At 38.5% G+C, this 144,179-nt stretch overlaps 2 protein-coding genes across 2 annotated transcripts; one reads left to right on the top strand and one right to left on the bottom strand.

Moving 5' to 3' along the window:
* Positions 1-8,443: 8,443 nt before the first annotated feature.
* LOC306956850 (cryptic protein) lies at positions 8,444-12,549 on the bottom strand (the record flags this gene model as incomplete). Its single annotated transcript, XM_079548173.1, has 6 exons — positions 8,444-8,565; positions 10,438-10,547; positions 10,627-10,729; positions 11,586-11,762; positions 11,868-11,917; positions 12,527-12,549. 6 exons carry the CDS (start codon positions 12,547-12,549, stop codon positions 8,444-8,446), a joined length of 585 nt encoding a protein of 194 aa, XP_079404299.1.
* A 57,674-nt stretch (positions 12,550-70,223) lies between these two features.
* On the top strand, positions 70,224-136,725 carry LRRC2 (leucine rich repeat containing 2; the record flags this gene model as incomplete). The annotated part of the gene is made up of 8 exons (XM_079548549.1): positions 70,224-70,366; positions 87,003-87,213; positions 95,400-95,556; positions 107,854-107,990; positions 131,699-131,844; positions 134,538-134,693; positions 135,114-135,250; positions 136,676-136,725. Exons 1-8 carry the CDS (start codon positions 70,242-70,244, stop codon positions 136,723-136,725), a joined length of 1,119 nt encoding a protein of 372 aa, XP_079404675.1. The 5' UTR covers positions 70,224-70,241.
* Positions 136,726-144,179: the final 7,454 nt, after the last annotated feature.

The raw sequence follows: 144,179 nt of genomic DNA, 5'->3' as shown, positions 1-144,179 counted from the left end.
TGGAGGTCCCTTCCAACCTCTACAATTCTGATTCTCTGATAATTATTTCAGTAGCTGAACTAGCAAAAGCAGAAACTTTCAGGTATACTAAGCTTAATTATATCTGAAACATAACAATGAAATAGCAAGAAACAAGACGCTTTCCACTGTCATGTCACTTTTCATCAGGACATAATAGTACCTCACCTTACAATATAAAAGGTGTTTTCTTCTCTGGTCCATGTCTTTTGTTTTGTTTTGCCTACAGAAATATAGGCTTCTCTATAGATTAACTGCTCAAGTTTTCTGGTCATTTTGTTTTACTTCACCAGGGTACCCTGCTGTCTTGTCAAGAGCACATGCTCTTTTTTCATGTTGTGACACAGTGTCATGCCAGACATTGACCTCTGCTTTGTTTGCACAAGACCAGCCTTGCTGGCAACCAATAGGAGTAGCTTCTCCCACTGGTGGAAAGGGGTCTTAAGACAGGAGTAGAAAGATTCATTGATAGAGCTTTAAAGTAGGTACGAAGGAGGGTGGGGGTGTAACTGGGGTCACTGGAATGGAACCTGGATGCAACGTCCCAGTGCTTGTAGGAGAGGGATGTGCTAGTATGATCCCATAGTCTTGTGTCTTGGTGAAAGAGGAGGATGGCCCACCCTTTTGTTGGAAGAACACAAGGGTTGGTGTGAGGTTTATGGCTGTGGTAACACCTGAATATGGTTGTGAGGGTATTAGGGCTACTGCCACTCAAAAGGAGGCCCAGCTCATGTGCCTTTACACTAATCCATGCAACATGGACTAGTGTAAACAACAGGAGGAGCTGGAGGCCATTGTGTGGTCAGAAAGCTATGATACAGCCATCACGGAAACGTGGCAGAATAACTCTGTGATCTGTGATTCTGTGTTCTGTGAATGATTCACACAGCTGGAGTGCTGTGATAGATGGCTACCAACTTTTCAAAAGAGACAGGCAAGACAGGAAAGGTGATGGTGTGGCCCTCTATGTTGAGAAAGAATGTGAATGTGTGGAAATTCATGATTGTGGTGATGGTTGAGAGCTTATGGGTCAGAATAAAAGCAAAGGCCAGTAAGACTGATATTATTGTGGCAGTCTGTTACAGGCCATCCAACTAGGATAAAGAGGTGGACAAGACACTTTATACATGGCTGGGTGAGGTCTCAAGGTCTCTCTCCCTTGTTCTTGTGGGGGACTTCAACTTCCCAGACATCTGCTGGATTTATAATACAGAGGATAGGGAACAATCCCAGAGGTTCCTAAGGTGTGTGGGAGATAACTTCCTGACACAGCTGGTGAAAGAGCCAACACTGGGAAGCTATTGTTAACAGAATTAGGAAATGCTGTTTGTTAGCAGAGAAGGTCTTGTGTAAATGTTGGAGGTTAGAGACCTTGAGATATCTGGGGCATAGAGACCTTGAGATGCTACATTTCTTGATCCTTGTTGAAGCATGGAAGGGAGTCAGCAGAACCGCCACATTCGACTTTCAGAGGGCAGATTTAAACCTCTTTAGGACAGTGGTTGAGAGAGTCCCTTGGGAGGTAGTTTTGGAGAGTGTGGGAGCCCAGGAAGGCTGGGAATACTTTAGGGAAATAATTTTAAAGGTGCAGGAGCTAACTGTCCCCAAGTCATGGAAGACAAGCTGATGGGCAAAGAGGACAGACTGGCTGAACAGAGACCTTCGGCTGAAACTCAGGAAAAAAAGGGAAGTTCCACTCTCTGAAAGAGTGGGCAAGCTGCTTACGATGATTACAGGTATGTAGTGAAGCTGGGCAGGAAGCAAATTAGAAAAGCCAAAGCCCAGCTAGAACTGAACATGGCCACTAAGGTGAAAAACATCAGTAAATATTTCAGTAAATACATCAACAACAAGAGGAGGCTTAGGGCATAGATTTCCAGGCTTAATGGTCACTGCAGACAGCATTATGGTGGAGAAGTTTATTTTCTAACCTGGTAGCAACAAAAAAGTTTCAACAAAATTATAAATAGTATATTCTCATTTTTTACTCCTGCCTAAATCATAAGTGCAAATGATGAAGAGTTCCAAGGAAATGTGCTCTAAGTCAATCTATGGAGAAGCATAGAACCTTCAACAAAAATGTAGACCTACTAACTGCAGAATCATCTATAGCAGTAATCGACTATAGCTAATTGACTCAGCAGAAGAGGTACATGTATGTGCTTTTAACACTGGCAGAGATGTAGCATTGTAAGTCTGTAAAGATTTTGTAGGGTCAGAAAACTGACAGCCAGCATAATCCTGTCATCATGTTACAAAAAGAAAGCAGTTCACTGCCCAGAACATCATAAAAGTTTTCCTGACCTTAGTGTTTTGGTCTTTTGGAGGAACACTGGCATAACTACCACATAACTACCACATCTGTCCCTTTTTAGTCTTAGTTTCTGAGAACAATGTTTTTTTTAATAGGTAAATCTGTTTACCCACAGCTTTTTTTCTGAGGTTAGAACAACATTTTAGTTTGTCTAGCAGCACTTCTCATTACTATTCAGGAGCAGCATGACACTGTAAATGAGACCAGACAACATATATCATAGCACCTGTTTCAATATATTTTGAGTTATTAAAAAAATATTTTTATTGTAGCTAAGATAATCACGTACACAAAATAAAGTCAGTGCATGAGAGTGTCAAGAGAAAACATTAAATGCTGCAGATGTTTAATTCATCTCTTGGGAATGTTATTTCAAGCACTTGCACATTTTTCTCTTTAGCATTGATCTGCAAGACTGAATATTTTAATTAATCCATCAACATGTATTTATTTATAGTGTACCTGAATGATGTTATGAAGATATCTGTTTTCTATCTTCATTATATAAAATGTTCCAGAATCTGAAAATCTACACCAAATAATGATTTTTGAAAGCAAATATTTTCAAGTCTTTTTAAGTTGTATATCTTGGTGCTCTGTCAAACTTTGTTGCTAGCAGCCTGACAAAGCATATACTCTTGAAAAGTAACAAGTCTCTGTTAATTCTTTTCATCTGCCTATCTGATAAAACTCCTCTAAAATTAGTATTCAGCACCTCAGGATCCATGCATGCAGGGCTGGTGTAATTTGTCTTTCTCATACACTTAACCCAGCAAGTGGGTTCCTGAGTTCCCTTTGATATAATGATAAGATTAAAGGTAATTATTTTGCTTTCTGTGAGTCTTTGCTCAATGAAACAAGAATCACTCCTTTGCCCTGCAGTAGGTTAGATCGTACTTATTTGTTCTCTGCAAGTTTGATTTTAGTACATGAGTGGAATGGCCATAAGACTTGAAAAAATACTGCTTTGGTGCCCATAAAATTAGTTCTGTGATAACCTTTATCTAATTGTATTTTCGTCTCAATTGTCAAAATTTTCTTACTTTCAATTGCCTGAGAGAAATTATCTCTCATTGATTCTATGCTAACAAAATGAGCAGCATTTGCTACATGTTGACAGTGTATGCAGCCTTAATATGTACAGGGAACTGTAGCAAAAGAAGTAGATAATAGTATCTTCCTTTTTTGAAGACTGCATTAAAAACAAGAAGAAGAAAAAAAAACAATAAAGAAAGAAGGAAAGAAAGAAGGAAACAGAGAAAGAGAGGAGAGAAAGAAAGAGAGAAAGAGAAAGAAAGAGAGAGAGAGAAAAAAAAAAAAAAAGAAAGGGAGGGGGAAGGGAAGGGAGGGAGGTAAAGATACCTTGCATTCAGATACTTGCTTTGGATATATTCAGGTTTTTTTTTTTAGTACTGTGAGGCTTAAGAAGACATTTATTAGTGTTATATTCAATGTCACACTTGTATCTGACTGCAAAGTTAAGAGTTCTATTGTTAACTTCTGATGATGCTGTCTTCTGGTGAATGATGCACTTGCCAGTGTTGGGGTCTAGGATCAGCATGGAGAAGATGGAAAAAAAAAGCAGCAAATCACCAGGGATAATAAAAACATGAAGGAAGCAGGGGAGTGTGCACACCCAGGGTTTTTACCTTGTAATTTGGAGCCAGACTCTGCGGTGACAAGCACTTCAATAACAGTAAGAAAATAATCCATTAGGTTTTATCAACTGCCTTGAGAGATATCTATCAAATACTTAAAGAGCTAAAGAAATTACACTTTTCTACTGTCTGTAAACTGTTTTTTTCAGGCTTGTATTAGAAAGCCTTAGAGCACTAGGTTCAAAATGGATCATTTCCTTTACATTGATAGTTTGTTAGAGCAGATGGCAGACTTCCCTGCAAAGTTTGTGAGTTCAAGATCAAGAGTGGTGTTCTCCAGGGGTTGGTGCCAGGGCCCATCCTCTTCTATATCTTTATTGATGACCTAGATGCGGGCATTGAGTGCAGCCTCAGTAAGTTTGCAGATGACACCAGGTTGTCTGGAAGTGTCGATCTGCCTGGGGGTAGCGAGGCCCTACAGAGGGATCTGGACAGGCTGTATAGCTGAGCTGAAGCCAATGGGATGAGGTTCAACAAGGCCAGTACAGGGTCCTGCATTTTGGCCACAACAATCCCAGGCAATGCTACAGGCTTGGGGCAGAGTGGCTGGAGGACTGTGTAGAGGAAAGGGACCTGGGGGTATTGATTGATGCTCGGCTGAACGTGAGCCAGCAGTGTGCCTGGGTGGCCAAGAAGCCCAATGGCATCCTGACTTGTATCAGAAAAGGTGTTGCCAGCAGGAGCAGGGAAGTGGTTGTCCCCCTATACTCAGCTCTGGTGAGGCCACACCTCAAGTACTGTGTCCAGTTTTGGGCCCCTGACTGCAAGAAAGACATTGAGGCCCTGGAGCGAGTTCAAAGAAGGGCAACAAAGCTGGTGAGGGGTCTGGAGCGCAGATCTTATGAGGAGTGGCTGAAGGAGCTTGGATTGTTCAGTCTGGAGAAGAGGAAGCTCAGGAGAGACCTTTTCGCTGTCTATAACTACCTGAAGGGAGATTGTAGTGAGCTGGTGGTCCACCTCTTCTCTTGTGAAACTGGTGATAGGACTAGAGGGAAATAGCTTCAGGCTGTGCCAGGGGAGATTTAGGCTAGAAATACTGGACGTTAGGAAATACTACTTTTCTGAAAGAGTAGTCAGGTACTGGAATGGGTTGCCTAGGGAGGTGGTGGAGTCACCAACCCTACCCTGGAGGTGTTCAAGGAATGTTTGGATTTTGTGTTGAGGAGTATGGTTTAGTGAGAACTATTGGTGATAGGTGGTTGGACTGGATGATCTTGGAGATCTTTTCCAACCTTGGTTTTTTTGTGATCCTGTGATTCTGTTCTGCGTAGCACAGTGCTGCAAGGAAGTGAAGGGTACATGGTGTGAAGAAGGCTGCCCTGTCTACAAAAAGGCATCCTTTTCTGGGGCTCTCTTCAGCCTTGTGCCCTGAGGAGATGAGGGAATTGCACCAGTTGCAGGGGCAAAGCTGCAGATTCCAGGCATTTGTTTTGTTGTTGGAGTCAGTTGCAAACAGTGGAAGGTCTAATGGCTGTGAGACCTATGAAGCATTTAATAAATGCTGTTTGAGAGCTTTTCCCTTGTCCAAATGTGGCCACATAGAAAGGGCACATGCATGAACTTGTTGCAACAGATTACCTATTTTGCTAGGATGTGCTAGGTTTGATGGAGAGACCCATAAAAAGAGTTAGCGTGAGGCTGGAGAGCAGGCATCACTGTTTGCTACAAACAAATCTTACTGAAGTGACTGTAACTGTGGTGTTTGAAGGTTGGCCAGGCCAGTAGGGAAAGAAAATAGCGTTTTCTTTCATCTATTCTTGCAAGCAGATGGAGACAGATAAAAGTGGAGACAGATGTAACCTAAACAAGGTAGAGGCTGCATGCTTTCCTTTGTTCTTCAGAACTTCCAATTTTCATCCTTTTTTTTTTTTTTTTTAAATTATGTAATTTTTGTACAAGACTAGTTATTGATCAGATCCTAAAAAATTTTTCTTTTCCTTTATTTTTTCTTTCTTTTTCCCTAACTTAACAAGATAATCGTTTCCCTTCAAACTCAACTCCTGTGGACATTTCTGTCTCAGAAGTATGCAAGGATAACACTCTTTTTTTGTTCTGCCTACTCACGGCATCTTACAGAACCCTGACACACAGGCCAGGCAAATACCTCTGCAACTCACTGTGAGGATGTACTTCACCATAATACAGCAGATGCCAAATAGTATTAAAACAATCATTTTCAGATTTGCTAGTAAAATTTTCCTAGTAATGTAAATGGCATAAAATAGGGAAAATTATTTTTTATCATAAAAAAATAGCAAGCACAAAAAATGTCTGCCAGTTCTTTTAGGTACACAGGATAAATTTTTCAAATCCTAGCATTTAGATTTACCACAAATTTACACTGACATTAATTGGAATTACTTACACAACCAGGTTTCCTATGCAGTGCTTTAAAAATATACCTTGATGCTTCTAATTACATGCCTTGGGCTACTGTTTGGGTACACTGATAAACTAATTTGATAATGTATAGTTCCATCAGGGTGAGTCTGCAGGGACATAGGCTTATCTGCATAAGGAGTTACTCTAGATCAGGTCTTTCTGGTAAAATCTGCTGTGGATTATTACAACAGAAATAGATCTTCTGTCATAAATCCTGTTATTAGGTCATTCTTTTCTTTTGTCAGCTGCAGTTTCTTATGGTTCTGTACGTTTTCTATAGAGATAAATAATTAAGTATTACTCCCGATGTATTTTACTGTACAGTCTACTTTCCACTTATTTTGCTACTTTTCCTCAAAAAGTAAAGTATATTTAAGGTCATTACACGCCTTCACATTACATATTTCTTTCCAGGTATGTTTTATGATAAAGATGCTTTCACAATGGGATATCATCATAAGTCAGCGTCTGATAAATAAAGGCTATTTTCCTCCAGTGTACTCTCTGATATATAATTGCCTTAAGATAGCACCCTGTTTCTAAAGCTTGTGCAAACATAGGTATATGAGTACAGACAGGATAGTGGTGATATTACGAGAAAAAAAAGCCATTTCTGGTCTACTATAGTATATGTGGTAAAAAACCTTACTTCTTAACTCCAAGGTGTTCAAAGGAGCAGCCTGAATACTTTGTAGTATTTGTATGCTCTTGTTTTCACACTGTGGCTCCCTATACAAGTTATGGAATAGTCATAGATTCAACTTATTAAAACATTTATTGGTAATGCATTTTTTCTGTTGAGCAACTGGGTTTTTGTCTTGGTTTGATGCACCAAGAAAATTTATTTAAAAAATTAAGAATTGCATCTATTTAATTTTTGAATGTCATTAAAGCCCCTTGGTGATTTTAAAAATCAGTAGCATCTTTAGAGCCAATAAAATTAAAATTTGATTGTTTCTATGTAGTAGCTTCACAGAGAGAATGAAGGAACGTTTAGCCTGGCATTTACTTTTTTTTTTTCTTCTTTCTTTTAAATAAGCATGTATTTGATGTCTTATAAACTTGCATCACAAATGCAGTTACGTTTTCCAAATATTTTTCTTTTTTTTAGATTTTATTTCACAGCCTAGAGATAGTCATATTTAAATAATATATATTTCAGGACATATTTCCTAATGAAAAATATTAAAGAGGTTGCCCTTCTCTGCCCTTTTATAAACAAAAGGGCTTTTATTTTTAGGATGCAAAACAAAATAATCTCTCAAAGGACAAATGATTATCAGCTCTGTGTTCCTCAGAAACATTTACTTCCTGACTAATATTATGCATAGTTACAATTTTAACTACAATGAATAACAACAAGAACTGAAAAGCTTTCTAACTGCTAGTTCTTCCATAACAATAGTGTTTGAAATCCTGTTAAAATCCTTATCTTTCTAAGTTTCAGGCTGTTCATGCTACCTGCCCTTTTGTTACCATTTTGTTACTGAATACAATAGGGTAACTAGATGGTAGTCAAAATTTTCATATTAAATAAAACCAAACAGTAAAGCTCTTCAGGGACAATAAAACCACTGTTATTTATTTAAAGTAGTTGTATAGAATACAAACGAAATTGAAGTAATTTACTATACTTGAGGCATGGAGATCACACAATAACACAGAATGGCCAGGGTTGGAAGGGACCTCAAGGATCATGAATCTCCAACCTCCCTGCCACATGCAGGGCCACCAACCTCCCCATTTAATACTAGCCCAGATAATTCATTTTTTAGTTTTAGTTATTTTTAGTTATTTTTTAGTTATTTTCTTCCAGTGAAAGAACAGTATTTTAAAACTAAAGAACTGTTGGAAATAGACACTGGTAGTAGCAATATAATAATAATAAAATAATAAATACTTCACGTTTATATAATCTGTATTTATAATAAACCAAGCATTTCATCATTACCTAACACCTCATAATCTGCTTCAGATATGTAAGTATAAGTGTCTTCTGCAGTTTACTAAAGGAGTTGTTCAACTCATGTTAAAGGCTACAGGAACCCTGATATAATCTTTCTGTTCAGCTTCACAACTGCCAGCCGCAGAGCTCCAGGAGGAAGGTGAGAAGGCAAATCAGTGCAGACATTGTTTGCTGTAATCTTGGGCCATTAGAATACAGTCTGATAATTTCCTCTTCCCTTCTCAGTTCTACGGAAGTATCAAGAAAATAAAATGGTTAACGATAACGAGGATTTTCAACATACTTTGGAACTTCTGAAACATCTCACAGGTACTTAAGTTGAAAGTATCAGCTGCTAAAACCAATCAAAGAAGCTATTCTCAAGAGAGAAACTGTGAATAAGTGTCCCATCAGTGATCGTTTGAGGAGCAACCGATATCACTTATCAGCTCTTGCAGGCATTAATCTCAGAATAATCAAAAGTAAATACCAAGCAAAAGCAACATCTTCACAAGAGGTACACACCAAGTCTGCGTGTAGACTTTTAACCCTAACCAGGTTAAAACCAGAAAGCCATAATCTCACACATGTGAAAGCCACTGAGTCTCTGCTTGAAGTACTGGTTTTCCAGTATTCCTTTTACAGTCTTTATTAAGTGGAACTGGAGAGTAGTTTTTAATGAACATTACTGCCTTCACTGAACATGGCCAGGTCTGTTAGGCTTTTTGCTTTTGTAACAGCAAATAATCGATTCAAAACTGAATGCTAAAGAGAGCTAAAGCATTAGAACATTTAACTCCTCAGAAGAGCTTAACTGCTGCCAGTTAGTTGCTTCATGTAATTAAAAACAAAAAAACAAACAAAAAAAAACTTTCAAGGCCAAAGTTTTTTTTTGTTTTGTTTTGTTTGTTTTTTGATTGCTTGTTTATCTGTGGCTTGCAAATATAAGAATTTAACCTTTCCAAGGGACTTGAGAGACTCAAGTTGTTAAATAACAGTTTATTTCTGGAAGCATAGTATAAATCAGGAGTTGCGGGTTCACAATGCAGTGCTACACAGATAGGAATCTGGTCAGGAAGGAAGAGGCTGGTAGTTATTTTGGGTACAAGTGAGACTAGGTAAGTTTTCTCTCTTGTGCCAAACTGTAATTTTGATGCTGACAAGGTAAGAGTGAAACATTAAGAAATGGAGGACAGCAAGAATATTATGCACTAACTTTGCATATAGAGATAAAATAATATTAAACTCTTATTAATAATCTCAGGATATTGAAAATGTTAATTATAACAGCTTTCAGTTTTCCATGGAAAGTACGTATATACAAAGCAATGTTGTAAATTTTCAATGTTGTTGATATACTGCATTTAAAAATGCTCAGAGCTTTACCTTTATATGGTTTTTTTGTTTGTTTTTTTTTAACCAACTGAATTCTAAAGATAACAAATATAGTGCATTTGAGGAGATTGTATGCTGCTACTGTACACTGGTCACGGCTTTGACTGTACATTATTTGTGTAGAATGCTCAGTGTTAGAACTTCATAAAGCAGTATTCTGAGAATTAACCCACAGAATTCAGACTAATTTTTAGCCACTTGTATGTGTTGAGCAGCTTATACTATAATTTTCAGCATTTATTTCTCTAGTTTAATATTGTTCTCTACTACTACAGTAGTTTACATCTGTTTTCTCTTTCTCCTGATTTAAAAAAAAATAAAAATCTATATATATATAGATTTACTGTGCAATTTTGTTATACAATTTGCTTAGTTGTGTAGAAACTCAAGCATATGCAGATTTTGCAGAAGAAGAAAATATCCATCCCTGTAACTTCAAATTAAAATGGGAAAAATAGTTTTCTGCCGAACAGGATTATAAAGATTTCCCAGTATTTTATGTTATATAAAGCAATAGTTGTGTTATTCACTATTTCACTGACATATTCTCTGAAGCAAAACAGAGTTAAAAAAGTCAAGATAGAGCACATCTAGCATTTCTTCAAGTAAACCAACATTTCAGAAAACAATTCTGCTGCCCGCCAGTCAAAAAAAAAAAAAAAAAAAAAAAAAAAAACCTACAAACCCACAATAAAATAAGCCCTCAATTTACCACTGATCCTTACCACAGTTGTCTTGCAAGTTTTGAGAGAGGCACTTCAGAGTGCCATAGAGACACCGACACAGCCAGCAGCCCTTCATCACCCAGTCGCCATGGGCAATGCTGCCGCACTTTCTGTCAAGGACAAGGGAGATATTTACCACAAGATATAGCCAGACAGAACTGGAGCTCCCTGGTTTTGATTTAACTTTACCTTAGTTCACAGTGTCGGCCACTAAAATGCTTTGGGCATGCACAGAAAGCCCCTAGGATGCAGGTCCCTCCATTTTGGCAGCAGTTCCTGTTCAGATTTTTACCTGCGAGACGGTATTAAGGAGTTTACAAAGCAAGACAACATTGGGTCTACCAAGCATTCAATGGGCTGTGAACTTCCCTTTTTCCTCACTTGTTCTCTCCAGTTGCAAAACATACATAGTTCTATTGTCTTTAGAGACAACAAAATTAGCTGCTTGTTAAGAGTGTTTGCATAGGTAGGCCGAGTTTGTTTTGTTAGGGATTAGAAGCAAACTACCAGGGATTACGGCATGGTCAAGAAGAAAGGTCTGGCGTGTCCCACAGACACAGCACGTACCCAAGTGAATTATTTCACTTTGACTGAGGCATGTCTCAGTCACACGGAGAAAGAGAGCAATTACAGGGAAATGCTGCTAATTTTCGAAGAAAGGAGGCATTGTTAGGGAGAAGTGCTGCTTAGTCATGAGTCTGAAAGGGAACGTTCCCGCAGGCATTTCTGTGATGCCTGAGATAGAGCTTTGCTGCTCAATTTCTTTTGTTTTCGTGAAATACTTTTTGGTCACGATTGATTTTACAAAATAGAGAAGACTTTACAAAATTTTATGAACTCCTTTCCAAGTCCAAGAGTCCAAATATTTATTATTTCCCAACATTCTATTTTATCAGTGTGAAACATTTTGCAGATGAGAGATTTTTACTGCTACTTTTACCTTAAATTCTTAGCAACATTTCGTAACATGCCATGGGAAAATTTAAAAACTACCATAGAAAACCAACAGGTTGGAAGATTTCCACCAACTCAGGGCCCAGGAGAACAATCAAAGGATTATTATGGTATTGTATTAAAAACAAACAAACCCTCAGAAACAAAAAATCGAACGACTTTCTGACATTGTTTAAGCGAATAAAGTTACCTACTCTCTGTAATCCCAGTGAAAGGTACAAATTCTCTGGAACCTTGTTGCTTTCTGCTTTGGTAACTCTGATTCATGTCACTGAAAGCATCTATAATTGTCAATGAATTCTTAGGCTGTTGCTTTTGTGCTGTGGTGCTGAGATTTTTCACATTTTTTTCATGTTCTTCTTTTTCACGGCCTTGAAATGGAGTGCAAAAATGAAAGGATAGCTTGTAGTGAAGCAGTACACACTATAAATCTATAAAAGAAACAAGGAGCAGTGGGAAAACAAAGTTTTCATTACCTTTTCCTAAATGAATGGCCTGCCAGATTAGAGTCACAATGAAAAGAATTCTACGAAAGTCAAATAAGTGAATTAGATTTTGTTAATATGACACAGGGAACAAAAAAAGATGTTTGGAGTTCAAGGGAGGGAAGGAACATTTTCAAAGACTTATCTAGCACTGAAATTATAAACTATAAATATTTGATAACGGCAGTAATTATCACACCAACAGTCTTAAGATTATGAATTTAAAAAAAGTGAAAAAAACAGAAGAGAAACAGAAGGGAGAGAAAGAGGAAACAAAGACGTGTATGAATCATAGAATCACAAAGTTGGAAAGGATGTTCAAGATCATCTAGTCTAACCGTCCTCACACTACCTATGTAATGATGCCTATGTAATTATGCCTTCTTCCAGAAAGATACAGATATCATACACTTTCTGGATGACAACCAGTTAAACATTCTCTTTCCGTACATTTCTTTATCACTGTGGAGTTACTACCATCTAGTTACAGAAGCAGCAAAAGCAAGAGGGGAACATTTGCCTTCACCTTCGGTTCCAGGCACGTTAGTTCCTTTCATTATCCTCTCCCGATTCACAATCAAAATAAGTACTATTAAAAGACAAACTATCCTTAATCTAGAAGGGGTATTCGGCAGTGCAGGCAGCCTTACCTAACATGTTTTCGCCAGTACATTTTCCCGCAACCTGAAATACTGTACTCCAGGAAAGCTTGAGCAGAGGTCGAAAGTCCCTCACTGAAGGCTGCTACATGCAGTTGTTCTTGCACCATATGCAGGATCAAGACAAGCTGAAAAGTTGACAGAGGAAAGTTTTCTCTTTTTGTCCAGCTCACAGCAACGTAGAAAAGACATAGTTACCAGACGTAACTCTTGCTGAGCCCCCACAGAGCTCCAGGAAGGGAGTGGGTTCTCGGATTGGGACTCGCTATCCTGTCCTTGATTAACATGTGCTGCTAAAGGGTGGAGCAAAGTGGATTTAGATACAGCTGGGTAGAGATTTAAGGAACCGTGACCACCGAAAAGTGTAAGCCAGTAAGTTCTCAACTCCAGTTTACTTGTTATTAGAGGGGGAAAAAAAAAAAAAAAAAAAAAAAAAAAAGTGTATATACACTGACATCACACACTGCTTAGGAAAGAAAAAAATTCTGCAGAACTGTTGTAAGTGTATGGTGAACTGTAGAATCTTGTCTCTGCCATGGGTCCCTACAGGGGGCTCTAGTTTTATAAAATTTTGCCTTTTTGAGAGAGGTCTTTTGAGAGGGAGAGCCTGCACAAGATTGCTGTCAGCAGAATACTGCACAAAATTCTTGATAGATGTCTGTTATTTCACAACAGCCATTCATAAATTCTGAAGACAGTCTTTGAAACTTCTTGCAATGACAAATCCATTAGGGAGCATTCTAGTCCATGCAAAATGATCTGACATTTTATTTATCAATGTACACTAAAGGGGTCTAGGAATGCTCACAACTTTACAATGCCTCAGCAACATTGACAAGAACACCTGCAGCTTTGACAGTGGTTAAATGGCTTTTGGCCATATTTTCTCCAAAATATCCTGCAGTACATATTGTTCTTACCTAAGCTGTAAGAGGAAACTGCAGCAATGCAAGCAGGTTTTGTTTTTGAGGGCATGTAGAAGAGGGCTACTTTAATTAAACAACACAAATCAAGATAACAGAGACAGTACCATGGCTTACCCACATCAGATATATGAGCCAGACCCTCATGAAGAACTGACTGTACTGGCTAAAAATATTGCCAAACTCTTGCAGTCTGCAAGACATCATGCCTGAAGGTTGGCAGCTTTGTCCTCATTAGGCAAGTGGTTTGGAAGCAGCAAACACTCCCTGTCCAATGAGGTAAAAAGGCCAGTTTAATTTGTGAGGGAATATTTCTAATTTATTCAACTCTCTTATCACTGAAGTGAACTCAGAGTGCTCTGAGGGCATGTTATCTTGTGTCCCCTGTGGGGATGCTGATATCCAATGAGAGAATATATCTGTATGTCTGGAGACATGAAATGGCTCTTTCCATAGGGAGTGCTTGCCATTTGCAGGAAAGAGTGCTCTGTTCTGGGAACAGCATTCACAGCACCAGTAACACTGTTGACTCCAATTGATCTAACCTCAACTGTTCTCTTGCGGATGTAAGTTAACTCCTTAGTATTCGCATGGAAGCCATCACATTTACTGCTGTGAGTGCAGATGCTGTTCTTAATTAGGATGTTTCACAGTAAGTGGAAGATACATAATTTCTGTGCATATTCATAATATATATATATATATGTCTGGAGTTTATCAGCACATGAAAATGTTTCCTGAAGTAAAATATTTCCAATTCAAACAACTTATATTTTAGTTTGAGTTCAAGCCTTTTCTTCAGCTGTGTGCATTAGAGTTTTGAGTTAAAATAGAACACCTGTACTTACATTGCATTTGTTTACTGTTTTTTAAAATTATTATTATTATTTTAATTATTATTAAATTAGGAACAAATACTCATTTTTTACTTTCTCTAACTGGTAGTACCTTTTTAAGTTACAGTATCAGCTGCTGAAGTGCTGTCACCTAGGATCTAGTTTGCTGGTTTTCCCCTCCCCATAGATTGAAGGAGGGGAAAAGTAAACACAGATAAGAAAACACAAGAATATCATACTCCTTGGTTTTTGTTTATTTGCTTTTAGTAAATGCAGTGTCAGCATAGTTATTTTCCAGGGTGTCAGATTCCCAACACCACACTGGAGATAACTTTCAAAATGGAGATGGTTGTAAAAAAATATTGATCATTTTTAACACCTTGTACCATTTGTTTGGGATCAGAAGTCAACTCTGTAAGTGCAAGAGCTAACAACCCAGGGAACTATAAAGCAGTTGGTAAACATTTATCACTGTGATATCTTGTTTCCTTCTTCCTCCTCCCTGAAGTGTCATTGAAAAGGTACACATGAAACAACAAACGAGGACAATATAAATTGCTCAGATGCTGCTGTTGCCTTGCTATATTATGGAGATGATGTTGGTGTGTCAGTGTAGAAAAGCACTGCTGTTTGTTAACAGAATCTGCGAGAAAGAAATTGCTTCTGTCCAGGGATTTGAGAGAATCTGTAGTAAGAACTACACATCCACTTTATGAACCACAATGAAGATAAGAGTGGAGCAAATCAAAGAGCTGGTCGCAGCATTTTGTTTGAGCTCTATGTACATAACAGGTGGTTAAGTATTAGGTGTATTGTTAGTACACATACTGTACAGTACTGTTAAATCTTACAGGAGGTCAAGGGGTCTATATGGTTAAGGGCAGAAGAAAAACTTGGAATCATAGAATTGTTTGAGTTGGAAGGGATCCTTAAAGGTCATCTAGTCCAACTTCCCAAAATGAACAGAGACATCTAAAGCTAGATCAGGTTGCTCAGAGCCTGATCCAAGGTTGACCTTGAATGTCTCCAAGAACAGGGCTTCTACCACATCTCTGGGCAACCTGTGCCAGTGCCTCACCACTCTGACTGTAAAAAACTTCCTCATTATATCCAATCTAAACCTCCTGCTTTTTAGCTGAAATCATTTTCCCTTGTCCTATCACAACAGACTCACTAAAGTGTCTGTCCCCTTCCTTCTGATAGTCCTTTTTTAGATACTGAAAAGCAACTATCAGATAACCATGGAGCCTTCTCTTCTCTGGTCTGAACATCTGCAGCTGTCTCAACCTATCTTCACAGGGGAGGTATTTCATTCCTTGTGTCATTTTTGTGGCACTCCTCTGGACAATCTCTAACAGGTGCCACTCAGTTATTCTGCTGTTAACATGAGTCTAACAACAAGGATAGAAGAACTCCTTAAGTCTTGATCACAATTGTTCCTTCACAATTGTGAAGGTTATGAGTGGTTTAACAACCTTGCATGTCCAGTGCCTCCCAGAGTATGGTGAAAATCAGCTTACCTCTGGCAATATATCTGTAAGAAGCTGCACTGTAAAGAAATTCACAGTATGAAGTATGTACCAACAAACAGGACGTGAGCAAATCAGATGTTTTCTTTGTTCAGATTTTTATCGCTATCTTCTTTTAAAACATGGTGTTATTTACTTTGTTAGTACATACAATCTCTTGTGCTGATCTGGGAAATTGTAGGTCTGCAGTCTACTCTGGCTTCAGTTCCTAATGTGTAAACGGAAGAGTATTCTGAAAGATGAAGTGTGGAGAATCAATGCTGTTTTTTGCTGTGTTAGTACCTAGTTCCAAGTGTATGATACTCAATATCTCTGAGAGCTTCAGGATCAATAAATTCCTGAAGACTAGGGGTAGTATAGTATTTTAAAAAAGAAAAAGAAAAAAAAAGTAGCATCAAAAATGAGAAAAACTTTGGTTTCCCTTGCTTCCTGGGAGATGTACTGCAAAGAACTGAATCATAAAAATAGCTTTTCCATATTGTGAGAACAACCTTTTGCATGACTTGAATGGATACAAGCTGAAGGACAGAAGGCTTGTGTAAATGTAAGCTCAAGAATGGAATTCAGAGGCAGCGAAACTTGTCAAATGAAGATAAGAAAGTAAAATAGATGACCTGTTGAAGATAAGATGGCAAAACAGATGCCTCAGCTCAATGTAACATCAGTGGGAACTGGTTTGGATTATCCTCCCCCCCTAAAAGTTTGGAAATTTAGAATGAGTATGACTTCATCCTTCATCCCATGACCACAAGAGATGTTAAGTATTTTTGGAATTTCTGCCCATGTCCTTGGAATATAATGAATATGTATACGTTATGCCTTTAAATATGTAGTCGCTGCTTCTCTTAGTGTGCACGTAGCTGGAGTGATCCCCATTAACTGTAATAAAAGTAATACCTGCTTGACATAACTCACTGGCATGGCAAGTTACTCTGTTGGTTTTTTTGGCTTCAAACTGTATGCAGAATTCAGTGAAGGCTAGTGCAGCCAAAGCATCTGTTGATCAGAAACCTCTGATTTGCTAAACTCCAGTTTAGGGCTAAGACCAGATCTCTGACAAGATTGGGCACTTTTAAGTCGGTTACGTAGAGTATTATGGAAAGCAGTGGAAAGCAGTTGTCTCCCCAGGCATTTACTGAAGTCTTGGGAATAGAGACATCTGTGAAGTAAAGCTGGCAGCCTGATTGGGTGACTCATAATTCCCTGAAGAAGTGAAAAGTCGAGGCAGTCTAGCTTGGGAATGCTCAGAGTACACTTAAGTAATTACATGGTGAGGATGCTGGCTGGAAAGATGTAATAGGAGCCAGCTGGAGGTTTATATTCTTACTTGTTCGTTTTTTTTTTTGTTGGTCCTCTGATAGCTACCTAGGAGCTGTTGATTTTTAAAGCTGTGTAAAACTTAACATAGTTCAAATGAATAATTTGTGTGCACTCTGAAAACTTTTTCAACATGAGCTGGTCAGACCAGCTCTTATCACCATAAGGGATATTCTGTGGGATTGTGTATGGTTTGGTATATTTGCCTCATTGTAAAATGGAGAACTGGGCACAAGATCTTCCACTGGTTTCAGTAGGCAGCATAAATGCCCTGAGAAGCATTCTTTTTAACACCATATCAAGAATGTCTGCTTGAGTTTGAATATGTCACTAATTGATCTGAGGATATAAGAAGGAGGGAAGTGAAGTAATCTGCATAGTGATCTGCACTAGTTTAATTAAAGCCATCGGACCATGATCAACTTAAGAAGGATAACTAGCTACCGATGCTAAAAAAATGAGTTCCCCGCTGTTGTACAGCATGGGCTATTCATTCATACTGACTTGCTCATACCACCATTACTGTTTGTGGATCTATAAGTGAGTTATAATAGGGAGTTACTTTGACTGAAAACTGAGCTGCCAAAAATGGTTAATTTCATCTGGATCAGTTCCCTGCTATGTTTTTTTTATGTTTTTTGTTTTGTTTTATGTTTTTTATGTTTTTTTGTTATATTTTGCCACATGATAATTACCAGTGACTGAAGCAGGAGACAGTAATAAAGAGCTATGCCCAGATGAATGGTAGCTCTTTTCTGAAGCACAGATGATTTGTACCAGATTAAAATGACTGTAGAGTCTGTAAACACATATCAGTTCATAAATTTGAATCCCCATTCTCATCCTTGGAAAATAACTCACAGCTGATATATCCACATGATAGTGATACCACCTTCTATGCTTTCAAACTATTGGCTCCAACTGATGAAGAGAACAGTCATTCTGCCTGTTCATTCAAACACCTGAGAGCATATGGATAAAGATTAGTGCAAAGAAGATGGGAGTGATATTACCAAATGAGAGGAGACAGCTTTAACAGTCCTTTTGAGCAGAAATCTTACACAGATGCAGTACAAAGATGTAATTTCCTAGCAGTGTTCTGTCACAGCCTGAATAAATTCACGATTATTACCAGCATCATAATAGATTATTCTGTAGATATTCATTCTACTGAGTCTAGAGGTTAATAATTAAGTTGTACAAAAAAGTCAGTGTACAAATAAAATGTTTTTATAATAAAAATGACTGTATATTATGTCTTTTGTGTTCAGTAAACAAGAAATTATGTTTCTCTTGGCATATATGGAAAATGATAAGAAGACCCAGGTCTTCTTCCTCTGAGAGAAAGGTTCTTTGACAGATGAATCAACATTAGCATCAAAAGACTGCAAGACTGAGACATGTCTTTTATTGAAAAAAAACAACAAGGAAAATACAAAGAAAAAGCAAGAGTCCAAAAAGCAGATTTTGCATAGTCATTTCATTCAGAGTTTGAAAAGAAAACCTTTTTTTCATTGATCTAGGCTTTGCAGGGAACCAAGATGTATTTTTGTAGAGTGAGTAGTGCTGAGCTCTACCATAATTTGGTCTGAATGTACTTCAGCTCCACACAATATCAGGTGCATGCCTCTACCTTGCCTGCCATTCAGGAAATTGTATTAACATTTCAGGTTTAAGAGTAGGCTCTTTTTAGTCAATAAATTCTACTGACATATATGTTACCTTATTAAGGGGGCCATTTGGGACCATTGTATCAATGCAATCATGCACCCAGTCTATATCTTTCATGTAAAATCACATTAGGTGTCTACATGAAATCTATCTTTTTCTATAATAAAAAAGAAATTACTACAGTTTGATAGCATATTTTGACCTGGGTTATTTAGTGTTTTCAGCTGAAACTAAAGTGAAATTTTTACTTAGCCAGGTGATGCACCTTTAAAGTAGAGAGGGAAATAATTCAAAGATTACTGGTCAGGTTTTTCCTCTGTTTTAATTCATTAGTACTTCAGTGTAGCCTAGCCTGTTGTCACTGGTGCTGTAGTAGGATATGATCCCAGAAGGCCTTGATTTATCTGTAATAGTACAAACTAAGCATTTTATAGCAGTTGCAAAGGAGTCTGAAACCAAGTGGTGATCCCTAATTCAAGGACTGATGCACAAATTGTAGCTGTGAATTGAAACCAGTGCATAGATCTATCCCTGACTTTTAATTAGCCAATGATACTACCATTTCTTCAGGATAAACTCACCTATACATTAAATTTGAGTCAATGTCTTAAGGCTCTTTCTCAAGTCAAGTGTGCTGAAATTTATACTGGCTCTATTGGCACTGGACCTTTTGGAGTTGAATCCATCTGTATCCTGGGTCTGTTCAGCCTGTGGAAAAGAAAACTGAGGGGGGATCTGATTCATGTTTATAAATATCTAAAGGGAGGTGGAAGGCAAATGGACGAGGCCAAGCTTTTCTTGGTGGTGTGCAGCAGTAAGACAAGGAGTTATGGCCTAAAACTTAAACATAGAATGTTCTATATTAACATGTGGAAGAACTTCTTTACAGTAAGTATAATAGAGCACTGAAGCATGTTGCTTGGGGAGGTTGTGGAGTCTCCTATGGAGATATTCAAAACTCATCTGGATGCTCTGTTGTAGGGTACCTGCTTCAGGAATGTGGTTGGACTTGATGACCTTCTGAGGCCTGTTTCACCCCTGTGATTCTGTGAATCTTTTTTTTTTTTTCCTTGCGTATTTTTTTATCTTATTAATTGAATCACCTCAGCAAGAGGTCCAGTGACCATCAGAGCTGCCACATGTGGGCTGAGAGACTGTCTGGCTGGAAGTCAGGCATTGAAGGAAAGTGTTGGTGGGCTATTAGATCATCTGCACATGGTGTTTCCCTTTTTTTTTTTCTTTTGTAAGTGTTCCTTTTTGGTGAGTTATTCCTGCAGGCATTAGGGATGGCAGGCAAAAATGCGAGATCTAACTAATCTCCGTTAATAACAATTAAATGTTATTAGCAATTGAAATAGAAAAAAAACAACTATATAATGATCATGACTACTGTCAATAGTCCACATGTTCCTTTCGTTTCCTGCTTACTGCTCTGCTCAGGTTTTCCTGTCTAATGGGCCAGACTTGGAATCCATCTGGTCCTTGGTCCAACCATTCAAAATGTACTGCTTGTGCCAACATTTGCAGATGCCCTGTGTTCCAGGATTCTTTTCTCAAGGAGTGTGCTGAAGTTGAACTTCTGCCATAATAAAGGCTTCTTCTCTCCTTCATACAAGCCCAGGAACTGTGTGAATTGACTTGGAGTTGCAAAAGAGAGCAATTTTAAAGCATATCTGCTTACCAGAGCTAGCATATCTGGAATGGTGCTTGTTGAGACAACAAATGTTTGATTACACAAACAAATTATAATACCTTCATGCAGGTACCAAGAATGGATAGCTATATCAAAACGCAGTTTTGATAGTTTCTAGCTTATAGGTGTTAGGGACACTTTGTGAATTTATTCACAGAATACAAAAATCTTGTGATAAGGAACAAACCAGAAACCCTATGAACAAAGTCTGGAAGCCTTAAAGTAAATTTGGACAGTTAGATCACACTTAGGGCTATAGAAGAAAAGGAGTCATGGCTCTTTTAACAGAAGAGGACTTCATTGTTTCGGGGGGCTCTCCACTGACAGTGGGACTGAAAAGGTGGAAAGAAAAGCAAGAGTAGGATCTGTACAGATACAGTCATGCTCCCAGTGACAGAGCATGTACTCGACATAGTGTTAGACTTCTGACATCACTTTTCCCTTTTTATTTAAGGTATTTACCACAAGTGTAGTTTCATTCTCTCACTAAATGTCTGCAAGTAGTAGAAGTTTCTCTCCCTTTTTTATTTTAAATTTTTTATTTTTTAACTGTTGCTATATGATGAGGAGAAGAAATGGGTGACATGCCTACTCATGACAAACTGCTAAATGACATTCATTTGCTGAGACTGGAGATATGCACTGCAAAACTCGGTGATTTGTTTTCTGTTTACTCTACAGGTCAGGATGATTATGTGTCACTGGCATGGTAGGACAGTCCCTACTGCAGAAACAAGTGGTTATGGGATGAAAGTTCTTAGTATAATTCCCTGAAAACAAGTGGGTAGAAATAGTCTGAGCTAAATTGGATGTATTGTGAGTATTTATAGTGTCCTGAGGAAGAATCTTTGGAAGTCAGAAATGATAAACTGATAAAGAGTGTTTTTCTGGAACACAAAGTTTTACTTGATAATAAAGATTATAAAGAGCACAAGATAGCATACCAGCTGCAGTTTCATACTGTGATATCCATATGTATATTAGTGCAAATGTAATTTTATTTATTTATTTATTTACTTACTTATTTTTCAGGAAAGCTCATTTCAATAAGCTTTTCTGCCTTGATTCCTCTCTTGCAGATTACCATTTCCTTGGCTGTGCTGCCTGAACTGTTCAGGCATCATTCACAACAGTAAAAACATCCTTGTTTCCAATTATTTCATTTAAATTTGGTCGTTTTACAGATCATGCATAGAGTGCAGTCTCACAAAAACTGAGTTATCTAGCTATATTTGAACTGAACATTCACATGGGTGCTTAGCTCCTCCAAATTTGTCATACCTAAATGACTGAAGAACACTGAAATTCCATAAAAATGGTGATTTTCAGCAGTGTTTGTAGCCACACTTGGGGGGGAAAAAAAAAAGATTGAACCAGTTTAATAGCTTACCACTATGTTCTGAGTCGCCATGAGATATAAGGACCTGAAATGAGAACGTGGTGTATTTTAACACAGTTTTGTTTGGCTAAAGATGAAATTGAAGTAGCTGATGAATTCTACTGAACAGTAAACCTCATCCAGGCAATGACAGTAGAGAAATTATCTGTAAATTTGTGCTGACTTTACAGCTTGAGCTAAGTATATGATTAACACTTATGGTATGGTGAAAATTGTCCTAGCTTAATTAATTCTAACTGATGCTTGATAGAGGCTTTGGCAACTCTTATAAACTTCCTCTTAAAGTAAAATCTATCATTTTTCCTGCTAAATCTTTCTGTTTTTACAGAACAGTTTTCCAAGGGACTATGACAGTTTATCATTCGGAAAACTGCCCTTCATTTCCACACATAAAACTGACAGAAAAAAATTGCTGCTTCTTTTACTAAATTGTGTTGATGCTTCTCCAGTGAAATAAAATTTCATCTACAGTTGTAGGCCTGGCTATGTGTATATATTTCAATAGATTAAATTTATGCAATAGAGCAGATTCTGTTCATAAGTCCAGGAACATTTGTGGGAGAGGAACACAGAATCACAGAATGGCCAAAGTTGGAAGGGACCTCAAGGATCATGAATCTCCAACCCCCTCTCACATGCAGGCCCACCAACCTCCCCATTTAATACATACACAGTGGTCACGATACATCTTCTAATGTATCACCCGATGACAGTGTTTGTGGCGCTGGGGCTACAGTCACTGAAGCACCCCTGCCTAGCAACCTCACAGTGGTAAAAGTGTACATGCATACACACATCTGATACACTTTTATCAAAATAACATCTTGAGTACTCTTATCAAAATAATGGCAGATATCCATAAACTACAGCAAAACATCTGTCAGGTCAATGTGCAAATTAGATACAGAGTTACATTAATGAATATTTAGTCTAGCAGTGCTTCTGGGGACATCTTCTGATGTGTATTTTTTTCCAATAACCGTCTATATGTGCCTGACCTTGCCAGATTATATCAGGATAATATTTATTTATTTTATCTTCACCTTCACAGTGATTTTGCTCTGAGAAAGTGTCTCCATTCAGCTTGTTTTTTATCTAGAAAAAGCAGAATGACATACAAATATGCCAAAATAAAGGGCTTGTTAACTCCGTAGGTAATGGCTGCTGTTCTGTGGGAAGTGGCTGTACCTATTCTTTATCCGATGCAGGGATGGGGATCCTTCCTGCACACTTCAAATATCAAAATGAGCTTGCTTTTCTCAACTTGTGCAAATGAGGAAAAAAAGTTGTGGATCATTTTGCTTTTTAAACCTTTCCTACACTGAATTAGAGGATTGGCAGCAATTTGTCACAGAGGCTGAAAGTCCATCAGGATATCTGGAGGCTATAACAGCTGCATCAATCAATACAATTTGCATTTTACATCTCTCTTGGGCATTTCTTCTGCTTGTTTTGATGGTGGTCAGTCAGGGTCTCATCATTATTTAGGAGTCAACCAAACATTGATATATATAAAAGTCTCTGCTCCACAATGCTTACAAATCCATAAATACTTAATTTCTGCCTTTACAATTTGAAGATAAATGAGGAGAAAAGGGGAAACAAATTACTTTGAAAGCATTAATGAACGGCATGAAGCTGTGAGGGGACTGGACCATAAGTCTTATGGGAAGCAGCTGAGAGAACTGGGATTTTTCAATCCGGGGAAGAGGAGATTCAGGGCAGACGTTATTGCTCTGTACAAGTGCCTGAAAGGAAGTTATGATGAGGTGGGAATCATTCTCTTCTCCTAGGAAACAGTAGTATGATGAGAAGAAATGGCCCTCAAGCTGCACCAGGGGAGATTCAGCTTAGATGTCAGGAAAAACTTCTCTGAGAGACTGTTCAGACACTGGGTTGGTCTGCCCTGGAAGGTGGTTGAGTCACCACACCTGGGGATGTTCAAGAAAGATGTAGGTGTGATACTTACAGACATGCTTCTCACTGCAGAAATACATTAAGGACCTGGAGTGTTGTCAAAGGAGGGTTATGAAACTGGTGAGGGATCTGGAGAACAAGTCTTATAAGGAGGGTCTGAGGGAACAGGAATTATTCAGTCTGGAAAAGAAGAGACCCAGGAGTGACATTATGGCTCTCTATAACTACTAGAATGGAGGCTGCGGTGAGGTGGGGTACAGCCCCTTTTCTCTTGTAACTAGTGAGAGAACTAGAAAGAATGGTCTCAAACTGAACCAGGGGAGATTCAGGTTGGATGTTAGGAAAAACTTCTTCTCTGAGAGAGTGGTTAGGCACTGGAACAGACTATCTAGGAAGGTGGTGGAGTCACCATCAATAGAGGTGTTCAAGAAATGTTTAGATGTTTTATCGAGGGATGTTGTTTAGTGGGAAATATTGGTGATAGGTGGATGGTTGAGGAGGATGATCTTGGAGGTCTTTTCCAGCCTTTGTGATTCTATGATACTAAGGTTTAACAGGCAATATTGGTAGTAGATGGATGGTTGGACTGGTTGATCTTAAAGGTGTTTTCCAACCTTAACTATTCTGTGGTTCTAATCTACCAACTAGTCTACTACCAAATAAGACTGATCTTGAGGCGTATTTAGATAGACTCCTTCAACATGGTGTCTTTCTAATCTCTCTAATCTAGTCCTAATGCTAACACTTTAGTGTAGTGGTGTGCACTTCTCACCCTGGTTAATCTCTTCTGTATGCTTCCTATCTCCATCATATGAAGGTTTGTGCATGGCAAGGCGCATGTTGCTCACTTGTAGACTGTGCAGAGGAAAAAAGGGACAGTGTTGTGTGTTGTATCAGTATAACTATTCATTAGTAGCTGGGAGTTTTGTGGCATTATGAACTTCACCAAAGTATCTATAACCCTCTGCTCTGAAGAACAAAGGACTAGAACAAAATTTATTTTACATGAATCAGCTCTTTCAACAATCCATACTACATATGTTCCCTTACATCCACTGTCACTTTGCTGCTAATTTGAGACTGTATATATACATTAACAAGACAGAAATACCAAAAAAATCATTCGAAACATATACTGGGGAATTTGATATTACGTGGTTCTTCTGAAGGATGTTCTGCTGCTCTACAGACTTTGCAAACCACCCTTCTCCTGCAATTGAAAAGAGTCTCCTAGCGTATGGATTGCCATTTTAGAAAAATCTCTTTAGAAACTGTTATCAGTAGTTTGCAATATCAGACATTAAAAATTTTCTGATGGAGAAATCACACTTTTGTGGTTTTTTTTTGTTTGTTTGTTTGTTTGTTTGTTTCCTACAGGGAGCGCTTTATTTTAGAAAGAAAAGAGAAAATGAAATGTACATCACGAAAAGTTACCTCAAGAAAACAAGATCACAAAATGCAGGCTAAATACCATACCATTGTGTACACTAGATACAGTTCATTTCTTTGTTTTTGATTTGTGATGCTGAAGCCACACAGACAGGGCTACCTTGGATGTCTTTAATGCTGCAAGACTGTTTTTACCACAGGATTCAACCATGCTTCAGTGTTGTTCTGAAGGGCTGAATTGGCTGATTTTATGCTAATATTACTGTTAGACAGTGGTGATTGAATCTCAGCTTTAAATTCTTGCATACTTCAGTCTGTGCATGAGGGAATTCTATCCTAGAGGTGAGTGAAACCATGGGCTACAACAGCCTTCTGTTTTCTCCTCGTATCCTCCTGTCTTTTGGAGACCTACCTGTGAATTTGTACTAAGAAAAAGGGGAGTTGAATGCACAACAGATTTTGTTGTTTTCAGAAATATCACTTTCTCCCAACTAGTATATTGCATAGCCTCCTTGGGTGGCATGCATGTCTTGGAGGATGACAGACCCTGCTGCGGAGACTGGAGAAAGGAGAAGAGGAAATGAGAAAATTATAAACTGTTATTTCTCCTGAATGGAAGAGAACGAAGGATAGAAAAATTGTCAAAAATTCAAATAAAGTGTTGGCTATATTGTTTTGAAAGCAGAGTCCTACTTTCACAATAGCTTATTCTGTGTTAACGCTATGTTCCATCAGAAAACGTCCATTCCCAAGTGCTGATTTGGCAAAAAGAAGACTCAGCAATAGATGCTAAGAAAAAAAATTAAAATACTCAATCTTTATGCCAGGTTGAATTTCTGTGCTTGAAGTAGCTTCAGGCAACCATTCTGTGAGTTTGACAACTGCAGCTATGGCTATTTGGAAATTCTGACAAATTGGAAAAGGCATGATATCCAAATTAGATGCTGTGGAAATATATCATTCTGACAGAGAACTGTTCAAGAAAAGGGACTCACCTTCAAAATGGAGAAATAACTTGACAGCTGCAGCTCTCAGCTGAGACTAGTGAAACCCAGAACTTGAATTGTTAGTTTTTCTGATTTAGTCTAAGGAGAACTTTCGCTTTCATAGGTTTTTTTCTTTTGAAAATGTGATTTGAACAAAACAGCAACAACAAAAATACAAATATTCAGAACAAGGGGAAAAAAACCACTTATGTATTTTGCTGGAAATTAGGAAAGTTCAAACCTGATCATGCAACTCTTCAAACTTCACATTCATAGTCTATAGATTACTTGGATGTGTTGAGGTATCTCCTTTCTCTGCCTCTCCTCCCCTTCCCACGAGGAAGAAAGAGGCAGTAGAACAACTTGAAAATTATTGGGACTTCTTTGAAATCACACTATTGTTTTCAAATAATTATATTAGCCAAATGAGCATGTGGTCCAGAATGAAGAGATCTGTAGCTTGCACCAGATTTTATCCTTGCCCTTAATGACTGAGGCTGCTTCTCATAAGCGAGGAGGGTCTGTCGTTTGAGGGAGCCTTCTATGAATACGAAGTTAGAAGAAAAGAAAAAAAAAAAAAAGAAAAGAAAACAGTGTAGTTGCTACCTCATTTAGATCTTGTAAAGGCCTTTTTCTGCTCTTTAGCCTGATCTATCCTGCGAGGTCTTTTCCACAGAATTATTATTATTATTTAAATTGTAACAATTTTCATGCTGGTTTTAGTTCAGGTCAAAAACCTGAATTCACTGGACTATGAGACTGTCTGCCTACATACATAGTCTTGTACATACAACAGGCTCTCTAAGCCATGACTTCTCTGAAAGTAGTGACACCAAAAATTTTGCAGTTGAATAGTACCTTCTTTTCATAAACAAATTAAAATTAAGTATGTACAAAATGCACATTATCTTAAATAATCTAATATTTACTGTGAGGTGTATTACCTTATAGATTTGAAGATGACTATATGCAGTGAACGCTATATTTATCATTTAAAAAGAACAAGTATGGGCACAATTACTGTGAACCAACTGCCACATTATTATTTGTTACTCTGCTCTTAGGACTCCTACACCTTGATGTGGGAAACTACTTCCCAAAACATTAGAATGATGGGTTTGAAATGTCTGGATCTCATGGACCAATCAATATGATGAATCTATGATACACAGAAAAAGAAACCTTCCTGTGTTGCATGCATATAATGGATAAGGGGCATGGGTGTATGTTTATCCAGGATTTCCATATCTCATATGCTATTACAACAGATGAGTAATAAAGAAGTTCTCAACAAAATGCCCAAATCCTGTGATACCTCTTCATCTTTTTGCAGGCAAAAGTTCTGCTTGAGCATTCCTCCTGGATGAATGTCCCGCCAGCAGCACATACACTGTTAAAGCCTGTACTGCTGCCTTGCCTAATCAATAGTTTAAGATTTACTTTGTCCAGTGATAGAGCTGAATGCTTTCTTTTTAGATGCCTGCTGAAATGATACAATCTGTTCCAGCAACATAAAGGATCACTGGATCCGGATATACCAGTGTTGCACCATGGACAAAAAGATATAGCAAGGACACAGAGAGGCAGAATGTCTGTTTTCTACTTCTGTGCTGTTGAAGCAATGTTCTATTCCTTTTTGTGCTTATGGGATTAGGATGAGACACTTGGTGACTAGGAATCAAATACCAAAAGGTGCAGATGGAATTTTGATATACTCTTCTCCTTAATATGCTCCGGTTAAGTGAAATCTACAGCTTGGGTGTTCAGAGTTCTTTCCTGCCCTAGCTCTGCTCATTTCTCATGAGCTGTCAGATTCACTTGTTATGCAGAAGTTTTGCATGCCTCCTTTCTGAATGTTTTATTGATAAAGATTTATATTAAAAGAGAATTTTAGAGGACAAGTGACTGGAAACACATACTCTAGCTCTTTCTAAGCCTAAGGCAATTCAAATTCATTTCTTCTGTATCTGCTGAGAATGGCATTATCACCTTAAAAACAGATTAAATTCCTAAGTTGTAGATTTACAATAGTTGTACATTGACAAATGGATACATTTTATCTCATCTGTATCAATATAAATTGGAAAAAAAATCTGTAAATGGAAACTAGCAGACAGAATCTCAGTGTTGAAAATGAGTGCACTTAACACTAAGGTAAATCGAAAATACAACCCTCATTTCTCTCTACTTCAGTGCAACTGGGTGCTGGCATAGTGTCAGTAGCTGCCGCAAAGGATGCCCTTGCTGATATCTAAGCTTTGATATAAAGATTACAGCTGTCTACTTAGGTGTAAGAGAGATAAATGGGAGGTGCTTAAATTAAAAACATCATCCTAGATGAGCAGCTGTTTATATAAAGATGATTACCAGCTGAGAATCAGAAAACTAATTAAATTTAGTCATCTGAAGAGATCTGATTACTTGATTACTTGAAGACCATATGTGCTTGTTCAACTATACGCACACGTGAAAACTAAGTACTGAGAGCAAAATCTTCATATTGATTTAGGTAGTGCTTGCCTATGCATGACAAGAAAATCATCATCAGATAATATACACTAGGGACTGTAGATCTTCTCTATACACATGCAATTTTTCACCTTTCCCATTTAGTGTCTCTTATTATGACGTAACTTCACTGTAGGTTTATCTTCCTCTAAAGGATCCTGTCTTCAACTACAGAGACTAGCAATTATTAACTAACATCTCCCATGGTCTCAACACTCTAGACTAACTTCTATGACAGTTATTTTCTCTAAAATAGTGGAAACTTATGGAATAGCTAATGTTGTATTCAAGCACCCACAGAAATGTATCTAAATGCAACTGAACACACTTGCTAAAACAGGGGTCTGTTCTCTTTTTGGCATGAAAAATTGGCAAACAGCATTTGCTGAGATTTTTCAACTCTTCATTTCAGATAAAAAATAACTTGTATTATTATTAAAAATTAAAGATTCTAATAGTAAAACATATTTTAGAAATATTTTCCTAGCAGTATGAAGCTTTCACTTCCTCTACTATCTAAATGCACTTAGCTGTCAAAAACTACTTGTAGCTAGATTATGTTGTCTTTATCCTGTCTCTGATATCTGAAACTCTGCATTTCTCATTTATTCATTTTGATGGAGTTCAAGTTTTTGAGGAACGTATTTATGACTTTCTTCTTGAAGACAATTAAAAAGAATGTGTTGGACTGCTCATGAAATATGAAAATGTACTGTGAGAAGGACCAGAAATTAATTAAACACTTCTTAACTCTCTGGAGTTAAAAGATAAAAATTCCAGTTTCCAAAAAGTTTGGAGACTTGAGATTGTAGTTAGTGTAAATTTTGAACATTTAAAGAACATGTTTTTTATTTCCTTCTAGTGGATGTCCAAACTGAGTGTTGAAATTAATAGCATGTTTGCATTTATACCAGTATAATTGCTCATGTCTCCAACTAGAAAGATGAATTAGACAATCAGTTTATTGCTTCTGACTAGCTTTAATGTATAGGTGTCACAGGAAAAGTTATTAATTGGAGTGGAATTCAACATCTACTATTTTCAGTTAATCAAGGAGAATGACTGGATGTATTATGATAGAATTATGTGTGATAGCTGAAAAATTTAGGAAGAACAAAGGAAATAAAGGCAGCTTTAGCTGATAAATGTCAGTCTTTATGAACCATTTCAAAAAAGTTATGTCGTTGTGCAGATGCCACTGTCCTTGTTTTGTGTACATATTTCTCCAAGAGATTGATTGTGTTCATTGGTAAAATCCTATTTGTTCAAAAATCAGTGTCTCCATATATCAGTTATTGAGCCTAGATACAAAAATGATTTAATAATAATTGAAACTGATAGAAACATAGAATGAAAGATGTTTTTGAGGCTTTGGAAATAGTGACTGGGAAAAAATGACATTAAAATATCTATAGAAGGAGTTTGCTTAAGAACAATTCTCTTACATTTTGGATTGAAGACTTTCTCCTTCATCCTCTCCCTATTCGAACCTGCTAAATTAAATGTGACAAGAACAAAATATAATGTGGATGAACAATGAGACTACCACTGTGGTGTCACACTACATTTTGCCAAGTCTAAGAGCTGAGGAACACCAGGCAAATTGAAGAGCTATTTAACTGAAATCTGGTACCCAGATTAAGGCTGGTAAAATAGAAAATATATAAGTAATTTTGACATACTCATTCTTTAATTTTGTTCAAATTTTGTAGTTGAGACACAGAATAGGTGGATTTATCTCCTCCCCTGCCCAAATCTAAGGTTTATGAAAGATCTTATGGAAAAGAACAATACACTTTACTTAAGCCTTGCAGAGAGGGGTGAGTATCTCTACACTTCTTATGCTAATACATAGGATAATGCCTATGACTTCTAATTCTCTTATACATATCTTTCCAAGAAAAGCCTCCTTAAGAAAATATTTCTGGAGAAGAAAAAAATACACGAGACATTTCAGCAGAATCATTTTAACTAGCCTAAACTTTTAAATGTTTTGTAGTTAAAACTACTTAGGTGAGAGGTGTGATTTCCTTATATAAATCCTTATTTGATTGTGCACTTATGCTGATAAAACACTTCTACTATAGAATTGCTCTGAAGTAATTATAAACTTTTTTTTTTTTTTTTCTTTCTTTCTTTTAAAAGCTACAGCTTCATTTCATTTAAGTAAGTGGCGCTTACCAGCCTAGGTAACATGGAAGTATTAACTATATAGTTAACATAGCACATCTTTCAAACTGCAGCATAAATGAAAGACTGCACTTTTTCAAATGGTTGAACAATTCTTTAGTGAGATAGTGTGATAAAACTTGTAAAAACTCAGCGTATTCTCCTTTTTCTTATTCTAGAGTAAAGTGAGACTGGGAGGAGAATCTTTTTCACTTACAAAATAAATACATTGCTATGAACTTTAAAAATCTAAGACTTTAAGTCTTAAGAAGGTCAAGCAAACAATTAATGTTAAGGCTTCACATCACCAGCAGCAATTTAAGATGATCACTCAGCCTCTTCAAAGAAGCAATCAACTTGTAAGATTGATGATTTTGTCTGTAGTATTATTTTGGAAAAAGTTGCCACACATTAACAGCAACAACAAAGAAGTGTAACTGGCAGTCAGAAAGAAAGAAAAATAAAACTACTCTAATAACAAATTATTCCATCAGCATGGCATTCAATTACAATTAAAAACTGAGAACAATGAAGGCAGTTGCAAATTTTAATGAGGGTTTAAATTTTAGCGTATGGGAAAAAACAGATCTTGTCACTAACTATCCCGTGAATTGTAGCCTGGCACCACCTCCTGCTGTGCACAGCAGGCACATCCCCTCCAAAATAAAGCATATTTTCAAATGACACTAAAAAGGGTCAGAATTTCTCCAGATCCCTTGAGGAACAAGTATTACCTCTGGCATTGTCAAGAAGACGTAGATCCATTAAAAAAAAAAAAAAAAAAAAAAAAAAAAAAAGACAACAAAATAGCAAAAAATAAAGGTATTGATTCAGTATCGAAGATGTTCTGGTTTTTCTAGGAAAAGAAAAAAAATCCTACTCTAAAACACAAATACATGCATCAAAAACAACAAAAGTCCCATAAAATTCCCCCCTTTTTCTGTCTTACTTTATCTCTCTGCATACATGTTCTGCAGGTAATTTTTTCTCAGCTAGAAATGCAGAAAAAAAGAAGAATCTACTGTAGCCATGATCATGGCTACAAAAATGCTACAAAATGATAATCAATTTTTCCTCCCTTGAGGGTCAGTAGAACCAATAGCTGTATTTTCAGCTACCTCAATAGAGGTATAAAGAAATAGAAAATCTGTGGTGTGGTCAGAGTTGCAGTAGAGAATTTGGTGGATCCTGCTGAAAGTACTTTTGCACAGACAGCAAAGTGCATCAGCAGAATAAAGATCTGATAAAGTTTCTTCCTCCAAACTTGCACTATAAAAGTCCATCTAACATCAGCATTGCGCTGCTTTTGGATGTACTTGCAGTGAATTACTCATGGTTATAAAAACATTGCCAGAGTACATTCTTGCTGCATTTATGTGTTTGTCATCTGTTTGTGAGAAAGTATTCTGAGAAGCAGAAAGAGAAGAGGTGGGTTTTAGCCCGGATTTTTGAATTAAGCCATTTTTGTCAGATTTGGGATTCATAAAGGTCACATCTAGTGTGAGGTATTAGCTGGAATTCCTTCAACTTTGTTTCTAGTTTGTCACAATATCATGAAGACTCTCTCAAAGCACACTGTAGCCAGAATTTCTCACCTTCTGTTACAACTACATCTTCCGGAAGGAATTGCTAGACTAAGGCCTGCTCCTGGATGCTGCTTTGTTTCATCTCAAATGAGGAATATTGTCAATAAATGTATCATTTAAGACAAGGTTCTCACATCCATCAATATTTAGTACAAGATCAACTAGACAATAGTGCTGCCGTTCCCCTTTCCACACTGTACCTGTTACTACTTAATCTGGACATAGAGTCTGACTCTACAGTGGCAGTTGAGTTACTTTGTATCAGTGCGTCTGCTAGTTTTTCAGGGACATCCACTGCATAAAAATTCTGTGTAGGAGCAGAATGGGGTACAACCACTTTTTATTTCATGTATTTGTCCCACAGTACATTTTGATTTAAATTATGGAGTTACAGAAAGGCACTCACATCTTACTTTTCCACCTAAACTAAAGGGTGTTCTGTGCCTGATCACCAAAGACAATCTGAACCTAACCGCCCTTGTTCTGCATATACAGGTTGTTGAACTTTTCAGCTCTCCCACTGAACAGATTATATCTTAAGTAGCATTCAGTATTTCTATTTAATATACCTCTGCTTGAATATTTGTTTTTCTGTCAGAAACATTCAAAGAGCAAGTGAGAACTTTTCATTGATGGTTGTGGGAAGACAACTAAATTGCTCAAAAAAGGGTCACAAAGCATGACCCAGTATCCAGTCCATCCCATTGGGTAAAGGTGCTTAGACTTAACATTTTGACTCGAGCCTCATGTTTAATTTAAAACTTCACTTGAGGGCTTTAAACAGATGGCTGATTTCTTAGACAGAATTTCAGTGCTCCACAGTAACAGTCTTTTAACCTACTGAGATGGCACATATGGTAATAATGAGATTAGAAAAAAGAAAGGAAGCAGGAAAAGAAGTCAAGAAACTCCCAAGCAATTCAAAATTTGGGCACTTTTAAATGAAAGTATCAGAAGAAAAGTTCATACTGTCCCACAGATGGGTCGTCACTTGATATGAGGTAATCCTGTAAAGATAGTCATGTACTAGCTAAATTCTGAATGACATTAATGCCTAGATAATACAAAAAATTAGGAGATATCATACTTTTGTCCCCGGTGATACCCCTTCACTGACTAATACCCCTTCACTGACTAATTGTTACTCTTGCAAGACTTGTGTTTACTACATAACTATATATTTTTGGGATTACAAAGACCTGAAAGCTATACTTTCCAGACTTTCACTAGTGACATCATATCTAAGCCTGCTTCGGCAATTAGATTTCTTATTTTGTGTCATTGACTCCAGGGCAGAGACTGCTCTGGGCCTCAGAAAATCTAAGGAGCCATTCTTCAGAACACCTTTTGCTCTATAGTTACTTTGTCTCTGGATCTCAGTTTTGAAGCTTTAAAAGAAGGTTATTTTTAATTTCTCCCTAAATCATCTGTTCTGGTTGATTTGAGATGTAATCCTCTCAGTAGTAAGATGTTTCTATAAAAAACTTTTCTTTGTTGTAGGCCAAGATGTTATTGTTAAGATATATGTGAAATCCATAATGCTAATTTTCAGGGGATCCCTTCAGCCAACATTTTACGACATTATTGGAAGTTATAGATCAGAGGATTTCCACAATTGGTCTTTGTAGTTATACTTAACCACTGCTTAAATAGACACAAAGACTGGCCATCCTAATACAGCCATACAGCAGAAGAGAATTTGTTTTTTCATGGAAAACCACAACCTATTAGCAGTTGTGAAGACAGGCTATTGCCCATTACAGACATGCTTACAAGATACTGCCTGTGTGGGCATAAGGAAAATTCAGATTTACTGGAATATGCAAATCAAGAAATGACCTCATAGAGATCAAAATCAACTATGTTTTAAAGTCTTCTGCTCTGACAGTCCAGCAAGTGTTAAGATGTAAAAGCGTAACTTCACCTTATACTGCTTTTGCCCAGAAGGTGTTTCTTTATTGAACATCTATGTTTCTGGTATGATAATATCAGAAATAATTAAAGAGAGGCCCTGGAAAAACATGATGGGCTTTCTTTGTTTTGCCATGACTGAAGCATACTGAAGTAACTAAAATATCAGGTTATAGCACAACTAAATGTGTAATTCTTCACATGTGTTTGAGCATTAATCTCATAAATGCTTCTGACCATAGCAGGACACTTGTATGAGCAGAAAAGTCTAAAGCATAGTGGTATTCAAATTAAAATTATTATTGAGTTGGAGATACAGAAATGAAAACTTCCAGGGTATGGTGAGTCACTGTTCCATACAAAAATAATAAAAAAAAAAACCACCAACATCCCTAGGAAAACAGATTTAATAATTAGTTATTTTAATAATTTAGTTGAGCATCACATTATATAATTTACCATTATATCTTCAGATTTGTCATTGAAACTAATATATTACACCCTTAGTGTCTTTTATTAAAAAAAAAAAAGGATGTTTTTTGCCTTGCAGACCTTGGGAGAAAAAAAAAAAAAAACAACAAACAAAACATTGCTTTAAACATTTAATTTCTCTCATATTTGGGGAATGAGAGATACAACAAATGGTCTTCTCCAGCAATCTGTAGGGGAAAAAGAAAAAAGAGACAAATGAATACCTTCTCTACAGCTTTGCAGAACCTGACATCTTGTATCAAAATCTCTATTTCTAAACAGCTCCCATCAACCCTCCCCTTTTTTGCTTTATTTTTCCTCACAGAAAGATGTAAAGGTCCCTGAATAGTGAGTGGAGATCTCCTAACAGTTCATTTGGCTTCTCCATTACATCCTGCATAGCGGTGCAAATAGATCCCTGTAAACGTGGTAAACTGCAGCTTTAGAAGAAATACCTCCTTCAATTTCAACAGACTGTTAGAGCAGGTAAGGGAAGCTGATACTGTTAGCTATGTTCTATAAAATGTTTGTGTTCAAGGAACAAAACCCGACTCTGAAGTCTCACTTGCAAGCCTGAAGAAAAATTGAGTTGTTCTGGCTTGCTTCCATACTGTAAAAGGAGAGTACAAGCAGTGTGGAAAAACAGATGTTTTCTATAGATAACAGTCTTCTCTTCAACCTTGCTTTCCTCTGCAGGCATAAATCAAAAGGAGGGATTCTTTCGGCAGTGAACACTTACATTTTCTCCTATTTAAAAATCTTTCTGAGCTGCTGGAATGCATTTCTGGCAGGCATTCGGGAGCAAAGGAAATCCAAAAAGGACCGGTGAGTAGCTGCCAAGAGTGGCATTGAGAAGAAAGAAATTAGGGTTTTTCTGACCATTTTTTTTCCCCTCTCATCAACTTTTTTTTTTCCCCCCGTAATAGGCAAAAGTCGGACTCTCGAATTCTAGGTAGTTTAATAAATCAGTCTTTTTATAAACCTACATTTCACTTTATTATCATTTTTTACTTTCATTAATACAGATATCTGATTTTCCTAAATTAACTAGAACAGTGTCTTGTGGTATCAGGTTTCTCTAAGATTCATTTTGTTATGCTGAATGATCTAACTGCAACATTGATGTCAGCCACTCTGCAGCTTAACAGTTTAGGATCCTGCTTAGTGACAGAATGGTCATTATATATCTGTTATCTCAGACTCTGAATATAATTTACTTACAACACTGATATTGAAATATGAGAGGATATTACGAAAAACATGCTTGTATAGAGAGGAATCAGTTTCTTCAAACTACAGATATCAGAATCTGTTAAACATGGAATAATACACAGCACAGGAATGTTTCTAAAATGAGCCTGCTGGAAAGAAGATAGACTGCTTTAAAAATTTTCTTTTTATTTTTTTTTTTTCTCCATCAAAATCATGATATCAGCCATATTTAGGACATATTTAGTACATTCACAAAAACTTACCCAACATACAAGTTCTTCATTTTTTGTAGTGAAATTTAACAAGTTCAACCATTTATTTGTGAAATTCTGCTAAAAGCAGTTACTCTCCTGAATCTTGCATTCACATATGCAAGTGTTCTTACATCTCTCATCATATAAGAGTTTTAAATAGTGAAATTTCTTCCACTGTACAGAATTGCAATAAGCTAAGGAAAACAAACAAACAGACAACGACATATTGGAAATGTCTGCAGTACAAGGACTGTAATGCTTTTGAGTATTCTTTAGCCTATCCTAGTCCACAGGGCGAGCTGATAAGGTGGTCTACTGATGTCATGTCTCCCTTATTTTTTGTGGCTCTATAATTGTTTCATAATCTTTTAGCAGAAGCTGAGAAATAGGATTGGAGTACAGTACTATATTTTCCTTATGTTATTGCCTAACACAGATTGAAGTCAGGGTGCAGGGTGAAAGGAGGAAATGGTTCTATAAAACTTTTCAGTAAAAAATCATCCCAGTCTGCAGTGGTCAGGGATTGTATTAGTCTACAGCCAGTATCAATTTTTACGAGGATGCAGAAAAAATTTGAGCCTTTTTTCAAGTAAAGGTACAGCTAACAATGATTTTGAGGAAATAATTTTGTGATACTGCCAAAGTTTTAAATTTTGATTATGAAATAACACATTCACTCACTCATTCATTACTGAACTTTCCCTACCAAAAGCAAGTCTCTTCTAATACATAGAAGGTTATTTTTAAACACAGGATGTCTAGTTCATTTCCCACACGACTTCTCCTTTTTAAAATCTATTTGTCTCAAGTGATTGGAAAATAGATGCTTTTAAAAAGCCAGCGCAACCTGGCTTTCACTGTGAAAGACTTCTGAAAGTATCAAGTAGAGGTTGATGGATACATTGCAAGGTTACACATTTGAATTGTCAGAATTGGTGCTCTTCCTTTATTATGAGTTTTTTAAAATGAAAATACTTAGTAGCAGCAGAAATACCTTCCTATAAGAATGATACTAGATATCCACTTATAATGAGCATTCATGTTAGAAATATGATTTTAAAATAAGAGCAAATCATCTTAAGCAAGGGCAAGAGACATATAGAGCAATTATAGTGATCAAACAAAACTTTAGAAAGGAAACATAGATGAATAATTTAATAATAATTTAATAGAAATTAAGTCTGCTTACAGAAAATAAGCAAAATAAGAGGGAGAAGAAAATGTCACCAAGGTATTCAGTTTCAATTTCTCATGATTGTTGCCATAATTCATATGGCAGCAAGACTGTTCCAGTGCATATTTCTGTGCAAATGGATCTAAGACAGAAGAGGGGGCTCAGGAGAGGTGTAAAGGAGAGACTGAATTGCAGCATAGGTGGGAAAGGTGAAAGAATCCATCAGAACAGCTATGCGTTTGATCGATAAATAAATAAATAAATAAATAAATGCAGAAGCTCACATTAATCAGTCAACTTTCCTGCTGTCATAGTGTTATGATTTTTGGTTATCAGTATTCTACATCATAACATCATGTGGTGCACTGGGAATTAAATAGTTAATGCTCCAGATCTGGGTACCTTTCCTGGAAAAGAAGAACATTATATCCCCAAGAGGACTGTTTGCCCTTCTGTTATCATTTTTGGTCAGGGGGAACAGATAAAAGGCCTTGGTAAGTCATCTGACATCTCTTTTCTTTCTGATTGTCTGGCTCATATCTGCTGTGGGCACTGTTTCTTTACAGCACTGGAGTAAGGTCTTTGGCTTTTGGACACTCTTATTTAATTTGATTTATTAGCTTCAATTCTAATTATATTGTATTGTATTATAGTGTGTTATCTTGCATTCCAATATCTTATTTAGTATCTTATTTAGTAAAATAGTTTGTTTCTCTTCAGATGGTTGCCACTGTTTTGTATTTTTTTTTTCTTATGCCCATCTCTCTACGCTTTTTTCCCCATGTTTCTCTTTTCCAGGGCATGCATCCGCGTGTCCCTCTTCCCCACTAGTCAAGGAACTGGGCCATACAGCCCATAAACTATTGACACCCATCAGTTATCAAAAAAAAAAAAATCAGTCAAGATCACAGACAGAGCTGTAAAGAGGATGTTGACCTTTCCAGCCTAGTACAGGGGCTCTTTCCCATTATCCTTCTGTAGCCTTTCAAAATCATGGAAGAATTGTATTTTGTTTTCTAACCTCTTTAGCCACTGCTCATCATCATTTGTTTAAAGAACGATTACACTGAGAACTTAAAGCAGCTTTCCAACTTGTGCTCTGTAAGATTTAAAAACTGCTACTACTGATTCCTTGCCTACAGAGTCAGTCGATAAGCAACCAAAAGGCAATTATGAGCTGTCTACCCCCAACTCCCAGTATCTCCACTACCACACACCTGAGTGAGCATGTCACAACAGATACAGGCTGCCTTAGTCTATTTTGGGGACATACTGCTGCAGTACTGAATATATTGTACAGCAGGTGTAGAAGGAGATGCAATTTCACCAATATACATGAGGATATATTTATACTTATGCAGTCACAAATTGCCCAGGAATATTTTGAAAAGCCAGCAGATAGAACAAAGATCATTCTGTAAATAAAATAAAATATCTGTAACATATTCAAGGAAACATCTAATTAAAAATTGAAACATTGCATTGATGAATTGAATGACATCTCATCTTTAAGATGAATGTTATTTACATTAAATCTAAGATGTCTATACTAGATGTAAATTTTGTAATAGACAATTTTGAAAGTTTGTCTGATCCCTTCTTTCCCAGGTGGAGGTCCTGACCAGTATATGAGCTTGGAGCTTAGTTTGGTCAAAACTCGTGACATCGCAGCATTGCTAGGTAGACTTATAGTCTTATGACTTGCTAACTATGGTGGGAAAGCAACTGTAAAGGACAAATATGTGCATAAATAAGTGATCATTAAAACTTTACTCAGGTTACCAACATTCCTTTTATGCTTATATATTCCCATGATTTTCAAATAAAGCAAAAAGAGAAATAGATAGGAAGGAAGAAGGAATGTCTCTACCAGGATCTACTGTGTAATGAATTCAAGTCGTGCATTCCCTTGCAGAACTTGCATAGCATTTTCCTTCTTCTTTTACTAGCTGAGGGCTCTTGTTAAAATGAGCGGGCAGTGTTACAGGTGTATAATCAAGATGTTATAATCACAATATAGTTGTATAATCAATAGATATCAAGATGTTATAATCACAATATAATCAAGAGAATTAGGCAAAGTAAACAACAATCACAAAAGAATAAGTGGAAGAGCTTACCCTTTGGCTGAGCTCACCAGAAGACACCAAGAGAGGTGATCTCCAGAAGAGATCCTTCCCCTCTGGTAGCCAGCTCTTAAATAGGTCTAGGAGGGGTGGAGCCAGGCTCCACTCCTTCCGGCAGCACAGGTAAATTGCCTTCACCTGTGCTCCTCTGGCTGACTCATGGCTCACCTCAAGTGATCAATCAGAGGTTCAGGCCGTGACTCAGCAGTTCCCATACAACAGGCCATCTTAAACTGATGCTCACAGAACAGCAAGAAATGTGAAGATGCCAATTAAGAGTCAATGAGGAGGCAGGGATAGTAGTTATCAGCTGCTCCACAGAAATGTCTTGAGTCTTCCATCTGTGTGAATCTTTCCAAATTTATTTAAAAGGGATTTATTTATTTATTTAATATGTAGGTATGTGTATATGTCTAACAATCAGTTTACATGGGCTTCCAAATTATAACACTTCAGACAGATTTGCATTTGAATACACTTGATTTTCTCATGGTGAATTGTGGTTGTAGATTTTTATTTCAGTTCAAGACTGGTGAAATTCATACTAGGTTACTTGCAGTTCACACCATTTCACAATTGTGACACAACTCAAAGAGGTTGTTCTTTAACAGTGAAGCTAATGTGTTAGTCAGGACACCATTCATATAGTGCTGAAAATGCAAAGGATTTCCGGTGTTCAAGTGAGGGTAGAATTTTGTATTCCTAGCTATTTGTATTTCTTGATACTGGTATGATGTAGTTTGCTCTAAATTAGGCTGGGAAGGGCATGCGTCTTAATGGGGTAATGTTTGAGGTATTTCTGTCCAGTGAGGTGCTTCTGGTCATTGGCTAATCACTTTCTACCATCCCTTCAGATAGAAAACACATTCAACAATAAGAAAAAATATGTTTTTTTCTCAAATTGGTTTATCTGACACAGGGTTGGGTATTTCTTGGCCCAAACCAGGTAGTGACAAGAGGATGTAAAACAGAAGAAACATGAAGCTTGGCTTCTGTCAGCAAGGTCTGCATCAGCCTCCTGAAATTCACCTTAGGTTTACAGATGATTAAGCAAACAGGTACGAAATTGTGAATCCTAAGAACTTGGAACATCAGTCTCTATCATCTACACCAAAACAATAATTCACAACTATTAAGTCTGACAATCTGCCATTTGCCTTGACCAGGCACAAGCAGGGACATAGTTGTTCCTAAGACGCTATGGATGTGTTGATTAGAAATTACACAAACTAAAACAGAGTTCTGATACATTTAGTGTCTGGATTTTAACTGATGTTCTTGTTCTTGTAGAGGGCAAGAACAGCGTACCACACAGATTCCCACTCATCTTTACTGTATCCTCAAGATACAGAGGATAATGCTTGAGACAAACCTACCAATATTTATAGTTAACTGTAAATATTACAACTGTAAAATTTCAAATATAAACGCACAATTTCTTGATAGAGATTAAAATGGTCTTTGACGTCGCTGCAGGTGCTTTTCTGAATCTCTTAAAATATGTGCAGTAGCAGTGAGGTCATTAACTCAGTGGTCCAAACCAGTTGCTGTTGCTTGTCCTAGATTGTACTGAGATTTCAGTACTTCAAGACCTCAGCTAAGTTGCCTTTGATACTGTTCTGCTTGCTAGGACCTGTACCTGAGACGGACATCTCCTTTTCCTGATGCTGGTGCACACCTATGGCAGGGGCTTGCCAAGCAGGGATTTAACCAAATGGAAAACTAGCACTGTCAAAATATGCATATTTTTCCCCAGCTGATTGAATTCCCCAAACATGCTGTCTCTGAAAAAATGCAAGTGCTGGTGCCAGCACAAGAGATAGGTGGATGTACGTATCCAAGGGAAGAGAGAAAGAGAGGTGAGATGATCGAAGCAGCTGTAGTAGGTTTCTTTTCTCTGGTTTGTTTTGAAGTAGCTTCTTCTGTTCCCTATTGGGAGACTCATTTATCCCTTTACTAGTGAAAAACCAGCCCTTAATCAGTCCCAGAGTTTATTTTCAGTTAAAAGAAAATATTTTATTTTCCATGGTCCTTCACTGCTTGCAATGCAGGCCTCAAATCTCTGAAATACAGTATTCTATTTAGCCTTGTCAAATCAAATAAAAAGTTATTTAAAAAAAGAAACACTTCAGAATAATTATTGTCTGTCAGAAAACAACCCATTGTCTCTCTTTTCTCTTTTTCTGGCACCTTGTGCCTGTTGGCATAGAGTAAAGGGCTCCTCAAATTCCTTTTTTTTCTTTTCATTTACAGAGCAACATGGGTTTTTAACTGCTCTGTTTTCCACACTATGAATTTTTCCAAGTTGATTTATTCTTGGCATCCTATGTTGTTTGGTTGTTATAGAGTCAAGAAGTCTGACAAAGGCCTGCTTTATCTATCTTCTGTGCTTTTGTGGGCCAGAGCTGTGCAAGTCTCTACATAACTCAGCAACTTGTCTCAGTTCAAAGTGGATTGGAGTAAGTACATGTAGAATACAAGGAGAGGACTCCTCAGCTCCAAGCTGGTGAGATATAGGAGTCACTTCTGGGAGTTACTTCTTCAGTATCACATTGATGGAGTTTCATTCACGGGTGAAAAACCACAGTAGTATTAGAGGATGTCCACAGTAGTATTAGAGGACCAAATTTGAAAGAGGATTGTAGAAATCAGCTTAAAAGATGCTTTCACTACACTGGCTATCCATAAAAAGCTCCTTGGATAATGCCTCTTCTATTGGGGATGTTTTGTTATTTCCTCTGCACTACATGAACATGTCATGTTTTTTTGGATGGGAGTACTCAGAAAGGGCTGTTAGGATCAATGTCAGAATTCAGTATCAAACAGAGGCATCTTCCAAACATAGTTCTGCCTCTTTGTCATGTGAGTGGTGGTACTCCTGGTGCTCAGCCTCACCTCTGCCCTGTACAAACACAGCTCACCCCTCAGGTATGTAAGGCACAGAAATACATATTGCTTGGCTTTGATTGTATGAAGATGTACAAGCAGCAAGGTCAGCAAATTTGGCAGATCTTCCCTTTCAAAAAAGTGTCTGTTTTGCCAGAGTCTACTCCACTACTGCTAAATATTTGATTAGTGGCATCCAGCTTCTGTTAACTAGCCCCACGAGTTATGTGCACTGGGAGATGCCTCATTGTTTTTGGGTGAATTACCTCATCAATATTAATACATGTAAAGAACATTCATAAAATTAAAACCCTTCTTTTACCTCTAGGCCTTCATTCTTATTCTTGCTCTTTGTCTTCTCTCTTCTCAAGTTAAAACCCAGCACTGCATATGAGTGAAAACCATTAACATCGCAGAAGACTAGCTAAATCCAGTTATTCTTTTTTCTTTCAGGTCTCTTATGGAACTCTTTACACCTGAAATGTTAAAATGGCATCTACTGAGGTCAAATTTTTATTTTGTGTAATTTATTTCAGCACTTTCTGCAGTATAAAATAGGAAGTAGAACAGGGAATAAAGCACTACAAAATTAGTAAGACTATAATACACAATAGCTTCAGTGAGAACAAACCTTTTATGCAGGTTTATTGCCTCACTTTAAGCTAATTTCTTATGTGTCACTCTAAATACAGAATTTTTTCTCATCTGATAGCCCTCTAATATTGGTTTCAAGCACAGTAAACTTACCTGAACCTTTATTGACATGCTTATTAGGTCATGCCAGTGTCATTTGAATTTAAACTATAATAGGTAGACAGACACAGAGTTTAGAACTCAGAAGTTCTTTTGCTATGCTTATCTGAAAGCTGTTCCTGTCAGAGAAGATCATGTCCAGATTCCTACTTTTTCTGCTTGTATTTTGCAGGTATGGATTAGAACTTCTTTTCCCAATGGCTTTACTTTACCTTGTAAAGTTATGATAAGAATTTGGCAAAGTGTCAAAAATCTTATGCAGCTGCAGAGGTCAGGGCAGAAAATTTGTTTGACTGCACATCAGCAAGAAGTGAATTTTATAAATTCTTGAGGCAAAATTTCCATTTCTGCCTGAGATTACATCTTCATTGTGACATTCTTTCTTCTATCTGATATGTAGTACAAGAGGTGGTTCCTGAGGTAGCAGAACTTTAAAACTATCTAGTTTTATAGATAAGTAAACTGAAATTGGTGCTTACCAATCTCAAAATGTTTGCAAACGTACTTCAGAATTCTTTCATGGTCTGCTGAGACACGAACATTGCTGGTGGGAAGCAGACAATGGGCAGTAAGGTATGACAATCTACTCTCTCCGTGGGCAGTCCTCAGACATGTGTCAGAATCTTAAGTTTACTATGAGCCTTTATTATTTATTATGTTTTAGAATGGCAAAAGGAGGTCAGATTATACTTATTCCCCTGTAAATATAAGACCAGGCACCTGGTACTCTAGGACAATTTTCTTCTCTGATGTCACAGTTTTTCCTCACTTGTTGACATGACTCATATGGAAGTCTGATGAGTTGTCAAGATGAATCTGTCATGGTCCTTTGTCTTCCTGTTTTTAACTCATGAGCGTCTCCATTTCTGTATTTCACTAAATGCGGGCATATTGCCCATGGATTAGGGAATCTACAAAAGCCTGTTCTGTTTTCTTACTTGCATTTGTGTGGTCTGGTATAATTAATATCAAGCATGAGTCATTTAAAATATGCTGCAGTAAATGCTTAGGTAGAAACAGTTGCACATGGAGAACTGTTCATATTACTATAGCGAGTCAGAAATTTAAAACAAAAATACCTTTCTGGATCAGAAGACAAAGAAAAACAGCTTATCTTTCTCTTTTGTAGCTGTACCTGATTGCCCATGCACACTGTTCCTCTGTCAAACTTACTGCCCATAACCTGGTAACACAGATCTAGACTGTTGAGTAATGCTTATTGTTTATGGGACAACAATGGTACTACTGGTACAGGGAATTCACAACAGAGAATTACATACAAGTAACATATTTCTGCACACATTTTAAAAATTATGTTGCCAAAGCAGCCTCTATACCATACACAGAAATAAAGGAAAAAGCAAATATTTGTATTCATTCCTCAGCAGCAGTATTTTTGAAGGCAGAAAACCCAAAGATTAATTGCTATGTAAGCAAAAGATCTAGATGTTTCTGTTGTTTGGACAGTAGATGGCATCATTTGTTCCATTCTTAAAAACATCCACTTGCTGCAGTATTGCAAAGCAGAAGGTCTGTAAGAGAGAAGTGACAACAGTGTGTGGACTGTTTCTTAGTGGGCTCAGAGTAGGAATACTTCTTTGATGTTCTTTAATGTACCATAGTGGAATGCAGTGAGGGGCATGCTGTAAATCTATGGGGATCCATGGGGTGATGCAGTTTGCAATAGGCCAGCAAGTCATCTCACCCTCTCAAACATATTTTCTGAATAGTCTTTCATGGCAAGGTTTTGCGTTTGATAGCCCACTGGATTATTTGCCCCTGTACTCTGAATGAACAAAGGTAGCTATAAAGGGAACTAAGCTTTCCTTTGATTTCCTTCTTCCACGTTTAATCTTGGAAAACAGCATATTCATATCCCATTATAGCACCCTACTACACTTTGATGAAGATACACACCCCTTTTGCTCTTTTTAGTGACGCATCTAATGAGGCTGTCTGCTCCTACCAAAAGAGTCTCCTATTCTCAGGAACTGCTAGTCAAATAAATGTAACATATATCTAATTTCTGGTCCTTCAAAGTAGCAGGCTTTTGTGTCTTTGATTTGTTGCACAATTAAATGCAGTAAGAAAGAGGTTGATAGGTAATATCCATTATTTTGCTCAGAAAATGTTTCTTAAATGAGCTGATTCAGTTCAAATCAAGTACAAGTGTAGTTAGCTTGAAAAGGAGCCTGAGGCTGAATAAAACTGTGCTTCCACATAACATCTTTGTGTATCTTTCACACTGAGAATTGATCACCAAGTGCTAATGTTCATATTATTATTTATACTGATACAGTTTTATCTTGGAATCCTTTATAACCTTGCTAACATCCTCCTGGAAAGTATTCAACCAGTCAAAGCCGTATAATCTACTCAAAGAAATTGGCGAAGTCTGTAAACTCTTGGACAGATCTTGACTTTAAGTGCAGTATTTCTTCCCCAGGGTGCCTGCAAAATCCTTCAGGAATACCTAGATGTTCTTCCTCTCATGATTTTAAGGTCATCATTGCACATTTACTGGAGAGCGATTTACTTCTGGAAAGACAGACTCAAACTGAAATGATTTTTAAAACATTCACACAACACCAGGGACAAATCCTGAGGTATTTTGTGGTCCTCTGAGAATGTCTTATTCCCAAATCACTTGAGAATTTGTGACTTGTGACTCTAGAAGACTCACCTGTTATGTCAACAAGGTTCCCCAGTGAAGTGCTCAGTAGCACTGGAAGGATTTTTTCAGCAGGGCTATGCAACTTCACAAAAAAAACGAACAAACATAAGTCAATCCTGCTGAAACACTTGTTTGACAGCAGTGTTAAACCTGTGCTAGCACAAGTAAGACAATAAGACAGTGTGAGTCACGGCTCATAGTTTCAAACACTGCCTGAGGCTTTGCCCACTGTATTAATGCCCCAGGCACAATTCAGAGCAGCCACCTCTGAGCTGTTGCTCTGCCATGAGTTATAAATTATATCTTTCCTTTGGTACCTACTGAAACTTTATCAGAAAAGGCTAACCCCTCAAGACTGAAAGGTCACTGATACAGGAATCTTCCCCACTGAATTGACATACAATTGGACCTGTGGATTCTGCAGTGTTTTTACAGTCATTCTGCAGCTCTGACAACTCGAGACTGAAGGTCACATAGACAGTATGAAAATAATGCAACAAGTAAAAATATTTTGGTTTTGCTAAGGAGTTCTTTTCAGCAAATGGAAAACTGTATAGGAATTTCTATCTCCTCTTCAGTTCAGGTTTTGCGTTAAGATTTTAATGAATCTGGCTTTGTGGATGTTTATGAAAATATGTCACTAACGGTCTGTTAATTGCCATATGCTTCCTTATAGTAGGAGTTTTGATGACAGCTATGGTAGAAGAACTGTTCTTAGTGTCTTTTCTGAAGTGTTAGAGTCAAGGCTTTTTGTCTACACCAAATGATCTTTTTGCTTCTAACTAGGTTAGGTCTGTTCTGGAGTCTGTGTTTTCTGCATACTCCCCTGAATGCCTAAAGTCTTCTACTGACATTAATTCAATGGCACATTATACAATAATAATAATTCACATTATTATCCACATTAGAAAAGACAAAGAAGAAATGACAGAAAACTGAAAATATCTACTGCCATCATTTATTAAGTAGATTGTTCTGTTAGTATTTTTGATGGCTTTCTACACTGTGAGTTTTCTATAAAGTGGCACAATAGAAGACTATGAAAACTAGGAAGATCTATGCATTATTAGCAACATTTGATTACTCTGATCAGATATCTGACTTGTGGTTTTATTAATGTCATGTGTAGAGCACCTTCTATCTTAGGATAGAAGCAGGATTAGGCAAATGCACTGATTCATGACAAAGACTGTATAGCTTTCAAGGTGGGCTATTCATTGAAGGTAACACAGCTGCTTCTCATGGAGCAGCTAGCTTTACATAGTGACAGCTTGGGCATTTTTGCATATTATTCTCAAGACTTGAAAGGTGAGAAGGGCCCCATAAGTGAAAGTAAAAAGGCAAGAAGGCTTCATAGTGACTGAGAATAAGGGGGGTGAAGGGGATTATTTAGAGATAGTTTATAGAGGCAAGAATGTAGAACTTGTTAGAAAATTAGAGATGGCAGACACTGGGTCTGGGATAGTGAGGGGATGAAGGCCATGAAGATAAGGGTTTGAGAACAGCCCGAGGACATTTGTCAGGGAGATGATTAGATGTCCACAGGCTAAGAATAAACCAGTTTGTGGGAATGCCCCCCCCCCCCCCCGAAAGGTCAGAAGTTTACAGTGAGAAAGGTCAGAAGCCTTCACAAAGAAAACAACAAATCTTCATTCCACGACCCGCTATGCATGTGCAAGAGGGAAGTATCTGCATGCTAATGAACTCTCGGGAGTGTAATGAATATGTATCTGAATTCTGGGAGAACTACATCAATTACGTATTAGTTTGGCCTATAGCTGTAGCACAATTTTTCCAGACAGTATGCAAGTTAGGCAGATCTATTCCCCTTGCATCTGGTGCAGTATGCAGAGAATATTTTGAGAGAATTAACCTCTGTCAACTAAAATACCATGAATTGGCTCAGGCCAGCCATAGTGTTTGGCTGGATGCAGACAAAACTTGCTTTTGTAGGCTTATATGCGCTATTTACTTCTGAATCTTTTCTTCCTGTTATCCATATCATTACAAATTACTCACCAGCTCCTCTGCTAGCTCCCACTTACCAGTATCAGAGTCTTCTACTGTTTTACCTGACACATAACTGTACCAAAAAAAAAAAAAAAAGCAACTTTTCAGCCACTCTGCCCCAGGCATGTAGAAATGCATAGGGTTCATGTGGAAGAATTAAGCATTTTTGAACTAAGGACCTTAGGAATAGAAGTGTAGAAGGCTTGGATCTAAGATTTTACCCTCCCACAATGAATGCTATAGGAAAGGGTAAAAAGAAGAACTTTGTAAAGAGGGAGGAATACACTGTCCTCTGACACTTTATTAGTAACACATATGGAACACAAAACTCAGGAGAAAATGACACAGTGTTAGACAAAAAATAAAATGCACATTAACAAAAAATACTGTTAACCAAATTAATTAGTGAAATGTTGACTTCAGATAGAAGATAGACATTAAAAATAAAATACGGTGAGGAATTCAGCATGGATATCACTCACAAAAGTGGAAATCCTGTGGCAAATAGGATACGGCAAAAGGATCTGTTCTATTTTGGTATCACAGAATCGGAGGGGTTGGAAAGCTTTTTTGAGACCATCCAGTCCAACCTCTCTGCTAAAGCAGGTTCCCTGCAGAAGATAGCACAGAAAAGCATTCTGGTAGGTCTTCAATGTCTCCAGAGGAGATTCTACACCCTCTCTGGACAGCCTGTTCCAGTGTTTTGTTACCCTCAAAGTAAAGAAGTTCTTCCTAATGTTCGTATGGAGCTTCCTGTGTTCTGGTATTTGACCATTGTCTCTTGTTTTGTCACTGCACATCACAGAAATTTGACTCCCACACTTCAGATATTTATAAACATTGATAAGATCCATCTCAGTTTTCTCTTCGCCAGCCTTGAAGGCTATTACACGAATCTTGAGATTTTCAGAATATATATATGTATATATATACACACATATACATGTATATGTGTGTGTGTGTACACATGTACCAACACATAAAAAATCAGCTTTTAGATGTGCTAATATTCTTTTAGAGCAATTATATTTCACATCTTGGCACTTTAAAGGGTACAGATATTCCAGGACCACATGTCCATGTACGACAAAAAAGTCGAGATAGCTGCAAAATTACAGCTCTCCTGAAGTTTATGGCTTCTTATTACTATAAAAAATAGTAATAAGCTATTTTTATCTTCCTCCAGATCTTAATTTAGCCACTGTAGTCAGATTTAAAAGAAAATAATAGAAAGTCTGTTTTTTGTGAATGTTAGTCAAGTAAAGCCCAGTGGGTTTTAGGTGGGAGTATGCATATAAGAATATTTTTTCTGGGTTTAGGACCCAGATGAGATTTAGCTCATCTGGCTACTCCAGTATGTCAACATCAATCATTAAGTTGTCTGATTAACTGTAAAAAGGCTTATTACGCGTCACTTATATTTGTCAAAAAAGACATATGTTTCATATCTTTATAACACATCACTATGAGTTTCAAAGTTTTCCTAGTAACTGGAGAATAATTAGGTTTGTTTGAATGGTTCTCCCTTCTACAATTACTCACTGCTCAATGGCAGTATAGGAAGTCCTGAGGAAAAAACTAAGTGAATGTTAAGTTCACTTCTTCACTTCATCTTAAGTGAATTTCTTCACATCTTAAGGGAAGAAATGAAGTTTCATTTAAATGGCACTCTTTCCTCTACACCAGGATGGAGGGAGTAGACATAACACTACATGGCACCAGTTGAGTCCTACTCAGTGATATTTAAAGATAGAACCACTAGCCATGTAGGATCATTAAATAATCCTATGGAATTTTTACAAGAGCAGCACAGTTAAACTGGAGCTCAGCCCAGACTAATATTACTGACAGATGAGTAATATTTCCCTCAGTTTCAAATGGACTAATTTCATTTCAATTCTTCTGCCAGACTCTTCCATAGTTTGCTAGGGATTGTGGCTGAGCAGCAACTTTTATCTTTCAACTCACTTGCAAGCATTATATTCAATGTAAGTTCTGTATGCATAAATGCGTAAGAAAAATAGCAAGTAGTATCATGAAATCATAGAATCATTAAGGTTGGAAAAGGCCACCAAGATCATCTAGTCCAACCATCAACTGAACACCACTGTACCACTAATCATGTTCTTCAATGCAACATCTCCACAATTCATGAGCACCTCCAGGGAGGGTGACTCCACCACCTCCCCGGACAGCATTTTCCAATGCCTCACTACCTTTCTGAGAGCAAATGTTTCCTAATATCCAACCTGAACCTTCTCTGACACAGCTTAAGGCCATTACCTCTCATCCTATCACTATTTCCTGGAAGATGAGGCCAACACCCGCCCCTCCACAATCTCCTTTCAGGTTGTTGTAGAGAGTGCTAAGGTTTCCCCTGAGCTGCTTTTCTAGATTACAAAATTCCAGTCTCCTTAGCTGCTTCTAGTAAGACTCATGTTCCAGACTCTTCACCGGCATTATTACCCTTCTCTGGACAAACTCCAGGGCCTAAACAACTTTCTTGCCATGAGTGGCCCATCACTTTTGTGCAGTGCACTCAAGTGCAGCACAGCACTTGAGGTTCAGACTCACTAGCGCCAAGTACAGAGGGAAAATCACCCCTCGAATTATGCTGACTACACTGTTTCTGTATGTATCTATATTCATATATATATATATATGTATCTATATTTCACAATGGCACTATTTCAGAGAGCCATTGGCTTTCTTGACCACCTGGGCACACTGCTGGCTCATGTTCAGCTGGCAGTCAACTAACATTCCCAGATTCTTTTCTACCTTGCAACTTTCCCGCCACTCTGCCCCACTCTTTCCAGCCAGTCTGCCCCAAATGTAGCAATGCATGGCGTTCATGCAGAAGAACTGCTCCCAACTGGTTACTTCTAATTCACGCTTGGGACTAAGCACTCCCAGCTTGATTTTTAGTCTTCCTTAGCAAAATTTCTGAATTGAGTATTCGGAAAGGGTATAAATAAAGATAAATAAAACTTTAGCTCAGGTACAAATGTAACACTGAAGTTGGAATTGAGAGAGAGAGAGAGAAAAAAAAAATCCAGTGGAAAGGGAATAAGTGAGTTTTCTTTTGGCATTACATTCAAGGAGTGCATAGCTCAGAAAAGTTAAACAAGCTTGTCTGAATTAAGAGAAGAACTTAAGAGGAAATTTTGGAGAGAAGATGCACTGGAGGAAGAGGCTGAACAAACCACATCTTTGCAACATATTCAGGTACTGCACAGAGGAATCTGTGTCATTTCATAGTGAAAATTTAGATAGCTAACGTGGGCAAAGAACTCTGGCATTTCCATACTCAAATGTTTAATTCCTTGGCCTTCGATTTTTAACTTACCTGATTTTCTTACAGAAGACAAACACTCTGCAGTCCTTCCAAAATATCTAATAAAGAGTAAATTTTCACTCTTTTTCCCTTTCCAAAAATGAAGAATAAAATGACAAGTAGAGAAGAATAATTAATGAGGAAAATTATTGCATCACATCAAGTTACTCCAGTAGCATTCAGGATTTCAGGAAGCAATATGAGATTGTTCACCATCATTAGAATCTAAGCAATGAAATAGAAAACAGTGCTTTAATACACACTTCTTTCCCTAATATTCTTTCCTTCTCCTGCAGAAACTGGCAGCCCGAGGCTTGGATGGGTACACTCTTGGCTGGGTGAGGAGCTGGCTGGAGGGCCGGGCTCAGAGAGTGGTGGTGAATGGAGTTAAATCCAGCTGGCGACCGGTCGTGAGTGGTGTTCCCCAGGGGTCGGTGCTGGGGCCTGTCCTCTTCAATATCTTTATTGATGACCTCGATGAGGGCATCGAGTGCACCCTCAGTAAATTTGCAGATGACACCAAATTGGCTGGAAGTGTGGATCTGCCTGGGGGTAGCGAGGCCCTACAGAGGGATCTGGACAGGCTGGAGAGCTGGGCTGAAGCCAATGGGATGAGTTTCAACAAGGCCAAAGTCCTGCACTTCGGCTACAACAACCCCAGGTGACGCTACAGGCTTGGGGCGGTATGGCTGGAGGACTGCGTAGAGGAAACGGACCTGGGGGTATTGATTGATGCTCGGCTGAACATGAGCCGACAGTGTGCCCAGGTGGCCAAGAAGGCCAATGGATCCTGGCTTGCATCATAAACAGCGTTGCAAGCAGGAGCAGAGAGGAGATTGTTCCCCTATATTCAGCACTAGTGAGGCCACACCTTGAGTACTGTGTCCAGTTTTGGGCCCCTCACTGCAAGAAAGATATTGAGGCCCTGGAACGTGTTCAAAGGAGGGCAACAAAGCTGGTGAGGGGTCTGGAACACAGGCCATACGAGGAGAGGCTGAAGGAGCTGGGAATGTTCAGCCTGGAGAAGAGGAGGCTCAGGGGAGACCTCATTGCTCTCTATAACTTCCTGAAGGGAGGTTGCAGTGAGCTGGGGGTCGGCCTCTTCTCTTGTGTCATTAGTGATAGGACCAGAGGGAATGGCTTCAAGCTACGGCAGGGGAGATTCAGGCTGGACATGAGGAAGTATTACTTTTCAGAAAGGGTGGTCAGGCACTGGAATGGACTGCCCAGGGAGGTGGTGGAGTCACTGAGCCTGGGGGTGTTCAAGGAAAGGCTGGCTGTTGTGTTGAGGGACGTGGTTTAGTGGGAGCTACTGGGAGTAGGTGAACGGTTGGACTGGATGATCTCTTAGGTCTTTTCCAACCTTGGTGATTCTATGATTCTATGATTCTATGATATGGACTTTCATAAGCACATAGATAATCACAGAACTGGCTTTTTTTGGTAATAGCTTGTGTTTTATATTCTACAAAGTGGGCATGTCTAATGGGAGGCCAGAAATGAAATTAAATTACTCTTCCACAACAAAGTACTCCTTGTCTCCTTTTTCTGTACTCATTGATTTATATGCACATCTTAGAAATAGGGGTCCTCAAAAATTGTATCTCTATAGCGCCATAAAACTAAAGGAGAGATAAAGGACTGGACTAATTCCATCCAAAGTAATATGATACTAATAACAGTGATCTAATGCCAGGTGCCAGAAAAGCACCTCTCCTATGAAGAGAAGATGAGATATTTGGGGCTATTTAGCCTAGAAAAGAGAATGGAACCGCTATAGTGGCTTTCCAGTATTTAAGGGAAAGTACTTGCAGGAAAGATTGAAGGAGCTTGTTCAGAGAGTAACGATAAAACAAGCAGTAATGGTTTTGAACTGAAATAGAGTAGACTTCGATTAGATTTTAGAAAAAAATTCTTTACCATGAGGATGTTCAAGCTGAATGGAGATTTGGGCAAACTGATGCAGGATAGCATTCCTGCCCATTGCAGCTATATGGCCTTTAAGGTCCCTTTCAACCCAAACAGTTCTAGGATTCTATGGTTCTACTTCAGAGGGCTAGGTACAAGTCTCTTGCAATATTCTCACTTGCAATATTCATATACTGTTCTCGAATCAGGTTTCACTAGCCAGATGCTTTAACATGTGTTCTAGAAGCTGTAAATTCCTCAGACCTTTACATGGTCTCATCATTAATGCAAACACAGTTCAAGCTTTGACCTTATTTGTGAAGTTGGTTTATTTGAAAATCTTTCGGCAAGAACAAGAAATATCTTACATGTGACTGTTTACTGACCCTGCATGAACAAAATTGCCTTGCCTCAAGACAAAAAGAAATCCTCTGGAGGTTAATTGAAAGTTTTTCCTCAAATAACGCATTCAAGTCATTTTTCATAGCTGCATGTCCGATGAGGAGCTGCACAATCTCAATGGCACTGGTAAATTCTAAACTCTTTCAGAGAAAACAGGAGTTTGTTAATTGTATTTTTTTGCTCAAAAGTAGCCTCAGCAGACTAGATTCCAAACTCATCTGTTATACAAGTAGATCTGCGGAGAAACTCTATTAATTTCAGTCTTATTTGGTAATTCACTCTGGCTGCTGGCAAAAGAAAATATCCAGAACATCAAATGCTGGAATGCAGTCCTCAGTTCACAAAAATGCCTTCTTTTGATATCTTTGTGTAATTAGCATTTTGAGTTATCATCTTTTCAAAATACTATTTGATTGTGAATTGACAATATGTTCTAGCAGTGATTTCAACAGTCCTATTTGACAGTAGATTTCAATATCCGAGTCGGATATAAGAATCTGGCACAAATGCATTTTACTAAATTAATAACAAAAATTTCAGAGAGTGAGACATTATTTCTGTTATAAGTTTAACCATCATTACAATTATCTATACTTTCAAATTAACAACAATCTTCCTCCTATCCTTCACCCAATCTTTGAAAGCATTGAAAAGCGTCTGAGAAATAACCTGTAACCCAACCTTTGGAAGCTGCATACTTCATAAAATAGATATTCCTTTGTTTGAATTTTGCATTTTATTATCATTATTTTTGTGACTATGATCATCATTGTATCCATTTATCCATTCTGCAGATTTATCCATTCTGCAAAGCCCACATTTTAAGAATGAACAAGAACTTTGCCATCATTTCGGCAGGTGAAACACTATTCTTTCACAGCCAGGACCAAAGCCTGATTATTTATTGATATAATGAAGATATGCAACAAGACAGTACTGTGTGCAAATTGCAAACTAGTGGAAGAACACACAGGTCTCTTCTGAATGCTTCAAATGTGCTTTGAACTCTGCATCATGTCCTAAATTCACCACAGAAAGTTGATGCAGCAAAATAACAGAATGAATTTTAATATAATTGGTGCAAAAGAGCAGAAAAATCCACAGAGCTTTACCCCTTTAGCTGAAAGGATACTGGCAGGTGAAAACAGAAAGGAGAAAACATTTTTTTAATGGAAAACTCAGCTTGGAATAAGAAATTAGTCTTAACCAGCCCTATTAAAAAAAATGGTAAGACCTGTAATTAGATACCTCAGAGCATAGAAGGTTATCCTCTTTCCCTTTTCCATACATAAGCTCCCCTTTCTGGATTCCCTCTGTATTAGTGAATCTGGAATCTCTCTTCTGCATCACAGAAAACCAAAATCCAAAGAAAACATGGCCATGGATGTTAACATTGGAACTGACGTCTCCTCAGTCCCACAGATTAATGCATAAGCAGTTAGAGTTACACTATCTAACCATAATATTCCTTTCATTAAGAAGGCTGTAGTGGCACCCAGAGAATGACATAGTCAGAGGTAATATAGAGAGTCTTCTGCTTTACCTGCCACATAACTGTACCAAAAAAAAAAAAAAAAAAAAAAAAAAAAAAAGAAGAAAAAAAAAAAAGGCTACTTCAGGTTGGAATAGAATTGATTTTTTCCTGGAATTCGAGCTCAAGAAGAAGGACTTCTTCAAGTGACAAAAGGAAAACTAGGGAAAATACAGGAAAATACGGGCTCTGCTGAATGAGATGGCAGACCTATTTACATAAGGCGATGAAAAGACTAAGATATTGAATGCCTTTTTTTTTCCTCAGACTTCGTCAGGATGACAAGACTCCTGGAAGGTCTCAGATACCAGGCTGAAAGGCTGGATTAGGGAAGATGTACCTTTGGCGGAATAGGATAAGGTCAGGGAATACTTTAGCAAACTAGGCATACATAAATCGATGGGCCCTGATGCAGTGCATCCACAAGTCCTAAACAAGTTGGCAGACGTTGTGAAGTCACTCAGCAATTTGGGGTCAATCATGGCAAGTGGGAGAAGTGCACAAAGACTGGAGGAAAAAAAATGTCACAGAGGTCAAGAAGGAGGCCTGGGGAACTGCAGACCAGTCAGCCTGACTTTGATCTTTGTGTAGGTGATGGAACAGCTAATACTAGAAACCATCCAGTTGGAGGCCAGTCACGGTGGTGTTCTCCAGGCCTCAGTATTGACTCCAGTTCTCTTTTGTATATTTAGCAATGATGTGAATAAGGGTATTAAGCCGCAACCTCAGTAAGTCCGCAGACGACAAGAAGTTAAGAAAAGAGTTGATCTGCTTGAGGCTAAGAAGGCTCTACGGAGGGATCTTAATGGGCTGGACCAATGGGCCAAAGCCAGTTGAATGAGGTTCAAGGCTAAAAGCCAGATACTGAACTAGGGTCACAACTAAGCCTATGCAATGCTACAGACTGGAGGAAGAGTGGCTTTAAAAATGCCTGGAGGAAAAGGACCTGGATTTGCAGCGTGATAGGCAGCAGAAATAGCAATGTGCTCAGATGACCAAGAAAGCCAACACCATCCTAGCTTGTATCAGAAATAGCGCGGCTAGCAGGACTAAGGAGATGATTGCACCCGTGTATTCAACTCTGGTAAGGCCACATCTTGAATACCATGCTCAGTTTTGAGCATCTCACTAGAAGCAAAATTTCAAGACAGTGGAGCATGTTCCAACAACGTGGCAACAAAGACAGTGCCAGGTCTAAAGGGCAAGTCTCATGAGCAGCAACTGAGGGAACTGGAGTTATTTAGCCTAGAGAAAGTGAGACTTAGGGGAGACATGATTGCTCTCCTTAACTACCTCAAAGGTGATTGTAGTGAGGCGGTGATCAGTCTCTTTTCCCAAGGAAAATCAGTAGGACAAGAGCAAATGGCCATAAGTTGCACAAAAGAAGGTATAGGTTGGGTATTAGGAAAAAAATATTCACTGGATGGGTTGTAAAGCATTGGAACAGGCTCTCCAAGGAAGTGGTTGAGTCATCATCCCTGGATAATATTTAAAAGACTTGTAGATGTAGTGCTTATGGATGCGGTTTAGTGATTGACTAAACTTGTCAGTGCTATTGAAATGTTAATGAAATGTATTTGATGATGTGAGAAATCCTTTTCAGTGTAAGTGATCTTACAGTTTTGTAATCTCCAGGCACATGAAGGAGAAGAAAATCATCAGGAGTTTGGATTCACCAAGGGAAGGTCATATCAGACCAACCTACTAAGTTTCTATAATGAGGTGACCAGCCTGATAGATGAGGGGAGAACAACTGTTGTTTTCCTGGACTTCAGTAAGGCCTATGACACTGTCCCACATAAGATCCTAATAGATAAGCTGTTGAAATATGAGCTGGATGAGTAGCAGTGAAGTGGATCCAAAACTGTTCAGTTCCATCTGTGCCTTGGCATTTCTGATCCCCTCTCTATATGTCCAAATAGCACCCCTGTACTCTTCCCAGGCCATACCGATAGTGCTTTTATTCTATCTGTTTTATTCAGAAGCAATTGCTTGCCTGCACTTATTTCACTTATTTTGTTTCTCTTTCAACTCAATAAAAGATTTAATGTAGTACATAGTGCTTTTAGGAACATGCTTTCATGAATTCCATAATAAAAGCTACAATTCCATATAGCATGCAAGGAATAGAATGTGTAAAATGTATTTTTTTTCTCTTCAAATTAAATATTCACAGTAAACAATTGAAATACACTGTCAATAAACTAGAGTCTGCCCTGGAAAGACCAGAGACAAATGAAATACAACCATAGTTCATCTTAAACTTCTCTTAAAATCTTTAAGGAAAGGTGGCATGAAATCAAGAAAACAAACCAAAAGGAAGAAAAATTGAATAATCTGATAATGCTTAGAATATAGCAATACTACTGGATAACATTGCATTCTGGTTCAAGTATTGACAGGCCAACCAGAGGTGAAGCTCTGCGGGATCTGGTGCTCACCAGTACAGAGGAGATCATTAAAGGCATTAAGATTGGAGGCAGTTTAGGCTGCAGTGACCATGTGCTGGTTGAGTTTGTGATCTTGAGGAATGTGGGCCAGGGAAAGAGTGGGGTCTTGCAGTATTCTTGGTCCTGGTATATTTAAAATAAGAGTTAGTATTAATTCTTGCATGACGTTTTCTCAAATTCTTGTATGACCCTTTCCATCCTTCCCTAAAACCTTAAACCAAATATAGAATCACAGAACTGCAGGGGTTGGAAGGGACCTCTGGAGGTCATCAAGTCCAACCTCCCTGCTAAAGCAGGTTCCCTACCGTAGGTTACACAGGAAAGTGCCCAGGTGGCTCTTGAATACCTCCAGGGAAGGAGTTTCCACAACCTCTCTGGGCAGCCTGTTTCAGTGCTCCAACACCCTCACAGCAAAGAAGGCAGTGAATGAAAAATAGAGTCAGGACACTGAACTTCGGGAGAGCAAACTTTAGGGTTTTCCCCTTCTCTGTTAAGGTACTGTTGGACGAAATCCCTTGGGAAGCTGTCCTTAGAGACAAAGGAGTGGAGGAAAGCTGGCTACTCTTTAAGGATGTCTTTCTGACAGCTCAAGAGCTCTCTGTCCCTCAGAATAAGAAAGCGGGCAGGGGAGGCAGTAAGCCAGCATGGCTTGGCAAGGACCTGCTGGTCAAACTGAGGGAAAAGTACAGGTTGTATCAGCTGTGGAAACAAGGACACGTCAGCTGAGGAGAATACAGGGACACTGTCTGGACTTGCAGAGAGGGGATTAGGAAAGCCAAGGCGCAGATGGAACCAAGCTTGGTGAGGAACGTTAAAAGCGAGAAGAAGGGATTCTACAGGTAAGTTGGCCAGAAGAAATAGGCCAAAGAGAGCATACCTCCTTTGGTAATTGAGAAAGGAGAACTGATATGGGGAAGGCTGAGGTACTAAATGAGTTTTTTGCAGTGGCAACCAGGATTCCTTCCGTCAGTGGCAACCAGGATTCCTGTACATCTCATGTCCCTGAAGCTCACATCCCTGGGCCCACCCTAGGTGGGAACTGAGGGATTAAACCCCCCGTCTCTCCCCCTCTCCCCCCCCCCACCAAGCCCGCATGGGCAGAGCAATTCTGAGACCACCTCATGAGACTGAATGTATACACGTCATGCCATACCTATCTGGTAGCCTTCTATGCTGGACTGATGACACTGGTGGGCAAAGGGAAGGTGACTGATGTCATCTGCCTAGATCTGTGAAAGGCCTTTGACATGGGCCCGCACCACATTCTTTTCTCTAAACTGAAGAGATATAGATTAGAGGGATAGACTATTTGGTGGATAAGGAATTGGCTGGAAGAATGTAGACAGAGGGTCGTGGTGAATGGCACTACGAATGTGCAGGTGAAGGCTGGTGATGTGCAGTGTCCCCCAGGGTCTGTCTTGGGACCAGTGTTCATCAACATCTTCCTCAACAACATCGATGACTGGCTCAAGTACACCCTCAGCAAATATGTCAGTGCCACCAAGCTGAGTGGTGTGGTTACACATTAGCAGAAAAGGATGTCATCCAGAAGGACCTAGACAAAATCAAAAGGTCAACCTTATGAGGTTCGACAGCAAAGTGCAAGGTTTTGCACTTGGGTCGGAGTAATCTGGGATATGTATACAGAGTGGTAGAAGAACTCCTTAACAGTAGCTCTGCAGAGAAGGACCTGGGAGTCCTGCTGAATGAAAAACTGAACATGAGCCAGCAGTGTGCTGTTGCAGCTCAGAAGGCCAGTGGTATCCTGGGCTCCATCACAAGAGGGATGGCCAGCAGGGACAGGGAGGTTGTTGTCCCTCTCTACTCTGCCCTTGAGAGGCCCCATCTGGAGTACTGCGTCCAGGTCTGGAGCCCCCAGAACAGAAAAGATGAGCCAATGGAGAGGGTCCGGAGGGGGGCCACAAAGATGATCTTAGGGCTGGAGCACTTTCCTTGTGAGGACAGGCTGAGGGAGCTGGGCTTCTTCAGCCTGGAGAAAAGAAGGCTGTGAGGAGACCTCATTGCAGACTTCCAGTATTTAAAAGGGGATTATAAAAAGGAGGGGAATCAACTTATTACGTGGGTAGATAGTGATAGGACAAGGGAGAATGGTTTTAAGCTCAAGGAAGGAAGGTTTAGATTGGATGTCAGGGGAAGTTCTTTGCAGAGGGAGTGGTGAGGTGCTGGAACAGGCTGCCCAGTGATGTTTTGGATGCTCCGTCCCTGGAGGTGTTCAAGACCAGGTTGGATGGGGCCCTGGGCAACCTGGTCTAGTACCAGATCTGGAGGTTGTTTGCCCTATCTGTGACAGGTGGTTGCAACTGGCTGATCCTTGGGGTCCCTTCCAACCCAAGCCATTCATTCTATGGTTCTGTGAGTCTCATGGATAGTCTGTGATTATCATTTGGAGAACATCTGACCTATGACTCTTTGAATAGAGAAATCACTACAGTTTAATGGAGAATTGTCTATTGCTGAGACCTGTGTCATTCAACGTTTGAACACCACAAGGCCTCTTACTTTCCTTAGTCAAAATCAACACCTGCAAAGTTGTGACTGGTGGATCGTAGAGCACTAAGATATTTATTCGTATAATTGCTAACTAAGAATAACTTTCTCTTACCATGTTCCAAACAAAAATGTGGGAATAAGTATTCCTATGTAGTTTTCAAGCAAAAATGTGTAGTGTGCTTTTGATTATACAAGGTCATATCTTGTCTGCTCCATTGTATCTCTCTATATTGCCTCCATTACCAATTGCTTTGTCAGCTTGTGCAGATGAGGTCTATAATATGCATACCTACCTTAGGAAACCCAGATAGCTATTTGTCAAAAATATGCACATAGGTGAACAGATGTAGCATTCAACAGTTATATGTTTGGTAACTCAGATGTGGTAGTGATGAGAAATTCACTTTTTATCACCAATATTTGTTAAAAATATGTTGACCAAATGGTAAGGACTTGTGATACAGATTCTCCAGGCATTCCACCAAGGCAAAAAGAAGATCAGGATGAATCCTGATAATCTTCTTCAGGCTTGAAGACAAACTTGAATGATTACATCTGCAGTTTTTGTTTCCCCCAGATTTTCTTCTGCTTGTACCGACACAGTGAGTTTTCAGTAAAGACGCTGGAAACACACCAATGCAAAACCAGTATCTGAAGTTTGAGCCAAGCCCAGCTGCTGCAGTTGATGCTTATTATTACAGGCAGTGATGAATAATAAACAGAAATCATTTGAAAATGTCAGTTTGTAGGTACAAACAAGTTAATTTTTTTACTAAGATTTTATAATTAGGTATGAACTGTCTTATTTCATTAAACAAATAAGGATCTGAATATTTCAGTCATTTAAGCTGAATTGCCAGAGTCCTGAATCATGTCATAGCAGTCATGATCGCTATCCCTGCCTGTTCCCTTGAGGCCTCCCTCACATGCTCAAAGACCAGCACGCCATTTCAGCATCCTTTATGCCCTCCACTCAGGACTCACTTCTGGCGTCAGGACCACCACCTCCTGCCTGACACAGTGAGGCCACACTGGTCCCCAGCTTCCCACAGCTTTGCCCAGCCCAACCAAGGGCCCTGCAGAGCCAAGCCCGCTCTCAGGCCCATGTCCAGACCCAGTCTCAGTTCCATTCTCATCCTGGTGCCCGGTGCTAGTGCAACCCTCTGCTGTCCTGCTTCTGGTTGATGAGATAGGACTAGCCTGGCTGCCAGGTCTTGCCAAGGCCACTCCTATGGGTAGCCCCAGTGACTATAACTCCTGAGGAACCCTAAGGGAATTGCTAGTTCTCAGAGCATCCTGATAGATATTATGTACCAAAGTGATACTTCTTTCAGTGGCAACACTCATAGGCATTCAGACATCCATACTCAGCATTAGGCATAAAAAAATGAACAAGTAAAAGCAGTATTTGCTATAAATCAATCACTCAGCGCAACTGTACCGTGATGCAGTCTGTCTATCAATCTATCACAAACTTGTGTGCGCATGGAGAAGAGAGAGTGTCTAAGAGGAATACAGTGTACTTTTATTGTTTTGTCCTTTCCCAAGGAAAACGCATACACATGAATAACATTAGCTCTGTCACACTTTCCTAGGTGCAAATGAGATGCTACTCCCTTTACACTGCTGTTTCTTTTCCTGTGTTGAGTCATGCAGTGTAGATATTTTATCCTCTTCATGTCTCTGCTGTAAGACCTCAGATCATGTTATCACTTTACAAATATAGCATATTAGTACATCTGGAGGGCTAGTCACGCTGCGGGGTTCAAATAGGTTTGGCTGGCCATGAGCTATGCTGCTGCTATAAACAACCTCTGTGTCCCAAATTAAATAACCACAGAGCACATCCAGAACTTCTGGACACTAGTGTTCTTTAGTAGCAGGTAAGTGAGAATTTTGCTGGTTATTGTGTTTCTTCAGGTGTGTGGGGTCAAGGTAGGAAGTAATGAAACCGAAATGTTTTTATCAGGTCTTTTCTGCTGTTACTACATTGTGGATTTTTAAATGCCAATATATATGGGATAAATAGCTGAAAGCATTAATCCAAAGTGATGTATTTGCTGGGTACATTTAAAGATTGTAAGACTCATACTATATGTCATTTCTCTAAGAAGATTTACATCTGTGACAAATCCAAACTTTATAATTTAGTGAGGTTTTCAAGACTTCCAGCTACTTGCTCACTTATGACTCAGTTGTAATAAACCCTTGCTATTACATCTCAAGGACATATGCTGGTGTGCAAGTGATTTTCAATAAAAAAATGGTTTGAGAGATTGGTCATTTGTCTTTGTTGTTTGCCAAAATTTAGAGTGGAACTTAAGAAGAGCTATAGAGGTTCTTCTTCTGAAGGCCACTTACATCTAATCTAGCATGGTATAGAAAATCTAATCTGCTAAATCTTTTGTGAGCAAAACCTATCATTTAAGTCAGATGTTGTCATTATTTTTGTTGTTGCTACTGAGTATTTAGTGCTGTCTGTCACTGACATGTAAACTCTATGCTAAGGTACTGACTAGTTTTCTTCTTAGTAGCTGTTAACTTAGGGAGCAGTTAACTTGAGAAGGTCAGTGATAGACAAGATGTATTAACCAAAGAGATAGATCCTACTGGAGTTTCATCCACACTGCTCTTCACCGGAATGAGGGTGAAGAACTTTTACAAGAAGGATGCCCATCTGTCTTTGTCGTCTGTACCTCCTATCCAAATGCTTTGGAGAGTTTGTTGGAAAAGTCTAAAGATATAGCTCTGGTCAGTGAGGACAGTGAGATAATACAGTGCTACTTCATGGCTGTGAGGTGGAGTTTGAGCCATTTGAGCTGGAATAACTTGATTGCTGAAGTAGTTTAAAATACCATCTTCTCCTGCCTATCTAAATTGTTTGTGCTTGTCATCCTACATAAAAGAATCTGAGTGTTTAGGAAATGGCTATGAGCATTTTACTCACAATATGTGTAAATAAGAAATGACTAAAAAGCTCAATACTATAGGTTAGTCATGGCTTTTTGCTTTGCTTCTACAACAAGGGAAAATGCAGAAGATAGTACAGGATTCTTGTTAGATCACTGCATGGAAAACGGACACATCAAAAGGAACAAAAGGACATCATCAAAATTTTGGTTATTCTCAATTCTGTGGCTATTCTCAATTAGAAAAGGCAATCTGAAATATAATTTATGAGGTTATCATCCATACAGATAACTACATGGACTGGTTCCAGTACATGAAAGGTAACAATAGCAGCCCCATTTCCTGGGTTGACCATAGTCCGCTAGGCTTATGATGAATAAGTCAATTAGGTGTTGCTAAAAGATCTGATGACATAGAACAGATCTGAGAAACCTGAGACTCTTCTCTCGGGTTTCTGATTAATTAAGACCATCTAATTATATATGAAAGCCTCCATATTTTGTTCTCTGTATCTTTATTTGCAGTGGATCTTTGTAACTAATGAAGTGGGGAATCTCTAATTATTGGACAGACTCAGGCTTTCCAGTTTACTTTTAACAGTTCTTTCCACCTGCTGACTACAGCTAAATTTGTAGATTCAACAACCTTAAAAATATGTAATACACTTTTGAGCTCACTGGCATCCCTTTGACAAAAAATAGCTTAAAATATAACCCCATTTTGAATACACCAGACACTCCTTAATCTTGCGAGTATTATATTTCTCTTCACTAATGCTCTGTGAAAAAATAAAGAATAGATTTGTGCCAGTGTCCAGTGTTTTGCTATCTACATTGTCAATGGAAGAATTGCTTTGAATAATTAGTCAGCTCACTGAAGTGCAAGGGAAGTACATCTATAATAAATCCCATCGCATATGTAACATCTATCATGCTTGATGGCAAACATATTAGTACTACAACATTTGAGAAAGTGTAAGAAATATTGTATTTCAGCTGCTAATTAATTCATAATTAAAGACATAATTAATGAATAAACTTGCGAAAAATTGTCTGAAAATCAAGGTGTGAAGAATGCAGTGATAAAGTTTGTGAGACTGATTAACTTACATCTAGAATATGAACAGATTAATGAAAACTGCAATTGTGCTGCAGAACTGAACAAAGATATGTAAAAGTGTGCAGGAACCAAGCTCAGCAATTTCATGTATGTATTCACATATCTTTTTAATTTTTGATGTTCACAGTTATTCCTACCTAAAGAATAAGGAATACATTAAGATATGCAATCTTTGCTCTACTAGCTATGGTATATAAACAGTGCAAAAGTTTTGTGTTTTTTTTTTTTTTTTTTTTTTTTGTGAAACAGGCTGATATCTTAATTAAGATTCTGTTCTTAAAAACTTACTTCATATAAATAGAAAACTCAAAATTAACTAGATTTATCAGACCATTTAGGCTTAAACCTTGTGATATGCAAAAATGCTGAATTCTGAAATTAATTTCAGTGAAAGCTGTACTAATAGTTTGGAAGTATTACTGTCTGTGTTTGTTTTTCTAGGAGCTGGCTGGCTTAGAATGTGCTCTTGAGGGAGCAGGAAGGAACATTTCAAACTCCCCAAACATCTAGGCTTGTGTCCAAGTGTCAGGATGACTTTCTCCAGCCTGAAGCAGCTTGTCCCTTTCCACTTCTATTTATTCTGTGGTGTATCAGAATTTTCTGGATGTCTACAGACCAGTGCCTCCAGGGAGACTGGGGACTGCTGTGATCCCTGCCTATGTGCTTCCTATACATGGATGCATATGTGATTTGAAGTATACAAACCTGCTTCTATCTCTTCCCTAAAACAGACTATTAAACCTGCATGTTTGGTGAGTTTAGCTACAAATTTACCTGCAAATCCAGTGTGGAGAATAATGCCCTGAGGGTATATAACAAGGGCTTGTTTCCAGCAGCAAGACTAGGAATGGTAGAGCAGCTTCCTGTTCTGCAGTTCCTTCCCTCTCCCAAAGTGGCACAGTGTAACACTGACCCACGTATGAGCTGTGTTTGTTGTAAACTTTGAACATTGTCACCATTTCTACTGTTTTTTCAATCATAGCATATTTCTGTAATTTAATCTTTCCTTCATAATAAGTACATAAAGAAACAAAGAAAGAAACATGTTCAGATGCTATCCAATGTCAAGTTCTCTTGAATTACTCATGGGATAAATGACTTGATCATTCTGAAGCACACACTGTGTGAGTGAGCTTATTTTGTAAGAAATTATTTGCAAGATTACTAGGAGACATTTTCACCCACATTTTCCCCTATGTAATCCGGGCAGTAATAAGATTACAGCAGGTCTCCTATAGTGATTATCTAAAAGGAAATGTCTCAAGTGAACAAGACTGTTAAACAAATTGAAGAACAAAAATGTTCACATTTTGGTAACTCAGCAAATGAAGGTATGCCTGGTGTTCATTCTGAAAGGGCCCATTCAGACTCTGGAGGGCTTTAACACTAACTAATATTGTCTGATTAGTAATATCAAAACTACATTGTACAACTTTGAGATTAAAGAGAAGACATAGGTCTTATTCTACAAATGCACAGTACAGACTTGTTGACCATTAACACTGATACTAAAACTGTTCAGAGGAGGCTAAACTGTCATATAATAAAACTAATATAATTTTGCCATCTGACTAGCTGTTTTCAAACCACTCAAGACAGGGATAACTTTGATAGACAGCAAAGAGCCATAGGAAACTTGGTATTGTCAGTCCTGGAAAGCTGTACAGGTTTCATATCTAAGAACATTTTCCCCCTGTGCTCCACTACTTTTGAAAGAAAATCTTGTCTTTAATTTTGTGTAGTACGCTCCTTAGTGCGACTATGCATCAGTACAGTGCTAAAATTATTACAGAAATGTTGTATATTGTTAATCCAATGCAGCTTGTACTTTGAAGTGCAGTTCTGCGAACTTCTGTAGGATTTCAGTGTTACTTTTAGCATATGTGTACTTAAATAGTTTGATTCTCAAAGGTCAGTGATGTTGCGGCATCTGGTAGTATATGAACAGCTTACTCAGATGAAGCTCCTTTAACATTTTAAAACCCAGTTGCTTGAGTGGCCTTTTGTAGCACAGGCTTGTAACACTTCCAGATGTAGTGCAAATGATCATTTTCCTTGTTTTTCCTAAACCCAGTAAAAGAAACAAAACAGAAAAACAAACCAAAACAAAGAGTCAAAAGCTGCATTGGTAACGGGGGCCAATGGCCAAGTGAGGATAGGTAGAACTCAGCAGACATGAGAGAGAGTACTGGCTATTTTCAAAGATAGCCTTGAAAATATCTAGCAGGACTGTGGTAGAGCAGTCAATGGGGTTGGAGATATCAGTAGCTTTAGGGAACAAGGTTTTTAAAGAGGTAGCATACCAGATCTACTAAATAACAATAAGTAATAAATAATAAGTAATAAAGAATGCAGATATTATAAGGCAGATACCTTCTTCAATCTGTGGTTTTTAAACACCTTAATGAATAGATTTAAATCTATGGCTTCTGGGTCCTCATACAACAGGAAGAAGAAAATATAAGGCAGGTGCTAGAGAACTATCTGAATATCTTTAGGGGAATTTACAAAATAAAATAAAATAAAAGATAAAATAAAAATATTCCATGCAGATATCTAAGCAGATATTTTCTTCTCTTTATGTTACTGTCCGTCCTCTTCCTTGGAAAGTTCTGTACTCTCATTATGATGCCTAGATCACTCCAAATGTCATGGCTCCTATTTATTTCCATGGAAACTACAACAGATATAAAGAGCACAGTAACACTATTTGATACAGCAAATTTTCTGCTACAAAACACTATTTTTCAATGTAGCTACCACTATTAACTTTCACCAGAAATGAACAAGAGTCTGCATGCTGTGCTCATAATGATCTGCAGCAGCAGAGGTGACTCACTGTTTCACAGCTGCTGTCATGGCATTGTTGCAAGGAAAGTGTTGCCCACACAGCTTATTTACTTTATTGACTTGAACAGGTGGAAGTCAGAAGGTGCCAAATCCAGAATATATGTTGCGTGTGGTAGGGCCAAGACTGGCAATGTGCGCCACAGTCTTCATACTGACATGGCCCTTGTGTTACCATGCAGCAAGAGAAACCTGGTGTTCTTCTCTGTCTTAACTCAGAAAGTGTGAGCCTTCAGCTTAGTCAGCACTGTCTTATTCTCATATTGGTTTGATAGATTCTGACAAACTTCCATATGGTGTTCTTTCTCTTCCTGTGTGGGCATTTGTGGCACCCACCTGGCACTTTGCAATATTTCAGTATTGCTACCATCATTTCCTCTGAAGCCAAGAGTCAGCTCCGTATACAGTTTCCTGGTTGTAATCCATTGATTTGCATGGACGAGCAGATTGAGACACTTCATTTCATGGTGTGACAGTTGTGCACGGCTGTTTGGAACATGGCTCATCTTTCATGTTGCTGTCACCACTGCTGAAACACGCCACAGACTGCCTGATTTGGCAAACACACATCCACTGTTTGGTCTCTATGAATGATCAGCAAGCATCAGTGATGTCATAGGCCAGCATAATAAAATAGGATACATTACTTTGGTATCTCTCACAGATTACATTGCTGAAGAGCCTTTCTTTCATGATGTGTTTCCACTAATAATTCTAATAAGACTGAAAGAGCATTTGTAGAATGTTAGATAAGAAAGGTGAACTGATAATCTCCAGCAGATTACAGATGTAGTTGTTACCCAGATAAGACAGCATTAAACTTTCAACCACCTAATTATGCCTTGGTAGATGCTGTCTTCACATCATATTTGTGGCTGTGTTCAGTTTGAACAGAATAGTCCTCAGGAATTTTGATGGGCACCTCTTACCTCCTAGCTGTATTCCACTTGTACCTGGTTTTACAATTGCAGAGAAATCCCAATGCATGCAATGTAATCCAATTTGTGGATGAAAGTCAAATGAACTTTTTCACCTTGAGTCTCTACTAGATCAATGTCTTAATAAAGAACAGATGACTTAACCTGGCAGACAGGAAGATGGGAAACAAGTCAAAAAAATAAAATACTTACAGAATTCACTTGGACTTTGTGTTGATTAAGGCCATCTAGGTTTAACAGAGTTTGAGTGCTCAACTGCCACTTCAACATCTCTCAGCAATTCAGCTCCCGCAATAGCCCTCCCAAAACGCTAGCTATGAATTAAAATGAATTAGAGCCTGCAGAGTGACTGCAGTGACTGTGAGGAGGAAGTCCTTGCTGCTGTTTCTTGGTTTAGACAACTGAGGTGAGTGTTTTATTTTAGGTGATAACAGCAATGAAAGCAATTTTAAAAGGTATATCTGATTATTGATAAACCATTCAACTGAGAATAAGGTCATCATTCTCTTTACACTATTATTAGCAGGTTTTTAACTTGTCTATTGTCAGCAACCAGTAACAGATAAGCTATAAAATTATTTTTTGCGTAATTATTAGTGCTTGTAAATACAACCTCTATGAACAGCAAAGATAGTAGATCTAAGATCTTTACTAAGGTAAAGAAGACTTTGTCTTATAAAAATATCAATCTCTTACCAGTATCTCTGTGCCAGCATTTGGAGTAGTTTTACAATTATGACAAATAAGGTGGACAGGTAGGAACCTTTCTTCTTAGTGTATATCTGCATAATTCGTTTTAGTACACACTATGTGTCTTCTAGAGGATATGAGGGTGTTTTCTGGCTCAGAAAATATTATTTCTTTATATGTTGTGTATTAAAGAGAGATGAAGAAGAAAGAGGCAGTTATGAAGCTACAAGTGGAACAATGTAGAGGGGAGAATATTTTCCACTTCTTCCTCAGTATTATAACAGAAAGACAGAAACCTTAAAAATATCCTGTAAGGGAAAGGGCACATTACTTTCCCAATTATCAGTAGATATTTCAGTGCAGTTTCATTCTTTCCATTATTTTTTTTAAGCTAATGAGTGGTATAATAAAAGTAGCATCTAAAAAAACCTAACCTTAAACAAAGTACTTTTATCTTGGTGGAAGCAATTATTTTTAAAATCTTTCAAATTTCTATTTAATAATACACGTTCACAGTGGTTTAGTGGATCACTTTTTGAAGGACTAAACTTGACAGAAGTCACTGGTAGATGATGTAGCTGCATTTAATGAAAAAAAAAAAAAAGTGTTGTGAGGCTTGCACTCTCACCAGTGATTCCAACAGGAGACTAAAGGAGTACTGCTTTACTTATGAAAATTTATATCTGCACTTCTGTTAGTGATATCAAGGATGTTTTTTTCTCTTTTTGCCACTGAACCATTGCTACAAATTAGGAAGGAACATCATATTGCTAGTCACACTATGTTTCATAAGGTGTAACTTTAAGGTTTTCTCTTATTAAAGATACTGTAGATTTCTTTCCTAGAGCTGAAAGACTTTAAAGTTCTTATCTGGCCAAGCTCAAGCATGATGCTTATTAAAGGGAATGAGTACTTTATCACTGACTTCAGGAAAAGGAAGGCTCCTTGCAAGAAGTTTTTCTTCTTCTTAATTCAACTAGTTCAGTTCAGTTCTTAACCGCACATAAAAAGATGTTCTCAAAACCTAATACTTTTATACTTTGAACTGCTGGAAGGAAACTCTACATGTACTTATAAATTGGTATCGTGTTCACAAACACTAACTTATTTCAACAATTGTTAATCTTTCACTGTATGTTATAGGGCAGGTGTTTTAACACATTTCACAGATAAGGATATATTTATGGACACAATTACTATGAGACAGAATCAACGTGGCTGCATAAAAAACAATACAGTGGGAACTCAAGCTGAAGTGTATGATTTATGATTAATAAATAATTTATTACTTCTTTTAATGCTCATTGCCTAGATTATGAGAAAACACAAAGTCATTCAAATTATTTTCATCAGATTAGTAGTTCTTTGCAACTGTGTCTTTATTTTAGAAAGGGAAAAGTGCAAGGGCTCAATAAATTCAACATTCAGCCCTAGTCTATAGTTGATTTTGTGTGGAAATCCCTTCTATGCTGCATTGATCACTATGGGCATAAAACTCTAGAAAAAATATATAAGGTAGAGAGCACATTGTATTACTATTATTTTGGATTCTTCTTTGCCCAGGTAGGTTTACTGAAACATGATGGTTGTTTTCCTTATTTTTTTCTTAGTGCTTGCATTAAATGTTCACGATGCCTTGTTCTTGCAGGAGAAGTTTAATGTCAGCAGTATGGGGCATCAGGTGATAATATTTGACTTTTCGCTCATAAGAGGACTCTGGGAGGCTCGAGTCAAGAAGAACAAAGAACGTCAGAGGAAAGAGAAAGAGAGATTAGAAAAAAGTTCATTAGAGAAGTAAGTTGACTATCTTGATATTCTTTAAAATTAAAATCAGTATTGTTTAGTCCTATCTCATCAACCAGAAGCAGGACAGCAGAGGGTTGCACTAGCACCGGGCACCAGGATGAGAATGGAACTGAGACTGGGTCTGGACATGGGCCTGAGAGCGGGCTTGGCTCTGCAGGGCCCTTGGTTGGGCTGGGCAAAGCTGTGGGAAGCTGGGGACCAGTGTGGCCTCACTGTGTCAGGCAGGAGGTGGTGGTCCTGACGCCAGAAGTGAGTCCTGAGTGGAGGGCATAAAGGATGCTGAAATGGCGTGCTGGTCTTTGAGCATGTGAGGGAGGCCTCAAGGGAACAGGCAGGGATAGCGATCATGACTGCTATGACATGATTCAGGACTCTGGCAATTCAGCTTAAATGACTGAAATATTCAGATCCTTATTTGTTTAATGAAATAAGACAGTTCATACCTAATTATAAAATCTTAGTAAAAAAATTAACTTGTTTGTACCTACAAACTGACATTTTCAAATGATTTCTGTTTATTATTCATCACTGCCTGTAATAATAAGCATCAACTGCAGCAGCTGGGCTTGGCTCAAACTTCAGATACTGGTTTTGCATTGGTGTGTTTCCAGCGTCTTTACTGAAAACTCACTGTGTCGGTACAAGCAGAAGAAAATCTGGGGGAAACAAAAACTGCAGATGTAATCATTCAAGTTTGTCTTCAAGCCTGAAGAAGATTATCAGGATTCATCCTGATCTTCTTTTTGCCTTGGTGGAATGCCTGGAGAATCTGTATCACAAGTCCTTACCATTTGGTCAACATATTTTTAACAAATATTGGTGATAAAAAGTGAATTTCTCATCACTACCACATCTGAGTTACCAAACATATAACTGTTGAATGCTACATCTGTTCACCTATGTGCATATTTTTGACAAATAGCTATCTGGGTTTCCTAAGGTAGGTATGCATATTATAGACCTCATCTGCACAAGCTGACAAAGCAATTGGTAATGGAGGCAATATAGAGAGATACAATGGAGCAGACAAGATATGACCTTGTATAATCAAAAGCACACTACACATTTTTGCTTGAAAACTACATAGGAATACTTATTCCCACATTTTTGTTTGGAACATGGTAAGAGAAAGTTATTCTTAGTTAGCAATTATACGAATAAATATCTTAGTGCTCTACGATCCACCAGTCACAACTTTGCAGGTGTTGATTTTGACTAAGGAAAGTAAGAGGCCTTGTGGTGTTCAAACGTTGAATGACACAGGTCTCAGCAATAGACAATTCTCCATTAAACTGTAGTGATTTCTCTATTCAAAGAGTCATAGGTCAGATGTTCTCCAAATGATAATCACAGACTATCCATGAGACTCACAGAACCATAGAATGAATGGCTTGGGTTGGAAGGGACCCCAAGGATCAGCCAGTTGCAACCACCTGTCACAGATAGGGCAAACAACCTCCAGATCTGGTACTAGACCAGGTTGCCCAGGGCCCCATCCAACCTGGTCTTGAACACCTCCAGGGACGGAGCATCCAAAACATCACTGGGCAGCCTGTTCCAGCACCTCACCACTCCCTCTGCAAAGAACTTCCCCTGACATCCAATCTAAACCTTCCTTCCTTGAGCTTAAAACCATTCTCCCTTGTCCTATCACTATCTACCCACGTAATAAGTTGATTCCCCTCCTTTTTATAATCCCCTTTTAAATACTGGAAGTCTGCAATGAGGTCTCCTCACAGCCTTCTTTTCTCCAGGCTGAAGAAGCCCAGCTCCCTCAGCCTGTCCTCACAAGGAAAGTGCTCCAGCCCTAAGATCATCTTTGTGGCCCCCCTCCGGACCCTCTCCATTGGCTCATCTTTTCTGTTCTGGGGGCTCCAGACCTGGACGCAGTACTCCAGATGGGGCCTCTCAAGGGCAGAGTAGAGAGGGACAACAACCTCCCTGTCCCTGCTGGCCATCCCTCTTGTGATGGAGCCCAGGATACCACTGGCCTTCTGAGCTGCAACAGCACACTGCTGGCTCATGTTCAGTTTTTCATTCAGCAGGACTCCCAGGTCCTTCTCTGCAGAGCTACTGTTAAGGAGTTCTTCTACCACTCTGTATACATATCCCAGATTACTCCGACCCAAGTGCAAAACCTTGCACTTTGCTGTCGAACCTCATAAGGTTGACCTTTTGATTTTGTCTAGGTCCTTCTGGATGACATCCTTTTCTGCTAATGTGTAACCACACCACTCAGCTTGGTGGCACTGACATATTTGCTGAGGGTGTACTTGAGCCAGTCATCGATGTTGTTGAGGAAGATGTTGATGAACACTGGTCCCAAGACAGACCCTGGGGGACACTGCACATCACCAGCCTTCACCTGCACATTCGTAGTGCCATTCACCACGACCCTCTGTCTACATTCTTCCAGCCAATTCCTTATCCACCAAATAGTCTATCCCTCTAATCTATATCTCTTCAGTTTAGAGAAAAGAATGTGGTGCGGGCCCATGTCAAAGGCCTTTCACAGATCTAGGCAGATGACATCAGTCACCTTCCCTTTGCCCACCAGTGTCATCAGTCCAGCATAGAAGGCTACCAGATAGGTATGGCATGACGTGTATACATTCAGTCTCATGAGGTGGTCTCAGAATTGCTCTGCCCATGCGGGCTTGGTGGGGGGGGGGAGAGGGGGAGAGACGGGGGGTTTAATCCCTCAGTTCCCACCTAGGGTGGGCCCAGGGATGTGAGCTTCAGGGACATGAGATGTACAGGAATCCTGGTTGCCACTGACGGAAGGAATCCTGGTTGCCACTGCAAAAAACTCATTTAGTACCTCAGCCTTCCCCATATCAGTTCTCCTTTCTCAATTACCAAAGGAGGTATGCTCTCTTTGGCCTATTTCTTCTGGCCAACTTACCTGTAGAATCCCTTCTTCTCGCTTTTAACGTTCCTCACCAAGCTTGGTTCCATCTGCGCCTTGGCTTTCCTAATCCCCTCTCTGCAAGTCCAGACAGTGTCCCTGTATTCTCCTCAGCTGACGTGTCCTTGTTTCCACAGCTGATACAACCTGTACTTTTCCCTCAGTTTGACCAGCAGGTCCTTGCCAAGCCATGCTGGCTTACTGCCTCCCCTGCCCGCTTTCTTATTCTGAGGGACAGAGAGCTCTTGAGCTGTCAGAAAGACATCCTTAAAGAGTAGCCAGCTTTCCTCCACTCCTTTGTCTCTAAGGACAGCTTCCCAAGGGATTTCGTCCAACAGTACCTTAACAGAGAAGGGGAAAACCCTAAAGTTTGCTCTCCCGAAGTTCAGTGTCCTGACTCTATTTTTCATTCACTGCCTTCTTTGCTGTGAGGGTGTTGGAGCACTGAAACAGGCTGCCCAGAGAGGTTGTGGAAACTCCTTCCCTGGAGGTATTCAAGAGCCACCTGGGCACTTTCCTGTGTAACCTACGGTAGGGAACCTGCTTTAGCAGGGAGGTTGGACTTGATGACCTCCAGAGGTCCCTTCCAACCCCTGCAGTTCTGTGATTCTATATTTGGTTTAAGGTTTTAGGGAAGGATGGAAAGGGTCATACAAGAATTTGAGAAAACGTCATGCAAGAATTAATACTAACTCTTATTTTAAATATACCAGGACCAAGAATACTGCAAGACCCCACTCTTTCCCTGGCCCACATTCCTCAAGATCACAAACTCAACCAGCACATGGTCACTGCAGCCTAAACTGCCTCCAATCTTAATGCCTTTAATGATCTCCTCTGTACTGGTGAGCACCAGATCCCGCAGAGCTTCACCTCTGGTTGGCCTGTCAATACTTGAACCAGAATGCAATGTTATCCAGTAGTATTGCTATATTCTAAGCATTATCAGATTATTCAATTTTTCTTCCTTTTGGTTTGTTTTCTTGATTTCATGCCACCTTTCCTTAAAGATTTTAAGAGAAGTTTAAGATGAACTATGGTTGTATTTCATTTGTCTCTGGTCTTTCCAGGGCAGACTCTAGTTTATTGACAGTGTATTTCAATTGTTTACTGTGAATATTTAATTTGAAGAGAAAAAAAATACATTTTACACATTCTATTCCTTGCATGCTATATGGAATTGTAGCTTTTATTATGGAATTCATGAAAGCATGTTCCTAAAAGCACTATGTACTACATTAAATCTTTTATTGAGTTGAAAGAGAAACAAAATAAGTGAAATAAGTGCAGGCAAGCAATTGCTTCTGAATAAAACAGATAGAATAAAAGCACTATCGGTATGGCCTGGGAAGAGTACAGGGGTGCTATTTGGACATATAGAGAGGGGATCAGAAATGCCAAGGCACAGATGGAACTGAACAGTTTTGGATCCACTTCACTGCTACTCATCCAGCTCATATTTCAACAGCTTATCTATTAGGATCTTATGTGGGACAGTGTCATAGGCCTTACTGAAGTCCAGGAAAACAACAGTTGTTCTCCCCTCATCTATCAGGCTGGTCACCTCATTATAGAAACTTAGTAGGTTGGTCTGATATGACCTTCCCTTGGTGAATCCAAACTCCTGATGATTTTCTTCTCCTTCATGTGCCTGGAGATTACAAAACTGTAAGATCACTTACACTGAAAAGGATTTCTCACATCATCAAATACATTTCATTAACATTTCAATAGCACTGACAAGTTTAGTCAATCACTAAACCGCATCCATAAGCACTACATCTACAAGTCTTTTAAATATTATCCAGGGATGATGACTCAACCACTTCCTTGGAGAGCCTGTTCCAATGCTTTACAACCCATCCAGTGAATATTTTTTTCCTAATACCCAACCTATACCTTCTTTTGTGCAACTTATGGCCATTTGCTCTTGTCCTACTGATTTTCCTTGGGAAAAGAGACTGATCACCGCCTCACTACAATCACCTTTGAGGTAGTTAAGGAGAGCAATCATGTCTCCCCTAAGTCTCACTTTCTCTAGGCTAAATAACTCCAGTTCCCTCAGTTGCTGCTCATGAGACTTGCCCTTTAGACCTGGCACTGTCTTTGTTGCCACGTTGTTGGAACATGCTCCACTGTCTTGAAATTTTGCTTCTAGTGAGATGCTCAAAACTGAGCATGGTATTCAAGATGTGGCCTTACCAGAGTTGAATACACGGGTGCAATCATCTCCTTAGTCCTGCTAGCCGCGCTATTTCTGATACAAGCTAGGATGGTGTTGGCTTTCTTGGTCATCTGAGCACATTGCTATTTCTGCTGCCTATCACGCTGCAAATCCAGGTCCTTTTCCTCCAGGCATTTTTAAAGCCACTCTTCCTCCAGTCTGTAGCATTGCATAGGCTTAGTTGTGACCCTAGTTCAGTATCTGGCTTTTAGCCTTGAACCTCATTCAACTGGCTTTGGCCCATTGGTCCAGCCCATTAAGATCCCTCCGTAGAGCCTTCTTAGCCTCAAGCAGATCAACTCTTTTCTTAACTTCTTGTCGTCTGCGGACTTACTGAGGTTGCGGCTTAATACCCTTATTCACATCATTGCTAAATATACAAAAGAGAACTGGAGTCAATACTGAGGCCTGGAGAACACCACCGTGACTGGCCTCCAACTGGATGGTTTCTAGTATTAGCTGTTCCATCACCTACACAAAGATCAAAGTCAGGCTGACTGGTCTGCAGTTCCCCAGGCCTCCTTCTTGACCTCTGTGACATTTTTTTTCCTCCAGTCTTTGTGCACTTCTCCCACTTGCCATGATTGACCCCAAATTGCTGAGTGACTTCACAACGTCTGCCAACTTGTTTAGGACTTGTGGATGCACTGCATCAGGGCCCATCGATTTATGTATGCCTAGTTTGCTAAAGTATTCCCTGACCTTATCCTATTCCGCCAAAGGTACATCTTCCCTAATCCAGCCTTTCAGCCTGGTATCTGAGACCTTCCAGGAGTCTTGTCATCCTGACGAAGTCTGAGGAAAAAAAAAGGCATTCAATATCTTAGTCTTTTCATCGCCTTATGTAAATAGGTCTGCCATCTCATTCAGCAGAGCCCGTATTTTCCTGTATTTTCCCTAGTTTTCCTTTTGTCACTTGAAGAAGTCCTTCTTCTTGAGCTCGAATTCCAGGAAAAAATCAATTCTATTCCAACCTGAAGTAGCCTTTTTTTTTTTTCTTCTTTTTTTTTTTTTTTTTTTTTTTTTTTTTTTGGTACAGTTATGTGGCAGGTAAAGCAGAAGACTCTCTATATTACCTCTGACTATGTCATTCTCTGGGTGCCACTACAGCCTTCTTAATGAAAGGAATATTATGGTTAGATAGTGTAACTCTAACTGCTTATGCATTAATCTGTGGGACTGAGGAGACGTCAGTTCCAATGTTAACATCCATGGCCATGTTTTCTTTGGATTTTGGTTTTCTGTGATGCAGAAGAGAGATTCCAGATTCACTAATACAGAGGGAATCCAGAAAGGGGAGCTTATGTATGGAAAAGGGAAAGAGGATAACCTTCTATGCTCTGAGGTATCTAATTACAGGTCTTACCATTTTTTTTAATAGGGCTGGTTAAGACTAATTTCTTATTCCAAGCTGAGTTTTCCATTAAAAAAATGTTTTCTCCTTTCTGTTTTCACCTGCCAGTATCCTTTCAGCTAAAGGGGTAAAGCTCTGTGGATTTTTCTGCTCTTTTGCACCAATTATATTAAAATTCATTCTGTTATTTTGCTGCATCAACTTTCTGTGGTGAATTTAGGACATGATGCAGAGTTCAAAGCACATTTGAAGCATTCAGAAGAGACCTGTGTGTTCTTCCACTAGTTTGCAATTTGCACACAGTACTGTCTTGTTGCATATCTTCATTATATCAATAAATAATCAGGCTTTGGTCCTGGCTGTGAAAGAATAGTGTTTCACCTGCCGAAATGATGGCAAAGTTCTTGTTCATTCTTAAAATGTGGGCTTTGCAGAATGGATAAATCTGCAGAATGGATAAATGGATACAATGATGATCATAGTCACAAAAATAATGATAATAAAATGCAAAATTCAAACAAAGGAATATCTATTTTATGAAGTATGCAGCTTCCAAAGGTTGGGTTACAGGTTATTTCTCAGACGCTTTTCAATGCTTTCAAAGATTGGGTGAAGGATAGGAGGAAGATTGTTGTTAATTTGAAAGTATAGATAATTGTAATGATGGTTAAACTTATAACAGAAATAATGTCTCACTCTCTGAAATTTTTGTTATTAATTTAGTAAAATGCATTTGTGCCAGATTCTTATATCCGACTCGGATATTGAAATCTACTGTCAAATAGGACTGTTGAAATCACTGCTAGAACATATTGTCAATTCACAATCAAATAGTATTTTGAAAAGATGATAACTCAAAATGCTAATTACACAAAGATATCAAAAGAAGGCATTTTTGTGAACTGAGGACTGCATTCCAGCATTTGATGTTCTGGATATTTTCTTTTGCCAGCAGCCAGAGTGAATTACCAAATAAGACTGAAATTAATAGAGTTTCTCCGCAGATCTACTTGTATAACAGATGAGTTTGGAATCTAGTCTGCTGAGGCTACTTTTGAGCAAAAAAATACAATTAACAAACTCCTGTTTTCTCTGAAAGAGTTTAGAATTTACCAGTGCCATTGAGATTGTGCAGCTCCTCATCGGACATGCAGCTATGAAAAATGACTTGAATGCGTTATTTGAGGAAAAACTTTCAATTAACCTCCAGAGGATTTCTTTTTGTCTTGAGGCAAGGCAATTTTGTTCATGCAGGGTCAGTAAACAGTCACATGTAAGATATTTCTTGTTCTTGCCGAAAGATTTTCAAATAAACCAACTTCACAAATAAGGTCAAAGCTTGAACTGTGTTTGCATTAATGATGAGACCATGTAAAGGTCTGAGGAATTTACAGCTTCTAGAACACATGTTAAAGCATCTGGCTAGTGAAACCTGATTCGAGAACAGTATATGAATATTGCAAGTGAGAATATTGCAAGAGACTTGTACCTAGCCCTCTGAAGTAGAACCATAGAATCCTAGAACTGTTTGGGTTGAAAGGGACCTTAAAGGCCATATAGCTGCAATGGGCAGGAATGCTATCCTGCATCAGTTTGCCCAAATCTCCATTCAGCTTGAACATCCTCATGGTAAAGAATTTTTTTCTAAAATCTAATCGAAGTCTACTCTATTTCAGTTCAAAACCATTACTGCTTGTTTTATCGTTACTCTCTGAACAAGCTCCTTCAATCTTTCCTGCAAGTACTTTCCCTTAAATACTGGAAAGCCACTATAGCGGTTCCATTCTCTTTTCTAGGCTAAATAGCCCCAAATATCTCATCTTCTCTTCATAGGAGAGGTGCTTTTCTGGCACCTGGCATTAGATCACTGTTATTAGTATCATATTACTTTGGATGGAATTAGTCCAGTCCTTTATCTCTCCTTTAGTTTTATGGCGCTATAGAGATACAATTTTTGAGGACCCCTATTTCTAAGATGTGCATATAAATCAATGAGTACAGAAAAAGGAGACAAGGAGTACTTTGTTGTGGAAGAGTAATTTAATTTCATTTCTGGCCTCCCATTAGACATGCCCACTTTGTAGAATATAAAACACAAGCTATTACCAAAAAAAGCCAGTTCTGTGATTATCTATGTGCTTATGAAAGTCCATATCATAGAATCATAGAATCATAGAATCACCAAGGTTGGAAAAGACCTAAGAGATCATCCAGTCCAACCGTTCACCTACTCCCAGTAGCTCCCACTAAACCACGTCCCTCAACACAACAGCCAGCCTTTCCTTGAACACCCCCAGGCTCAGTGACTCCACCACCTCCCTGGGCAGTCCATTCCAGTGCCTGACCACCCTTTCTGAAAAGTAATACTTCCTCATGTCCAGCCTGAATCTCCCCTGCCGTAGCTTGAAGCCATTCCCTCTGGTCCTATCACTAATGACACAAGAGAAGAGGCCGACCCCCAGCTCACTGCAACCTCCCTTCAGGAAGTTATAGAGAGCAATGAGGTCTCCCCTGAGCCTCCTCTTCTCCAGGCTGAACATTCCCAGCTCCTTCAGCCTCTCCTCGTATGGCCTGTGTTCCAGACCCCTCACCAGCTTTGTTGCCCTCCTTTGAACACGTTCCAGGGCCTCAATATCTTTCTTGCAGTGAGGGGCCCAAAACTGGACACAGTACTCAAGGTGTGGCCTCACTAGTGCTGAATATAGGGGAACAATCTCCTCTCTGCTCCTGCTTGCAACGCTGTTTATGATGCAAGCCAGGATCCATTGGCCTTCTTGGCCACCTGGGCACACTGTCGGCTCATGTTCAGCCGAGCATCAATCAATACCCCCAGGTCCGTTTCCTCTACGCAGTCCTCCAGCCATACCGCCCCAAGCCTGTAGCGTCACCTGGGGTTGTTGTAGCCGAAGTGCAGGACTTTGGCCTTGTTGAAACTCATCCCATTGGCTTCAGCCCAGCTCTCCAGCCTGTCCAGATCCCTCTGTAGGGCCTCGCTACCCCCAGGCAGATCCACACTTCCAGCCAATTTGGTGTCATCTGCAAATTTACTGAGGGTGCACTCGATGCCCTCATCGAGGTCATCAATAAAGATATTGAAGAGGACAGGCCCCAGCACCGACCCCTGGGGAACACCACTCACGACCGGTCGCCAGCTGGATTTAACTCCATTCACCACCACTCTCTGAGCCCGGCCCTCCAGCCAGCTCCTCACCCAGCCAAGAGTGTACCCATCCAAGCCTCGGGCTGCCAGTTTCTGCAGGAGAAGGAAAGAATATTAGGGAAAGAAGTGTGTATTAAAGCACTGTTTTCTATTTCATTGCTTAGATTCTAATGATGGTGAACAATCTCATATTGCTTCCTGAAATCCTGAATGCTACTGGAGTAACTTGATGTGATGCAATAATTTTCCTCATTAATTATTCTTCTCTACTTGTCATTTTATTCTTCATTTTTGGAAAGGGAAAAAGAGTGAAAATTTACTCTTTATTAGATATTTTGGAAGGACTGCAGAGTGTTTGTCTTCTGTAAGAAAATCAGGTAAGTTAAAAATCGAAGGCCAAGGAATTAAACATTTGAGTATGGAAATGCCAGAGTTCTTTGCCCACGTTAGCTATCTAAATTTTCACTATGAAATGACACAGATTCCTCTGTGCAGTACCTGAATATGTTGCAAAGATGTGGTTTGTTCAGCCTCTTCCTCCAGTGCATCTTCTCTCCAAAATTTCCTCTTAAGTTCTTCTCTTAATTCAGACAAGCTTGTTTAACTTTTCTGAGCTATGCACTCCTTGAATGTAATGCCAAAAGAAAACTCACTTATTCCCTTTCCACTGGATTTTTTTTTTCTCTCTCTCTCTCTCAATTCCAACTTCAGTGTTACATTTGTACCTGAGCTAAAGTTTTATTTATCTTTATTTATACCCTTTCCGAATACTCAATTCAGAAATTTTGCTAAGGAAGACTAAAAATCAAGCTGGGAGTGCTTAGTCCCAAGCGTGAATTAGAAGTAACCAGTTGGGAGCAGTTCTTCTGCATGAACGCCATGCATTGCTACATTTGGGGCAGACTGGCTGGAAAGAGTGGGGCAGAGTGGCGGGAAAGTTGCAAGGTAGAAAAGAATCTGGGAATGTTAGTTGACTGCCAGCTGAACATGAGCCAGCAGTGTGCCCAGGTGGTCAAGAAAGCCAATGGCTCTCTGAAATAGTGCCATTGTGAAATATAGATACATATATATATATATATGAATATAGATACATACAGAAACAGTGTAGTCAGCATAATTCGAGGGGTGATTTTCCCTCTGTACTTGGCGCTAGTGAGTCCGAACCTCAAGTGCTGTGCTGCACTTGAGTGCACTGCACAAAAGTGATGGGCCACTCATGGCAAGAAAGTTGTTTAGGCCCTGGAGTTTGTCCAGAGAAGGGTAATAATGCCGGTGAAGAGTCTGGAACATGAGTCTTACTAGAAGCAGCTAAGGAGACTGGAATTTTGTAATCTAGAAAAGCAGCTCAGGGGAAACCTTAGCACTCTCTACAACAACCTGAAAGGAGATTGTGGAGGGGCGGGTGTTGGCCTCATCTTCCAGGAAATAGTGATAGGATGAGAGGTAATGGCCTTAAGCTGTGTCAGAGAAGGTTCAGGTTGGATATTAGGAAACATTTGCTCTCAGAAAGGTAGTGAGGCATTGGAAAATGCTGTCCGGGGAGGTGGTGGAGTCACCCTCCCTGGAGGTGCTCATGAATTGTGGAGATGTTGCATTGAAGAACATGATTAGTGGTACAGTGGTGTTCAGTTGATGGTTGGACTAGATGATCTTGGTGGCCTTTTCCAACCTTAATGATTCTATGATTTCATGATACTACTTGCTATTTTTCTTACGCATTTATGCATACAGAACTTACATTGAATATAATGCTTGCAAGTGAGTTGAAAGATAAAAGTTGCTGCTCAGCCACAATCCCTAGCAAACTATGGAAGAGTCTGGCAGAAGAATTGAAATGAAATTAGTCCATTTGAAACTGAGGGAAATATTACTCATCTGTCAGTAATATTAGTCTGGGCTGAGCTCCAGTTTAACTGTGCTGCTCTTGTAAAAATTCCATAGGATTATTTAATGATCCTACATGGCTAGTGGTTCTATCTTTAAATATCACTGAGTAGGACTCAACTGGTGCCATGTAGTGTTATGTCTACTCCCTCCATCCTGGTGTAGAGGAAAGAGTGCCATTTAAATGAAACTTCATTTCTTCCCTTAAGATGTGAAGAAATTCACTTAAGATGAAGTGAAGAAGTGAACTTAACATTCACTTAGTTTTTTCCTCAGGACTTCCTATACTGCCATTGAGCAGTGAGTAATTGTAGAAGGGAGAACCATTCAAACAAACCTAATTATTCTCCAGTTACTAGGAAAACTTTGAAACTCATAGTGATGTGTTATAAAGATATGAAACATATGTCTTTTTTGACAAATATAAGTGACGCGTAATAAGCCTTTTTACAGTTAATCAGACAACTTAATGATTGATGTTGACATACTGGAGTAGCCAGATGAGCTAAATCTCATCTGGGTCCTAAACCCAGAAAAAATATTCTTATATGCATACTCCCACCTAAAACCCACTGGGCTTTACTTGACTAACATTCACAAAAAACAGACTTTCTATTATTTTCTTTTAAATCTGACTACAGTGGCTAAATTAAGATCTGGAGGAAGATAAAAATAGCTTATTACTATTTTTTATAGTAATAAGAAGCCATAAACTTCAGGAGAGCTGTAATTTTGCAGCTATCTCGACTTTTTTGTCGTACATGGACATGTGGTCCTGGAATATCTGTACCCTTTAAAGTGCCAAGATGTGAAATATAATTGCTCTAAAAGAATATTAGCACATCTAAAAGCTGATTTTTTATGTGTTGGTACATGTGTACACACACACACATATACATGTATATGTGTGTATATATATACATATATATATTCTGAAAATCTCAAGATTCGTGTAATAGCCTTCAAGGCTGGCGAAGAGAAAACTGAGATGGATCTTATCAATGTTTATAAATATCTGAAGTGTGGGAGTCAAATTTCTGTGATGTGCAGTGACAAAACAAGAGACAATGGTCAAATACCAGAACACAGGAAGCTCCATACGAACATTAGGAAGAACTTCTTTACTTTGAGGGTAACAAAACACTGGAACAGGCTGTCCAGAGAGGGTGTAGAATCTCCTCTGGAGACATTGAAGACCTACCAGAATGCTTTTCTGTGCTATCTTCTGCAGGGAACCTGCTTTAGCAGAGAGGTTGGACTGGATGGTCTCAAAAAAGCTTTCCAACCCCTCCGATTCTGTGATACCAAAATAGAACAGATCCTTTTGCCGTATCCTATTTGCCACAGGATTTCCACTTTTGTGAGTGATATCCATGCTGAATTCCTCACCGTATTTTATTTTTAATGTCTATCTTCTATCTGAAGTCAACATTTCACTAATTAATTTGGTTAACAGTATTTTTTGTTAATGTGCATTTTATTTTTTGTCTAACACTGTGTCATTTTCTCCTGAGTTTTGTGTTCCATATGTGTTACTAATAAAGTGTCAGAGGACAGTGTATTCCTCCCTCTTTACAAAGTTCTTCTTTTTACCCTTTCCTATAGCATTCATTGTGGGAGGGTAAAATCTTAGATCCAAGCCTTCTACACTTCTATTCCTAAGGTCCTTAGTTCAAAAATGCTTAATTCTTTTGTTCAAAAAGAACGAATTTAGTAGAAAGAAGAGTGCAGTATTGCAGAGTTAAACTTCACAGATGGATTGAAAAGTTGCAAAAGAACGGGAGGAGAATGTGAGAAGGAGCAGCTGTTCATAATGCTAGGATTATGTAGAAGATTTTAGAAAACACTGGGGTTTTGGTTCTTTTCAGTTTCTTCTGTTTAATGGTTCAAATCCTTTCTTTTCTTTTCTTTTCTTTTCTTTTCTTTTCTTTTCTTTTCTTTTCTTTTCTTTTCTTTTCTTTTCTTTTCTTTTCTTTTCTTTTCTTTTCTTTTCTTTTCTTTTCTTTTCTTTTCTTTTCTTTTCTTTTCTTTTCTTTTCTTTTCTTTTCTTTTCTTTTCTTTTCTTTTCTTTTCTTTTCTTTTCTTTTCTTTTCTTTTCTTTTCTTTTCTTTTCTTTTCTTTTCTTTTCTTTTCTTTTCTTTTCTTTTTTCTTCTCTTCCTGAAGGATTCAATTCAGTATTTTTTTCTTCACACTTCACCTTCCACCCACCTTATACAGTAATAGAGAGATTTTATAGCTAATTAGATGTGTTCAGTAGAAATTTTTTATTAAAATAATGAGTAGGTATTTAGGGCTTCTTATTTTTCTTATAAGAAGATGTTATGTATTAGCTTTTTGTATTGAACTCTTGATATTGCATTGTCTGTTTTCTTTTTTTTGTCACTTTGCTAGTGATCTCTCAAATGCATGACTGAATAGGCAAGATCAACATTAATATTGAAGTGGCTGTCATGTCAGAGCATCTAAAAGAGGTTTTTCAACTCTCATATCTCCTGATAAGGAAAATCCTGTTTTTCCTTTCCAGCGTGCAGCTAATGGGAATAATCTTTGGTAGGGCTTACTTGTGCAATTGCATACATTGGATTATGTCCTTCTGTAATTAGAGGTAAATGATGCAGCTTCTTGAAAGATCACAAAATGGGCTAAGCAACTGTCTCTGCTTTAACCAATTTTCTATTGCTACATCAAGTATCTTAGGAAAAGATTTTGAGATGCTGTTGGAGTCTTTCTTGAGTATGCTGACAACTTCAGTTGCTCTCTGAGACTTCATGAGCAGAAATGTTTTAGTAGGCTCATTTTTTGATTGGCCACTTTTTCTTCCTTGCTCACTTACAGGTCACTGTGCTATGTAAAGCAGTTCACAATTAGGCACTAACAGAAGCTGGGATATTTGTTTTAGGTAACTTTATTCATTTTTTATTCTCAAACCTATTCTGCTGACAAACTTTAGAAGTTGTACAGATTTTCACTTGTAAAGAGCATACTGATCTCTCTACGAATACCGAAGCCAAGAGTGAATTTAACTGTTCTGCACCTTTCTTAGCAACTTGCTCTCTTAATAACTTCTTTTTACAGAATCACAGAATTCTTAAAGTTTTAACTTTTTCTTTCATATATTGATGTTATTGCTCCCACCATCTTACTGAGAGACTTTCTGCTTTTGATATGCTTGAAATTATTTTCCAATTTATCTGTGTACCTTTGTTCATCACTTTGTGACCTAATTTGTCTTTGTGGTTCTGCATTTAATTTGTTGGAGTTCTACCTCCTTCCCATTTCTTTATTTAAACACAAATGCTACTTTCTTTTTTAGTTTTTCTCTGGTTTCAGAAATAAAAGAAAAAAATTATCCCATCATTTCAATATAGTTACTCTGAGTTTGTGTGTCTTTCTGCAGTCTGGCTATACTTTACCGAGTGAGCTACATTGTTAATGAACTTGGCTATTATATGTAGTTATTCTTCTTAGATATCTCTAAGCATTTTTTAATTAAAAAAAAAAAAAAAGAAAACTTTTTTTTCTTATTTTTTTCTTAATAAGGATTTTGCATAAGAATATTAGTGGTTGTTAGGCATTCTGTAGTACCCTGATGATCCATGTATGGGATTCTTTGCTTGAAACCAAGTTATGTCCCTTGTGGTCTCTCAGACTAGCTACTCTGATAAGGCCATGTGTGATAAAGTGACTGCAGCATGTCACTTTAGATACCTGTTGCCATTCTCTCCACCTTCTGCTCATTCCAGCACCCCCTAATTTTTCGTTAAGTGCAGCAATTTGCACTAGGCACTTTAATGCCTAGTAATGCCCTTTCAGTAATATCCTTCCTTATTTAAGCAAGCAGTTCTGACTCTTATTTGCTTATATTTATATCAAAGTTGTACGTTAAATATGACTTTCAATGTACAGTGTCATATTCCTGAAAATATACTCTGCTATTATGTTTCTTATGCCTTTCTATGAATATAAAAAATTGCATATTTTCAACATGTTTTCAAGATATTTCTTGTATTTATTTTTGTAACTGATTCCCTGTACATAATTTTAAACCAGATATTGTGGCTCATATGATACTGTTTCAACAATTTAACATTTTAGAGAAAATCCCATGCTTAACTGGGAATATGTTTATAGGTTTAGTTACTTTCTGCTTAAACTTTACACACTTACATCTGCTTCTCTTTCTAGGACATGCCATTCATGACATTCTCTAAAGGGAACTTTATCCCCATCTTTTGTACCCATCTGCACTTGTCAGTTTTCTTCAAATCTTTAGCTTAAAATTTCTGCTAGAGGGTGGAGATCACATAATTGAACCTTACATACCAGAAGAATCTAGCATTTCAAATGTGAGAAAAGATTTATGCCACGAGGGGCTCTGAAGAGTTTTATTTTGGTGTAAGAAAAGTCTACTTCTGTTAATCAGCCTGTTTCTTAATTGACTAAGCTGAAATAAATCTCTCTTAAAATAAAGCATGACCTTTTAGCACTGCATAATCATATGAAATTGAACTTGTTCCCGAAGTCATATGGGTAAAATTTTGCCCTGGAGGTGAGCCTAAAGTTACAATGAGGTTTAAACTGAAATTAGTTCCTTTTCTCTTCTAAGGTGATGTTGGAAGAAAATGTTAAAAAAATGGAAGTGGATCATTATACCCAAACTAGAAAGGGCAGGAAAAAGGGAATATGTTAAAATGCTTTCTTTTTTTAACTGCAGATTTTGCATATATTATCAGATCATTGTTTCTGTATGCACATAACTTGTTCTCTAAGAATGTATTTCCTATCATATCTCTGTTTAATTTCATATGAAATAAAGGGCATATTTCACGCTGAGTTCTGTGACAATGGTCTCAGTCTTTACATCTCTGTAATTCCCAGGAAGTCACTGTCTGATTCTAACTATATGAATTCCTGACTATCTGAAATCTATGTCAGTCTAGAAAATCTAAGTATGACCCCAAGAATGCATTTGTTTTTCTAAATACTTTAGGTACTTGATTATTATTATTATTATTATTATTATTATTATTATTTTTTGTAAGTTATTTGTGCAAACAAATCTGATTCTCATAAACTTTCTCGCACTATTTCAGGATAAAGCAGGAATGGAATTTCATACTGGAATGCCGGAAGAAAGGCATTCCCCAATCAAAATACCTCAAGAATGGCTTTGTAGATATTGATGAGAAAATCTTGGACACATGTGGAAAAACTCCTCAGCTACAGAAGAGGCTTAGTCTGTCAGATGAAACAAATAAGGAGAGAAACAAATTTATTTTTCATCTTTCGGGAGAACAGTGGATGGTAAATATAATGGCAAGCATACTTCTTTGTTAGGGAGTTTAAATAGCTTGACACTGTAACTTTTAATGCTTCATTGCCTATGCATGTTATAATGATACTGTGTTAGGACTGACAAAAATGTTTCCTATGCCACACTGCACTAGAGGTTTAGCTTTCAAATATACTTATTTTAATTTTTCTGCTGATATATGATGTCTAGTCCTCTCAAAATTGTGGGAGTGAGCAGTCACATTACAATAAGGTATTTTTCTCTGTAATTTCCTAGTGAATGGAAGGAGGTGAAAATAATATTCACCTTTGAATTGTTTTTGTCTTCTACTAGTTGGAAATCTTTTTTCTTGCTCTAATGCTATAACATTTTTTTTCAAGCTGTGTTCTAATCAAAACTAATGTTAGAGTTGCTAAGGATGTGACTGAAATTTACTTAGAATACATACTACTTTATTAAGGAGACAGTAAAATTAGAAATTTGATTTTTCTTGAGTTTATAATTCCGAGATAATTATTCTCAATTTTTCATTATGAAAATTGCAAATTAAAAAGTCAAACAATAAGGCCAGTAAATGCTATGGAAGCAATTGTTTTGGTTGACCTGAAATACAACTTTGTCCCAAACTTGGATACAGAGGTATAGTCTTCGGTTCCTTTCTGATTCCAATTGTCTTCTGAACAAACAAAAAAATAAAAATTCTAGTTCCCATCTAGCTCTAGTAGAGAACATTTCTTCATGTGATCGCAGTCATTCAAATGATGAGATTAGTTGCTGCAGAACTGTCATGTCTTAGGTGTCAAGACCTTGGATACTTACAGTGATGTTAAAGCTGTGTAGTTTCATATTATACACTTAACTACAAATATCTACATCACATCAAGGAGTGGAAAGCTGCTAAAAGCTTTCTCTTACTTGCTTGCTTGTACCAAATAGGTAACATTTTACTCTGTCATATCAAACATGACTTACATTAGGAGGCAAAAAACAAATGCATGTATTTTAATGTTTTTCATGGCATTCAAGTATGATTTGTCCTGTTATAAGATTGTATAACTTATGATTATTGTTATTATTTGCCCAAATTAAAGACAGAATCAGACACAGCTTCTTTTTCTCTATAACTCTATTAAAAGAAAGTACAGGTATGGAAAATGATTTTGCAGACTATGCAACCAAAGCTGTACTGGTTGACAATTTCTATGTAAAAATGTCTGTAAACATGTCAAAATTTTTGACAAATAGCCTGTGTTTTATTTAGCCAGGAGTGGTAATATCAATGACATTCTAGTTTCTGTTACAGATTTTGCACATAAATTAATCACTAAACTGACTAAGTTTTGGACAATTAAGCACTCAAACAGTAGAACGTATCAAAAGTGGGTTTGCCTATGTAGACTTGCAAGCATATAAAAGTTTGGCTTCCCATTGAGTAATCTACTAATTTGGCAGTGTTAAACAGAAAAGCTGTGCTAGGTGTCCATTCAGGAATTAACTGTTGAATCCTCTTTCTCCCTCTTTTTTAACTAGTAAGTATTTCTATTCTATTTCTACTTTTACCAATGAAACAGTGATATCTCCTTCTGATAGTAGACATATCAAACTGTATATTATTGCTCTGACTTGCAGACATAATTATGGGAACTGGTTTTCTTCTGGGATGTACCAATTTTCTTTCTGAATGCTGTAAAATTAAGTCTCACAGAACAATAATTGCCAGCAATAGGGATTTTACAAGAAGAAAGTAGCTTTGCTGTAGCTTTATAAGGTCCCCAAGTAAAGTCTCTCTGAAAACTTCAGTGGCAAATGGAAAGAGCACACAAACAACCGAATGGAGTTATTTTTTATGTCAAATTTCACTGTTAAACTAGAATAGTCGCTTTTACTGGATATTCATTAGTATTCATTTTTTTTTTTTCTATGAGAGCTACTCCAAATGTAGTGCTTCCTGTTTCGTTGTGTTGGCCAATGACATCAGAAGCAGATGGTGGTATTGCATTAGAGGTTGAATCTTCTCACCAGTATTCCGTTACATTTGTTATTGTGTGACAGATGGCAGCAGAAGAGCAATCTGACACAGTAGTGTCTGACATAGAAGTGTGTATGAAGCAAAGGTGTGGAACTGAATTCCTTCATGATTAAAAAAATTGCATCCACTGACAATCAGTGATGCTTGCTAATTATTGGAGACCAAACAGTGGATGTAGCAAAATGAGGCAGTGGGTTGTATATTTCGGAAGGGAATGCAAAAGATAAGCTATGTTCAGAATGGCCATGCACACCTGTACGCCATGAAATGAAGTGTCACAATCAGCTCATCCATGCAAACTGATGGACTATGACCGGGAAACTATATGGAGCTATATATTGGCTTTAGTGCAGTGGAAATACTGGTGGCAACATTGGAATATTGAAATTTTGTGCTAGGTGGGTCCCACAAATGCTCACTCAGGAAGAGAAAGAACACTGTGTACAAGTTTGTCAGGGCCTCTTGAACCAATACAAGGCTGAAGGAGACAATTTCTGGGGTCATAGCACTACTGCTGAGGAATCACGGTGTTATCACTGTGAGCCAGCGTCAAAACAGCAGGAATGTGGATTCTCCATAAAAAGTTCAAGATGCACATTGAAGTGGATAAAGTGATGTGCACTGTGTTTTGGAATAGGAAAGGTGTGATCGTTCTTGATTTTCTGAAACCTGGACAAACTATAATGCTGATCACTACATTGCTACACTGACTAAACTGAAGGCTCATGCTCCAGGGAAGAAGATGGCCTTTATTTTGCAGCATGATAACACCAGGTCCCGTATCAGTCTGGAGACCATAGAGCACCTTGCCCATTCTTGGCAGGACTGTCCTACCACATCTACTGTATTGTTTGGATTTAGTACCTTTTGACTTTCATCTGTTTAGGCTGATGAAAGTTGGACTGGGGAAATATTTTTCTAGCAACAGTGCTGGAATAGCAGCTGTGAAATGGTGGGTCACTTCTGCTGGAGCAGATTTTTCCAAGTGTGGCATGGAGGCCACATGTTCATTGCTGGCAAAAATGTTGAAAAACAGTGTTTCATAGCTGAGAATTTGTTCTATCAAATTGTGTTATCATGCTCTTTGTATCCATTGTAGTTTCCATGGAAATCAATAGGAGGCATTACTTTCACCTATGGATGGTGAAAATGTTACAACAAAGCTGCTACTTACTGTCTCATGCTTTAGGTTTATACAGTGTAGCTGTGGCTTAGTGATTCACCACTGTTGAGTACAAGCTCAGTAATGGGTACAAATATTTTGAAATAATCTGGAAAGTGGTCTGAAGAAAACTGTCTTGGATCTCCTTTGGAGAGGCTTAGTAGTAGAGGAATTCAGAGTAAATCACACACACAAAAAATTGAATTCCTAAAGGGAATTCTGTCCTTCCACCTATGTCCCACTCCTTAAATGTCATGGAAATGATACTGCATTTTAATTATGTGAAGTCCTGCTGTTCATTTAAATTATAAAGTAATTATTTTATCATCTCTGAGACAATTATTCATACAATGAATATTAAATTAAATAAGTTGGCACAGACTTTTAGATAATAGAGTAGGACTCAATTTTACAGTATATGATTGTAAAGAAATGTATTCTATATATGCAGATCCACATTTCCTTGTGGAACAAATTCTTAATAATTATGCTTCACTTTTAGGCTAATTTGAGCCAGCTGATGTCTCAGGTCAATATAGTTTTATTATAAGAGTATGGCTGCACTGGAAATTTTCTAAGCAAAAATAGTATAAGCAATACCAATATCAAACCTTTACCGCTGTGTAATTTAGACTCAGTGAGTCTCTCTGAATCTTAGAGTAAATTGACTATTAGTTTGGCTCTGCCTCTTCAGAATGGATAGATTTTCGCTAGGAATTGTGGTTGATAACTACAGTAATGAAATAGCTTTACCTTTGTCACAGCTCCACCTTGAAGAGTCTCTGTGACAGCACCCATAAGGTTCAATGACCCTTAGCTTCTTTTCAGTATACCAACCTAATGTTTATGTCTCAAGTGTCTACATCCCTGTGTGTACCTTGGCAAGATGGAGGCAGTGATTAATTAGTACTTATATTTAAGTGCTGATACAAGAAAATAACAAAGAAAATATTTTAAAATAATAAACAGGCTTGTCCTATAATTCGATACTATGAATGAAGTCAGATAGGCTTTTCTCTTCTCTTTCCTGTTGTGCTTACAACAGCCTCAAGACATGTCATTATGAGAAAAGTATACTGTTCTACAAGTAACTCAAGATTGTGAAAGTATGTTTCAGAAACATTTCTTATTTTTCTAACAGTTTTTCAGGCAAATCCATGATAGAGAGGAGCTCTTTAGGGATTTTGGACTCTTGAACTGTACGTTTTAATTATTTGCACAGGAGAAAACAATGGAGAGTTAATGAAACACTAAATTGAGATCCTTTGTGTGTAAGCATATATCTACTGAATTAAACTATTTCTTCAGAAAAACAGCACTGCCACTATAGCTGAATGAAAACTAGAAAATAACGCCATGAATATTCATGAATTTTTCAATGAATTTGACTCTATTATTTCCCATCTGAGTGTTTGCTTTCTGCTCCTAACTAATGAATATTTATTCGTTAGTGGATAAATAAATTTAAAATCATTTTCAGAAAATGCTCAGGAAAAGCAATTTTTTGAATTTTTTATCTTCGTGTTGGCAAATAAATTAGATGTTCATTCAAATACAGAGCAGAACTGCGCTTGGCTATTCTGCTTTTCCTCAAAAGATAATCTGGATCCAATAGATTTAAACAACTAAAATATGTGCAAAAAACAGATGATTGAATGATGGAAAATTCTTTACTAGTCAATTGTGGCCTTCCTCATATGATTTCTTCTCACAAAATGGCAGCAGATTAATTCTTTCATTTATACTTTTTCTGCCAGTGGTATCATCTGACTTGCACTCTCTTTTCACTGGGAACAGATAATTTCCACTGGTTACTTTCAGCTATTAGTGACAGCGATGTATTTACCATAGAGATTGAGTAGAATCAATGCACAGAATGGACAGACAAAATGTCTCAGTTTTCTCAATTCCAGAGAAAATTTCCCTCTTGATTTTACAAAATGCCTAATCCAGTTTTTGGTCCAAAGATCCGAAGATGCTAAGAAATGAGACAGATCTGCACTCAAAGTTTTGTTTTGGTCAATGATAGGTCAGATGACAGGGCTAGAAATAGAAAAGGAAAGTAAACTTTTCAGAGCTGAAAAATTCAATCACGGTTTTAATTCAGACTCATATGTAGCAGGTAAATTCTCTCTTATTTGGAAGCAGTAAAATCAGCAATGTTATTACATTTGCTTTTTATTTTCTTTTAACACCGTTTTTCTTTTTTTCCAAATGAGAGTACTTGTAGATATTGTTTTGCTGTTAACATGAAATCCTGGCTATCATCCAACTGTCAGTCTTAGAGGAGAAATTTATCAGTAGGCTGCCAGCTTTAGCATGGCAACAGAGGACTACAAAAGAGTACAGTGAAATTAGAGAGTAAAGCAGACACAAAACTGCAAATTGCAGTGCTCAACCTATCTAATTTGTAAATGAAGTAAAATATCACATCAATTTATGCTTCATTAACGTTGTCAAATGTGTAGTAAGATTGAGAATGCTAAAGAAAAGCACATTACAGCAAAAGGATTTGTAAAATTACATTTGCAAAATGTAAATATCACAGAATTGTAGGGTTGGAAGAGACATCTAGAGATCATCTAGTTCAAGACCCTGCTAAAACAGATCCCCTACAGAAGATTGTGTGAGTGGGTATCCAGGCGGATCTTGAGTATCTCTAGAGAAGGATACTTCACAATATCTCTACGCAGCCTGTTCCAGTGCTTCATCACTCTGACCGTAAAGAAATCCTTTCTTGAAAATTATATAAATAAATAATTTAAAGACAGAAAATAAGTCTGGACAACTAGTAGAATAATGGGATCCAGTTCCATTCCTTGAGTGCTATGCCTGAGTTTATGTTAATAGTTGCACAAGAATATCCTGACACTATTTAAACAATGAGTAATAATGAGATAATGTTTTTTCTTTAAGCATTTTTTTTATTAATCATCAACTTTAAAATATTTTGGCTGTAATTTTTTCTGAAGTCATGAAGAAGCTGGGCAGTTTAATTTTTATTTGAGAGTGATTTCTGTTTTTTAATGTCTTTCAAATGTATTAAGATATCTGCGGGATACCCCCTTCATTCTGGGAGGACACATTTATTTGCTTCACAAGAGCAAGTGTTCCCCATCGCTCCATGATGCATCTGACAGTTAGGAGCTGAAGAGATTTTGTTTTGATAACAAGGGAAAAAAAATCGTACACCAGTGGAATAAACCAAGACAAACCTGGACTATGGCATAACAGTAGAAATGTAGAGTTGCAAATCATGTCTGTTTCACAGAGATGTTTTTCTGTCTTGTATTAATGTTGTGCATTTACTTTCTTGATGAACTGGTGTTCTTGCTTACAGTAGCACCTGTGATACTCCAGATAAATACTATTTCCTATGTGATGCATTTTCAGTTCTGTGGAGGTGGGAAAAACAATACTAATAAATTTACTGTTGGTATTTATTTATTTGCTTTATTTTGCTGCAGAAAAAAATGTGCAGACTGGTGTGATGTAGTAACTCACACCAGAAAGATGGAGAGATTTCTCATTACTAGCCTTAAGGCATTTCAGGCATTTTATTTTAGCTGCCAGAAACAGATATATATAGAGGATGGATCATAATGAAATTACATGTAGTGGGTAAATGAAGAAAGAAATGAAATAATCCACATCAAACATCAAAGGAAAGGTAGTAAGGCAGAACTGCATGTTTAGACTACATGTCTGCATGTGTAAATTTGAAAAGCACTGACATTTAAGATAGAAATAACTAAACTAAAAGCAAATTGTGATCAACAGTCAAGTATAGCTTTGATTAATTAGAAGTTTTAATTTAGATACAAGTTAAGGAGCAGTCTCCCAAATCTAGAGTTAAAAAACAAAGCAAATGAAAAATTTGAAGTGTATCACCCTACTTAATGTCTTGGGGGATCTATTGGTCTTAGAAGAAAATAAACCTTGTAGAATTCTTCATACACAGCAAACAGTATTGTAAGATATAAAATAATTAAAGACTGTAACTATTACTTCTCTTCTAATGTAATAAAGTCAGGAATAGCATCTCATTCAAATTATTTATTCCAGATATAAACTGGTAAATTATGTGCTGGTTTACAAAGCTGAGTTTAAATGATCTAACCATCAGTTCTATGAATTGATTTTTATCTGATCCAAGTTTAATCAATGTGGTGACATAATTCAAAGATATGTACATCTGAACTGAATAATAAGTAAGTTAAATAAATGTTAAATAAAACTTCTTTTTTTTTTTTTAAGAATAAAATTAAAATATTGCATGAAAAGTACTCATAAGCAAACTTAATTTCTGTGTATTTGAAATAATCCTAGAAATTTTAAAGAAAAAATGTTTTGTATGACTAAAATAAGAACTAAATGCAATTATGGACTGATATAAATGCTGAATATTTTTATTCTTCTTAAAAGAAAAAAAAAAAAAAAGAGCAAAATACCACAAACTGATGAAATGACTTTGGTTTTTTTTTCACTGATTTTAAATACAACTTTCCAAAAGCAATATGTACATATTGTATCTGAAACACTTTTGTTCCTTTGACCATGTTTCATCTTGGCACACAAATTTTTGTTTTGGTGGCAAAAGCCACTTAGACATTCCCCATACACCTGCTTTTCTGTTCTTGTGATGCATTTGACTGTATCTTGATATGTGAATTAAAGCACAAAAATGTGTTTTAGAAAAATCCTCAAGCTGGAAAGAGGAGATAATATGAGAAAGACCAAGCATGTGAGTGCTTCAGATAGGTATCAATTTTAGAGCAAAATGATTGTATCAGCAGTAAAAAAAAAAACTATACGCTCACAGACAACTGCAGTGCTTCAAATGAAATCAGGTCCTGTGAAGATTTGACAAACTGCTGCTCTACATCAAGACAAGTAAGGCGAAGTGTTGAGGTTTGGCCATAAAAGCTCTTTCCATCCTATGTAGAAACATGGTTGAACAAAATTCTATCTTCATTTCTATTTATACAATTTTATTTAATTTACAGGAATTCCCAGAGTCTCTGAAAGATCATACCTATCTGAAAGAATGGCATGTAAGCAATACACTGATTCAAACAATTCCAAACTATATTGCTTTGTTTCAAGATTTGAGAGTTCTGGAGTTATCAAAAAATCAAATCAACCACCTCCCAGTGGAAATTGGTATGTTGGTTCAAACTATTCAGTTATTTATATGTGTTCTATCTAATTAACTTCAGGAAAATGAGTATTCATGGATGTTCTTATGAATTTAATGATAATCACACTTTTTTGTTGTTGTTTGTTTGTTTGCTTGTTTGTTTTTGTTTCCAGTGAACAATGGTATCTACATTTTTATAGTTAGCAGGTTAAAGCTGCAGTTGATTAGTTGGATGGGTTTAGTAAGGCACAAACATTGGAAAACTATTGCAATTTTGCTATCTGACTACAGAAAAACTATAGCTTGTATTTGAATATATAGAGAATAGGTGGTGTTTCATGTTCCTTACAGGCTGGACAGGTAGAAAAAGGCAAGATTATACTAATCATACCTCTGAGAATTGAGAAAACTATGCACATTTAGGGGTTTTGGGGCTCTTGAGAGTCAAATTAATGCAGCAAGTGTACTAAGTCTTTACTTATTTTTAAATGCGGTAGTCCTAAACTTTTCCCCATGACTTATGCTAACACTGTGAGTTAGTATATTTCAAATAATGAATAGAGACTAAAACCTTCTTCTCTATAAGTTATCATATGTTTATTTGGAAAAACAAAACAAAACGAAACAAAACAAAATAAAACAGGAAGAAAGGGAGAAGGCCTCCTGAAACACAGAAACCAGTGATAGGATTTGTCAGGTAGAGTTAATTATTATTTATTTATTTATTAACATTTCCTTTTACACATAAAATTTCCCACTGACATTGAGATACATTTTAAAGTTTCAACCTGGCAACTAAATACTGTAACAAATCATAAGAAAAAAAAAAAAAAAAACAAAAAACAGGAAATAACGGACATAAACAATAACTGTTTTGTAATCACAGAACTCAGATGAGTCAGTTGAGTTTAATGGACTAACACCTTTCACTAGGCAGTAAAGATGAAAAAGAAAAAAAAATCTGTTCCAGAGACTTTACAACCTTAAAATTAATGTTTTAATGTTTCAGATTCTCTGAGTAGCTATCACTATTATTTCAATTGCATTTAAATGGTGGGAATTCTGCTCTTTAGTAGTTTTTGTGCTATGTCTATTCATCTAATTCCTCTCCGATTTATGCTAATCTGTGAAGAGTAAGCCCAAGATGTTACTTACATTATTTCAGTACTTTTGTTGCTGTTAAAAATTAAAAAAAATTAAAAAATCAGGAAAGGCCAGTGAGTATTAAAAAATGTTTAATTTGCTTGCTTCAGATACAATGTTATAGCATTTACCACTCTAATCTTAACAGTGAACTCTTGTTCTGACTTTTTTCCCCAAGATTCACAAGATGAGAGCAAGCATGGCTGTTACTAGACCCTCAGCAAGAGAAGGGTCTGAGTTTGAAATCTATGTTTTCTTGAAACATCACATCAATTTATGCAAAATTATTACTAGATAGAACACATTTGTTAAATTTTAAATGCCATATATTCAGTAGTTCAACATCACAGCAGTGATTCCAGTTTTTCAGATGAAGACCCAGATTCATAGATGAAGTTTAAAAATAAATAATACAAAGAAGCTACTCCTGGACTCCGTAGCTGAATGGTTTAACACTTTTTTTTTTCTTCCCCCAAAACTGCCTGATGATTTTGAGGTTTTTGTTCACCACATTTTAGTAACACAATGCTGTTTTTATTATGGCATAAATTATGCATAATTTTTTATCTCAATTTGCATAATTCCCCCTTTATGGACAGGTACAGTGTTGTACTTCTAATTGGTAGTATTCTCTTGTTTCCTGTAACATATAGACACATGAACACAGACATCAATATATACCGGAAATACCTATTATTTCAATAAGAAAATGTCAAGAAAAATATTGGATACTTTGAAGTTGTATATGCTGCTTCAAAATGAAACTTCAGACTTTAGTCCTCTAAGTGCTAAATTATGGCAGAGAAAACAATCTATGTGGGTTTGTTTTGGAAACCTAAGTAAGGAGTGAGAATTAGGTGCTAAATCAGAAAGTAAGGTCTCAGAAAAGGTTAAGTGCTAAGATATTTATCATTTTGTGTTCTGTTTGCAAAACAGCTGCAAGGAGGTAAGTATCACAGATAAACATACTCGAGAGTAATGACAGATGGTTAACGATGGCAGTGACGGGCATGCTGCTGTGTCTTTTATCTTCAGTCAGAATTGAATCTGAGTTTGGTACAAGTCATCCATCAGAACCTAATCTGGTGAGCTGTGTTTGGGCTAATTTTGTTCTAACAAGATGGCAGTAAAAGTATGAGAGAATAGGAGATCATTTGAATATTTTCAGTTGAAATAAATTATTGCTGCAGTAGCAGTCTGTGGACTAAAACATCTGAAATATATTAAGTTTGTGTAGCTGTTTTACTAGATCTAGGAGGTAAAGCTCTGTTCTGAAACAGGAAAAAAAGAAAGACTAGAATCCATTCCCACATAATTCAGATCTCTCTTTCAGTTCTAATCATCTGTGCACCTAAAAAGACTAAATCAGAAGATAGATGAGAATAATTTTGACTGTTCTTTTTGTGTAAAAGTGGATATTATCATAGAAAACAATTAACCAAAAATGGAGCAACTTGACAACTCTGCAATAAGGGGCAAAGCTCAGATTTGTCAGGTTAGTTTTTTTCTCATGAGCAGAAAAAAAAAGAAAAAAATATACCATGAAGAAGAATGCGTCTAAGAATTTTCTTGAGCAATAGTTTCATGATGAATTTAATGATTTGGCTCTGACTGCATGTGTGCAGTGCAGTGGCTGTACATGAATTGGTGCTAGTGCACTGCTAATTGCTGTCACTGAAAATAGCAAATAGAATATGTTCCTCATATTTACAAAGGAGGCAGTTATCCAGATCTTCATGTGATCCTTAAGCTTTTGTGCCAGGTTGGAATAGTGAGGGTATATCAGGATTCTTTTTTTGCCACAAATTTTCATTAGATATCTCAAAAAGCTCTTAATAAGAACTTTGTACTTCATCAAAATTTTTGATATGACAAATATTGAAGAGGAAAAATATCTGTGCTTTTGAGACATTTCAGAAAAAAATCTAAGGATTTATTTGTATCCTCCTTCATGCTGTAAAAATTCATTTGTGCATACTATTAATTCAATTTTCCAGAACTCAGAGAGGAAATCTACAAGTAATACAGCTTTAAATGACTTCTAGATACATAAAATAGCATTTTCTATAAATAAGATTCCTGGTGCATTAATGTGTGAATTTTGAAGAAGAAAATACAGATTTTAAGCTTAAGTGCAGTCTAGTTCTGAAGAGTTGTGGGCTTATCTTTTTCACATGTCATTTATTCACTATATGCCCAACAACTCAATTCTATATACAGCCTGTGTTTAGTTTGGTATTTTCCAGCTCAGAGATGAGTCCTCTTCTCTGCTTTACCCTTGCAAGATGCACACTTTTAGGGGGTCCAGAAGGAGAACAGCTTATCTACTCATATGAAAAACAGAAGTCACAGAGAAATTCTATAAGATTTCTCTTGTCCCAAAGTATTTTCAGTTAAGCTTGTTACATTTTTGTTTACATTACTTTTCAGAGTTTACAGTAGATCCTCACCCTACACCTTTTTTTTTCCAGAAGGTATCTCCAGCTTACAAGAAATAGGGTTTTTTTAATGTCTACTTTGCTACAAGAACAGTTTTTTGCCTTCTTAAATAGCACTAATGCTCTTCTGTCCGTAGACCCAAATCCCCAGTTTTTCTTTATATTTTTTTCTTGCCATTTCATTCTACACATCTTCTTTTTTTTTTTTTTTTTTTTTTTTTTTTTTTTTTTTTAATTGAGCCCATGTAGCTTGATTAATAATGATTGAAATTTTACCTGCCCAGGATCAATCCCCTATAATCCCTACAAGGTTATTTTATTTTTACTCTTTTAAAGAAAGAATAAAAATAGGAGCAAGGATACTCCATATTTCATCCCTCCCGTGGCTTGATTGCTTTGATAAGAAGTAAAAAAGAAACAAGAAAAAGAAAAAAAAGAATGGACATTGTCATTTGTAAGCTTGAACATTAATTTTACCTTTCCAATAAATCAATGGCAATGTCACTGATTCAGCAGAGAAGATTGGAAAAAGGAAACTGTTTGTCTTGACCTACAGCAAACTGCTGTGTTAGCTAATTTGGCTTGACAGTGTCAGATCAATGCAAAAAAAAAATATTTTGTGTGTTACTACATTTTTTTTAAAGTAGGTCTGCATTTGCATTGAGTGAATTCTTTAGATAATAACTCTTTGTAACTGGACCTGCATTTTGTATCTGATCCATTATTAGGATCACCAGTGTAGGCTTGTCTAAATGATGAAATTACATCAGCATCGTTGCAATGCTGCATTGCACATGGAAAATTTTGATTAAAAGTTTAATTACTGGTTTAATTTTTCTTAAATAACAAATTAAAAATTTAAGTTGAGAATATACACTAGCTTGGGTAACAGCTATGCTATTGAAGCTCCCACTGAAAAATAAAATATTCTTAATTGTGAAAGTATTAGAGAAACCATGGATTTCATTATTGCTTTTACTGCCTCTCTTTGGAAAACACAGAGATGTTTAACTCTTAAATAGACTATTAACTGTTTACTTTCAAATAGATCTGAAAATTCAGTGCTATAAAGCACAGTTAAAAACAGTGTTGTAGCAGTGACAATTTAGAGTTCTTATTTACAAATCCACCGTTTCCCCATTTGTGTTCCTTTGACTTAGACACTTGGATTTCAGAATTTTCATCATGAATATTGTCTCATAGATACGTATTTTTGCAATTGTTTTCAGACAAAGATAACTTAGCAACCTTGTTTAAAAGGGCAGTGATACTCATGTTCTTTTCATCTGAGAAAGGAAAAGATCTAATTCTTTATAGCCTTGTTTACAAAACCAATATAACCCAATTCCAGTACAATTCCAACTCTTGTTGATTGCAAGAATTTCAAACAGTTTTTTAGAGGAAGGGATAATTAGAGATGTGAAGATAAATATTAAAAATGTTGAAATTAAAAGTTTATAGGAGAAAAATAGAATCATAGACTCATAGAATCCTTTGGGACCTCTGATGACCATCTAGTCCAACTCCCCTACACCACAGTTAGATCACATGTATAAAGTCTTCAGGGATGGGGCATCAATCACAAAACTAGGTAACCTGTTCCAGTGCCTCACTGTAAAATATTTTTTCCTTATATCTAAACTGAATATACTCTCCCTGAGCTTGAATTCCTTCTTGTTCTATCACCGTAGATCCTCCTAAAGCTTCTGTCTCCTTCATTCCTGTAGCTCCCCTTTAGATAATGAAAGGCTGCTATCAGGTCACATTGCAGCCTTCTCTTATTCAGGCTGAACAACCACATATCTCTCTGCCTGCCCTCACAGGAAAGGTGTTCCATTCCATGAATCATTTTTGTGGCCCTTCTCTTGACATGCTCCAACTGGTCTATATCTCTTCTTTAGTGAGTACCTCACATCTGGATGCAGCACTCCAGGTGACTTCTCACCAACAGAGTAGAGGGGCAGGATCACCTCCCTTGATCTGCTAGTCATGCATCATTTGATGCATCCCAGGATATGTTTGGCTTTCTGGGCTGCAAGGGCACATTGCTGGCTAATGTCCAGCTTCCTACACACCATTACTCACAGGTCTTTTTTGTCAGGGCTGCTCTTGATCCTTTCATCTCCAAGTTTGTATTGGTAATGAGATTTTCCTTGACCCAGATGCAAAACCTTACACTTGGATTTGTTGAACCTCATGAGGGCCCGCTGCTCAAGCCTGTCTAGGTCCCTCTGAATGGCACAAAAAATAATTTGAAGAGTAAATTGTTTAGTGTATGTCTTTCTCATGAGAAGATGGTTGAGCTTCAAGTAGTAGATTCTGTCAATCTGGCATCCCACAAAGCATTTGATGGTGGCGGAGGAAAAGAACCTGGAGAGCTACCTGACAGCTGGCTGAACATGAGCCAGCAGTGTGTCCAGGTGGCCAAGAAGGCTAATGGCATCCTGGTTTGTATCAAAAATAGTGTTGCCAGGAGGAGCAGGGCAGTCACCATCACTCTGTAGTCAGCACTGGTGAAGAAGCACCTTGATGCTCCATTCAGTTTTGGGCTCTTCACTACACGAAAGACATCAAGGCCCTGGAGTGTATCCAGAGAAGGGCATCAAAGCAGTTGAGGGAGCTGTGTTGCAGCACAGGTCTTATGAGGAGTGACTGAAGGAACTGGGATTATTTAGTCTGGAGGAGCCTCAAGAGAGACCTTGCTGAGCTGTATATAACTGAAAGGAGATTGTAGCAAGGTGGGCATCATTCTCCTAGGTAACAGTGATAGGATGAGAGGGGATGGCCTCAAGTTGTTTCAGGGGATATTCAGGCTTGATAATAGAAAAATATCTTCTCAGAAAGAGTGGTGAGGCATTGGAACAGGCTGCCCTGGGAAGGTGGCTGAGTCACCATCCCTAGAGGTATTCAAAAGTAGGGTAGATATGGCACTGAGGGACATGGTTTAGTAGGCATGGGTGGATGGTTGGATTTGATGAGTGGTCTTTTCCAACCTTAATGATTCTGATTCTATTATTCTATAAAAATGAATGTTTGAATCTAAGAGAATAGACTTTGATACAACAACTGAAAAACCTAGCACAGGCCTAGATAAATGTGTGTGTTTGAAAGGAAGAATCATAAATTTGGAAAAGATAACCTGTGGAGTTCCTCAAATAATTAGTCTTGGATTTTTTTTCTTACTTATTTTGAGGAACTGGGCTACCGAAATCTTCTGCTAACACAGTTTCTCAGTTTTGTCACTACATAAATTGGAGAAGATATGAGAAGTTGGATGGCACATGGGTTTCAAAAAAGAAGAGTTTAAATTCACAGCTGCAGAGTTTAAGGTCATATAGTCAGAAGCTACTGATTTCTTCAGCAAGTCATGCATTCTTTAAATGGAGTAGATGAATGAATAGGAATCCTTATTCTAACAGTCACAAGAAAAATTCAGCATGATAAACACACAAAAGGCAGTAAAAGATAAGCTAAATGCCAGATATTCTCAGTAGAAGCAAAATAATATAATTAGCATTATATAGCAGTAAGAGTTTTTATGGAGTATTACATATAGCTGAAGTCACCTAGATTCAAGAGAAATTTTCTGAGATGGATTCAGATGCTAAAAAAATCTGATAAGACAACTTGAGGAGGAATATTTTTATTTTTTTGAGTGAAAATTAGAAGAATTGGCTTGTTTACACTGGTAAAAGAAATGTTGATATGTCTATTGCTTATGAAAATATCAGAGAGGTAAGCAATAGGCATGGAAGAGGGCTATGTAAATATAAAAGTAACAAAGTAATTCATGGTTATAAGGTTTCCATAAATAAATTTAAACTGGCAATTAGAAGACTTTCTAATTATGTAAGAAGTGAAATTCTGTAAATTTGTTTTTCCATTAGAGGAATGGATGTCAAAAGCCAAATTAATTTTAAGATAAAATGTGGTAAATATATGGAGTTACGTGAAGTAGTGGTGTAAGGGGTTTATTAATAATGTCCTGGTGTGCCCTATTAACTTCTCACGGTTCTAGAGGGAAGGTTAATGCTTATCTACCTTTAAGCTGTCAGGTGACATAACTTAATCCATTGAACAGACCACAAGTAAAAAAAAAAAGCTGGTACACAGAAATTGGTTTTATAGACAGATCCTGGGGAATTGTATTCCACTCACCTCTGAGTGAGTGAGTGGAAACTCAGTTGCCCTAAATTAAATTAAGTCATAAGGTATATGGCTTTATCCAGTAATTTGAATAATCTTAGCCTCTGCAGTTACTAGTTACTGTTGATTCTGTAACACTCTTCTGTCAGATCAGAGAGAGATTATACGAAAGGGAGAAAATGCGATGCATTTTTTTTAACCTGCTTTCCCATACCTTCAAACTGGGGCAAACCATACTGTGAACATCAGCATATAAATTAGAAACTGGAAAATGAGGAAAAAAATGTAGGAAAATGTGATTTCAGAAGGCAGAAATGTCAAAAAAGGAATCTGTGCTCCTAGCCATCAGACTACCTATAAAAAGCAGTTACATTTTAATGCTTTTGTTATAATTAATTCTGTTCCGTGTTTGCTAGTCGTGTGTTGTAGATACATCTTCTGAGCAGAGTTAGACAAAAGGATGCCTAGGATGCTTGTGGCTCTGGGTGCCTTGTCTACAATTAGTTGTTCAGAAAAGAAGTAGAATTGAGACTGTGGTGGCTGTAAAGTCAGCAAAATGTCTGCTGTGGTTTAAACCTGATGGGCAGCTAAGCCACTCACTCTGTTGCAGTGAAGGGAGAGAATCAAAAAAGCAAAAATGAGAAATGTCTTGAATTGAGAAAAAAAGCTTGATTAATGATGAACAAAGGAAAAAGGATAAAAAGAAAAAAAAAAAGAAAAAAAAAAAGAAAAAAAAAAAAAAAAGCAAAAGAAACCAAGTAACGCAGAAGCAATCAGTTACCACCAGCCAGCTGATGTGTAGCCAGTCACTGAACAATAGCCGTCTTAGAAAACTCACCTTTAAGATTTTCTGGTATTATGTGGATGTTATTCTTTTGATGAGTTGCGTCAGCCTGTTCGCTTCTGGAGTGTGTTTATGGTTGGGTGGAGTGAGAAGTTTAGGCCTTGACGGTCTGTAAGTACAGGAAGTTCAGCAATAGTCAAAATATTGTGTAGTGTAGTATCATTACTGTTTTGATCACAAATCAAAAGCATATCATCATCCAACCTTCTATGAAGAAAATTACCTCTATCCCAGATAGATTGAGTACAGTATTACTTTGTTAAAAGAGAGTATTACTTATCTAAAAGAGAAAATAAAACATTCCTGTGTTAATGAGGAAGCAGTTATTTTTTCACTTCAATGGGACTTGTTTTTATTCACTAAGGAAATAATTTGGGGAGGAAGAATTTTTTACTCTCTTATTTTCTATTTCATTTTGAGGCACCTCTGTGTCAATGATTTTTTGTTGCAATAAGGTGTTGAGCTGATCACAGAATCATAGAATCATAGAATCACCAAGGTTGGAAAAGACAGCTAAACACAACCTCCCTTCAAGCAGGGAGTGATAAGTTCACCCCTGAGCCTCCTCTTCTCCAGACTAAACAGCCAGTTCCCTTGGCTGTTCCTCATAAGACTTGTACTCCAGAAGACTCACCAGCTTCATTGCTCTTCTCGGAATATGCTTCAGGGCTCCATCTTTCTTGTAGTGAGGGACCCAAAACTGAACACAGTACTTGAGGTGCAGCCTCGCCAGTGCTAACTGCAGAGGGATGATGACTAATCTGCTCCTGCTGGCAATGCTATTTTGGGTAGAAACCAGGTTGAACTGAACATGAATCAGCAGTGTGCCCTTCTTGGCAACTTGGGCACACTGCTGATTCATGTTCAGTCTAGCACTGACCAACACCCCCAGGTCTGTTTCTTCAATACAGTCTTCCAGCCACTCTGGCCCAAGTCTGTAAGTCCTGCCTGGAGTTGTTGTGGCCAAAGTGCAGGACCTGTTGCTTGATCTTGTTGAACTTCATCCAACTGACCTCAGTCCAGTGATTCAGCCTGCTCAGATTGCTCTGTAGGGCCTTCTTTCCCAAGGAGATTAACACTTCCTGCCAACTTGGTGTCATCTGTAAAGTTATTGAGGATGGACTCAATGCCCTCATCTTGGTCAGCAGTAAACATATTGAACAGGTCAGGCTTTAATACCAATCCTTGGGGAACACAGCTCATGACCTGTCACCAGCTGGATTTAACTCCATTCACTATCACTTTCTGGACCTGGTAATCAGCCAGTTCTTTACACAGCAAAGGATTTATCTGTCAAAGCCCTAGGCTGCCAGTTTTCCAGGAGAATACTGTGGAAAACAATGTTGAAGGCTTTGCTGAAGTCTAGGTAGAATATGTCAACAGCCTTTTCCTCATCCATGAGGTGGATCACTTGGTCATAGGAGATAATATTGATCAAGCAAGATCTGCCTTTCATAAGCCCATGCTGGCTAGGTCTGATGCCCTGGTTGTTCTGCATGTGCCGTATGATCTCCCTCAAGATGATCTGCTTCAGCACTGAGGCCATGCTGACAAGCCTGTAGTTCCTCAGATCTTCCTTACCACCCTTCTTTTGGGTGGACATCACTTTCAGCATCTCCAGTCCTCTGGGACATCTCCAGATGACCAGGAATACTGGAAGATGCTGGGAAGTGAGTTGGGTATCACTTCTGCTACCTCCATCAGCACCTTTGGGTGGAAACTATCCAGACCCACAGATTTGTGGCAGCCCAAGTGAAGTAGTGAATCTCTAACTGTTTCCCCTGAATTGTGGGAGGTTTATTCTGCTCCCCATCTGAGACTTCCAGGTCAGGGAATAGAGTACCCTGAGGTTAACTGGTCTGATGTTTAAAGACAGATGAATCATTTGATGTAGAACCTTCATTTGTTTATCATGCTACTAAACTTAGCAAGGCTTCATCATAGGTAGGTTAATCTTTTCTTAACTTGATATGCTTAATAAACCAGGAAAAAGGAGGATGACTCTTTTATATCCTTGGATTTCTTCTCTTACTCTCTCATCAGCTCTAGGGACCCTTGTAGGATGATACTGTACTATTAAAACCATGCATGTTGTGATCCTACAGAGAATGTTTTTTTTCTATTTTAGCTAAAACAAGACTTTACAGCAGAGAGAAATGACAAAGCTAATTTCTTAAAAGGACAGAGCTGGGTTTTAAAATAGTACCTCGGTTTCTATTTCTGTCAGAACTAGAACTGAGAGAAAGCTATGTGGACACTTCTATACTTTTCTCTGTTCCAAGTTGTTCTGACCATATTCAGCCTGGCAAATTCACAGAAACATTTAGATGGATACTGGCCCAGCTAAATTTATACTTTCAAGATAATGTTGTTTCCAAGAGGAACTATGTGATCTGTGCAAAATGCTGCAGGCCTAAGTGATTTGAGGCTGCTAGTATTGATCATCAAATTGCATGCCTCTGCCTCTGCCAAAAAAATTTCAGAGAAACATATTGAGACTCTTTATTCTCTGCAGTTTTTTCTTTTTGTTTGCAAGCACCACCTACCTTCCAGCAGTGGCTTCCAGCCATTTCCATGCCTTGTAATAGCTGAGCAGCACCATGTAGATCTTGCTCTGAAGGGAATATAACTAAGTGTAGTGCCATAAGGAATAGTTTGCTATTATGACAGTGTTATGAACACTTGTGATGTATTGCAGGGAGATTCTCTCCATTGTTAGCCAAATCAAGAAATTCTAGTTTTTTTCTTTAAAATTTGATTATAAATAGAAGAAGATACAAAATTTTACTCCTTGTGCTTGCCTGGTTTGCCAACATATAGTCTTCTTTGAGAACCTGTTGAAAAAGATGCTGTTTTCTCTTTATTTCCATCTGATGAATCACATCTAAATTTCTTACTAGTGCTTTCTATTGTGATGGCTATATTTTGTTATTGTTTAGAGGGGAATATCATCCATGTAGTATCATCCATGTATCATCCAACAGGACAGCTATCCAAAGCTCCCTTGACTTCATTATGTGTGTGTTTAAGGATCCCTTTGTAATGCATCAGCTATTTAGTATCTTCAGATTTCTTACTCCCTTTGCATTTTTCCAGTATAATGTTGTTCTGCATTTTAATAATGCTTTCAAATCTGTTTTTGCCGAAGCTTGTCTAATGCTGTAACAGAAGTAGGGAATGCAATGTGGCTAAATGTAGCGTAAAATATTCTTGATGTCCTAAAATAAAGCTGACAAATAATGAGGGATTGCAATAAAACAAATAACAAAACAAATACATACTTCATCTTTTATAATAAAAAATACACAATGCTGTAAAAGGAGACAGAACTGTTAATATGGTAACTTAGGTATAGTAACCCAACCAAGAGGTTCTCAAACAAGTAATAAAATGTTTTTCAGTCATCAGACAAATTTCCTGAGGTGGAGACCAAATTCTCTAGTTTTAGCTGAGGTCCATAGGTATCTTTTCCCTGGTAGGACCAAAGTCTTAACAAGTTGTTACTGCTTACAAACCCTAACCACAGTCATTACGATTAACAAAGCTGTATGAATATAACAAAGCTCTTTTACTTCCTACTCCTCCAATGTTAGTGGTACATAGATGGTATTTACTCATTTTATTCATTTCTTACTCATTACCACATAAAGAAGTTTTTTAATACATTACATTGAATAAGCCTTTTATTTTATTTTCTCCTTTTTTCTTTTCCCCCTCCTTCACTGATTTTAATTGTCTTTCTCTAACAGGCCACTTAAAAAATCTCAAAGTACTCAATGTAAGTTTTAATAATTTGAAGTCTGTCCCTCCGGAGTTGGGTGACTGTGAGAATCTTGAAAAACTGGATTTGTCTGGAAATATGGAAATAAGCGAGCTTCCATTTGAAGTAAGACAAAAAACTATGTTTTTTACCCTTCTTATTCAGAATACAAACAGATTAGGTCACATTCCTTCTAGTTTCTCATGATAAAATTTTGTAGTAATATCACTGAAAATGCCTTAGTGTCAGCTAAACAGGATGAAGTTTCTTTGTTCTGACATTCAAGTGAGTAAATTTCCTCATATTTGTTTTGATGTATGAAAGAGGATAAGATGCCGAAGGGAATCTTGCCTGTAGTGATAAGGAGAAAGCTGCATATAGCTGTTGAGCAAAGTGTGCCTTGACAGTCAAATTCACATACTAACCTTCATTTGTTCCCGATGTCTGTTTTCTTTAAAAAGAATATGGAGAGACATAAAAAATACTGAATGTTGCAATGAGTATAAATGTCTGTCCAAAATGTATATTACATGCGAGACAAGGTATGAATATATAGAACGAAGACTGAGAAAATGGCTCCCAGGCATGTACCAACATCTGCTTGTGTTGGATGCATAAATGTTCTCTGTCCTGGCTGCTAAGAGTCTTATTGTTCACTAACAAATGAAACCATTAGCTGGTACCTGAGTACTGAAGATATAATCAATATTTCTAAGGTTCTCATACTCCTGATTTCTGGTTGATAACTGAGAAGAACATCAGGGAAAAGTGCCAGGCTATTCTTTGCTGATTTCTAATTTTTTTCTCCAGACATCTGTTGTGAGTGATTTCCAGGCATTATTGGAATGACCTAAAGTTATGTGAAATTTGCTTAGGCCATGCTTATGTTCTGTTTCAAGGAAATGCAAACGATAATGAACTTTTCTTTCTGGCTTTTTGCTGTAAGGCAGTTCATTTAGCAAAGAACTGTTCAAAAATGAAGTGGAAGATATGGAGATTTCATGTGACAAATGGGCAATTGCCTAGAAATGCTAGTAGCAACACAGACAATGCAGTTGCAGGTCTTTCTTCGTCTTTTTTTCATTCAGTTTAGCAAAAGTAGACTTTAAATATAAATCGAAAATAGATACTGAACATGTGGAGTTGTAAAATCTAACCACGTAAGAACATTGAGTATACTCAGCCTCGTGGATGAGAGCAGTCTCAGTCACTGATGTTTTAAAATTTTCCAAGTTATTTCTAAAGGCCTTACAGCATAAAGATTTTTCCCAGGTCTTTGTTTATGAAACCACACATGTAAGTGCAAATGGCTGCTTATAAAACAGCAAAAACTGCAAGCAATATCATGTCAGTATGACCTAAAAAATCAAGACAAATATTGGCAGTAGCTACTATATTTCCTTTTTTTTTTCCCCCCTGGAGGATGACAGTTAATTTATACTTGAAATGACGTGGCGAGGAAGGCTGCATAAACTGCATAAATAGCCACTGGTTTAGTTTATACAGTTAGTTTCCCAGAGTCAACATTTCAAGGGCAGCTTTGGAAGCAGAACATGCAATTCGAGGAACATTTTTGTCAAATGATTTTAAAAGCTGCAGTGTCGACCTTCAATGTACTAGATACAGCTGATGTTATTCAGAGCAATTGTATCAGTATCCTTGCTAATGTAATAGGCATTTGATGCTTGATTTGCAAATGGGAAACAACTGGTAGCCACTGGCAGGTTTATGAATTAAAATATTGAATGAGTACCTATTGTCTAAAAAGAGAACACATGCTTTTAAGTGTAATGGTAGGTTAACATTTGCTAATAGCCAAATGTACACCCAATTGCTCCCTCCCTCCTCCTCACTTGGAGGAAATAGAATGAGAAAGCTCATGAGATGAAACAGAAACAGGGTAACTGCTTGCCAATTATTGTCACAGGCAAGACAGACCATGCTTGAGACTATGAATTAATTTGTTGCCAACTAAAGTATATTCGGGTATTGAAAAAGAAAGAAAATAAAACCACAGCTTTCTTAAACCACTCAGAGCTCAGTTTCACTGCTTCATTCCAGACTCTTCCCTCTGTCCTGAGAAGTGCAAAATGATGGGGACAGGTTGCAATCAATACATAGCTGCTTCTGCTCATATTTCCTCCTCATGCATGGGCATGGGCTCATCTGCATGGGCTCCAGCATGGGCTCATCTGCAGTTCTTTCAGGAATATTCACCTGCTCAGTTTGGGTCTTCTATGGAATGCACTATGGAAGTCTGCTCCAAACTGGAGCATTTGGTGTTCTCTCTGCTCTTTCACTTTTTTTTTTTTTTTCCCTCGTCATCTGCCTGTCTGACGTTTTCTGTCAACGGTTTATGGGCTGATTTGGCCCAGTTCTATGACTAGCAAGGTGGGGGGACCCACGGACACACACCTAAGGAAAGGGAAAAGGGGACAAAAAAGTGGAAAAGGATAGATAGACCTAAAAAAACCCCCAAACAGTAGTGATCTGAGGAGAAACAAACTAATTTACTAAATAAGATATTGGAATGCAAGATAACACACTATAATACAATATAATACAATATAGTTTGAATTGAAGCTAATAAATCAAATAAAATGAGAGTGTGTGAAACTGAAGGCCTTACTCTAATGCTGAGGCAAGACAGCTAGTCAGGCCAAGCGGAAGACATGAGGGGCATCTCCTGATATGTGAACAGCTTTTGTCTTTTCCCTCTGAGCGGAAACAGCAACAGAACAGTGAAGAGTCCTCTGGGAGATGTAATTCTTCTTTTCTGGGACAGCTACCCAGAACTAGAGCATTAACTCTTTAACTCCCAGTGTACTATATGATGTTATGATGTGAAATAGAGATAAAAAAATCTTAAAACCATGACACCGTCCTTTATTAAAATCATGACTTCAAAGAGGGAAGCTTCATAGCAGTCTCCATGCCAACACCTTGTCACAGAGATCAAGAAAAATGTTTATGACCCCATATTACACAGATTCAATTATCTAGTGAAATTTTTGCTCAGATCTATTACTCTAGTGAAACGCTTATGTTAATTGGTCACCATTCTCCCGAGTGAGGTAAACAGTGAGAACTGGAGAATGTAAAGTAGCAAGTACATGTATGTTCTGCGCTAGTATGTTGATGAAATCCCTGTAAAACTTTAGGATGAAAAGAGCAAAATTGGCAAATGATGCATAAAATAAGGTAGAGAATTACTAAAATTGTTTTCTGCTTATAATCTTTTAGGAAGTTCAGTTTTTATTTGACTTTCAAATTCTTAAAAGCTTCTTCTGAGAAGACTAAAGAAATGCATGAGAAGAGCAACAATGTTCTTTAGTGCAAAACCTACTTAAAAGAAATAAAGGGAAATTCAACCTAACAGAAATGATCTAATTTTACCTAGGTTTTGTGCAGAGAGTAATGGCTAGAGACACACCAACAACATATACAATAATGGATTCACAGAGATTGACAACACGCCTGTAATTTAGTCAAGAGTTTTTGACAGGTTCATAAAGGTTTATGAGACCATTGGAACTGTAAGACTGAATTACACCTTCAGTAATCAGTCTCCCTGTTACTTTGCTATCAATTTTCTTCAGGATAGATGCAAAAAAGAGAAGACTTGGAGATTTAATCTATATGTTTTAGTTGTTTGTTCCTTAGAAAGAGTTTTAGGTAGAGAAATCTCAATGAGATGTATCACATAAAATGTGAGTGTAGTTAGTACTCAGAAATGGGAGCAGGAGAACCTATGACCATTACACAAAACTATATAATGGACCAAATAACAATTTTGAAGTGAAGATAGTAATTTCTGAAGATAACTGCTATATCTACTTATAAATTTATGCCATCATATAAGTTGTTCCCATGAACTTTTTTGTCAGCCAAATAAGAAATTCCTAAACTGTTACAAAGTCTGTTAAGTCTGCTAATTTATGTTAAGAAATTGTGCAAAGCGAAATAGCTCAAGAGAGAGAAGACAAGCAATTTTAGCTTGCACTACTTTTCAGGCAACCTACTGTTTTTAAGGAGGCTTACAGTATGTATACCATTCCATACCTTGACTGAGCAAGTACAAATTGCTTCAATCTCTATTTTTCTCTCTTTCACCACTGCATCTTCAACATTTCCGTATTTTAAAAGTTCAGTTTATTTTGTATGCTAGATTAATACTATGAGGGCTATACTGAATGTTATGCCTCCAGTTTTTTTATGTTGGTCCATGATGTCCAAGGAAGATGATGGTAGTGTAGTAGTAGAAGCTGAACCTCCCCAACAATATTCCATTACATTTTGTTGCTGTGTGACAGGTGGCAGCAGAGGGGGAGTCTGACAAAATGGCTTCTGATATGGAAGTACATATGAAGCAAAGGTGTGTCACTGAATTCTTCCATGCAGAAAAAAATGTATCCAATGACATTTGCCAATGATTGCTGAATGTTTGAGGAGACTAAAGAGCACAGATGTGAGCACAGTGAGGTGCTGGGTGGGGACACTGACATTGGGTCTCTTCTGCTGGTACAGATTTGTACGAGTGCAGCTTGCAGGCTCTTGTTCATTGCTGGTGAAAATTCATAGCTGATGGTTATGTCTATGTTGAAAAATAATGTTTTGTAGCTGAGAATATTTGCTCTGTGAAATAGTATTTTTTATATCTGTTGTAGTTTCCACGCAAACATACAGGAGGCATTATTTTTGGACTACCTATGTAGTTAAAAATTAGTCCTTTAATAGAATAGGTTTATTAACCTGCAGTTGAATTCAGTCTGTTTTGGCAACATTTATAAATTAAACTGACAGTCACTGGATTTGGATTAAAATATGAATTGAAATAAAATGTAAATACCCACAAAGGTAACCTATGTAGTATTACTTTTGCATAGCCAGTTACTAAAAGTTGTACCTCGACCATAGTAACCAAATTTGAATGGAGAGGATGCACTACGAGGTTTAGATGAAGTCTTCCCTGAGATTATACTTAATTTATAAAATCCCTTTGTGGAGGTGAACTTTTTTTCTCTAGTTAAGATGTTCAGGTATGACCATGCCCTTACTCTATGTTAGCCAGTTTTTCTACCATAGTGGGATTATACTGGGTGCCATGCCCTGTAGCTACAGAAAAGTAGGATGTTTTTAAATGTCTTGTACCATTTGCGCATGTATAACAGAAGTTAAGAATTACTAAGATACATATTGGTATTTTAACTGATGAATAGAGTTCCTTCCTGTTATTTTCATACATGTTATTAATGTAATTTGTTTTTCAATTAAAAACAAAAAACAAAACAAAAGAGTATTATAAATTACATATAATTTCTACTATAAGTTTTTCAAAAAAACTCTTCTGGCCTCATTTTGAGGTGTGTTTCCTTCAAAAACCACTGCTTTATATTTATTTACTAAATCACAGAATTGATATTTCCTGAACATGGCACAATAATTTCTCTATGCTGATATTTCAGAGATTTTGTTGTGTTGAAGTGCCATATCTTCTTCCATACTGTAGATTTGTGTTAGTAGTGCTACATCAGCCAAACGTATCGAAAGATGTGAGCTGGAGGAACTTCAGTGAAAGGAAGGTAAGATAAAGGAAGATAAGGAAATACTCATTTCCTCTATCACATATGCCATCTGTTGTGGTGTATCTTGTCAGTCACAGGGCAGGCAAACCACTCCCTTCCACCAGCAACAAGCTGAAAATGTTTCATATAGATGTTGGCATATTCAGAACCAATTAAAGAAGTGTTTATGAAACTATTCTGCTTTGCTAGGTGCTCACTGCCACACTTGAGCACATGCACCACGTAATCTGAAATTCTTTCTGTATCCTTTGAGAGGTTTGGGTTTTTCGAAGTGAGGGAATGAGGCAGCATATGAATACTTCACCAAAGAAAGAGCAAATGTATGAACAAACACTTGTGTTTTCATGTCAATGCATATGAACCACTGCTCAGTGCTGGTGTTCATTTCAAATTTGCTTAATGTTCATAGTGAGGGACTTTCTGTCATGGCTGGCCAAAGTTCTGTCAATCCATTCAAAGCAACAGCTGCTTTATGGAGCTGGTAAAAGATGTAACATCAAACATTAGCAGGAGGGGTGCGAAACCCAAAAGAGCAGGTGCAAAGGTGTTAGGTGTCAGAGAAGATTCGTGGAGACCTTAGTGCTGTTCTCACAAATGTTTTAATAAACAAGGAGTTAAAGAGGGGAACATTTCTATGTTAGGAAACAGGATTATGCAGTCAGGCACTGGAAAGAGTATCAGTTGATCCTGTTCTTGACAGTGGGCTTCTGAAGTTTTCTAGTTAATTTAGCATCATTTCAAAACACTCCACTTTTGGAGCAAGTCAGCAGCTAAAAACAACAGATGATTTAGTAAGAGATCCAATTGACGTATACTTTCTTGCCATGGTGCTGATGAGCTTTCCCTTACCCTTTCACAAGTTTAGTAAAAGTAACATCACTGTTCACAGAATAAAAATTTTTCTATAATAGTTGCACAGGATAAGGCAACACATAAGAATGACAAAGAGGGTTTAATGTGAGAACTAAAACATAGCTGTATAACCACAACAAGCTTGAGTCTAATTTAAAATAATTCTCTCCTTGGAAAGTATGCTGGGTAATTTTCCAGATGTACTTTCTCTAAACAGTTCAAAATCTCAAAGAAACCAACAGCAACAGAGGCTTGGAACCTGCTCGCTGCCCAAAGCCGGCCACACTGCTGCTTCTCTCCCCCTGCGCTTTTGCCTCAGACCATCAGGACAGTGAACAACTGGACCGCTGCTAGATTCTGGTGGTGACTATCTCCGCTTTACGCAATTACTGCTTCTTTCCTATCTTTCTATGGCCCTCCTTCCCACCCCCATCACCCTAATTCATAATAGTCGACAGCCTTCCCTTCCCTGTCTCCCTGATTAGGATTTATAATAAACTGGTAGGACCAACATTTGAACCATTGTTTCTTAATCTCATGTCATATACACAAATCAGAGAACATCCTCTCCTTCCTATAAATTGGAGCAAAACACTAAGAAAGTTGGAATTGTTCAGTCTGGAGAACAGAAGGCTTTACAGTACCTAGCAGGATCTACAGAAAAGATAGGGAGGGAAAGTAGTAACAGGACAAGGGGTTATGGATTAAAACTAAAAAACGGTAGGTTCAGACTAGGTAATAGAAACTCATCTCTATGGAGACAGTGAGAGAATGGAATCTCATTGCTCAGATAAGTTGTGTATGTCCCATCCCAGGAAGTGTTTAAAAACAGGTTGGACAAGGCTTTGAGGAACGTGATCTAGAGGAGGTAACAATGCCCATGCAGGAGCTCAGAACTACACGATTCCTTCCCAACCCAAACTGTTCCATGATTCCATGATTGTTTGAGATGCAAGTGCAGATAAAAAGATTGACCCAGGCTCAGCTAATTTCCAACTCCAACTGTGAGATGAGGTTCATGCTATGACAACAGACCGCATGAGGTTGCAGTGAACGAGACTACATGCGTCTGGCGGCCTGTTAGCAGTGCTGTCCACAGGGCTTAATTCTAGGGCCTGTACTGTTCAACAGTGTTATCAATGATCTGGATGCAGGAGTTGAGTGCATTCTTAGACACTCTGGTGATTAATAGTAAAATAGGAGGAGCTGCTGTGGTTCTGAAGGGATGACAGGCCATGCAGAGGGATCTAGACAGACTGAAGTACTGGGCAATCAGAAACAATAAGAAATCCAACAAAAGAAATCGCCAGGTGCTGCACCTGGGATGAAATAATGTCAGGCATAAGTACAGATTGGGAAAGAAGTGGCTGGAAAGCAGTTAATAGAACCACAGGATCATAGAACCACAGAAAGCCCTGAGTTGAGAAGGACCTCAAAGATCATGTAGTTTCAACCCCCCTGCCGTGGGCAAGGTCACCAACCACTAGACCAGGCTTTGCCCTCAATGCCTCCAGGGACAGGGCATTCACATATCTCTCGGGCAACCTTTTCCAGACCATCACCACCCTCTGGGTGAAAAACTTCCTTCTAATATCTAACTCTAACCTCCCCTGTCTTAATTTAAAACCATTCCCCCTTGTCCTATCACTATCAACCCATGCAAACAGTCATTTCCCTTCCTGTTTACACACTCCCTTCATGTACTGGAAAGCCATAATGAGATCTCCCCGGAGCCTTCTCTTCTCGGAGCTAAACAAGCCCAGTTGCCTCAACCTTTCTTCATAAGAGCAGTGCTCCAGCTCTCTGATCATCTTAGTGGCCCTCTTCTGGACTCATTCCAACAGCTCCACATCTTTCTTGTGCTCTGGGCACCAGACCTGGACGCAGTACTTCAGATGGGGCCTCACAAGAGCTGAGTAGAGGGGGACAATCACCTCCCTCTCCCTGCTGGCCATCCCTTTTTTAATGCAGCTCAGGATATATTTGGCTTTCCAGGCTGCAAGAAGACTGCTGACAGACTGCTGGCTCACGCCCAGCTTCTCGTCTACCAAGACCCCCAAGTCCTTCTCCACAGGGCTGCTCGCAAGTGGTTCTTCACCCTGTCTGTATAAACACCAGGAATTGCCCCGCCCCAAGTGCAACACCTTCCACTTGGCTTTGTTGAACCTCATTAGGTTCTCATGGACCCACCTCTCCTGCCCAGGCTCCTCTGGATGGCTTCCCTACCTGCCAGTGTATCAGCTGCACCACTCAGCTTGGTGTCGTCTGCAGACTTGCTGAGGTGCCATCGTCTATGTCATTGATAAAGATGGCGAAGAGCACTGGTCTCAAGGCAGACCCTTGAGGGACACTGCTTGTGACTGACCTCCACCCTGATACAGAACCACTGATCACAACCCTTTGACCACAACCAGCTAACCAATTAATCTACCAAGCAGACCATCTTTCAAATCCATACCTCTCCAATTTAGAGAGAAGAATGTGGTGAGGGACCACGTCAAAGACTTTGCAGAAGTTCAGATAGATCACATCCATCACCTTTTTCCCTGTCCGACAATGCCATCGCTCAATCATAGAAGGCCTCCAGATTAGCCAGGAAAGATCTGCCTTGGTGAAGCCATGTTGGCAGTCTGGGATCATCTCTTCGTCTCATACATGCCTTAACATGGAAGCCAAGAAGATCTGCTTGGTGATCTTCCCACAAGCACAGAGGTGAGGTTAACCGGCCTCTAGTTTCCCGGTCATCCTTTCTCCCTTTCTTAAAAATGGGAGTGACCCTGGTGACCTTTTTCCAGTCACCAAGGGACTTCACCAGACATCATGATTTTTCAAATATGTTGGAGTGCAGCTTGGCTCTTTCAGAATCTTGGATGGATATCATCCAGCTCCATGGACTTATATACATTCAGTTTCATGAGGAGGTCTCGGACTTGTTCTACTGTTACAGTCAGGCAGAATCCGCTCCTCTCACCCACACCTAGAGCTTCAGGGTCCTGGCAGAGGCGGGGAGGAGCCTGGCCACCAGTGAAGACTGAGGGAAAGCACTTATTGAGCACCGATGCTTTTTCCATGTCTGAGGAAGCCAGTTCTCTGTCCTCATTTATCTTTGGTCTGTCTCCTCCTGCTTATGTACCAGTAGAACCCCTTCTTATTATGTTACACATCCCTTGCCAAGTTCAACTCTATCTGTGCCTCGGCTTTTCTAATCTTATTTCTACATAGGAGGACAATATCCCTATATTCTTTCCAGGCTACACAGCCCTGCTTCCACATCCTGTACACTTCCCTCTTTTCCCACTGTTTAAACTGCAGATCCTCGCTCAGCCATGCCAGTCACCCACTTCCTCTGATCAGTTTCTTCTGCTGGGGGATGGAGAGATCCTGTGCTCTTGGAAGGGTGTCCTTAAAGAGCTGACAGCTCTGTTCTGCTCTGTTCCTATGTCCTCAAGGACACTTTCCCAGGAGATCCCACCCATCTGTCCCTTGAGCAGCTGGAAGTTAGGGTCTCGATTCTACTTTTTGCCAGGCCTGCATTCCTCCAGATCATAAACTCCGTGACAGCATGATCACTGCAGCCCAGGCTGCCTCCAATCTTAACCTCTGATGTTCTCCTCTGCATCGATGAGCACCAGGCCCACTGAGGCTTCACCTCAGGTCAGTCCGCCTAATACCTGGACCAGGAATTTATCCTCAACAGACAACAGGGATCTCCTGGATTGTCTGCCACCCATCATGCCGCTATCCCAGCAGATATCCAGGTGGTTGAAATCCCCCATCCTGTAGCCTCCACTCAGGGTATTCCAGTCATGGGATTCATCCCACCACATTTCTGTGATAGCAACCAGATCATAATTATCCAAGTACATCAGGTTTCCGTATGGTAAATGTTGAGTCATGGCCTGAACCACTGATTGAGCACATGGGGAAATAACTGGCCAGCCCTGGGAGCAAGGGTGAAGGCAATTCACCTCTGTGAGCCAAAGGGATGAAGCCTGGCTCCACCCCTCTTAGACCTCATTTATGGACTGGCTGCCACTGGGGAAGGATCTCTGCTTGGAGAATTCCTCCCCCTCTCCCCCCCAACCCCCCTCTCCCCCCCAACCCCCCCCCCCCCCAACTTGTGGAGTCTTTCCTGAGCCTAGATTTTTGGATGGGTAAACACCTTCACTTTTCCTCTGAAATACCATCCCATCCATACTAGTCCTTTTGCTGTTTCAGTCATGTATTGCCTTTCTGCTGTGTTAATCTTCCCAATTGCAACAGTTTCTAACTCCTTCTGCTTATTTCCCATGCTGCTTGCATTAGAGAAAATGCACTTCAAATGAGCTTTCTGGCACACCAGTATAATAGAGGGGCCCTCTCTCAAACCTTTTGAAAGAATTCTGAAGTTCCTTCCTCACCGCTTCCTAGAGGGACACGAGAAGGTTTTGGATGGGGTCAGCAACATTACCTCTTCTGAGGAGTTCCTGGAAAATTCTACAGGACAGTTCAGAGGCTTCTCCTTGCCATCTCCTACAATGACAACATCCCAAGCCCTTCTCTGTACCACTGACCTCCGCCTGCTTCCCCCATCAAATCTAGCTGAGATTTCTGAACTACTCATTCCATCCATCCCCCTTCATACCTAGTTTAAATCTCTCTCAATGAGCCCTGACAGTTCCTGGGCTAGGATCTGCTTTCCCCTTGGAGACAGCAAGACCCATCCGCAGCCATCAGGCCAGGTGCTGAGTAAACTGCTGTGTGGTCAAAGGACCCAAAGTTCCTGTGGTGGCACCAACCTTTCAGCCGCTTATTCAAAGCCTGTGTTTTCCTAGACTGCTCTGTATCTCTCACCACCCCAGAAGGGAGAGAAGAAAATTTGCACACCCACACCTTCAAGCGTTTGCCCTAAACCCCTTTTCAATCCTTTTTGATAACTCACAGTCTTCCCTGAGCGATTTCACCACTCACCAATAGCAGGTAGTAATCAGAGGAGCGAATCAGACCTGAAGTTTTTTGGTGATGTCCCTGACGCAGGCTCCAGGGAGGCAGCACACCTCCCTGCAGGTTGGGTCCGCAAATTAGGCCCTCCTTTTCCGTGAGAAAAAAATTGCCCACCACAATTCCCTCCTGCCTTTCCCAGCAGAGGTGGTCTCAAGGTGTGGGGATGACACCTCACCTTTGGCTCCCTCCTAGGCAGATCTTCCCTCGCCTCCCCACTCACCTCCCCTTCACTTTCCAGCATCTCGAATCTGTTGCTTAGTGTGACCTGGGGGAGTGAGGTAGGCAGGCAGGGGGTGCGCCCACAGCGCCAACCCAGGACTCTCTTCCAAACTTCCTCATCTGTTCAACTGTGACAGGGCAGGGGGTCCACTACTTTTCTGGGGGTGTCTCCCTGGCACCCTTCCCTTGGGCATGCCAGCGAGTCACTCCACCAGTCTATCTCCCGCTCACATGGAGCTGATGACCCTTAGACTCTCCACCTCCTCCTTGAGCTCCACCAACAGGCTGAGCAGCTCGTCCATCTGCTCACACCTCACACAGGTGAAATCCCTGCCACCTTCCCCTGGCAGCAGCAGGCTCAGGCATTCCCTGCAGCCAGAGACCTAACAGCCACATTTCTGGGCAACCCCCATCTGTGTCACCACAGTCTTCTTGGAGCAAGCCTGCTGTCTGGTGGAAACCATGTTTAGGCCTATGGTCTCAGAGACTGCCAAGAAGGAGAGCTGGTCTCCTGAGCAAAGAGGGACAACACTTACACACCCTGCCACTTGATTCACCCCCCACAGCTACAGCACCCTATAGACAGTGTGGGCTGTACTCACACACTGACTTCATCTCCCTATTTTCAGCAGGCAGTAACAACAGTTACTCACCTGGTGTGCTCTATGGGCAGGAGCTCCTGCCCTCCCCAAGGCTATTTAAAGCTTATCACCAAGTGTCAAGGTCAAGGGTGGGTAGTGCTAGCTCCACCCCTGCTCTTAAAAAGAGCTTTTTCACTTTAGATCCCTTGCCTAGTGCAGCCTTATTTGCCTTGAAAACTACTCTCTGCAGCAAATGACCAATGACATATTTGTGGGGCGTTTAAACTGTACCACAAATGTGCCAGTTCTACTCCTGCTCACTCAGCAGCCCACCCACAAGTTGCCAGCCCCTCAGCACAAGCACAGCACTGTTACTGGCTTTGAAAAAGCCAGTTCAGCAGAAAGGGATCTGCGGGTACTGGTCAACAGTAGGTTCAATGTGATTAAGCAGTAAGTCCTGGCAGTGAAGAAAGCAAACCGCACTTTAGAATTAATTAAACAAAGCACAGACAGATATAGGTTAAGATAGAGCAAACAAGTTGATTCATCTGCTGTATTTAATGTTGGTGTATTTAATTGGTGAATTGGGATTACCTAGTACAGTTTTGGTAGTGGGTGTGGACTCTGTGAATGTCTCCTATGAGCAGCTGCTTCATGTCAGATCAGAACCAGCTACAGCTACTTCAAAAAGGACCCACTGCTGACCTGAGCTGAGCCATGAGCAAGGCAGGGTGCAGCTCAGGGAGAGCAGAATTGAGGAAGGAAAAATACTGTTGAACAACAGTAGGTGGGAGAGGGGTTTAAGAAATGTCAGAGAAGCAATCCCACAGCCACCAGTGTTGGTGCACTAGGAGGGCAGAAAGAAATCCCACAGTGGAGCAGAAGCTCCCTTCAGCACAGGAGAGGACTATGGAGGGGCAGGCTATCCCCTGCAGCCCATGGGCACCATGCAGAGCAGATCTTCACATGTAATCATGGAGGGGCCCACTGTGCAGCAGTGGCTGTGATTTTTATTCATTATCATTGATTAAGGAGAAAGGCATTAAGGCAAGAATCAGTCCCTGTGAGTTGAAAGTTGATATTACCTGATTTTTTTTTTTCCCCTTCATGTGGGGCTCATTCAGATAGGATCTCTGCTCTACAAATGCTGGACAAAAGAGCCTAGAATTATGCCCATTGTGAAGTGCAAGTGATGCCATAGGTACAGTGCAATTCAGTTGAGGATGTGGCTCAGTTGTTCTCAGTTTTTTAATCAAAGAGGTGAAAACTCTCAAACCTGGGCCTTTGTTATGCTTCTGAAGAGCAATGCAAATGTCCATTAATTTCACATTATGAAATACATGGCTGGAAAGGTCTGAACAAATGCTGAAAGTGGCCTCCCTTCACCTGCTGCTTAAGACTATCCATCTAATTTGTTATTTGTCCTGTCAAGAGTTGGTTACTGCTGCTGGAGTTTAGGAGTCTGGTAATTTTATGAACAATAAAATCACAGGTTACGAGGTAGTAGTACAGCTAAAATAAATTCATGTTTTACAATGTAAACACAGCTTTGCAGGAATAACATTCCTTTCTCTTCTCCCCTTCTCCTGTTTGCAAACTTGATCTAGGTAATTTTTTCTTCCTCTCTATTTTTAATAGATACAGTTTTTATTTACTTCCTCACTACCTCTTATTCTTGCCACACCTGCATGTAGGTCTTCTGGTCTAATTGGAAGTGATACTGTCAAAAAGCATCTGTGAAATTGCGTGAACCCAAACCTTGAGACTCCGTGTGTCAGGTTACAGGAATAGTGTGGATGCTAGATATGTGTGATCAGTGCTTCTCTCTGTGCAGAGTTTGTGTTATGAACATATATAGCTGTGTCAAATCTTCTGAATGTGTCTGATTATATAACATATTGTTATACAGTCATATGGTTATGCAACAAGGGAGAGTCTGCAATACAAAGCTGCTGGGGGCTATGACTCCTAGCTTCAGTCCTGTCAGGCAGTGTACACTGACTGCCAAACTGTTTTGAGGCTGCTGTTTTGTTCAGACTCAAAATACAGGGCTGGTCAGTGAAGAGTTATGGCTGTCCTGTGGGATCCTAGTGGCAGAGAGGCTGAAATGAATTAAAAGATGAAGCTTTCAGGTTCATATGCAGCAATCACAGTTTCATGTTCTATGCCATTTCTGCCTTTGTTTTTCACATTTTTATTCCTCTGGATACTCACCTTGCAGGATCGGGAGATGTTATGAAGAGATCAGTTTACCCCAAACTGCTTTTAATACCGCCAAATTTTTTCATTCTCAGAAACTAGTTCCAGGCCTTCAGATTACTAGGTAATACAGAATGCTCCTTTAAATACTGATTAGAGACAATGAAAAGATTGACTAAACTTGATAACCTAACATGATGGATGCTTCAGAACTGTAGGACATTGGAGCATGGAAGGGAAGAAATGAGGATGCTGTAAAAACACAGATTTTCTTGAATTCCCTCTCATAGTCAAATAGGATTTTCATAGTTGCCTGAGACATTTCACAAAGCATTCCTCCAAAGATGGAGGAATCTGAGAGCCACAAGGCTAGAAGTCAGGAAACTGAAAAATTTTAATCTTTATGGACTATCCTAACCTTGATTTAGGTCTTCCAGAACTACCCCAAAGGAAAAAAGAGAAGGGAGAGAAAAACTGCTATAATCTTGGCATATCACAAAGCTCTGAATTGTCATGTCCAAGTGTTGACAAAGTTTGCAGTTGTGGGTTTGTGTACTATTAGGGTCATGCACGAGTACAGTCCGTAGCATTGAAAGAAAGGTAATTTTGATGACAGACACTTTGCAATAGTTTGCTCAACTAGATGAGTTCTAATTCCAGACCAGATATGTTAGAGTGCAAAACAGACTTGTCTCTGTTGTGACTTTACTGAATATGGAGATTTTCATTATGGAACTCCTGCCTGAAGAGCATGTAAAGCCAGCTATGGCTTCCAGAGCTCTCCTACTTGGTAGCCAACTAGTGTGGAAAAAAGATTCCAAGAATTAAAAAAAAATAAAAATAAAAATAAAAAAATCAATTCCTGCTATCACTTCGGCTTTTCATTGCCAAAGACAGAATGCTTTTTTCCTTAATATTCAATTTCCTGTTTACTAAATTAGTGGACAAACTGATTTCCAGCTGAAATTCTGACAAGTTTATCAGGCTGCATCTCTGAACTATTGTTATTGCTTAGCACCAATATACAGAAAGTGAAAAGATTTCACAGATAGCAATTGTCAAAATGTTGCTAGTGTAATAGATTAGAAGAATAGCATCACAGTTTCATTTGAATGGGTATTTTTTCCCCATCATTTTTCTTGTTGTTTATTTTGCATCTGTAAATACTGTGTAATTACTTGGTTCTTTTCTGCTGTTATTAACTTTTCAAATGTACTAATATTTTTTTCACTTTTTTGATTGATTGTTTATATTTTATCAATGTAATATAAAGACAGCAATCAATATTTCATAATTATTTGTTGCCATATTTGTTTGTAATATCTTTTTTTCATTTTCTATAAAGCAAAATTTCCTTCTCTTTTGGGATTTTTTTCCTTGGCTCCCTGTGGAAACAGTGATTCCAGAGTAATCTCAGAATAACATACTTAAAATCACAAGAATATCATCAAGCTACAGTTTGTTGTCAGGGCAAAATAATCTTTTTGCATGTTTGAATCATAATTAACATGTCAGCATTTGAATGCTGTTCATTCAAATACTGTTGTGTATTGCACAGTGTTGACACGAGCCCGCTTCTCAAGCATGTCCAAGTCCCTCTGACTGTGTGTCAACTGCATCACTCAGCTTGGAGTCATCCACAAACTTCCTAAGGGTGCACTTGATCCCACTGTTCTGGTCACTTACGAAGATATTAAATAACATTGGTTCCACCATTGAACCTTGAGGAATACCATTTGTCACTTGTCTCCACTTGGACATTGAGCCATTGGCCACAACTCCCTGAGTGCGACCAGCCAGCCAATTCCTTGTCCGTCCACCAAATCCGTCCTTTTCCAATTTGGTAACTGGGATGTCATGCAGGACAGTATCAAGCGCTTTGCACAAGTGCAGGTAAAGGACGTCAGTGCTCCTCCTCTATCCACCGATGTTGTAACTCCATCATCAAAGGACACCAAGCTTGTCAGGCATGACGTGTGCCTGGTGAAGCCATGGTGGTCACCATCAATCAGCTCATCTTTATTCTCCATGTGCCTTAGTAGGGCTTTCAGGAGGATCAAACAGGTGGTTCGATCATGGTTTTGGCAGGCACAAGGTGAGGCTGACTGGCCTGTAGCTCCCTGGATCTTTTTTTGTTCTTTTCTTGAAAACTGAGCTTATGTTTCTGTGAGAATCCTTCTTTGTTGTTTTTTGTTTTTTGTTTTTTTTTGGCTCAAAGCTTGCTTCCTGAGGCATTTCCTATGATAAGACTCTGATTGATTTATTGAGGAAGCAAGTGATAGGTGCTACCATGTGACAATCAACATCACTTTGTGGACATTTGAAAGGCCCTTCCTCCAGAGCTGCTTGCCTCCAGAAGAGAGTGTTTACTGGCAGAAGATCTGGCTGGTATGGAAAAATTGGGGAATGATACCATCGTATCCTGTGAAAAACAGGATGCGGATTGGCATCCCTCCTCCCTCTTATCTGCCGGCAAGTCCCTGAAGATAGGAACAAAGGAGTTTCTGTTGAGATCCCAGAGCCAGAAGCTGCCACTCCAAGGAGAGCTGACTCAACCACTTTGGATTTGAGCTGTCACTCCAAAGACAGCTGACTCCACCACTTTGAAAGCATTGAAAAGGGCCATCATCGCCATGGTCACCGTTGCAACACTGCTGGATGACCCACCACTACTGAAGATCAATGACTGAACTATGAACCACGCTGGATCCATGGTGGTGACTATCTCCCTCTTGTTTCCTACAACGACTCCTTGATTCTTCTTTCCCATTTTTTTCTATTGCCCTCCTTCCCTTCCCCATTACCCTAATTCATAGTGGTGTCCGTCCTCCCTTTCCCCATCTCCCTAATAAATTGGTTGGATGAACATTTGAACCGTTGTTTCTTAATCTCATGCTGGGTATACAGATGTTAAAAGAACCTCCTCTCCCTCCTATAAATTGGAGCAAGACATTCATTTAATGGCGTAGGTAGTCTAGGTAGTTAGACTATGAAATACAGCTATGTTTTAAAAGTGAACTTCCATAAAGCTTATATGCTAATTGATTTAAAATGAGATAATAGAGGAAAATAACAAATGCCAACATCAAACAGAAATAAATTCTAACATAAAAATGATAAGGGAGCCACGCTTGTTTGTAACTGAAATATTGTAAGAAGTACAAAATCCGTCAGTTCTCAAAATCAAATAAAATGCACGGTGTTTCATTTAAAAAATGTAATACATAGATGACATAATTTTCAATGCTTCATATATCATAGGTAGTTTTTGGGAACATTTCAGAGCATAATAAAAACTCTGTTAAATTTCATCATATCATGGAAAATGGACAGACGTTGTTAAGTACTGCCCTAGAAGAGCAAGTACTGCTGGCTTGCAGACACATAGTAAAATCATTGCGTCATAAATTCTGTGGAACACTATACCAAACTTCATAAAAAGACAGCCTTATATTTTGATGGTGTATTTTTTGGGAGCACAAGATCCTGAATAATGTAAGATTTGATCTAATGAAGTATTAAAATAATCTCTTTTCAAAACTGTGTGAAAAATGGCAGAAATAACCATAAAAAATAATAACTCTGCTATATAGGTGCTTTTAATATTTAACACAATTGTATATTTCTAGGAAAGTATAAAAAAACAGTTCCTGCTGTTGAAGAAATATCATCTTACCACATATGATTAATGCTACAGGGATGTTTTAACATGATGAGGTGACTGCATATGGCAGCAAAGTGATTTGAAACTTGGAAGAACCATGATGTCAGTATATTTTACAATAGTCTCAGTGATTAGAGATTGACTTTTCTTGTTGAGGAACGGTTTGTTCTGATTGCAGAAAAATTTGAAATATTTGCTTTAGATTTGTGACTTGTGAAAATCAGTTGAGATTACAAAGTAAATGCAATATGAAAATTGTGCCAAGTGTTTCCTCTATTTTCTTATTGGTAATATCTGGAAGGGTCACTCTGCTGCTCTTCTGCAAAAGGAGTTTTCTTATTTTGGGGAAAAATAAAGTCAGTATCTGGAAAATTTTCAGTGGAGGAGTGAGAGAGTGTGTGCTCATTTCTAGCAGTCTGTCCTCAAAGTGAAAAAAGGTTTGGAAGTGAAGTGTCAGTATAAAATGTGTACTTGCCTGTTCTGAATCAGAAGTGAGACACATCCGGAGAAACGCCTCACCAAGGCTATTTTAATGCAGTGGTAGACAGTTCAGAGAGACTTTTAAACTCTATTATGTTTCTGAAATATGAAATATCTGTCTAGTGATTTCTAATATGGTATTTTCAATAATTTTCCCTGAAAAGATTTCCCCAAATTGCAAGGTCTAGTATTAATATGTGTTTAAAAAACAGGCAAAAAAAACCAGGCTCTGTCACAGTACTAATGTGAGCATTTTCAATAGCAGTGGTCAAATTAAATGCAACAGATGTAACTTTGATACTATTGCAGTAAATAGAAAATTGGTAATAAAATGTAGCAAACTAGGACTTGATTTAAAAAAAAAACAAAAAAACCAAAAAAACCTTCTCAAATGCATTTTCTTGCAATATATTCATTTTTCATTATACTATTGCTTGTATTTCCTTCACTTTGGAAGTCAATGTATACAAATACTCCTAATATTAAATATAATATCATATTATATTATTATTATTATTAAATATATACAAATGTTCCTATTTATTATCTATGTTCTAAAAATGGCTCTTTGGACAAAGACTAATACATTCTGCTGCACTCTGTTCTGAACTGACATCTCTAGAGCTGGATAACAGTACTGACATATGATTCATGTTACCTAGCTACATGGTTTTATGGAAACTGATAGTGTGAGTTGCTGATTCAGAAAATGGAAAGAATTGGCGACTGTGACGTGATCAGGTGCACGTGCAAGGATAAGGGATAGCAGCTCACAGTATGGCTTCTATGCAGCAGGCAGTGAGTATGCTGAAGATGCTGCGGAAGCAGGCAGGGGTTTTGCTATCGTTGAAAGCCCTGATGGCGTTGATCTGATGGAGGCAGTGTTGTGGTAGTGGGAGCACTCCCACAGAGTGCTTGTCCTGTGGGAATTTAGAAAAGGCAGCGGAGGAGTTGTGGGAAGAAGTGAAAGTAGGAATGGAGGTGTAGTGTTGGCAGGTGGCTTGGGACTTGGTGTTAGGTCAGCTTGGGGAGGAAGGAGAGGAGTCAGGGAAGGAGCCTGCTATGTGGGGTGAGGAGGACGCCACGGAGGTTGAGAAGAAGAACAGGGTGGAATCAGAGGCTGGGGAACAAAAAGAGGACTTGGGGGTGGATACACCTAGAAGGAGTTGTGGGGGAGTCGCGCCGGGAGTGGAGGATGATGTGCCTTGGGCAGAGCCTGTGTGGCCTCCTATGGCGTCTAATTTGAGGGTTACTGGGGCTACACCAGCGTTCTCGTATGTCCCAGGGACGATGCCTATTCCCATCGCTATTTCAGCGATGGCACCTAAGGCCCCTCCCCCGTATGCTGGAGGGGGTGCCGTGGGGGCAGAGGCGGCTGGCTCGCAGTTGCAGCAGAAAGGGGAGAGGCAAGAGCAACCAGGGCCTCTGACTGGAGGAGAAGGGGCCAGGCAGGCAGAACAGGAACTGAGCGTAGAGGAGGCTGCGACTGCGCAGACAGCGGTGCAGCGGCTGTTGCATAAGATGCAGAAGACGGTAAAAGAAATGAGTGCTGTTGCTCAAATAGCAGAGTGGGCAGCAAATAGGGCGGTGTTGAACATCAGTGGCGCTGCCTTAAATGATGCCCTGCAAGAAACTGGAAGGGAGTGGCTTAGCAGGGCTAAGGACTGTGTATTGATGGGCTGTCAGCTGCGGACCATTGAGCCTGATGGAACCCTGCCCTCAATGGCGTTTCCAGTTCTGGTGGGTCCAGATGGGGCCCGTCAATGGAATCCTGTAGATTATAAAGTTCTGCTGCAGTTGAGATCAGCTATTCAGTCAGAAGGGATATCGGGATCAGGGATGCAGCTGCTGTTAGATACCATTGTGAGGACCGCTGATGTTTGACTGGCTGCAGACAGCCAGGGCAGTCTTAACACCGGCACAATATACAGTGTGGGAGCAACAGGTGAGGACTCAGGCAGAGGTGACTATTATACAAGTGCAGACGGCTATTACTAAAGACAGAATGGGTGCTAAACTTTTACCTGTTTGGCACCAAACAATGGAAGGACTTAAACAAATTCGACAAGGAAGAATTTATTTCAACTATTCTCCAACCCCAATCGCTGCCCCTCGGTGCAGAAAGCAGCCCTGGTCCGGATTCGATCCGTGGCTCCGACCCCACCCCTGACAGCGGAGAAGAGAAATCACAACCCCTCCCCTGTCGCTGCTGCAATCGGCTCCGCCCCCGGCACACATCCCCCTCCCGCCTTCAGCTCCGCTCCATCACTCGTCGCACCGCTCCCGCCTTCGGCTCCGCCCAAGATGCTCGCCGTGCCCCCGCCCTCTGCCCACCCACGACGTTCGCTGCACCGCCACTGCCCCCCACGCCCTACCTACGTTGCTCGCTGTGATGCTGCCACTTTCCGCCCCGCTTTTGTCACCTCCTGCTGCGTCTCTGCAACTTGTGTGTAACTTGGTTAAAGACAATAACGGACCTACATATACTTCTAAGGCTACACTAACTTTTCTCCAAGAATGGGGGGTTAAACATATTACAGGCATTCTTCATTCTCCCACTGGACAAGCTATCATTGAGCATACTCATCTAACATTGAAATCTATTCTTAATAAACAAAAAGGGGGGATACAGGAGACACACCACAAGAAAGATTATGGACTGACCCTACGTGGGTTCTATCACGATACGTTCGGCCTTATGTCAAGGCAGAAAATAGTATCCAGCCTTTATAATGACTGGGATTGTGTGCTTCTTATCATAGAATCATAGAATCATAGAATTACTCAGGTTGGAATGGACCTCAAGGATCATCAAGTCCAACCGCAGCCTAACCATAGTACCCTAACTCTAACAACCCTCTGCTAAATCATATCTCTGAGCACCACATCCGAACGTCTTTTAAACACATCCAGGGATGGTCACATCAATGACCTCCCTGGGGAGCCTATTCCAATGTTTAACCACCCCTTCTGTAAAGAAGTGTTTCCTAATGTCCAACCTAAACTTACCTTGGTGCAACTTGAGGCCATTTCCCCTTTTCACCTGTCACCAGTGAGAAGAGACCTATCCCACTCTCACTGTAAGCACCTTTCAGGTACTGGAAGAGAGTAATAACGTCTTCCCAATTTATTGGTATTGCTTTGTAACTTGTTATATTGCAAATAGCAGCAGTAGTAGTGGTATGATATAGTGGGTGATTTTCCTGTGTTATCAATATAGTCTCAAGAATTAGAGTTATTAGGCATTATCTAGGTTGTTGTGTGCTTCTTTTATTTTAGTAGTAGATTGAATGTGAATTAAACAGGATTTAATGTTACTACTGTAGTAATCTACGGGAATAGCTCTTTTGATGTATGCTTGGTTATGATGCCATCAGCCTATCAATTAGCCTTTTCTTGATTTGCAAAGACAAAACCTGGAAAGGAATCCCAGCCGAAAGGATAACCCTGTATTATAGAATGATTAACTCTCTTTCATCACACTAATCAAGATTTTTAAAATATGATCACGCAGTAACTGAGGCAAAGACGCACGCTAAGAAAGCTAACCTTGATAGTTTATTATGTTTTGCAAGCAGGTGTTCCACTTGGGCTCTGTATCACGCACTGGCCATGTGGATGCCTTGTACAAATGGAAAATACCCTTCAGACCCTGAAAAGAATAAAACAAGAGAGAATCTGTGATGGGTGGGAGAGGAAAGTGCACCTTGAAGCAGGGGATGCCCTGCTGGCACTGCCTATCGCATTCACCACCACCATGTTCTTTCTCTCTCTTTTTCTGCAGGTTGTTGTTTCTTGAGGGTCAGTAAGTAACAATGCCCCTAGTTCTATCTGGCATGCAAACGTTGTCTGACTATTGATTCTCTATTAGCCCAAAGGCATAATGAGCACTCTAAAAGCATTTGTTGTACAAATCTAGTGACTTTTCAAAGTCAATATGTCAGAATATATGAAAGTTGAAGACCTCTTTCTAACCAGTTAGAGATTAAGACAGAACAGGACCTTCAGGGATTTATTTCCAGGTTGCAGAAAGTTGGGCTGCAGACCAAACATGTGTTTGTTCTTTTTAGTAGGTTAACAGTATTTCTTGTCATTATGCTATGTTTGTTTTTCTCACATTTAGAGTATTGTCAATCGAGGCCTTGATTGAGTTATAATGATTATGTTATTAATATAATTAGTGTTACAATTCTTCACAATGACACCCATAGACAAGGACTAATCTTTTCAGCGGATACAGTATATCTGTGCCTCTACACGCTATTCTTGTCCTAATGACTAAGGAAAATAATAGTAGAAAGTAGGTAGCATAGCATAGAGAGGATGAATATGTAGGTGGTACTCAGTGTGGGTGGTACTCGGGCTACGGTGGGTGGTAGATATAGGGGGTGGTTCTGGATGGTGCTCAATGGGTCATGGGTTCACGGGGCAGTCGCGTGTCATGGTATATAAGCAGTTGTTGCGCAGCAATAAATTGGCACTTGAGCTACACTCAATGCGTGAGTCTCTTGTGTCCCTGCACTGTGTGGGGTGCAGATGTAGGGGCGCTGATGTGGTGCTGCTGACCAGGCAGGATTACGAGAAGGTTGGCAACAGAAAACTTTATTTAAAACTTTTATTTCTTTAAAAATTATATAGTACATTTGTAGGTACCTTCATTATGCTAATATTTATAACTCAAATAAACATGTAATTCCTTACAGAAACATTCCGTTAAAAGCTCTAGTACACATTCGTATGTATCTAGTTTGGAATATGGAAGGTCTTTGGGAAATATTGGACAGAATTTTCACTTATCTTTAATTGGAAATTTTTAAAGACTCCCTTGTAATACATTCTTTGTGCATAAAGGAGGGAAATCAATGTATTTTTTTAAATGGGAATTGTAAAACCTCTGGTTTTGGGAATGGTAACCTTGCATCTATTAGTTGTCAACACTGCAGTTTTTCATTTTGGAACTTACTTCGTATGTTGCCTAGGTAGAATTCAAGGCATTTTTTGTTTTTTTGTTGATGACTGAAATTATTTGTATCTTTAAAAAAGGAAATTTCATTCAGTAAAATGATAATGTTAAAAATTGGATGAACAGATTTTGAGGTAGATATTCCTGAAACAGTTTTTTTAATATACTGATGACTAAAATGAAAGGCTGTTAAAAGGTTAAGTGAATTTTTTTTTTAATCACATTGAGAAAACAAAGGGTGTTTGAAGATTGGAATATTTTCATGTATTTGCAAAATGTAACTAAAATAAAGCAAAATTTCTTTCTAGCTAAGTAACCTGAAGCAAGTTACAGTTGTGGATGTGTCAGCGAACAAGTTCCATTCTATTCCAGTTTGTGTACTTCGGATGTCTAATTTGCAGTGGTTGGACATTAGCAGCAACAACCTGAGAGATCTCCCAGAAGACATAGACAGGTAGTTTGTGTTTTAATTCATGGATAGGCTTGTGAACTACAAAGAAAATCTTGAAAGTAACAAACTTCCAAAGGATACAATTAATAAAAAATCACATGAAAAAGTTCACATTGCATTAGATAGTTTTGCACTTTTGCTTTGCTATTTTTATTTGTGGATTGGGTCAGAGAACATAAACTACATTTCCTAGCTCACTGATATATTGCACAGTCAGTTCCTCTACTCTTCAGTTAACAAATTGCATTCTCTGCCACAGTTATGATAATTTATGATCATATTCACACAATGTTTTTGGGAAGTTTATGGGTTGTATGTGTGTTGCAGTTCCAGCAAATGGGACTTAACACAGGGAGTTGTCAACAGTATTCCAAAATCGTTTCTAAAAAATGCAATCCTGATCCCTTAAATGGAAATTGCTAGGCAGATAAGGCATTTCTTTTTTTTTATCCCCAGGCCCATTTATTTACTCTGAAATCCATTTGTAACCTGGTTTAGGAAACTTTACCAAAATATTAACAAAATTTTCTTAAAAAAAAAAAAAAAAAAAAAAAAAGGAAAAGGAAAAGGAAAAGAAAAGGAAAAGAAAAGGAAAAGAAAAGGAAAAGGAAAAGGAAAAGGAAAAGGAAAAGGAAAAGGAAAAGGAAAAGGGAAAGGGAAAGGGAAAGGGAAAGGGAAAGGGAAAGGGAAAGGGAAAGGGAAAGGGAAAGGGAAAGGGAAAGGGAAAGGGAAAGGGAAAGGGAAAGGGAAAGGGAAAGGGAAAGGGAAAGGGAAAGGGAAAGGGAAAGGGAAAGGGAAAGGGAAAGGGAAAGGGAAAGGGAAAGGGAAAGGGAAAGGGAAAGGGAAAGGGAAAGGGAAAGGGGGGAGGGGAGAATACAAGGGAAGGGAAGGGAAGGGAAGGGAAGGGAAGGGAAGGGAAGGGAAGGGAAGGGAAGGGAAGGGAAGGGAAGGGAAGGGAAGGGAAGGGAAGGGAAGGGAAGGGAAGGGAAGGGAAGGGAAGGGAAGGGAAGGGAAGGGAAGGGAAGGGAAGGGAAGGGAAGGGAAGGGAAGGGAAGGGAAGGGAAGGGAAGGGAAGGGAAAGGAAGGGAAGGGGAAGGGGAAGGGGAAGGGGAAGGGGAAGGGGAAGGGGAAGGGGAAGGGGAAGGGGAAGGGGAAGGGGAAGGGGAAGGGGAAGGGGAAGGGGAAGGGGAAGGGGAAGGGGAAGGGGAAGGGGAAAGGGAAAGGGAAGGGGAAAGGGAAAGGGAAGGGGAAGGGGAAGGATTCCTGAGGAAGAAGAGACTTCATAGAAAAATCATGCATCTTTCTCATTCACAGAAACTATGTGGCTGGGTAAAAAGACTTTGCTGGGACACTACATAAACATATTTCTGTGATGGAAAGGCTGAAGTGTCAGAGTGTATTAGTAATTCAAATACAGTAGAATACTCTAGCTACAATAATGTAGAGCTGTTTCCTCAAAACTCCCAGGAATATGAGCAGAGATTTGATTAATTCAAAAGTGCTTGTAAGACAATATTTTTATTTTGTTGAGGGATACCAATTTGATTTATCAGTAATTATTTTCTTTATAACTTGCAACCTATATGTATTCATCTCTAAAATATTCCTTTTGTTTACCATTTAGAATTGAATTGTAAACGTCAGTAGTAAAGCACCGCACCTAGACATCATAAAATTCTTTTTTATTATCTGATTTTGGTTTCTGAATTTTTAGATCTCTTAGGATCAGGCAACGAAGACAAATTCTAAAGACTAGAGAATTTTTGGGATTCTTTACCCATTTAGTGTAAATATATATTCTCATTCAGTGTCTTCATTTCAATGCTGCATTGTCAAAGATTGTCAAAAATTACCATGTCATCTGTGATTAAAAAAGATGAGTTGGCAGTATACTGAACTTTTACTTAATACCTTCCCTGAATTCAGAGAAACCACACAGACCTCATCAGCATTAGCTTAAAACTCTCTTTTGAGCATGAACCCTTCTGGTCACTTGAAACAAACTGACTTCATCAGTTTGCTGTCCTTTTTGTCTTCTATTTAGTCTGAGGAATAAGTGCAGAGCTATAAATTACTGTTCTATTTGGAAAAGTTCCCCAGCAGCAAATAAAGCAGAAGAATTCTAACACATTTTTCCACAAAACACTGTCATAACATTGATTTCAGTGGGGCAACATGTGAGAACCATATAATCAGGCTGGTCTTTCTTTTGCTCCCCACAGTACTAATCACTAGTGAAAAACAGTAGTTGGGAATATACTGCCTAGCACATACATATCTAATTCATAGAAGCCAGCATGCAGGCAAAGCTGTGAGCTGATGGCCCATATTGTTCATTTGTTCTTTGATATTCAAGATAAGAATTTATATCATGTTCTGTCGACACTTCTGTATGGAAGTACAATAATTTTTGTAATATTTGTTTTGAGTGCTCATCAGAGACATGCTATTAATATCTATACTGTTGAGCCCTTGATGGAAATTTACACTAAATTTGGAGACAATGTTTGGGAAAAGTGTGTTACAAGTAATTTTTACATTCATTCATCACATAGATGATGTGAGTTATCGTTATTGATTTTTTTTTGCAACACAAGATTAAGTATGTACTACCATTTTAGATAGATAAATGATTCCATTTAAATAAATTTCTCAAATAAATATTTAATGTTATCTTTGTCTTTATAATTTTATAGATTAGATCAACTGCAGACACTTCTCCTACAGAAAAACAAGTTAACTTATCTTCCACGAGCTTTGGTTAACATGTCAAAACTCAGTTTGCTAGTCGTCAGTGGTGATGATCTGGTTGAGATACCCACAGCTGTGTGTGAGTCTACCACAGGTTTAAAGTAAGTAAAAGTAAGAGAAATAGGAAGTATGCTTTTGGAAATAAAATACAGCTACTTAGAAGGGTAAGTAGTGCCATATAAATGTATTATTTTATGCACCTTTTTGTATGAAACAGAATTTTATTGCTAAATTCAAGATAAAATTAAGGTTGTTTTGTCTGAATTTAGAGTGAATCTGTATTTCTGCAGGTGATGTTCAGATGGAGACAGAGCAGTTAATGAGATATTGACAAGCAGTATAATTAGTTGGAATGATTTATCTTTAGAAAGTATTTTTGTCTTTTTTAAAAAACAAGTTGAGTAAAATATTCCTCGTATTTCCCCTTTTGGCTTTAGTAGCAGCTTCCAAAATTACATTCATATTGCCCTATAATGCTCAGGAACTTGGGCGTATATTCTTACTTTAATTTCTCTCTTCAGATTTATAAGTCTCAAGGACAGCCCAATTGAAACTATTGTATGTGAAGACACTGAAGAAATTATAGAAAGTGAACGTGAACGAGAGCAATTTGAAAAAGAGTTTATGAAAGCCTATATTGAAGACTTAAAGGAAAGAGGTAAGTGGTAACTTATGGTAACTGTCTTGGAATATAAATGCAAACATACACATTACAATGCAAACAGAACATTATTTTTTAAGAGTACAAGCAATACACTGTTAGACAGAAACTGTCAATTGTGGTATTAAATAAGACTAAAAGTGAAAATTTCAAAAAAATTTTTTAAACATTCAGCTCACTTGGAATTGAACAGATGTGTAGAAACCTAATGATGTGTCTGTACATTCACATTAGCCTTATTTCACTGCTAATATATGCAGTGATTGTTTTTATTCTCCAGATTTAGTTACATGTCTTGGAATTAGCATCAGTGATTTTGAGTTTCTGCAAAGTGCTTCTTCTCCTGAGGGAGAAGTGTAAAATGTATAAACTATATATAAATGTTCTTTTCTTTTAGACCATTCTTTCTGCAGTCGTATAAAAGTATTATTTACTTAACCAGTGTAACACGGATGTAATAAACCCACATATATATATTTTAATTATACAGTTCCTGAGAGTTTACTTATTACTTTATTTTGATATTGTGAAATAACTGTCAGTCTCTTGAGTGTTTTTAGTGAAGTATTTTAAGAAACAAAGGAAATATTTTCTGTGAGCCAAAATACACATAGAGGCTGTTCAAGTCTCTTTGAGATTGTATGTATACAATTATTTCTGAAACAATTATTTTTGAAAAGAATACTATGGGATCTTTTCATTCTTTGTATTTTGTCACTTACTTAAGTGCAAAAAAAAAAAGTCTATGGGGAGTGGAAGCAAGAATGGATTACCTGGGAATAGGTTGTTGAGTGACGTTGTGGATGTCCCCTCCCTGGAAGCACTGAAGACCAGGCTGGATGGGCCTTTGATCAATCTGTTCTAGAGGGAGGTGTCCCTGGGTGTAGCAAGCAAGGTGATCTTAATGGTCTCTTCCAACCTAAACCATTCTAAGATTCGATGATTTTATGGTTAAGTGGTCTATATAGTGGTCTTGGTAAAATATAAATGTAAAGAAATGCAATGGGATTTATCTGAACAAATCTTTTTCGGCATGGATGACTTTTGTAAATCTTTGGACCAAAACAGAGACACTGGGACAATGGGAGACATTCCTGCCTTTCCAGACTAAACTTATCTCTATCCGTTTTTACTGACACTATTTAGTTTGAGATTCACGCATGGATTCTGAGCTCTTTTGATATAAATTGTGTCAATGCCTGCAGTGGAAAAAAATGCCAGCTTGTGAAAAGCATATTGTAAAAGCAGTAGCTGCTGTATAATATAGATCAAGTGAATTTCTTCATATGAAAACTTCACAAATGTCTTTTTTAGAATATTTTTGAAACAAAACCAAACTTTGCAATTTCTAGCTAAGGGCTCTATTTATTTATGCTTATTAAATAGCTAAAGTTTGAGATATATATTTTTTTCTTTCCACAGATTCTGCTCCTTCCTACACTACAAAAGTATTATTCAGTCTTCAGCTCTGAAGATCAATAATCTCTAAATCACTAGGGGATATCAGAATAATTCTATTTTTGTCTAACTGAAAAATTAGACTGCCTGAAGCACTTCAAAACCAACATGGATTTTTTTTTTAATTATTTGCCACTACTGCTCCTAGAAACTACAGAGAAAGCAAAAAATGGAAGAGCCATCATAAGATTCTGTTTCATCCTTCTAAACGCACACATGCATTTTTATGTCCACCATAACAAGCCCTAAATTTTCCTAATGAAAGTATATGTGAGTTTAGTTGTCCTCAGGATAAAGATGCTGTACATTGTAGTTGAAATAGTGAAACATAAATCAAGGTAGAGAACAATCTGATTCATAAAAGAGAAATATTTAGGTGGATATATAGGAGGATTTGTTGTACTCTTAAGACCAAATTACTCATTCAATTGTTTGCAATATTTAAAACACGTTTATATATAACAATATTTATTTGCTTTATTTTCCAAATAGATCCTGTAGATCCATTCTGCTGCTTTTTCAAGACTTTTCCCTGTTCACATATTCTAGTACTAATGTGGCCGAAACTTCTTTGTAAAACAGTCTTATAGCATTGTAGGTAATAAGATTTTAAAGACTAAACAGTGTGAACAAGTACCTTCTGTAAAACTGATTATAAAGATATTCCACTATTAGTTTCAAAATACAGGATTTTGTGGACATTGATGGGAAGTTTCTAAGCTGTGTAAGAATGCGTTTGCTGGTATAAAAAGTTATGTTACTTGCTATTTAATAATATAATAGTTTATATATAACTGTAAATGTATATACTGTAGGAATCTACATCTACATAATTTTTGTCTAATAAAATTATACTTTTTAATCTAAAAAAACTTGGGACTTGGAGAATTTAGTCTCAAATGGGAGAATTTAAATAATCTTAAACTTTTATACATGCAAATAGGAGAAATTATATTTACATCTTGATTTTTTACAAAGAAACCCTCCAGAGCTAGTCTCTAAGTGTTAAAGCTGATTTTAAGAAAGTCTTGGAACAACCAAAAAGCTTCAAAAATTGCAAAAAGCCAGTATAGTATCACTTTTTTTTCAAAGAGCCATCAGAATGATTCAAGAAATTATAAGCCTATCAACTTGACAATCATCTGAAACAGAATAATGGGAGATCTGAAATAGGTTCGATAAGAAGCAATTGAAATTTGATAAAGTAGTTGGCTTATGGAAATCAAGTTATCTGAAATTAACTTACAGATCTTTCAGTGAAATTATAAATTTGCTTGATTAGGTGTTGATAACAATGCAATAAACTTCTGTAAGATATCTGATTTGGCATTTCTTGAAATTCTATTTTTAGAGTCCTTTTTTTTGTGTAATATGACCCACTGAAGAATCATAGGCTTGTACACAATCATAGCAGCTGTGCTTACAGAAGAAAGATGTACGTTATGAGTTTTGCAACTCCAAAAAACATAGAGGTTCAAAAATAATTAACCAAACATTTATTCCTAGTGCAAATTCTACTGTCAGAACAGAAAGTACAGCAGAATAGAGAAATTGTACTTATCTAACATTTCTACTAATCTTACTTGAAAGAATGTGTACCACTTCTGATACACTTCTGTTCAAAAACAAAGAGGATAAAGATAAACTGGAGAACATTTTGAAAAAAACAAGAGAATGAATAGAAAACATGCACTTTAAGCTTAACTGAATAGTGGACAAGTGTATTTCTTAGGCAATGTTTATCAATTAAAAATCATGATCCAGGAAAAAAACTTCATTGCAGCAAATTAATGTAAAGCAGAATGCTAAAATGTGAATTCACACTGTTTGAGACTAGAAACAAATGACCTTTTTTTTAGTAAGAGTAACAATGGGAGAACTAATAAAGGCTGTGGTAAGTTCTCTGTTGCAAGCTGTCTTTAAGTCCAGGTTAACATTTTACTGAAAAATTTGATGTAAAAAATAGTCATGGAAGTCGATGGTAAACAGGGGATCAGATTAGTGTTCCCAATCCTGACTGCAAACTCTGTGAATCTTATTTTACTTGTAGAATATTTTTTGCAGAATATTACTGCCTATATTTTTAATTTCAGAAAGAAAGGATGTTTTTGTCACAGAATTTCTCAAGAAGGTCTGCCCAATGGGAAGAGGGATGTGGTGGGTTATTCTTGGGTGGCTACTGGGTGTACCACACTGCTCTTTTACTCTTTCTCCTTAGCAGAACAGGTGAAAAAATACCATGAAATAAACCCATAATTTGAGACATGGGAGAGATGGAGATCCCTCACTGGTTACTGTAATGGGCAAATGTCACGGAATTGACTAGATGAATCTACGTCCGTGACAGAGGGCAAAAGGCCTCTGCCCTCCCCCCTCATCCCAGTCCCACAAAATGGGAAGGAAGGAAGGGAGGAAAAGAACAGTGGCAACAATCTATGGAGGAAAACTTATTTTACTATAATACTGGAATACAAGATAACACAATATAATACAATTTAATTGAAATTGAGATTAATAAATCAGACAAGATGAGAGAGAGAGTTCCCGGGACCAAGTCAAAACTGAAAAGCTTGGAATGGCTAGGAAAGCACCCTTCAGCACCCACTGCAAGGCAATAAGAGAGTACCCCCCCAACCTGGAAGGGCCAGATCCTGTGACTTCTGTAATGTACAGGAATAGGTACCTGGAATTGGGGCATTAACACTTTAATGCCCCATACACTACATGATGTTTTGATGTGGAATACTGAAACCCAAAAAACAAAAAAAAAAAATAGAACCATGACAGCAAAACAAACTTTTTTTTTGGAAGATATATTTGATTTATTATCAGATAAATGGGGTAGAGTAGGGGGCAAGAAAGAAACAAGCAAAAGCTAAAAACACATTTAAATCTCCATCCCTTCTACCCTGATTTTGTTCTAAGGCTCGAGTTCACTCTTCTTCAACTTTTGCACCTCCCTCTCCCTAGAGGCACAGATGAATGAGAATTGCAGTCAGCCTATAGTACTTTGTCTCTGCTGTTCCTTTTTCCTCATTCTCTTCCTTGTTCCAGTGTAAGGACCCTTTCATAGCACGCAGTCCTTCAGGAACTGCTCCAGATTTGACTGCTTGAGCAGTTCCTGAAGGCTGCTATTACTCAAGAGCTGCTCTAGCATTGGTCTTTTCCAAGAGATGGCCAGGAGCCTGCTTCTGCATTGGCAGTCTGTGGGCTGCAGCTTCCTTTGGAGTATTTACACTTGGTACAGCATGGAATTCTTCACAGGCTTCAGTGTGGAGGTTTGTTCCATGGAATGCAAGTGGGAAGTGAATTAAACTATGGTGTCCTTCATTGGCTGCAGAGGATTCTCTCCTCCAGTATGTAGAGCATATCTTCCCCTCCTTCTTCACTGGCCTTCGTGTCTGCAGGGCTGTTTCTCTCTACTTTTTCACAGTTTTCTCAGCTGCAGCCATATAACATTTTGTACCCCTTCTTAGATATGCTATCACAGAAATGCCATTTGAGTGGGCTCTGATGGGCTCAACTCTGTCCAGTGGTAAGTCCCTCTTGGAGCAGGCTAGAACACTCTTCATCCAACATGGGATAGACCCTGGTCTCTTCTTACAGGGGTCACCCCTGCAGACCTCTCACTCCCCTGCAGGTCTCACTCCACTGGCAGGGTCTCACCACATGAACCCAATATAATGTTATCCACATACAATTACTTCCATTACATTCAATAAGCCCAGTAGGGAACACAGGCGAAATGAAAGTTCCACTAATTTTAACATAACTTTAGGTGAGTTCTACTTATGTCCTAAACAGCAAAATGCTATGAAAACATACATCCTGCATGGTTGTCGATGGGTTTGGTTTGTCTTGGCCCAGTTTCGAGACTAATGGGATGGAGGGACCATGCCCCAAAAGATGGGGAAGGAAAATCATGACAATGGTGTTACATATAATTTCATTGTTGTCATCCATCACAATATAAAATTTGTATGTCAAGAGACAGACTTTGAATTTAGTAAAGTTTTATTGCTTTCTTTTTTTTAATAGGAATCTTACTTTGGTCTTTGATCTTTCACTAAAAAGTTTCACTTCAAGAGAAAAAAAGACTATGTACTATTGGCAGTTTGCATAATCCATTTTTCAATTTTTGAGAATAAATGATTTTGTGAATGATAGGAAATTTGAATAGAATGGAATGGAATAGAATAGAATAGTTTTGTTGGATGGGAGCTACAAAGACCATCACGACCATCTGTTTGACCACCTCAAGGCTAAACAAAAGTTAAAGCATTTTATTGATGGCATTATCCAAATACCTTCTGAACATTGAAATGTGTGGGACAACAACTGAAGCTAAGAAGCCCGTAGCAGCCTTTGGCCACCCTTTTAGCAAAGACTTCTTTCTAAATATCCAGTCTGAACCTCCTCTAGTGCAATTTTGTGTCATTCCCATGTCCTGCCATTGGTTTCCAGTGATTAAAACTCAGCATTTTCCTCTGTTTCCATTCCTCTGGGAGCTGCAGGGAGCAGTAAGATTGCCTCTTGGCTTCCTTTTCTGGAAATTGGACAGCCCTTAGCCTCTTCTCATAGCCTGTTACTGGCTTTGTTGTCCCTGGACACTTTGAAGTACCTTAACATCCTTTTTATATTATGGGAACGAGAAGGACAAACTGCAACTGTGGGTTGCATCAGGCTGAGGATGCACTACTTCTGTTAGCTTTGCAGTGGTGTCTAGATAAACTTCATCATAGTGCTTTCTGACTCTCCTCCTCAAAGGAGTGGACGGAGAAAATGTGATAGAAGAGAGCTCAAATGTTGAGATAAGGCTGGGGATATAATTCACTACTTACTGTCATGGGCTAATTCAGCATAGGGAGATTCATATAACTTATTGCCTATTACTGACAGACAAGAACAGTGATAAACTGAAAGCATACTAAAAACTTTTTCACATTCCACCATATTCTATTTCCTTCTCCCACGAGGCACAGGGGATTGGGGGCTGCAGTCAGTTAATAATGCTTCTTCTCTGCCACTCCTCCATTGTCATTCTGCTTCTGCTCCAGCATGAGGTCCTTCCCATGGGACACCAACATTCCTGAACTTTTCCTGCATGGGTTTTTGCCACAGGGCCCATCCTTCAATTGCAGACTGCACCACATGTGTCCCCAGTGGCAGCAGCTCCCCCAGCCCTCCTGGCCCACATGGGCTGCTCTCCAGGGCTGTAGCCCAGGCTTGGCACTAATCTTAGGTTTCCCTAGCTTATCAGCCACTGAATCATGATTCACAGGGATAACTGGGCAAGAGTGGTGAGGCCTTTGGACAGAAGGTGTTAAATCAAGGATCTGGTTTCCCTTTGTTGTGAGCTTTCTAATGCATCCACCCTTCACTGCCCCCACCCCACTCAGTTGGGAAGGGCGAAGACATCAGTTTTCTAATGGCTTGGATAGCCATTCAGGTTCCCTGGGAGAGGCCCTAGGACAAGGGGGTTTCTTTCCTCAAGATTCTTGAGCTTTTGTTCTGGCCACCAGTTAACTAATTTCTCTAACCTGACAGTGGGTAATCCATTCATCAAATCTCGTGGAACACCCTTTTGCCAGCCCAGTATCCAGAGACAATTACGTTTATGATCAATATTTTGCCTACCTGTTTTTACACACAATGAAACCCTTCCAGTCCCACTGAGCTGTGGGCTGGGTGGCCTGGGGGCAAGGCTGACTGCTGCAAGTATTACTGCCCTTGGCTCAAATTTAATGGAGGAAGAAATCACCGGCCCATATTTTCTTCCATAGTTAATTAACTCTTGGGCAACCTCCCCCCACGTCCATACGTTATTTCCTGACTGCGATAGTTAAGGTTTACTGTTCCTTCCAACACTGCCCGGGTTCTCTCTCCCTGACACATAGCCTCTATTTTTCCTTGCAGTTGTATACCTACAGGTTTTAACGACTCTGGAAGCCCCCTAATTAAAGCAGTCATTCTCTCAGGATCAACGGGCATCCTCATAGGTGATTCATGATGTGGCTGCAGCTTTCTATCAGACATCATTTGGAGACAAGCAGCTTTCTATCATACATCCTTTGGAGACAAGCAGCCTTTTGAACACCCTCTACTAACTCATCAGTTAGTAGATCAGTTGTTCCAGTAATGGCAAGAGGGTCTCCCCTTTATAAAGGGTTGAGACCAGCTGCCCAATAGGCAGCCCTCTGTGGTAAGGACCAGGGAGCACAATTGTTGCCAGTAGTTAAAAATACTCCTGGTCCCCAATAACTTTCTTCTTCCTTTTCTGTTAACTGAATCTGGTCACCACCAGTGAGACTAACCCTCCATACACACTCTGTCTCTGATTCCTTTGGAGAGCAACTAAAATCTTTTTTTCAGTTTTGCTAGTTCAGTGGCTGAGAAGGGAATTTCTTCAAATTCATTTGAGATCATCTAGATCCTCACTGTTATCGAATGTATATTCAGTTTTTATCAAAGGACGCAATGGGGCTATTGTGGTTTCTAATTTGTCTAATCTTGCCTTCATTCCTTGTAGTTCCTCCCGAGGAAAAGTTTTTTCTTGAGGCAAACTATGAGTGATGGTATCGCTGTCATGCTTACACGTTAACAGTTCCTTAAAAGCCATCTGCAACAAAGCCAAATTACGTTTCTCTCTTTCTAATTTTCCTCAAGGTTCACTATTTGATTCTGTTGAGTTTTTACCAATTCTTGTGTTACTTTAACTGATTCCTGCAGTACTGGTATAGTTTGGGTTTCTGCCAAATGCTTTTCATCTTGGAACTTCACTGCATGAATAAACGACTTTCCTTTTCGAGCTCGGGTATGAGCCTCATTTTGTAAAACACTAACACGGTCTGAAACACACTACAAATTACACAAGTTCTGTCGTGCCCGGTCCACACCTGATAAAGAGGGTCGAGCATCATGCTTTTCTAAAAGATCAAATACTACATCTTCACTTTTCACGGTGGCAATGCTGTCACTCATTTTTCAATACGCTGAAAGATCTACACTAAGGAAGAAGGAGGTATACGTATTCAAAAGCTCAGGCAACTCCTTACCTCCCCCCTCCCAGGGAGGCACACAACACCTATTAAACAAATGCAAACGCTCCAATCACTCTTACCTTTCTCTGAGGGAAAAAGGTTCGAATTTCACACACTTAAGTTACAAGATACTTAAATCACAAAATACAGAGAAGTCTTCCCGAGGAGGCACACACGTAATCAAAATTAATTCATATGTCCCCAAGAGGTACACACATAAACTGTAAAGTTTCAGAATACGGAAGGGTCTTCCAGGAGAAGGACTCATGTTGAAGTTTTCAAAAATATTGCTCCTTGCAACTCCAGGAGGTACGCACAGAAAACCTTTATGCTATATCAGGAAGGACAACACTCTCACAATGGGTATCCTGCCTTCGACTACGCCATTAAATGAATGTCTTGCTCCAATTTATAGGAGGGAGAGGAGG

Source organism: Tetrao urogallus (assembly GCF_951394365.1).
Source record: "Tetrao urogallus genome assembly, chromosome: Z".
Classification (NCBI taxonomy): domain Eukaryota; kingdom Metazoa; phylum Chordata; class Aves; order Galliformes; family Phasianidae; genus Tetrao; species Tetrao urogallus.
Note: the sequence above shows the minus strand (reverse complement) of the source record. Positions and strands in the feature narration are given on the sequence as shown.